The 129,208-nt window shown below is 39.9% G+C and overlaps 8 protein-coding genes across 10 annotated transcripts; 3 read left to right on the top strand and 5 right to left on the bottom strand.

Annotated features, from left to right (window-relative positions):
* The first annotated feature begins 13,922 nt into the window (after nt 1-13,922).
* On the top strand, nt 13,923-19,669 carry LOC110957236 (amphoterin-induced protein 1-like). Its single transcript, XM_022203146.2, has 2 exons — nt 13,923-14,477; nt 14,891-19,669. Exon 2 carries the CDS (start codon nt 14,945-14,947, stop codon nt 16,481-16,483), a length of 1,539 nt encoding a protein of 512 aa, XP_022058838.1. The 5' UTR covers nt 13,923-14,477; nt 14,891-14,944; the 3' UTR covers nt 16,484-19,669.
* A 6,340-nt stretch (nt 19,670-26,009) lies between these two features.
* Nucleotides 26,010-31,191, bottom strand: LOC110957221 (pepsin A-like). Its single transcript, XM_051947848.1, has 9 exons — nt 31,136-31,191; nt 30,002-30,152; nt 29,177-29,294; nt 28,727-28,845; nt 28,382-28,578; nt 28,181-28,297; nt 27,960-28,104; nt 27,785-27,883; nt 26,010-26,516 (listed from the first exon to the last, which is right to left on the bottom strand). Exons 1-9 carry the CDS (start codon nt 31,189-31,191, stop codon nt 26,391-26,393), a joined length of 1,128 nt encoding a protein of 375 aa, XP_051803808.1. The 3' UTR covers nt 26,010-26,390.
* A 2,623-nt stretch (nt 31,192-33,814) lies between these two features.
* Nucleotides 33,815-42,225, bottom strand: LOC110957235 (RNA-binding protein 15-like). Of its 2 annotated transcripts, XM_022203145.2 has the most exons (2): nt 39,610-42,225; nt 33,815-37,547 (listed from the first exon to the last, which is right to left on the bottom strand). In XM_022203145.2, coding segments are annotated over exons 1-2 (2,448 nt in total). In that variant the 5' UTR covers nt 42,056-42,225; the 3' UTR covers nt 33,815-37,545. The 2 variants fall into 2 exon arrangements, with proteins under 2 accessions (XP_022058837.2, XP_051803794.1); XM_051947834.1 differs by having other exon boundaries at nt 33,815-42,225.
* Nucleotides 42,226-53,221: 10,996 nt separating this feature from the next.
* Nucleotides 53,222-75,007, top strand: LOC110957234 (sodium-dependent neutral amino acid transporter SLC6A17-like). Of its 2 annotated transcripts, none has more exons than XM_022203143.2 (12): nt 53,222-53,632; nt 56,909-57,199; nt 61,550-61,707; nt 62,747-62,873; nt 66,145-66,326; nt 66,410-66,520; nt 66,619-66,860; nt 68,537-68,729; nt 68,809-69,001; nt 69,302-69,461; nt 69,566-69,728; nt 70,681-75,007. In XM_022203143.2, the coding sequence occupies exons 2-12, from the start codon at nt 56,917-56,919 to the stop codon at nt 71,083-71,085; spliced, it is 2,217 nt and encodes a 738-aa protein (XP_022058835.1). In that variant the 5' UTR covers nt 53,222-53,632; nt 56,909-56,916; the 3' UTR covers nt 71,086-75,007. The 2 variants fall into 2 exon arrangements, with proteins under 2 accessions (XP_022058835.1, XP_051803796.1); XM_051947836.1 differs by having other exon boundaries at nt 56,745-57,199.
* Nucleotides 75,008-81,004: 5,997 nt separating this feature from the next.
* Nucleotides 81,005-83,699, bottom strand: LOC127533905 (putative tripartite motif-containing protein 61). The gene is made up of 2 exons (XM_051947849.1): nt 83,191-83,699; nt 81,005-81,601 (listed from the first exon to the last, which is right to left on the bottom strand). The coding sequence occupies exons 1-2, from the start codon at nt 83,632-83,634 to the stop codon at nt 81,143-81,145; spliced, it is 903 nt and encodes a 300-aa protein (XP_051803809.1). The 5' UTR covers nt 83,635-83,699; the 3' UTR covers nt 81,005-81,142.
* A 2,042-nt stretch (nt 83,700-85,741) lies between these two features.
* Nucleotides 85,742-96,406, bottom strand: strip1 (striatin interacting protein 1). The gene is made up of 20 exons (XM_022203141.2): nt 96,257-96,406; nt 94,807-94,876; nt 94,631-94,705; nt 94,401-94,535; nt 94,159-94,279; nt 93,621-93,796; nt 93,405-93,532; nt 93,126-93,308; nt 91,240-91,460; nt 90,984-91,049; nt 90,835-90,898; nt 90,638-90,709; nt 90,379-90,453; nt 88,929-89,026; nt 88,349-88,475; nt 88,092-88,192; nt 87,923-87,989; nt 87,721-87,825; nt 87,429-87,633; nt 85,742-87,139 (listed from the first exon to the last, which is right to left on the bottom strand). The coding sequence occupies exons 1-20, from the start codon at nt 96,365-96,367 to the stop codon at nt 86,892-86,894; spliced, it is 2,448 nt and encodes an 815-aa protein (XP_022058833.1). The 5' UTR covers nt 96,368-96,406; the 3' UTR covers nt 85,742-86,891.
* Nucleotides 96,407-97,133: 727 nt separating this feature from the next.
* LOC110957232 (S-adenosylhomocysteine hydrolase-like protein 1) lies at nt 97,134-112,769 on the bottom strand. Its single transcript, XM_022203140.2, has 17 exons — nt 112,269-112,769; nt 108,815-108,926; nt 108,313-108,456; nt 107,616-107,716; nt 107,185-107,287; nt 106,370-106,464; nt 105,095-105,201; nt 104,895-105,011; nt 103,325-103,388; nt 102,885-102,973; nt 102,486-102,556; nt 102,219-102,313; nt 101,432-101,530; nt 100,990-101,058; nt 100,560-100,638; nt 100,088-100,208; nt 97,134-99,753 (listed from the first exon to the last, which is right to left on the bottom strand). The coding sequence occupies exons 1-17, from the start codon at nt 112,446-112,448 to the stop codon at nt 99,747-99,749; spliced, it is 1,653 nt and encodes a 550-aa protein (XP_022058832.1). The 5' UTR covers nt 112,449-112,769; the 3' UTR covers nt 97,134-99,746.
* A 3,584-nt stretch (nt 112,770-116,353) lies between these two features.
* srsf3b (serine and arginine rich splicing factor 3b) lies at nt 116,354-121,951 on the top strand. Its single transcript, XM_022203139.2, has 6 exons — nt 116,354-116,418; nt 117,210-117,420; nt 117,526-117,666; nt 119,697-119,735; nt 120,312-120,398; nt 121,254-121,951. The coding sequence occupies exons 2-6, from the start codon at nt 117,218-117,220 to the stop codon at nt 121,279-121,281; spliced, it is 498 nt and encodes a 165-aa protein (XP_022058831.1). The 5' UTR covers nt 116,354-116,418; nt 117,210-117,217; the 3' UTR covers nt 121,282-121,951.
* The last annotated feature ends 7,257 nt before the right edge of the window (nt 121,952-129,208 follow it).

Below are 129,208 nucleotides of genomic sequence, written 5' to 3'. Positions count from 1 at the left end.
TTTTTCATTGAGCCAAAGAAAGATATTTTCTATTGTGTAGTCAGTATTGCTGCTTCATAGAGCTGCTTTCAATGGTTTGACTAGATGACCTCCAAGTGACTTGTTGGTGTTCATGAATGCCTGCATGTATGCATCATGTGTACTTTTCTGTCACATCTAATCCCTTATTTCTTGCTCTTCCACCAGTGTATTTACTTTTGCCGATTAGTAAGGATTTGGGTAGTAATTTCATGGATTAAAGTGCCCTCCAGTACAAGATTTACTGAGACAGTGAGGCATTGATTAGGCCAGGCCTCAGCCTCCACCATCCATGCTTCTCAAACTGGGGCTCCTGTTGCCACGGTGATCTTTCCACATATAGTCCATTTCATTGCTCTGTCTGCAGAGGACAATGAAATCTGGGCTATTATGGATAAGGCTACTTTACTGAAGGAGTGGGCATGAAGCTTCTGAGTTCTGGGCGGTTTTCATTTGCATTTGTAAGGTTCCCCATGATAATACATATAACATCTGCATTTCATGGAAATCACACTTTCCACCTCTTTGAGCATTTAAATACATGTTTTAATTTGCAGCACATCTCATGCATTGATTGATTAATGTAGTTCACTAATAGGCTTATTATGATAATGCCACTGGTTAAGTCACTGTGAGACCTGAGGTCTTCTGGTTGAAATATTGTACAGTTTGTGGCTCTTATCCCACATATCAATGCACTTAGTGCACCAGGAACAGAACATGCAGTTACAATGAACATGATTGTCACATGTTCATAATGTCAGTTACAGAACAAGTGTTGTCAGCAGCTAAAAAATACTGTTTTTAACTTTTATTTGGCAGGTTACAATAGCATTTTATGCATATCACTAGCTACAGCTTAAATAATTTGATCAGTCTGTCGAAAATAATTAAATTCTGAGTCATTTTTCAAGCCAGAACGCCAAAAAACACAGACAACAGTTGCAACCCTTACTACATGTTGTCTTGCCTTCCTTCACTATCCAAAGGAATATTTAAGGATATGTAAAAGAGAATATTTGTTCAGTCTCACATTTGAAATGTAATTTACCTACAAATATCATACACCACCGCAGTAGAAAGGAAATATACGGCAGATATACAAGCTAACATCATCTGCCTCTTGCTGACAAAACTTCATATATGAAACTGCATAGAAGAATGTAAGAAAGCATGGTGCAGTTGGGTGGAGAGATTCAATAGACAGCGCTTACTACTGTTGTCATGGTGAAGATGTATCAAGATGTCTGGTAACACAAAGGAAAGATGGGAAACATACGCATGCTTGTGTACCACATAGTGCTTCTCAAAACACCACATATGAGTGAAATAACATTGCAGGTATGTGTTGTAGTTTTATGCAATGTGCGAGTATAACTGTCTGTATCTGAAATGTACACTCACTTGACTCTGTGTGTGTGTGTGTGTGTGTGTGTGTGTGTGTGTGTGTGTGTGTGTGTGTGTGTGTGTGTGTGTGTGTGTGTGTACACGCACATGTGAGAGAGAGTGCGCGAATCAGGTGTTGACTCATGACAAAAATAGCAGAGTCTTGCTCGGCCGGCAGCGCCAATCACTGCCACCACAAATACAATGGTTTCCATGGCAACCTTGAAAATAGACTCTACATTCGCACTCAGAAATAGCAAAGGACGCTGCAATAACCCCAGAGAGCCCCTACTGCCAATAATAACTACCCATAGATGTGGTCGCGCAAATAACAGCAGCACTCAGAAATCAAATCATGCCATTACATTTACCAAAACATAATTACTGCAGCCTACACAAACAATCAACTCACTCACGAATGCACTTTTAGTATAGGGTGTGCAGGAGCATGGGCAAACGCTAACCAGCTTTGTGTTTAATAACATCAAAGCAAAAAGCACAAAGCGATTGTTCAGTGGAGTTGCTCAACACCTGACACGCCTGAAGGAGAAATGCTGTACAAATGTCTGACAAACAACTGTTATGTCACATTTTCAGACAGCTTGTAAATGTAAAAATGTGTTGGAGTGATGTTACTGGAGATAAAGGCTAAAGTGGTGAATGTTGCCTTGGAGACTTGTGGAGGAAGGTTGATATCACTGCAGACAGTCAAACATATTAGGATGCAGTTTTCTTTGAATCGCTGTACCCCTGGAAACCGACAAAAAAAAAGAGTAAAAGTTTCCACAGGAGTTGGTAAATCTGAATTACTTTCAGGCAGGCAGCTGCTTTATACAAGGACACACGGCTTGTCAGATTCAGCAGTGCATGTTTTTGGTGTTATGATCGTATGGTTTCTGCTGTAACTACCCAGATATCTTAATTTGGAGGAGCTCTTAGTATTTGCAAAGTTTTGCATCAGCAGCTACAGGTGGAATTACTGTGTTTTGTTTATTTGCCTACATTTATTTCTGTGGAGTGTAGAGCACAGGACACGCAGCAGTACGAGGAAACAGGTTGAGAAGGTGTAATGGGTAGTGCTTTGGTGCATGCATTAGATGCTGAATTCTGAGACCTGATTCCACACAGCCTCACAGGCAAACATGCGCAGTAAACTAATTAGCTAAATGAGTTACTTTACTGAATAGCTGATGCCCTGAGGCTCTGCGTTTTCTCCTGAGAGACTGAACTTGAACCTTTTCCCTCAGGACACACTAAAACCTGCTTCTACCCAAGTTGTGTAAAATTCAATTATGTCAAGTGCTGATTATTATACACCAGCGCTTTCAACTTGTAATATTTGTCGCATTTGTTTTCTTCCGTGTGATTATTTTTTTGGATATTGTGCAAGTGATTTTAGCACTGAAGCTTCTGTCTCCCTTCAGGGTGTCTCAGCAGGAGACAGCAGGTACGATTGTAGCCGGGTGGTTTGTGATGAGACCTGGAATTGCATTATAGTGGTGTACAGTGGTATTTAGGTGTGATCACTTTGTTTGGTTAAGTGGTGAAGTCATCATACTGTCCCACACTGTGCTGCTACCTCTGACTAAACCAGTGGATTATTTGATTTTACTAATTTATTAGCATACTTTTTTTTAAATGTAAGCACTTGTACTGGACATTTATGTAGCATATACAGTGCAGTAAGGACTTAAAAGTAGCTCTAACCTACATCAGCTACAGCAGTAAGTATGGATGATTAATCTTACTGATATTCACCTTAGTTTGAATAACTAGTACTTTTACTTTGTGATGTTTTGATGATGATAAACATTTGTAATATTTGAACTCAGGGTATTTTTTTATTGTCACATTCCAGAGATCTAAAGATTTCATCCATTTCTGGTTGAAGTAATTATATAAGCTGCAAAAACAAAGGTTGAAACAGTTTTTCTATACTGCACTGAAAGGACTTTTGTATTACAGAGAGATTGGTGTACTGTTAGAAATGAATGTCATTTGGAAAGCACATATTTTTATTGCATAAAATCTTTGTCAGTCAGGTTGAAGCCGGTTGCGAATCAGCCTGACTCTGAGTTTTACACTGAAAGGTTGTCCAAAATAACTCAGCAAACCTGCTTCCTGGAGCAGGGCCCTGAACATGCTACTTATACCAGATGGTGGCAGTGTGTCCACTGTATTGTGCATGGTGCCAAAGTAGCTGCCTGCTTCACCCAGTGTAACAGAGTCTACAGCAGGTTTGTTAAACTCATTTTAGTTCAGGGGCTACATTCAGTCCAGTTTGTCCCAAGTGAGCTGTGTCAGTAAAATGACAGCATAATAGCCCATAAATAATAATGTATCCAAATGTTTCCCAAAAAAAGACAAAAAAACAACAAAAATGAGACAAAATATTACAAAAATGAGACAAACAATATGAAAGAAAACAAAAAAAGTAGACAAAAATTTACAAAGCGACAAAATATGGACACAAAAGAGACAAAAAAATAACAAAAAAGAAACAAAATTACCAAAAAATAGAGAGAAAACAGACAAAAGCAAACACAAAACGACAAAAACGTGAGACAAATGACAAGTCAGACAAAAAAAGACAAAAAATCAATATTACAAAAATTACACACAAAATGACAAAAGAACAGTGAGCAATCTTGCATTTTACTTTATGATCAAAGCAACTTGTCATGGTGTTAAATTATTTTAAATTTATAGTTTTACAAATTTACAATTTGCAATAAATGTCTTTGTAATTTTTACCCTTTACAAAGTCATCCCACGGGCCAGATTGAACCCTCTGGAGGGCCGGTTTTGGCCTGCAGGCCACATGTTTGGCACTCCTGGTCTACAGTAATGTCTCTAAGAACTGTTTTGGTTTCTCATTTATATGTAGCCCTCCACCAGTTTGTCGCAGGGCTACATATACAGACGAACAATCACACACACATTCACACCTAATTTAGAGTAACCAATTAACCTCAGCATATTTTTGGACTGTGGGAGGAAGCCGGAGTACCCGGAGAAAACCCACGCATGGACAGGGAGAACATGCAAACTCCATGCAGAAAGATCCCAGGCCCACTCCGGGATTTGAACCGGGGATCTTCTTGCTGCAAGGCAAACGTGCTAACCACTACTTCACTGTGCAGCCCCGGGACACAATTGGTAAATAATACAATTAATTTCCTTAGTTCAGCTACCAGTGTGATATTTTTTTTATCTAAAGGGGATTATAAAGTACCCAAGCTTTTCTTCTCTGATACACAGAAGCCTTATAAATGTACTTGCTCTTTACTTGTCCTTCACCCACAGAGGTTCATCTCTGGGACTTGTTTGTAGTCTCTCTCCGGCTTTGAACGAATATCAGTGTTTGATGAAGCTGGAGGATACATTAACAGAATTAGTATGGATTCCTAAGTGCGGTTAACAAGCCTGAATGTTTGCTATGATTTATACCAGCTTTCAGAGAGGATCATTGGGTGTCCGATGGCAATCAGCGATATTGAAACTCACAAACATGCATCCATGCTCTGTAAGCTCCAGTATGTACCAAACTACCTTTATTGTGGGCCTCCAACACTGTAATATATTTATATAAACAAGTCTAGAGCCTACTGCCCCGCAAGCAGCTCTGTGAGACTGTACTTTGGCACAACTGTACCTTAAGCTGAATGAAAATGTTAGCATTTTATTGTGCTAACATTTGCTAATAGGTGCACACACATTTTACAGCTAACACTCTTGGACATAATAGTTTTGCAGATAATTGGCCATAAAACAAAGAATTGAGCAAATAATTCTGACATGATAACAGATGATTGAAATTCATAGAAAAAAGATTCAAGAACTTTATTGTCATACACCCAGCAGAAACACATTTTGAGTTAGCTTCACACAACTGAAATAACAAATAAAATGAGACAAGATAAAATCGAATTAATAAAATAACAGCAATAAAATAGAATAAAATAAAAGAAGATTTAAAAAATAATAATACATTATATGTACAAATGTTGGTAATATTGCAATGCTGTCATATGTAAACCAGCAAGGGATGGGTGCAAAATATTGCTCGTTATAAGATATTGCAGGTGGGTCAGTGATTAGTAGCGCACTGGCCTGTGGATAGAAGATATATAAGATAAAAATGTCTGAAATATATGAGATATTTTACTAAAAAACACACACCATGATGGCAGTAAATATTAGGCGATTACCAAAGTCAGTAGGACACATCCTGTCAGCGCTAACAGCAGAGCAAAATGTCTCAACAATCCATGTTTTTTGTTGTCCAACATTTTCATAACCACTTCCAAAAAACGTTTGAAAAATACAAGTACATTTATTCTTATTACATTTTTGATATATTGGTACTGTTTTCTACATAAAAACTACAATGACCTTGGGCACTTCTTTTAATCCTTCAAACTATTGTTTGAATTCTGATAAAAAAAACCAGAAGTTGATCTGCTGATATGATCCTGAACCTTAATAATTACAAAATGATTAAAAGAGAGCAACATGCCCTGTATGAGATGAGCAAATCAGCACGGTGCATCAAATTAACTATCCATCCATTTTCGATACACCGCTTTATCCTCACTAGGGTCATGGGGGGTGCTGGAGCCTATCCCAGCTGACTCAGGCGAAGGCAGGGGACACCCTGGACAGGTCACCAGTCTGTCTCAGAGCTACATACACACGTGGACAAAATTGTTGGTACCCCTCAGTTAAAGAAGGAAAAACCCACAATTCTCACTGAAATCACTTGAAACTCACAAAAGTAACAATAAATAAAAATTTATTGAAAATTAAATAATCAAAATCAGCCATCACTTTTGAATTGTTGATTAACATAATTATTTAAAAAAACAAAGTAATGAAATAGGGCTGGACAAAAATGATGGTACCCATAACTTAATATTTTGTTGCACAACCTTTTGAGGCAATCACTGCAATTAAACCATTTCTGTATTTGTCAATGAGCGTTCTGCAGCTGTCAACAGGTATTTTGGCCCACTCCTCATGAGCAAACAGCTCCAGTTGTCTCAGGTTTGATGGGTGTCTTCTCCAAATGGCATGTTTCAGCTCCTTCCACATATGTTCAATGGGATTCAGATCTGGGCTCATAGAAGGCCACTTTAGAATAGTCCAACGCTTTTCTCTCAGCCATTCTTGGGTGTTTTTGGCTGTGTGTTTTGGATCGTTGTCCTGTTGGAAGACCCATGACCTGCGACTGAGACCAAGCTTTCTGACACTAGGCAGCACATTTCTCTCCAGAATGCCTTGATAGTCTTCAGATTTCATCTTACCTTGCACACTTTCAAGACACCCTGTGCCAGATGCAGCAAAGCAGCCCCAAAACATTACTGAGCCTCCTCCATGTTTCACCGTAGGGACAGTGTTCTTTTCTTCGTATGCTTGGTTTTTGAGTCTATGAACATAGAGTTGATGTGCCTTACCAAAAAGCTCCAGTTTGGTCTCATCTGTCCAAAGGACATTCTCCCAGAAGCTTTGTGGCTTGTCAACATGCATTTTTGCAAATTCCAGTCTGACTTTTTTATGAGTTTTTTTCAGCAGTGGTGTCCTCCTTGGTCGTCTCCCATGAAGTCCACTTTGGCTCAAACAACGACGAATGGTGCGATCTGACACTGATGTACCTTGGCCTTGGAGTTCACCTTTAATTTCTTTGGAGGTTGCTCTGGGCTCTTTGGATACAATTCCAACGATCCGTCTCTTCAATTTGTCATCAATTTTCCTCTTGCGGCCACGTCCAGGGAGGTTGGCTACTGTCCCGTGGGTCTTGAACTTCTGAATAATATGAGCCACTGTTGTCACAGGAACTTCAAGCTGTTTAGAGATGGTCTTATAGCCTTTACCTTTAAGATGTTTGTCTATAATTTTTTTTTCGGATGTCCTGGGACAATTCTCTCCTTCGCTTTCTGTTGTCCATGTTCAGTGCGGTACACACCTTTTCACCAAACAGCAGGGTGACTACTTGTCTCCCTTTAAATAGGCAGACTGACTGATTATGAGTTTGGAAACACCTGTGATGTCAATTAAATGACACACCTGAGTTAATCATGTCACTCTGGTCAAATAGTTTTCAATCTTTTATAGAGGTACCATCATTTTTGTCCAGGCCTGTTTCATTAGTTTGTTTTTTTAAATAATTATGTTAATCAACAATTCAAAAGTAATGGCTGTTTTTGATTATTTAATTTTCAATAAATTTTTATTTATTGTTACTTTTGTGAGTTTCAAGTGATTTCAGTGAGAATTGTGGGTTTTTCCTTCATTAACTGAGGGGTACCAACAATTTTGTCCACGTGTGTATAAAAGATGAACAAGCACACTCACATTCACACCTACGGGCAATTTAGAGTCATCAATTAACCTCAGCATATTTTTGGACTGTGGGAGGAAGCCGGAGTGCCCGGAGAAAACCCACGCATGCACAGGGAGAACATGCAAACTCCATGCAGAAATATCCCAGGCCCACCCAGGGATTTGAACCGGGATCTTCTTGCTGCAAGGCAAGAGTGCTAATCACCACTCTACTGTGCAGCCTCAAATTAACTAAAGCAGATCATTATGAACATTCACTCATCGTTTTTACATTCATTCATTTTTCAAGCTGTGGACAGCAAACAGGTCCCTTTTTTTTAAAATGAGCTGATCTCTTTTAGCTGATGGAGCGCTGCGTGCTGGGTTGGATGCTACTTTAACCTGCTGTCACTGCCCCAGAGCTGCACCTCATTTATAATTCACAAGAGAACTGTAAATCTCCTGAGAGCAGAACGGCCATCCGCGAGGCTGATGCCAAAATTCACCCTGCTAGCTCATATTTCCCAACTGAACGCATGTCAGGTTGAATCAGTTTTGATGAACAAAGGTGCCATGGTGGTGAGAGGTGAGCTTATATGCATATTATACTGTTTTTGGTAAAGGAAAGAGTGCATAACATTTAGTAATTCTAGAATAAGGCTGAATAAATTTATGTTGTTGTTGTTATTGTTGACAAATCTATTGAAAAAAAATAGCAAGCAGTGTATAGTTAATCTTAAAAATCAATATTTTGTGACTTCTAGCTCATCTCTGGCTTTCAGCTCAAAGCCCATGTGTTTTGACCAAGGACATCAATCTTTAAAATATGTAACAATATGCAGTTTACATAAATGTCTGAGAGTAACCTCTTGAGACAGCTGGCCACTGCAGTTCATTTCAAGCAGAAGTAAATAAGATGGTTGTTGGGGACTAGTTTCATGTGCACACCTATACACATGTGGTGCTCTGGTGAGTATATGTGAAAAACCCAGCGATGAAGGAAAACGTCACACTGTATGTGTCACTGATGTGTTTGTGATTGGTTTTGGATAGCAATGAAGGTCAGTCACACAGATGAGACGAATAAGCTAAATCCATCACTAGCTACACTGGCAATGCTATAAACTCTGGCAATGATGGCTAACAGTGGTGGGGAAAGTATCCAGGTCCTTTAGTCAAGTTAAAATAGCAATAACTCCCTGGGAAAAGTCTTCACTACAAGCCAGAGGTGTCACGTTTTGTGCTGTTTTTGGATTCTAATCGCTTCATTCTTGGATATGTGTAATTTTGCCACCATGGATGTTTAAGGTTGAACTAACTTTAAGTAATTTACACATTGTTGGGATTCAGGCCCAGTGTCATGGGGCTGCAGGCTCCTCCATGATCCACCACACTATAAAGCGGGGGTAGTTTTTGGATGGATATACTGTTGATTAGTTTAATATATAGCAATGAATTCTTTACCATAAGACTCATGAGAGAGCCACTTGAGCATGTATGGCACCATGCTGAAGATGAGTCTGTGGTGGCCCTTGTTTTTTTTTATGCCATGATAAACTAGGGTAAAAACTGGAGCCCTATCGGTGACTACTGCCATGTCACAGAAGTTGTATTGTCTATATTGTTGGTATATATGTCAGCCAGTGTGCACCAACATGAACAGGATGCAATACAGAAAAAGATGCCATAGGTAACACACACATCCCACAGTTTATCCAGCACAGCAGCTCATTTTCTTTGCAGTACTCTCAGCATTGGTTGCAGCACATGTAGCAGAGCATGCAACACAGCTGAGCAGAAATCAAGAAGTGTCTTCTCCATAAACTGCTAGTTTGTGAAATATATTTGCTGGAAAGTTAATAAACAATGACCCCCTATACACAAAAAGTATGGGGCCGATGATATCCGAATGTTTTGCTCTCTAAAATTGATATTGGCATTTTCCACGAAAAAAATCCAGTGTCAGTTTGACTCAAGTAAAAGTCTGAGGATGGATGGCTCCAAAAGATTCAATAAGCTTATTAAGGGGTTGCAGCTGGACAGTCTGTATGCAGTAGCGGAGAGGAGGATGTTGTCTAAACTCCTCTTCATCACTGACCAGAGGAACACATTCAGACACTGACTAAGAATGACACAATGCTTCCCTGAACACCACAGAGTCCTTCCTTCCTGTGATCATCTAGTTGTGCAATACATCTTTCTGTTGAATTTAAATTTTTAATTCTAATGTCTAATTTAGTTTTTAGCTTTCATTATCTAATAGGAACAAAAGAGTGTCTCCTTTGCAGATAATTAAAGCTTCGATTCTTAATGCTCTTATTTAAATGTCAACTTTTCATGAGCTCAGGATGGTACATTTTCCATCTAATCTTATAGAGGGGCATCTATCATTCAGTTTATCAAACACATACAAAATAACCACATTTGGAAATTCGTAGTTTAGTTAGGGGTGTGAAAGATTGTAACCTGAAAAGCAACTTGCTGCTAAACTATCAGGCAAATGTAGTGGATTAAAAAGCTGATTTTTGTCTCTCAGGTGATGAAGAGCAGAGAAATTTGCATTTAATGGAAACACTTAAGTAAAGCACAAGTAGGTATATCTCAAAATTGTATAAATGTACTTTGTTACATTCCACCAGTGATGAGTAATTCCAGGTTGATGTGTTGCTCCTGCACAGCTCCATTATCTGATAAATCGACCCGAGTGATCGCGATGCGCATTGTTTCTGCGCAGTAAAAAAAAACAAAAAAACATGTATCTCTATATGTGGGGAGTTTTTGGTTAATAAATACATTATTATTAGATATTTTTCTATGTTGCAGACCAAAAACCATCTTAAAATTTCACTCCCAAAATTGAAAACCAATGTATTTTCCTTCATGTTTTCATTGGAAAGTGATGATGTGTGGCTCAGTAAAGTGTGGGGAGAGCTCAGTGTTTCAAGCACTTACTCTAAATAAATCATCATTTGTCTTTTTACTACAGCAAACCACACTTCACACTTTGTCGGGATGGCCAGCAGGTTCAGCTTAGCAACAGATGAATTCAGATGCTGAAAGTGGAGAAGCAGATATGATGACAGATGCATTAAATTAATGCATTAATGAAAAATGCACACTTAGGGAAAAAATCTGCACATTAACAGGTTAATCTCTTATTTCACTCTTAAATCCGGAATGTTAAAAGGAACTTTTTTTGTAGAGAATATAAGCATGAATTCCTTTATATATCCATCAAAAAGATTAATAATAATAATAGCAGATTATATTACTCAAATTACAGTCCTCTGGATAAGTCGATCCATTGTGTTGTCGGCAGGGATACTCAGGAGGAATGTGGTAAATTTGTTTTTCTGTGAGAGTCCATTTGAGCTCTCATCATTATCTGAGTTCTGACTCCTTCATCACATCCCTGAAAGCTTTCATCATGTTCCATTGTGAAATGAAAAGGAAATGTGAGAGAGAACAGAAATAATGAGCTACATTTACTTGTAAGTAATATACTGAAAGACGTGACCATGACAGCATGGTAAAATTTTACAGTCATGTCAGTCTATAGGAGCTCATTTTTCAGTTTCAGCAGGGAAACAGTACGTTTAGTTGCCAATGCAAAACCATCAGAGTTTCAAAAACTGCTGTTAAATATTAAATAACAAGGAATTTATCTGAATTTCTTTTGGTTGCAGTGGGGGTTTTTTGTCCGTACTGTAGCTTTTTGTAAAACAAATTATTAGGTTCATTACAATTTAAGACAACTAACTACGTTCCTAACAACAGGGTGGACCATTTTTTTTTCTTGGCTTGTTTGTTTTATTAAAACTTGGACAGTTACGTGTCAACAGTGTCACGACAGTGTAACTCTGTCCTGTAACTGAGACTTCACTGTGTGACGTGTCCCACAGTTGAAATCCTGCCCTGATTTCTTGTCACAGTTTAAACCTCTTAATCAAAGTCTTACAGGAAAACATGAAGCATTGCATGTCAACCTTTTGACAGGGGTTGTTTGTATTATTTTATTGCATTTTTATTTCTGTGAAATGTAAATTAGTTTGTGTTGCATTTTATTTGTATGAAAAGTGTTAAATAAATAAAGTCTGATTGATTGATATTACCTAAAGTGGCCGTGCCTATAACAGTGCGTAATTTTAAGCACTAATACTATTTAAACAAGTGCATTAAATAAAATTTCACTCCTTTATAGTTACTATGAAAGGGAAAATTAACCATTCAGACCAAAACCTTTTTTTATACCAGCCTGTAAACATGTTTATTTTTGCTATAAAGTTGGGCATTTTAACATAGAGGTCTATGGGGATTGATTTGCTTTTGGAGTCTGCCACAAGTGGCCATATGAGGGACTGCAGGCTCTTCCACATTATCCTCATTTGTCAGCCCCAGAGGTTGCATATTGGTATGGGTGTTAAGACCAGAAAATGAACCAGCACCTTCCTTCAGTTATCTTCTCATCCCAAACTCTTGGTAAGAGATAGAAAACTCACATAAATACAAAAAATAGGTCAAATGAACCAAAACAAGGGCGTAAATGCCATAAAAAGGATGTGCAAGGTGCTTACCTCAAAGAACGCATTGTGAATCAGATGGTGCCCAGAGAGACTTAGATATGAAATAATATACTGCCATTTTTGTAGAAATAGTGGATGAACCTTTAAAAGAATATGTCATCTTTTCCAAGGACAGAAGGGACATTAAATCAATTGGAAAGGATGTTATGGAAGGTGGATTTTGGGTTTTCCACTGTAATAGAATACATCTCTCTATGAGTGAGGCAACAACATCAGAATCTTTCATAGTGAGACTGAATGTAAGAAGGAATAGATGGCTATAATGAGGCAGGATTCTAGTGTAAAACTGAAGGATTTTATGTTGTCTTTTTGAGCATCTTATCTCACTGGCGGGCTGTAACAAAATCCTCCTCCTTCTGTGCTCGTTCATTGACATCTCCTTCACAGGGAATCTGCCTCTTCTCTCACCACGTGTTTAGATGTCCAAATCACCTTTCAAATGGTTTCTTCAAACATCACACGGCAGTCATTTCTTAAGCTGCACATGGTGTTCACTTTACTTGCTTTGTCCACCATCACCTAACTGCTAACCCTGGTACCCATAGCAATGAGGCCTGTAGGCAGTTTCATCTGCACATCGCCTTTTATGTGAGGGTTTCTGTGTGAAGTGACCTTGCGCTCAGAAGATTGATAATAAGGTTCGTGCTGGGAGGTCGTCTGTCATGTTGACATCTGTGTTGTGACCTTTTTAACCTTCACATCCTGACACACGGACCTTTTTCACTGCAGATGTGTGGACTCAAATTAGAGGAGAAATCGCAGGTTTGATGAGCAGCATTAATGATGGCACAAACCAACGAAGCTATTCCAGACAACCACAGAACTGCAGCCATAGTTACTGTTATCAGTTACACCTGTGGGAAAAGTCCATCTTCCAAAGCAGATATTTTGACAGAAAGAAAGCATGATGACTGCAACTCCTTAAGGGAAGGTCCTGCTTTTGTGTCGCCTGGTTGACTGTCATGACTCACTGGGACACTAAATGGAGCTGAGTCATCATTAGTTCAACTTGTCTCTGTCCCTGCTGTGACAAATCAAAATGTCTGCCCTGGAAAAGGTCTCTTGCTCTCCAGCGAGTGTCCTCTCTCTGGTGGTGCAGCTGTGCGAAATACAGGACAGATTTCAGTAACAGATTAGCAAGATTTCTTTTGCATGGCTGCTGCAGTGATGTAATCTTTCCTGCAGTGCCTATTCGCTTGTTTATGCAGATTTCCCCGCAGTAATTGCCCGATTCTGTGTGTACCTACCTGATGCCAGATAACCCCAGTCATAAAACACATGCTGCTCTGAACTCTCCGTATTGATCCTTCACACTCTGCTGCATGCACATCACGTGCTGAGCTAAAGACTGCTGCAGCTGCAGAAGAAGTGTTTGCCCTGTCCTTCACCACAGTAATGAGATGATCTAAGGAGGAAAGGCTTCATCATTAAAGACATCATAGTGCTGATTGAGCTATCGCAGGTGAAGTTCTATTAAAGGACAAGAAAAACAAAAGATAGGATAAAGGGGACACTACTGAGGCGTAACCAGTTCTCCTCCTCCTCTTGTTTATTTCAATGCATTTGCCAGATGTTGCAGCACAAAAATCAGTACAGTCAATAAAGCGAGCGAAAGATTTAAAACAACATTCAAAATTTTAAATACCTGCATTTTTCTGTTCTTAAGTCACATACAAATGTATCTGTAGAATTTAAATAAAGGTTTGTACCCTGAATGTTATGGATGTGTTCCAGCTTGGTACACCTGTCAGAGTGAACTTTAACATCCCACCTCTAATGCTGAATATGCTTTTTCCTCACACTTGTCACTTCTATTTAATGTTCACAACATTGCAATCTTGTGCCCTTTTTAAACTGCATGCAAATGAGGAAGAGAGAGAGAGAGAGAGAGAAAGAGAGAGAGAGGAAATGTGACACACCCCCTCCTCTGCTGTTTGCGCCCCTCGGATCAACTATCAGATGCTTACGTTTCCTCATCGGTGAAAATCGCTGGCTGCTGCCTTTCTTTCTTTCTTTTTTTAACGATCTTTTCTGTGGACTGTGTTCGGTTGTGGGTCCTGTGATCTCAGCTGAGGGAGAGGATGCGACCGTCCTGCAGCGGATCACCTCCAGGACTGGGCTGGTGAAGACTCTCTCTGCTCGCTTCGGATCTTTGGAGACCGAATAAAGGTAAATCAGCAGCAGCAGCAGCAGCAGCAGCAGCGGGCGGGACACTTGTGCCTGCTGAGACTGATCTGTCTGACTCAGAGAGGGGGTTTATTGATGGGATGAAGGTCCGGGGAAACAAAGAAACAAGCAACATGTTAGGAGGCTGTATATGCAATGCTTTAATTATTCTGTCAGTCCTCAGATTGATGGGCTTTGATACGTTGTATTATTGATGACATGCTCCATCCATAACTTTTTCACCATCCAGCTGCTCCACTGCACCACGCCTGTGTGCATTAGAGCTTAAAGTGCTGGCAGCATTAATGTCACCACACTCTGCATCATCATTATCACCTCATGATGGACTGACAGCATTGGGATTTTCTGTGTAGCAGCACTGATTTGTTGATCATAGTGTGCACGTCTCCTTACAGCTCCATGAGTCTGCGGTGAAGACTGAGTGATCACATCCAGATTATAATCCCGACATGATGGGGGGCTCAGTCGGTGTTTCTCAGCCCGCCACTGCAGCAGCGTTAAGCAGAAGAAGCTTTGTCACAGTCCTGCATCTGACTTTATTGCTGCCAACAGTGGGAGTCAGTGGGCAGTTAATGGGAAGCCCGCTGGACTGTCACAAGACCTGCGTGTGTGCCAGCAACATCGTCAGCTGTTCCAAGATGAATCTGACAAACGTTCCCCTCGCCCTACCAAAATACACAGCCGTCCTGGACCTCAGCTTCAACTCCATCACCAGGCTACGTGCCGAGTGGACCCCCGACCATCTCAGCAGACTGCACAGTCTACTGCTCAGCAACAACGGGCTCACCTTCCTCTCCTCTGAGGCGTTTATTTACGTGACAAAGCTGCGTTACCTGGACCTTTCCTCTAACGGCCTCCGTATACTGGACGAGTTCATCTTTGAGCCACTGGAGCATCTGGAGGTGCTGTTGTTGTATAATAATCACATCTCTCAGATAGATCGCACAGCCTTCTCCGGCCTCGACCGGCTGCAGAGGCTCTATCTGAGCCAGAACTCCATAACAAGGTTCCCCTTGGAGCTGGTGAAGGAGCGAAGCCGTCTGGAAGCTCTTAAACTACTAGATGTTTCCTCCAACCGAATTAAATCTCTTCCCCTGTACGAGCTGCAGGTTCTGCCCGCCTGGATCAAGAATGGTCTGTACTTCCACAACAACCCTCTGTCCTGCAGCTGTGACCTGTATGACATGGTGGCACGTTGGCACCTCAAGGAGCTCAGCTCTGCCACCGACTTCAAGGGCAGCCACACATGTGTGATACCAGGCCAGCGGAAGGAAAAAATGGCCATACTGGATCTGGATAAGGCCTATTTAAACTGCAGTGAGGTCAAAACACTGGATGAAGAAGCTTATCTGGAGCAGTTCCTGGTGCTGGACTGTGACACCAGACAGAGAGACATGGTGAAGAGGTGGGCTCTGCCAGGAAACATCCCACTGTCTCCAACAAACAAGACTGCTGTGATGCGTTCTGACGGAAACCTGCGGATTGGGCCCCTGAGGTTAGAAGACTCAGGGGTCTACACCTGCTACGCTACAAGTGATTCCCTCAATGAGACGCTGTATGTAACTGTAGTAGTGTTTAATACCACCATGGCTGGTGGGCTGGAGAATCTAAAAACGGCCTACACCACCCTGGTAGCCTGTCTGGTCAGTATAGTCATGGTCCTCATCTACCTCTATCTCACACCCTGTCGCTGTGCCTGCTGTCCAGGTCAGGGTCTGGACAAAAGCGATCCCAGAGAGAGCCTCCACTCTTCTACTGTCAGCCTCTCTCAGGGACACGAGGAGACGCCACAAGAAAAGACAGAAGGCGGCGGCTTCCCCTACAGACATGTGGCCTTCCGGGACCCAAAGGATCAGATGGAGCAGAACGGGAGGTTGAATCCAATAGGTGAGGAGGACGAGGAGTGGCAGGGAGACAACTCAGAGAGAAGGAGGTCTGATGCCGAGTCTGTCAGCTCGGTTTGCTCCGACACTCCCATGGTGGTGTGAAGCCATCAGCCTGCAGAGTGAGAAGGTCACAGCCACAACTTGTCTGTACACTCCGGATGTGCAGGAAGCATCTTCCAAACAAAGCTTTAGTTGGCAGTTGGTGGCACCAGTGTAGCAGCATGTACTGATAATACAAATAAACTACAATGTGTTGATGAAAGCAGCTTCAAAAGAAGTCCAAAAAACAAACATTCAATGCCTAAAACTGCAGTTAAAATAGCTTACAGTAATTCTTAAAATTGCATTTATCTCACACAGGATTGAAAAGAAAATGGTCACTCTGACAGAATATAGCAAAAAGTGTAATTTGTGAACACATAGAAATACTAATCATGTTTCTGTCAGGGGACAGCACAGATTCATATTCAAAAACTGCAACTACTTCACTGTGCAATAGGAGCTTGAAATGTTGCTTGCATTTATGATGCAAGTCCCTAAAAATATTCTCAGAGGAGAACCACTAATTACTGAGAGCATGAAAACATTTTTGATGTTATTCCTCAGTTTCCTTTGCTTCTGAATATCCAGAGGCTGCATGTTAATACGGCTTTTTATGCGTTGGGGAGTGTGATGCTACTGAGATGTTGAAGTTTTAAAAAGGATGGACAGAATCTGCTGCTTAAAAGGGAACTTGTTTTTATGCAAAGCTTGCAGAGCCCACTTAATTATTTCTGCAAGTTGTTCAATATTTATGCTATATGTTACATTCCTGTTTGCTTTGGTCGGCCTTTACAGAACACGATGCACGGATTATGCAATTTCCTCAATCTAATTTCTTTTACATTTGAGTGTAGCTCAATGTTTAGTTGTGTTCTGTTTTCACAGTAACTGTGGCCTTCTGTTGAAGTGATTGCATTTACTGCTTTGACTTAATGCCACATTCAGGTCTTTTTTAGCCATTTTAGACTCAGAACAGCTATAGATTCATTTCTACTACAAGCATTATAATTTAGTTTATTCTGATTTAAAACAATTCTAATGTGCTTTACATTTCATTGAAATGGTGTCAGTGACTGGTTTAAGATAAACAAAACTACATTTAGCGGTGATTCATATGGATCACAGTGACTACATTCACACTTTAGATATCATTAAACTGACATACAATTGTTTATTCATCTTCAAAAGCACAACTATTACCTGTTTCCAGACACATGTAAGAGTATTTTCATCCAATTTACAGTAGTTCGCAGGAGATGCTGTATTAAATATACAGCAAAAAAAAGTTCCAGTGTTGTTGAAATTTCGTAATCTACAATAATTGTTTTCCAAACATATAATTTTTAAACAAAATGTTCAATCACCTCTTGATTTTAGGGTATGTCCCTACTTTAACTGCATGATCAGTGTCTATGCATGACTCTCCTAAACTATGTGTCTGGTGTCGTCAGGACCTGAATCTACTCCACTGACTGAAGCTATCACCGTTTCTGGTTCAGAAAATAAGCACTGTAATAAGCTATAGCTCATTTAAATCTTAAAAAAAAACATTCCACAAGACAATAAAGTCAGTCAGGTGCCAGTGCAGTTGCTGCAGGATTTGTCTCCTGATGACCTCAGTCCTCTACGACAGCTGTTCTCAACCACTGTCGCCCTTTTGAGTCCTCAGTATAAATGCAGTAGATGCATGCAGCTCCTCTTTACAGGATAAAAGGCTACCATTTGTGAGTGGTTTAATCAGACAGTGAGGCTTAAAAATAAAAATAAATACCAGTGTCACAAATTTGCCAAAGATTAGAGAAATGCCCCCAAAAAAGTGAGAATAATGTTGCTGAGATTATCTTTTTCTTATTTTCTACACCAGTGAACATCTCAGAACCCTTTAGCTTCATCTTACAGCACTCGGACTGGAAACCACTGCTCCAGACTGCTTGAAAACCTTGAAAAGGATTAATAATGTTCAAAAAAATATTATAATTTCAGCTGAGGAATTTCTGGTTTAAACTGGATTTCCAGGAAAATGGACCTGTTGTTGCAATGCAGTTAAAATGACATATCCAGTGTGAGTTGCAGACGAGTAACATCAATGTACATCCAGACATGCTGTTCAGTTAATGGCAGGCGGGAAGCCTGCTCCAGAGGGGAAACTAGTGAGACTGAATGCTTCTGGGCATTAGAGTCAGCCCTGAGCAAATCAGCCAATGACAGCCAGCAGCCAGAAGTCTCATAAACACTGTCAGAAATAGCAGCATGCAGCGCAGCCAGCACACAGGCCTCCTGGCTGTCTGGCACAGCTGAAATGTAAATATAGAAGTAGCAGTTTTTCAATCACTTGTCTTCATTTTAGCCACATTGTGAAAAAATACAATCAAAGCAAGTAGAGGCTCCCATTTTAATTTGAATGGAGTCACCATAAAAGCAGTTTACTATTATAAAAACACACGTATGAATATAAATCAGTAAAGATCAAGCAACAGAGTGTCATAGAAATGCAGTTTTTACTGAACTGAATTCTGTCTGGCTCTGTTGCTGAGAAAAGATTAGCACGGTTTACTATTGATTTGAAAAAAAACTACTCAGATATGTATAAATAGCTGACATTTTCCTCAAACTATTCAGGATCACATTGTTCTTGCAGATCACACACAGAGTAACAGTGACGCAAGTTAGCAGCAAAAAGCCACCAATCACGAGACAACAGATGTAGCAATGTAAAGTAAATGCACTTTTTCTATTAAAAGAACAATAACATTCATCCTCCCACTTCTCATGGTGCTTTCTTCAGGAAATAATTTTGGTGAATGAACGCCTTAATTAAATGTGTCTGAGCTCTGAAAATTGTCATGACATTGTGAGCGTTGTCTTGTAAAAATGATAATGATATTATAATGTAGCCGCACAAGCTGAGGAACTTCAAGGTATTACATCTGTCAAAGGGTGCGTGCATCTGCTATATCGTAATGTTGTACATCTGTTTTTTATTTCCTCTGAAGTCACTTATGATAACCAAAGATTGAGTTACATGTTGCGAGTTGATAGCCTACGTGTTCAGTGTTTACAGCCACTACATTTGCTGTCACTTGTGTGTTGACGTCACCTCTCTGTTTCCGTCACAAACCTATCATTTAAAATATGCAATCCTGTCTAAAGACTTATTGTATTTTCTTTTTTGCTGTATTATACCTTGTTTATTATTGCATTATTCCTGTATTTCCTAAACAATCTAAATAAACACGATGTAAATAATGTCTGCTTTACCTCGTAATGCACTGAATCTGTCAGACAGACCTGCGGTGACAGAACTGATTAAGTTAAATGAGATCACTTAAACGACTCTCAGACACAGCGAACATGAAGATACTGTCGGCAGCTGTTTAGCTCAGCATTAAGACTGCAAATAGGGAGAAACGACTTGTTTGGCTCTTAACAAAGGTTATGAAAATCTACCTTCTATTTATAGCTTTCTAATCAACACATTATGTCTTCCTTAAGTGTAAAATGTGACATGTTGTGGTTTTACTGAAGGTTATATTCTCGACTAGTTAGTGGCCAAGCACAAAACTACTCGCCAGTTTTACACTAACGTATTTATGAGATAAACATTTTCAATTTTAAACTAACCATGGCAGGTGTAGTCATGATCAGCAGTGTAGGTGAGGACATCCATGAAAAATGGACAGCCCAGTGTTGTATGATGCAAAGCCACAAAGCAACCATCAGCCAACAAACCCAAATGAGCCAGAGAAGGTTGAAGAAGGAGAACTGGCACACCAGACACAGGTGTAACCAGTGTTGCTGTGCTTCCTCCTCCAGAACCTGCAAGGAAAGCTGCCACATCAAGCAAATATCGAGCAGACATGTAAAGAGGGCTAGCCTAGCCGCGCTAGACCCAGCTCTTAAGACACAAGGGTCTAGGAACGCTCGACAGGGAGGGAGGCGGGCTAAAAGGTTGTTTTTCAAATCACTCTGCAGCAATTGGGTAGGTATACAACCAAACAGCGTAACGAATAGGCTGACGTAGTTCCTAGAGCGCCGGATTGTGGCTAAGTCCCATTAGCTTCCCAACCAGCGGAGCCAACTGGTATATTAAGGATTTGCCATATCCTGTCGGCATAAGTCCAAATACGTCTTTCTTCTTAATGAAACACTTAAGTGCCGTCCTTTGTTTATCTTTCAAGTTGAATTTTAGCTTCAAATATTTAAGGGCTGTGGCCAAAGCTGAGTTGAAAGATAACTGTTTATTGCGGTTGTTTCTGTCAGAATCGTCGCGCCTCTGTCTTCATTTAGTTACGCCCGCCTTCTGACTCTACACTTCATGGTGATTCGTCCGGCCAGTTTTAGGAGCATCCAACCTCGAGCCTTATGGAGGGTAACTAGACCCACCCTGGCAGAGAATTAAATTTGTTGCTGTGGGTTGTCTAGCGTGGCTAGGCTAAAAGAGGGCCAGAGGGTTGGAACAGAGAAACACTTGAGCCAAAGCCATTTTCCACACTCTAAAAATGAATTGAAGGGGGTCTGTTAATTAAATGCATAACTGCAGCTACTTTTTAAGTTGTAAACATTATCTTGATATGCTGTGTTGACATATTAATGCAAGCAATGGTATCAACTTAATACTGTGTGTAATTGAAACTTAAAGTAATTTTTAGCTATTAACTAATTTAAATCAAAATTCAAGTCGTAGTAACTAAATAAAATTGGTTCTGTAACTTATTTTTTTTTCCCCCTTAAGTTCAGAATTTACAGTCCCCTCACCTGCCTCCTACACGCGTCTGGATTATTTCAGACTGTTAAGACTGTGTGTTAGAGGGCCTGTAAGTTGACAGTTATAATACTAAAGGCTTTTCAAAGTAAGTATCAAGACCATTCCTAGTAAATTTTGCTAAAGCAGTGAAATTAGCAATACTTTCAATTGTGAGGCTACATCTAGTGATACAGTTGATGGAATATGCATGTTTTACCCCTCAGGTTAACAAATTAGTGGACAAGAATGATACAGTTTCATTTGGCAGTTCTACTCAGCATAAAAGGACTTTACATTCACAGAACTGATAATGTCAGAGTACATTTTTCCTCTGATCTTCACAAATTTCATCCAGGGACCTGTCTAATATCTGGTGTTGATACTTGTTCCTAACTGTAATGAAAACATCACCCCCCCCCAAAAAAAAAAACTTGCACTTGTAACTGTACAGTTCTTTGATCAAAACAAATTAGTGTACAGGTTCTGTTTTTCTTTGTGTTTATTAGGATGAACTGCATTTATGTCCTATTGTTCAGGGTGATGGCCTGCTGCCTTTGTGAGCATCGTTTAGCAGCTTTCCTCAGCAAAGTGCAGTGATCGACGGACTAAGAAACACTCTCTGTCAACCCATCCAAGAGACTAAATTGCTCACAGAAGAGTACAAGACCCTGAAAAATGACGGTCCTCCTGGATGGCCACACCCTGGAGATTTGCCGCCTTCAAGAGGAGCTACACTTAAAACACAAGCTCCTTTAGAGGGCAAAAAAGAAACGAAAGGATCGCACAAGAGCCCATATTGACATTCTCTACCTCTTGGGACATCAAGAGCTGGAACTCAAGAAGAAAGAAGCGCAGTGGAGACAGAATGTAAGGAAGCAAACAAAACTTTTATCTTCAAGAACTATCAACTTCAGCTATGTTGAATCTTAACTGTTCCCCAGTTTTGTAGAAGATAAAATATACTGTCTTCTTTCTCCAGAACGTCTCTCCAAAGGCTGAAGAGCAGGAGCATCTGATGAGCCAAACTAAGAACAAGAACAAGGTGGAGCAGCTTCCAAACAGCACCACCCGCCACATCTTGACTACACAAGATCCAACCGACCCTTTAACTCGTCACCTCTGATCTCCACCTTCCTCCCTAATCCCCTACCTTTCGCCTAGAGCCGCATTGTTGGAGAATCTCTGATGCAGTCGTCAAGCCATCACAATTTGGCCCTTGTCAAACTCAAATCCTTACGCTTGCCCATTTTTCCTGCTTCTAACACATCAACTTTTAGGACACAACATTCACTTGCTGCCTCATATATCCAACCCACAGACAGGTGCCATGATGAAGAGATAGTCGGTGCAATTCACTTCACCTGTCAGAGTTCACAATGTTATGCCTGATGGGTGTATACATATGGGCCTCCGTAGCTGCTCTACCTCCTTGTTGGCATTTAGCATGTTTCAGAGAGAAGCTCCGCTGAGAGCTCCCACATAACATAAGAAGATCTTCACCAAATCAGAAAAACACACGGAGACAGTAATTTTACTTGCAAGGGTAGCATAGCACAGTGTAACACGTTAGTGCGAGCTACAAAGACTGCGCCCATACAAGGTTTATTTTATACACAAGCAGAAATGAAGACATGGCATAAGATAAGAAATAGCTCGAGTTACACAAGGGGGTGTGCTAAGCTGAAAGAGTGGAAATATACCGACTAGGAGAGCAAGATGTGTGTGTGTGTGTGTGTGTGTGTGTGTGTGTGGGTATTTAGTGAAAATTATTATATAAAGACACTATGTACAGTTAGTTAATGACCTAGGGCTTGATTATGATAAATGTATTTACAAGTTCAACTCTCACAGCATGACTAAAGCCTCCAGTCAAAGCTTCCATCAAGGCACTCTATGCATTTTAGCAGCAGCAGCTTTAGTAAACAGTCCCAGTCTCCCTGCTGGGGCTGGGATAGCCAAAGGTGGTGTCTAGCAACCAAAAAAAAATGCTAATGCTCTGCCTGCACTTTAGTAATGGAGGAGAGATGTGAAGGGACATGTAAAGTTCATCAACCACACTCGAACCCCTCAGAACGCTCCAGCACCTGAGGATGCAGATGATGAGGGTGGACGGACACAATGGGCTCCAGTGTTAGTCTGTTGGGCCTGCATATTCATATCTCTGTTTCACTCTGTAAGCAGACCACCTATAAACCTGCAATTCCTGTTAGGGCAGGTGCCTGTGCCCAGAATGGACCTGATGGTGCATTAAATTGTTGACTCAGAAGTCAGAGAGGAGAAACACCTGTGCTGGCGTGGGGTGAACCTCCACATCCTCCTCAACCCAGAAGGGAGGGGGGCTTCACCAGGTTTTCAGGGAGAACATTGGTTGTACTGCCAATAAGTAATTCTCTTTGGAAGAGAAGACAGCCTGTACATCTGCATCCTTCCTCTCTTCTTTTTTTTTTTTTTAATTTTATTTGAAAATACAAACAACAACAAAACAATCTAAATACATGAACATACAATACCTATGTATCACAGAAATCTCTTTCATATATATATATATATATATATATATATATATATATATATATACACACATATACCCAAACATATATAAAGAAAAAATAATAAATTAAATAAAATATAAAATAAAAAATACACCAAAATAAGAGAAATAAGTAAAAAGTATAATATAAAATGTAAATATAAATATCTAAATATACATAAACACACACCTTCTCATTACTCTTCTCCCTTTCTCTCACTTATTTGATATAGTCACCGATTTAATATAATGTGTGTGTGAGAGTGTGTGTGTGTGTGGGTGTGTGTGCGTGTGTGTATGTGTGCCTGTGCGTGCGTGCATGTGTACATGTGTGTACAAGCGAATGCAGCTACTCCTATGTACACTTTATTGTCTGGTTGATTGGATCAGTTGATATAATTGGTTTATTGACTGATTGATTTGTTTATCAAATTAAATGATTGGTTCTCAGACTTCCTCTCTTCTTAATACTCGGCCATCTCCAACCCTGGAAGAAGTATGAGGCTGGACTGCTGTGGGCCCCACAATGGGGGTGGGCTGGATGCCTTGCTAAAGCCCTGAACATTCCCCCCTTTCTTTCTTTACTGGCCTCCATCTCTTCACCCATTTTTGCTCTGCGAAGTGCAGCTAAACAGGGGAATCTGTAGCCTAGCCACGCTATACCCATGTTTCTGACGGCACAAGGGTCTAGGGAAGCTCGACAGGGAGGGAGGCGGGCTAAAAGGTTGTCTATCAAATCCCTCTGCAGCAATTGGGTAGGTATACAACCAATCAACGCAACGAATAGGCTGACGTAGTTCCGAGAGCACCGGCGTATTGTGGCTAAGTCCCATTAGCTTCCCAACCAGCGAAGCCGCAGAGCCAACTGGTATATTAAGGATTTACCATATCCCGTCGGCATAAGTCCAAATACGTCTTTCTTCTCAATGAAACACTTCAGTGCCGTCCTTTGTTTATCTTTCAAGTTCAATTTTAGCTTCAAATCTTTAAGGGCTGTGGCCAAAGCTGAGTCGAAAGATAACTGTTTATTGTGCGCTGGTTGTTTCTGTCAGAATCGTCACGCCTCTGCCGTCACTTCGTTACGCCCGCCTTCTGACTCTACACTTCATGGTGATTGGTCCGGCCAGTTTTAGGAGAATCCAGCCTCGAGCCTTATGGAGGGTAACTAGACCCACCCTGGCAGAGAATTAAATTTGTTGCCGTGGGTTGTCTAGCACGGCTAGGCTAGGGAATCTGTACACTTAACCCCAAAATCTAAGCTTCACTGGTGCATGCAGGCATCACAAAACACTCCATGCAAGACTGTGGGTTCTGTCTGGATAATAGTGCACATTAGCAACCCAAACAACAAATATAGCTTTTTTCAGTTTTTAAACAAATATTTCATACTTAAAAGTATTCTACATGTTTTGGCTTCATTTCACTTCACAGGGCTGCTACTTAGTTAGCCTGGACCTCAGCTGGCTTCAGTTTCTGCATTACACTAATGACACAGTCTTGTTGACTTGAGAGTGAAACTTGAGACCACACAGATCGCAACAGCAGAAACTGGGTAGTCGTATTTATTCCACTTGTCCATCAGACATACTTTCTTCTGGCAGCATTTGGTATTGCTGGATTTTCAGCCTTATTTGGAATGCTGACCACAGTCTCTCGCTGAGCAGAGCGAGCACTCTGACCTGTTTTCACTTTCCTCTGCCTGTCGTAGTCCAAGACAGAGCAGAATTACAATGGCCGCTGACAACCTCATGTTTGATGTCAAGTTCAGCTCTCAGTGTGTTGTGAGCTTGTAGTAAAAAGCTTCATATTACAGTGGAGCAAATTTGTGCAGAATCAATGCTTAAATTAGGTCATTTTTGTACAGAAGTTGTGCCTCTTCATGACAGGTGCTGCAGTGTGACACCTCACCTGCTGCCCTGTAACTCCTCTGCTGGATGAATGATTGAAGAGGTCTGCAGGGATGTCCAGGCTTCCTGTCTCACCAGCTGCTCTCTCATGTTACCATGTTTACCCACATTATACGTAACACCAGCCAAGTGTTTGGGACTACATTCAACTATTTAGAAAATGCAGCACAACAAGACAGAGCTGCAAAATAGAGTTTTAAAATAGATTCCTACTTGAATGCTCGTGAGAGGAACGAGAGGGTTAACGGCAGCTGATCTGTGTGATGATGTGCGTAAATGGGAAAGAGCTGAATGACTCATCCCCTTTGGACATTAAATCACAGATTATAATTAGAACAAATGCAGCTGCCTGAAGAAAATCTCAGATCACTGAACATCGCAGACACAGATGGCACGAGTGCGAGTCAGAGCCTGTTGACAATGAATGACTGGCATTTTTGTGTGTGTTTTAAAAGACTGAATTCTAAGTAAGATGACTCATCCTCTTCTCGGGCTCCTCCCATGAGATTCACATGAATGGTGAAGCGACTGCAAGTGCAAAACAGTGAGTCCTCTGCCATCTAGTGGCCACTAAAACCCCTAACACATACTGGAGTACAACGTTTGGATCCACTATACAAAATAGATAAATTATATTTAAAGGTCTGACAGGCAACATTTTATTAGTTTCACACACAAGTATGAATTTGCAGTGTTTATTAAAAGAAAATCTGCTGCTTTCTACATATCACAGGCTATCTAGGGGCGATAAACATAATTTCCACTGACCCAGATCTTCAAGTGTATTTAAACTGCTTGAGCAAAGCCCACCATTTTGTTTCCCACGTCGAAGGCCGTGTAGAAGTGCCGCATGAAGACCTCACCCAGGATCCAGGGTCCAGCAGCAAACCCTGTTGTACACCCAGACCCAGACTGAGGACAGAGGAGAGGTAGCAGGTTGGCTTAATCAGCACACATTTTAATTATTAATCAGTTAAAATAATATATTCCATCTATTCACACAAACTCAGTAATACAGCAGCTAGAAATTGACACAACATTCTTCTCACTGCATTCTCTCTCTATACCACAACCTTGATTTATTTTCATTTGCCAGAAGAAAAGGAAAACTAATACAGTCTAATGCATTGTTCCTGCATCAAGGATCTTTTGTTATGCAACCAAACATCACAGATATAAATGGTGTGGACGAAATAACAGAAAGACCTCCATGACTGCAATTTTTAGTTTATCTCGGTGCGTCTAACAAACTGGAAACTGAGTGTATAATCAACATTCTTTCATTAACTATACCTGTTTCAAGCTGTAAAGGCTCACAGGGGGCTAGAGTCTGTTTTGAGACAAATTTAGATTTTGAGATTATTAAAATCCCTGCTGCTGTTGTGTATCCTGTCAGAGGAGCTGCAGAACATCCAATACATGTAGGTTGTCATTTCACCCATCAAAGAACTTCTGAAAGAAGCTGCAATCCCTTTGAGGAGGATGATATATGGCACTAAAATCCATCCATCTATTATCTATACCCCACTTTATCGTCTGTAGCCGATCCCAGCTGACCTAGGAAGGTAGGGGACAACCTGGACAGGCTGCAAGTCTGTCACAGAGACAGATGACCAAGCACGCTCACATTCATGTCTAGGGACAGTTTAGAATCACAAATTAACCTCAGCATGTCTTTCGACTGTGGGAGGAAGCCGGAGCACCCAGTAAAAACTCACATGCACAGGGAGAACATGCAAACTTCACACAGAAGAACCCCATGACCTGTGGGGTGACAGTCTGTATCACTGTGCCACTCATACCAAAATCAAAAGATGATTAAAAAAAAAAAAAAAAAAAAAAAGAAGTTATGTCTGATGTGTATTGTATTTGGGATAAAAGCTGTAATTTGTATTAGATAAAAGTATCCATTTTCACTTTACAGCATATTCAAATCATCTGTAACTTTCCTGATATAATAATATTCTTTTCAGATGACATTAATGGCATAATTGAATTTCCCTCAGGATTAATAAAGTATCTATCAATTTGAAAAGAAATAAGTTTGGTTGCTGTAAAGTTTGTCTCTTATGCCAGTTTATTGTTGGGATCCCCCCTCTGTAATCCTTGTATGTTAAATACATTGGCTTGGTGACTGTGAGGTATGCTTTATATATCACTATTGTACTTTAAACACAAACCTTCATGATGTATGCCGCTGGAGGAAGAGAGAAGCTGGAGCCATTTATATTGAAGACAATATCTGGCAGCAGATTTGTGTTGAAGCAACTGACGGCAGCCTGTGAGACAAACAAACAGCATGTTAAACCCATTAACCTCTTTAGTGTTTGGCTTACTAATAGGAAACAAACTCACAGCGCCGTACTGGTCGGGGATGGCTCCCAACCAGCCATTGATGTTGCTGATCTCTTCATCTGAACCGATGATTACAGAAGTTCCAGAGTCAACCACTGCCTCACACCTCCCAGCGCAGGCAACAGTGTTCCCATTGATGGGGATACTGCAGCAGAAAGAAACAGTCAATACATCTGTCATGCATATAGGGACATGTGAGGAGGCAAAAAAATGCAAAAAACCTTTGTATTTGGATGTTCCACAGGTTAGAGGTATGATGCAGAGGGATCCATTTAATGCTTCCAGTGTAATGTGAAGAATCTGTTCCTCCTAGAATTAACACGCTGCCTTCTACAGAGCTGGAGCCACAAGAAAATAAGCATTGGAAAACACCCTATTGAGGAAGTACAATTTCTAATTTTACTACTCAAATTAAGTCTGACCTGCTCAGGTACATGGAAAACATGTTCTGGGGAATTATTCCCTGGTTCCACATGTTATCAAGTATACTTATGCCTCCATCGAGTGTCACATTTGAAAAGGGAAGTCCGACAACCCTGTCCCAGGGAACAGACTTCAGGAAAATGGCCTCTGCTTCAGTGAGGCCAAACATCTGTTGCTCCACATAGAGATCACTTATCTGTCAGCAGAATTAATGCAGCAGTTTTAGGTTCAAACTGTAAGATGTCAAAAAGGAACACAACACAAAGTCCAGTATCTGTGATTCTGTGTTGCATGGAGGATGTCAGAGGTGTGTAAAAGGTGCAGAGTTGAAGTTTCATCCTCACCTTTATGGTGTCATATCCGGTGCTCCCTGATGCAAACCCACTCTTGTAAGAGATCTTGAAAGGCTTCGAGGCAGCCTGAAATGTGGAAGATGCTGAGCTGTTGAATTTTAAGTGACCGGCTGAGGACAGAAAGAAAAGAAGTGTAGTAGAGCAGAATAGGAGAAAATAGTCGAGAGAGTAAACTTCATTACTATTGACTTTACACACAAAGACATCTCCTGCCTAATAGAAGCAACAATTAGCCATTTTCTGCATTAGTTGACCTACAATTTGTTTCTTTCAATAAGTCTTTACTGCTTGGCCGAACACTTGTCCTGAATTAGGAAGGATTTCAGCAATGGTTGGCAGTTTTGCATAAAAAGTTACTGAAAACAGCTGGAAACAAAACAGCTGAGAATCCTCCCGTCATGTGCAGGATTTTCAGTATATTGCCATTATCATCATATTTACCGCAGGAAGAGCTGGTGCATCTTACAGAAGGAACCCACAGGTCAGAGGAGCCAGTGTCAAAGAGAACTTTGAAGAACTGAGGCGGAGTCCCAATGCCGATCACTCCACTGTATGTCGTCTGCTCACATAACTAGAGAACTTCTTAGCGAGGGGCTTGAAGGGAGGATGTATATGAAGACAACAATGAGAACTAGAAACAGGAATGTACCAAAGCACATTCACAAACCATTAACCTTAAATCAAGAATCTAAGTGGTTGTTGTGAACAAAAGCATCCCGAGAAAACACCATCAAATTCAACAGTTCTAATCTGATGCTTCTATTCAGTGTTTGGAGGAAAAAGGTAGAATACTCATAAAATAACAGTTCTGGGAACCAGTGAGAAAGTCAGTTCAGAATATATTTTTCATACAAATACACACGTGGACAAAATTGTTGGTACCCCTCAGTTAAAGAAGGAAAAACCCACAATTCTCACTGAAATCACTTGAAACTCACAAAAGTAACAATAAATAAAAATTTATTGAAAATTAAATAATCAAAATCAGCCATCACTTTTGAATTGTTGATTAACATAATTATTTAAAAAAACAAACTAATGAAATAGGGCTGGACAAAAATGATGATCTACTATTTTGAAATGGGGTAGCAGGTGGCTTGGGTGTGTGTGTGTGTCAGTTCTCTGGTTGTTGCACCGCAGATTCAATTTTTAGACATTCCAATATGCCTAAAGTTGTAGTTTATACCAATAAAATACTGTTGAAAAAACAAGTTTAGTCCTTTGTAGCATCACAGAATGAAGAGTAATGCCTTGAGTGTTACTCACATCAGGGTCAAAGGTCATGGGCACCTGACTCTGTTCCTTCCTGGAAAGAAACTTTGCAGCTGGGTTATATGAAAACTTCCTCCTGATCTCATCAGACAGCCCTTTTTCTTCCACCAGCTGCCTGGCTGACCTTCGTCTTATCAGGGGAATCCTGCACAGACCAGCAACACATAAACTCTGCAGCAGACATCTGTGAACACACTCATGAGCATTTCTTGTGACTATATCAGACTTCATACCTTGTCCTAATAAGGAGTTCCAGACTGGGAGTGATTTTAGGAAACACAACAGAAAATATAATGTGTTCTGAGCTTCAAAATGTCAACAATGCATCTCTGTTTATGCTGAACTTTTCATTAACTGATCGTGAACAAGAGAAAAAAAAAAAATAAATCACATAGCGACTCTGGAGCCTGAGGCTGCAATTCTCATTACAGCAAACAATACAAAAGCCTATTAGTGCAAATAGCAGGCTTAATGGGTGACTAAAGCACTGCACAGACAAACATGATCGAGTGCATGTACAATCACGTTTCCAATAATTAATAATGATTGAAATATTTTCACACTAAAAGTTGCTGTGAAGTCTTTGGAGTAGCACACTACATTTTCTTTAAATATTTCCATTGTTCTCAGTGCTGTTTTTATTCGTGTTTATGATCTTTTTTTCCTTCTTGAAGAAAATCTTAAACTTAACAAAAGCCTACGACTTTACACCGCAAAGCAAACCCATCTTAACAAGAAGTGTTTTATAGTTTAAGAAACGGCTATAAGCTTCGCTGTAAAGAGGACGAAACAAGTTAGAGGTGGAATCAAAATTGACCAAAAATCCAACAAAAAGCACCCTCCATAAATTGCTTTGTTCAGCTTTATAGAGTTAAAACATTAGGTAGTTGAATCTGATATCTTTTCTGAACACTGCCAGCATTGTTTTACTTCCAGGTTGTCTGAAATTTCTAGCAAGTCTTTTAACTTATCACATCTTAACAGTTATTAACATGAACTGACAAAACAAGTCCTATCAAATATTTCTATCATTATTCCAAATTTTAGAATTTTACACTTAGACCTGACTCTTTAAACTTACATATTTATTTTTTACCTGTGCAAATATGAACGTGTTGTCTTTCTCACCTGAGAAGACCCTGACAGACCGCCAGAAAGGACAGAACAATCCAGGCAGACTTCATTACATCAAAGTGACCCTGTGAAGATGTCATGGCCCCTCCCTCTCCTGGGCTGCGCTCCTGACCAGCGTTCAGCTCCGGCTGATTAAGAGCGGCTGCAGAGGAGCGCAGCTGCTCCTAATCATTAATCAGTGGCAGATAAAGCCTGACTCTCCCCACTACTGTCTGCTGGGTCATTACTTACGGTTGCTCTACAAGGATCGCACCAGTTTGTGCAAGCTTGGGCTCCCCACCTGCCCTGGACTTCCTCATCTGCTCCAGTCTCCCCGTCTGCTCTGGTTTCTCCCACCCCCCAATTCCTACCTCAACCCCACCATTGATCCCCACAGGCCCCGTCCTGCCCAGCCCAACCCAGCTCCTCTGTCCCTGCCTCGTCTCCTGATCCCTGGACTAAGATGTGTCACGGCCCTGTTCAGTTTAGTTTAGCCCTCATCACGGCCAGTTTGGTTTGTCGCCCTTAGTTTAGTTTGTACCCTGCCCTGTTTATTTCCGTGTCTCCCATGTGAAGTGTTTTGTGTTGAGTTTTATTATTAAATCTTTGAGTATCTGCCTGCCTCCGAATGCCTGCTTTTGGGTTCGACAGACCCCACACCTAATAGAAGATCTCACGTGTGGTCACGTGAGCTGTTTTATATAGAAGTCAGAACCAAACATGTCTCCTCCTTTTTACACTGACGCAGCAGCTGATAAGAGCCCACTTAGCCTGAATAAGCGGAATCAGACAAAGGAAACCAACAAACACAGGGGGGTCACAGGCTAAGATTCAAGATTACCTTATTTATACACATGGGTAGATATAATTTACAGAAAAACAGACATTGAACCTGAACACAACATAATACAAGATTAAAGTAAATGATGAAGTTTTAACCCCTACAGTGAAGGGATTCAGTGGTTCTTTGTTGATCCACTTGTTCTCTTAGGGAGAAGAGTCATTGTAAATATATGGAATGATCACTTGTATCCTATAATGCAACATTTCTGTCCTGGCTGAAGTCTCTTCCAGTATGACAATGTCCCCCTCCAAAGGTTACAAGGGGTCAGTACAGCCATCATCAAAATATCAAACAAGGGAATATCTTTTGGAAGAATTGTGTTTCTCCCACCAGATTTCACAATAAAAGTCAAGGTGCTGTTCTGATGGTAGCCCAGTTCCTTATTCAAATTTTTATGCTGTTTTTTTCCCCCTTTTCACTCATAAGTACACTGCCAGTCATTGAAAACTTTGAGACCATATTTTTCAACATAATTTTTATTTTGATGCCCGAAACTGGATTTTCTTCATATGAATCATTTGTTTAGCATATTGGCATACAGAAACAAAAATCTAAAGTTTCAAGAATGATTTCAAAATAAAGAATTTCACAAAAGAAAACAGCACCTGCCAAACACAAAGTCACAACAGTCAGTACCGAGTATGGCCTCCATTTGCTTCGATGCAGGCAGCAATCCGTCGGCGCATGCTTTGGACCAGGCTTCTGATTGTGGGTTGGGAACAGCCCATACGCCTGGCTACATCACTGTAGCTCAAACCGGCCTCCACCATACCCAGTGCCCGGAGACGTTGTTCATGTGATAGACGCGGCACGATGCTGTTCACTGGACTAACAATGGTGGCCTTTTTTGGGTCTTTATATAGGCCTTCAAAACCCATTCTCAAATTGTGCAGATACTCACTGAGTATTGCTTGGTGTGTATTTGGTTCACTTTTGCAAAGTGACCAACCCATGTGCAATGAATCATGACAAAATGACAACTCATCATTATCTCAACTACCAGGGCACTGGATCATCAGTAAATCCACAATGAATAATTACAACCCCCCTACAAGTAGAATTCTGCGTACATTTCTACCTCAAAGTTTCTATTGACTGTCAGTATATGTTTCTTCTAATATCTTTAATCTGATTTATTTATTTTAAAGTTAACTCAGGCCAGAGATCAGTAATAAATTTCAAGGCACAGTCAAAATAAAAACAAGCTGCGATGTGTTGATAGTTTGCTGCATAGAACACCTTTTTCTATTTAAATTCTCTTAATATTGTATCCATTTAAAATAAATAATGAATATATTGTCTCAACACAAACATCTGCATCATGCTTCTTATAAGGTATGATATTTTCAAATGCAAACAGTAACTAAAGAATCTTACAGATGAAAATGTTATCATTGATATGTAAAAAGCTATTGATGTAAACAAACTTTCTACTGTTGCATTGGACCATTAGAAAAGCTGAATAATGAATTTAAGAGCTCCAGTCTGTCGTTCTCTCTATCATGCTTTCAAGTCGGCAACACCAAGTGCACTGAAGCGGACAATTAGGATTTGAAAAGTGCTCCTTCATTTGATGGTCTTCACTAAAACTAACGTGATGTTCCCTTTTCAGCGTCTTTGTCCACAGTCACAAGTGTCTAACAGTTTTATAAGAGGTGAAAGTCAGGTAAGGTCTGACCTTTCCAAAATGACGTTCTGAGTTTCTGTTGTCATCCATTCTATGGACTTAGAGGGAAAAAAATGTAAGTTATTATTAGAATTAGGGTCCAGAGGCTGACAAACTGTGCTATCTGTGGCTGGATTCATTTGACAAACTCATTTGTAGAGACAAAAGACACAACGTCAATGTGTGTGCTTCAAAAACATCTGCCTTTATTCAAGCTCTATTCAAACTCAGTTTACAATAAATACGGCAATTTAAAAAAATATGAGTGAAAAAAATTTGTTTTGTTTTTTTAATTTGTACTCACCAGAGTAGTTCCCCATAGTTGTTTAATGAATTCCTTTAATGAGCAACAATTTTTCAAGTGGATTCATAACTTCAGAGTTTACTGAAGCTCCACAGAGCTCATTCAGTCACACTGCAGAGATGTTTTCTTTCTTCTTTACCTCCATGTCGAGTGGATGACCTGAAAAACTCAACATTTCAATTATAAACAGCGTGAAAACATGTCGGAAATCTGAAGTGGCTTTTCTGAAAGAGGGGTCAGAGAGAGAGACATATTTTAGCTTGTTATGACTGATAGCTGGAATAAGGCCGGTGAAGTAAACGCTGCTTTCCTACTTTTCTGAGAGATCATGTTGTATTTAAAGCACTACTGACAGGTGCAGGAAATCCATTTAATCCTGTGGTACAAACTCAACACATCTAGTAATTCATCTCATTTTCCAGCCTTAGCACAAGTTCATGTTCCTGTTTTTAGTTTCAGGGTTTCTGTGCATTCCTTCTGAGAAATATCCAAATAACATCATTCCTTAGAGACCTTTCTCTTTAACTTTCACACAGCAGAAATCTGAGCTCTCAATACCTCCTCAGCAATACAAATCCAACCTTTACAACACCAACTTTACATATCTGACACACAGTGTATGCTCCCACTTTCATTATTCAAATGAGATAATTCCACTGTCTGTTAACAGCCACCATGACTAGTGATTATACTGTAGGGCACCTGAACCTATTCTGTCCCCAGTGAAAATGTCGACATTTTCAGTCCCAACCTCTTCTCCTAGTGCAATTAAGAGGAAGAAATATTTTATTTTCTGGAATGAAATAGCTTTTTTCAGACTGCCAGCTTAGGGTCATGACCCTATGGAGAATTGTGAGACTCTATAGTGGCAACACAAAATGATTTCCAGAAAGCATTATATTCAAAAATGATCTTTAAAAAGCATAATCTATCCATAACTGTTATAAAAGGTAAAACACGGTAAATTTCAAATGAAACCATGCAAAAGCAAGAAAATATGTCATCAGCATTCAGCTTTTCTGTGTTCCTACGTGCCCAATGAGGTGGTTATGACAGATTAAAGACAGCATCAGTTGGTACAGGTCAATGTAAAGCTCCAAAATCAAACCCAGATCAGACTGACAAGCATAGGGCCTAGCTATCCTTTTAGTTTTATTGAACATAAAACTATAAGTTTGGGCGTCAGACAAAATGCCACCTGAGTCTGCCACACCTCCACACTGCATGTTTACTCAGTGCCACAGTTTATACATACAAATTGCTTTGATGTGTTCTGCTACCAGTCTTTATTAAGTTAATATAAATCAATATAATGGTTGTTTGGTTGCCCATGTTGTGTGCATCTACAGATATGTATACCTCAGTCTCCTCCACTTTAGTGGGTTTTCAAGTCTCTGGCACCATTATTCTGGAGCAACAGACTGAAAAGTTTGGGAAACTGAATAGTTTCAAGAACTCCCTAATAAATAAAGTTATCGTCTTGTATTTTTAACTTCACCCCATGTGTTTCTGCTTACTTGTGCAGTGTTCCTAGATGCTGGATACCTGACTGTGTGATGAACGGTTGGTGTTAGCAGCTAATGTGTCAGCGACTGATGCAGACCCTATTGGGCCTGTTGTTAATAAATGAGGTTCCTTTTGTGTTTCAGGGCTGACAGTGATAACAGTCAATTATCAGATCTCTGCTGATTGACTTTCACCTACGACCAGTGGAGGAAATTTAGTGCCTACTTACTGTTTGTCACCATAAACTTGAAGTACTTCTACTTCAATTCCCTGCCAATTTACACTTTAGTTTTAAACTTAAGTATATTTATCTAACAGGTACAATAAATTTGCAGATTAGAATTGTACACAGTAAAGTTTGTCGAATTCGGTGTTACTGTTTACATTCACCAACAGTTTAGAAAGTCACAGAAACCAGCAGCTCACCAAACGGCTACATTAAATGCTGCTTACATGTCAGTGCATCAGTAATAATCACTCACATTCACAGGTGGAAGGGCTAATCTGCATTATAGGTACTTTTACTCTTGAAATGTAATCATGGTGCCGGTTTAACGGTTTTAGAATTAAGGATATTTTCACAATGTGGTATTCCTCATTTTACATAGTCTGAATACTTTGTCCACCACTGACTCATTGTGTAGCTGCCTTTTTTGTTGAATTAGTCACTGATGGCTGATTTGCTGGTGATGACAATATATATCAAACAGGAAAACTTGACCAGTAAAAAGGAGTCAAAAGTTGACTTTTGCTGATAAAACTTAATATTTGAGACACAATCTCAAATATTTTTCTCTCTCACAGTCAAAAACAAACTGTATTAAAATGAACTATTTGATATTTTCTGCGAGCTTGTAAATACAGACATTTTTAGCCAATCTTTTTGTCACGTTCACCTGTACCAACTTCTAAGTAGGCCATAGTGTGTGAATGGTAGTTTGCAGCATTACAATACGTACCCTGTCTTGTTGGTGAGGTCATCTCCATACATTACCTGTGGAACAGAAGCAGGTACAGCCAGAGGGAGACTCACAGACAACTCCAGGAAACCTCCAGTGGAAGCCGCGGCACCTTGTGGACATCAGAGGCTGCAGAGTAGCCGCTCCGGTCCTTTTTTGTTTGGAGAGCAGCAGCGGTGAGCAGCAGCGGTGAGCAGCAGCAGCACTGTGATGATGAGATACATCCTGCAGCAGCTTCTGACAGCAGGACACTTTGCTTTCACAAGCAGTTTGGCACAAAATCTTTTCAAAAGTACAGAAATCTGATCAACATCTCAACTACAGATTAGGATTCCCTGCACAGGACTCTACGGGAAATCTTTTCTCTTCTGCCGTGCTTCCTTTCCAATTTTTGGCAAGTAAAGCAGATGCTGTCTCACTGTCTCAAACCTTCGCCTCCTCTTCTTCAAAACTCCAATGCCAGAACAAAATGCAACTACACACATGAAAACTGCTCCTTCTCAAGCTGCTGCAGACGCTGAATCGACACACTTTGCACCAGTGAGCTGCTGGAACCAGATGAAAGAGACGCCCAGGGCCATCAAACGCTGCCGTGCTCCTGCTGAGACGTTGTCTGATGGAGGCGACCCCCGGTGTGGAAGAACTCGGCGGTTCAGTCGAGCCCTCTGCTGGTTCTCAGCGACACCTCTGCACAAACGGAGGTGACCGAGGAGTAAGCCACATACCTGGGGAGGCTGTGACTCTAGATTTGCCTTTGCAGATGGGCTGGAAACGTATTTCTAGTATTGCCAAATTTCAATTTGACTCAAGGTCACATGAAAAGCTCTTCACAAAGAGGTCACTGCACAAATGTTGAGCAACATGAAAACACAGAACTGAGAGGCTTCCCGTGACTCCACACTTCCTCTCCTTTCTGCTGAGAAGGCTCCTGCTGTCAAAGTGAAAGCCTTTAGAGTTTGATAGACAATTCCAAGAACAGAAAAGGTCACAAAAGTTGTCTTCCGAGGCACTTGTGTTTCCCACGAAAGAGAAAATTTATTAAGACAAGATCTATCAAGTGCATGCTGCACTTGTGTGTTTTTCTGACAGTTAGGTATACTTCTTAGGCCCACGATCACTGATGTTCTCCATTTCTCTCTCCAGATATCCTGAGTATACAGCACAAATCATTCCGTTACCATTTGAAACACAGTACTCAAATCAAAGCATGAAAAACAATCATTAGAGTCTTTTCAGAGGAAGGCATGTAAGGCCACTGGTGAGCAGCCTTCTCTCCTCATTTCCTCTGAGGTTTGTATCGCATCAGTCCACTCCTGGTGCAGCAACAATTTCTACTTAACTCCTGATCAGGTAAAACAGATGTGCATGGCTTCATTTATAGGTTACATTATTTTAACAATGCATGCCTTGTTGGGGCAGTAATTACCGGATTATGACATAATAGAAGCATGTGATCGATCAAAAACTGTTCAACCAAACTCAATATGACAAAGAAACAATAGAGAAAGGATGGACACAAAAAGCAAAGCTGTAACACATATTCAGATTAACAGCCCTACAACACACATCTCTGCAAAATTCTGTTAAGACTGTCCTGTCCACAAATGAGTATTATTTAAAACGCAGCTTTTTCTATGTGTTTTGGTCACAGATACAGTTTTGATTTGAATTTCTTGAGCTTCAAATTGGCTTTAAGTCTACACAGCTTCCTGTTGGTCTGGCATGCTTTTGACTACACTTCAGGTATGTTTTTGCATTTTCAGGTGGGGTGGGGGGTTAAGAACAACAGAGAAAAAAACACTGCTTAAAAACAACTGTCAATGTGTGGACTAAGTCTGAAAGGAGGGTACTTAAATCAGTGGTAAAAGTATTAAAGCAGAACATATCAAGCTGCTCTTCAAAAGAACAAAGATGCATTCTGACGGTTCAATTTTTCTATAAAAAACACATCTCTTTAGGTTTTGGACTCTTGGTCCGACCAAACAAAGCTATTTTTGGATTTCACCTTGGCATTTATGAGACAATTTCGCTGTGTTCTGCTGCTTTATAAGATCATGCAATATGATGCAGCCCTGATACACCTTGGAATAAGAAAAACACACAGAAATTGCTGCTTATGTCCATCCTCTACAAATTGGTGCAACTGGTACCAGTGTTTAGTGAGAACACACTAAAAACTGTGCCAAGCCACATGTGGCCCAGAAAAGAGTGTTAATGAGGATGTCAATTATACGTTAACTCTCAGTGCTGGTATGTATTTTAGCACTACATATGAACACGTCTGTGTAAAGCCAGATGCCAGCAGAACTAATACAAAGTTTGTGTCTACAGAATTGCCAAGTTTTTTTTATGTTTTTATGCAGCTTTGAGCATGACTGGTCCAACTGGCAAAAAAATAAAAAAGCTGCTGAAACGAACCTTTGAAATGCAAAGCGTTAAAAATGTCTACATTGTCTGCAAAAACTCATACATATGCACATCTGGAATACAGTTATGAATGAGCAAATGGATATAATTCCTGAATCAAAAGAGAAAATCAAAATGTACATGAGTTTGATTAAATTCCTTCATAGCCTGACAGTACCAATACCTTAATCGTACTACAGTGTTGTTGAAATTGACCAATTAAATCTATGTCAGGTACATAAAATGAAGGTGAAATGCTTGCTTCAGGATTTTAAATTTCTTTTCTGCAATAGGCAGGATGTATGAAACAATACAAATCAACGGTGATTCTTATTAAATGAGATAAGGCAACATATAGCTCACAGAACTGTCGTTTGCTCTCAATGAGTTTTAGAACCCTTCAAGTAATGTGCATTTATCTCATCAGCAGAAGGCAACATGTTCCCTCTATTATTTCATCAAATCCATCAACTTATCAAAATGTATATATTTCAGCATGATTTTCATTTCTAAAAAAAAAAAAAAAAAAAAAAAAAAACTTCAAAAGATGGAAATATGAGCCACCACGCAGGCTGGGGAACTCAAAGTAAACACCCTGTCATTTCATCCTATACTGCTTTGTTATCATGACTTCTTCCTGTTTTTAACACCTTACAATTTAACAGCTGATGAATGTAAAGACAGACATGTATAATTTGCACATTTTTCATGTCGCTCCTCTGATAATGACCATCACCAAGTAGTCGTCCTCTGATTTGGCAAAAGCTTTGGCAGAGGAATCCACAAACTGCTTGGAGAACTCACATGGGGGGAAAGCGTGAAGAACTCCTCCTTGGTCCTTGTCGTGGCTTCCCCCCACAGGGAGGCTGATGATGCCAGCCGCCTCCTTCTGCTTTAAGTAGGAAACCAGGTTCTTCAGTGGTCTTTCGGTGGAGCTGCTGGCATCCTGGACTCCGCTCTCCTCACATTTCCCGGGCACGGCCAGGAGGATGGAGTATCCACTGGAGCTGGCGGCTTTGATGCGACGGGAGACTTCATCCAGCTTCGGCTGGTCCAGACGCAGGCGTTGGCTGATCTTCAGCTGGGACACTGGCCCCCCTGTGGATCCCTCCACCAGCAGACCGGTAGCCACCTTCATGTCCCCTTCCAGCAGGTGCAGCACGGTGGGAAAGCTGCTATTTTTCAGGAGGAGGACCCCCTGCCAAGTCTGAGTCAGTTTCTCCCCCCCTGTGGACTGCTGGCCAGACTTGGAGGAAGAGGAGTTAGAGGAGGGGGTAGGACGTTCTGAACTCTCCTCCTTCCTCGTTGGGCTCTTGGATAAGTCACTGGCTTTGCGTTTGCGGTCCCTCTCAGAGCCTGGCTCAGATGGGCTAAGTGTTCTTCTTCTTTTGTCTGCACGTCCAGTGTCATGGCTGCTCGGCCGCTCTCTGCCGGGGGAGGTTCTGCTAGAGCGAGACAGACGCTCAGGGTCACTGTAGCGCCCCCCATCCCGGCTGCTTCCTCCAGGGCTGTGCTCTAATGAGTTGCCATGACGCCGCTTACTAAAGTCGTTGCTGTCAGGTGAGCGTTCCGGCCGCCAGCCATCATCTAAATGTCTCCTTTTGCGGCTTAGATCTCTGCTTTGCAACTCACGCTCACGTTCTATCGACCAGCTCTCACCAGAACGCCTCTCCAGACGGTCTATGGGGTCAAAGCCTGCTTCTCGCATCCTCTCGTGAACACTAAGGCCAGCCCATTCAGCTGTGGAGTAGAGATCCCTGTCTCTGTAGCGACTGGGAAGTGGAGGGGACCGCTCTCTCACTCTCACTGGGTCAGTAAGGCGGTGAGAAAAGGACTCGGAGACCAAATCATAGTGTGGCAGGGGGAGAGGAAGCTGCATGTACTGCTGCTGCTGGTAGCGATGCTCTGTCTCTGCAAAGTCCACTCTGAGTCTCCTGTCAGGGCCACCGAGAGGGAAGCCTCTCATATGACTGCATGCAGCCTGTGCAGCATCCAAGCTTTCATACTGGATGTACGCCCACGCCTCACCCTTCCTGTAGTCTATAGTTCTTATGGTGCCAAAGCGGTCAAACTCTTTAGCCAGCGCGGCAAGTGGAACCCAGGGTCCGAGGCCCCCCACCCACAGCCTGGTCGTGGGTGTAGGTTTACCATATCCAATTTTAATTGGGTTGTGGCCCACCACTTTCCCTGTCATGGCAACTTTGGCACGATGAGCCATGTCAAGGTTCTCAAACTTGATGAACCCATAGGTGTTGTTCTGGCCTCTCACTGGTCGCTTTATGTCCACCTCTGTGATCACTCCAAACCTGTCAAAGGCTCTCCTCAGGTCATTCTCTGTCACACTGATGTCCAAGTTGCCCAAAAACAACGTCCTGTTCGCCCTCTGGTCGTCCTCATGGGTCAGCAGGTCATCATCACGGTAAACAGCACATTCAGAGATGAACGGGGGTCTACTTCTGGCCTCGTACACTGAATAGTCTCTGTCTCTTTCCAGGTCTCTGAGGTGAATCGGTGGGGGAGGAGGAGGGAGGCGGCCCAGAGCCAGCTGCTGGAGCCGGTAGTCTCTGTAGCCCAAACCAGAGGGAGACAGAGCTCTCTGAGAGTGGAGATGTCTGTGTCCTGAGGGAAAACTGTCTTTAGAAACCGGTGAGCGACTTCTCCGTCGGTTCATGTAGATGGTCTCTATTTTCAGGGGCCGGTCGTACAGTACCAGTTTGCCGCGGGCGTGTTTCGCCGCCCGGGCGTCGTCGGGCCTCCTGAAGTTCACAAACGCCACCCTCTCGTCGTTTTCTCGGGTAATTTTAACACTCACGTCCCCAAACTTCTTAAACTCATGAAACAGTCCGTCCTCTATCTCCTCGTCGTTTAACTGTGAGCCGAGTTCACTTATTTTTAGAGTTTTGTACTCACTTTCTGGGTTTGGCGGAGGCCGCGAGTTGCTGCGTGAACCGGACCTGGACGTTTCCGCGGAGATGTCAGCGACACCGTGCGGCTTGTTCCCCGAAACAAGTCCGTAGTCGTAGCCGCTACCGGTCCGACTGGAGGAATTATGTCCGTCTGACTCCCTAAGGTCTCTTTTATCACCGTGTAAACTTCTTCTGGACGAGGAGGCGCTCAGAGCAGAGCCGTTGCCCGCGCTGCTGCCGACCGTCGACAGGGACTTCTTGCTGCTCGGGTAGCTTCCTCCTCGGTCTCTATCATCTAACGCCCGGGAGCGTTTCTTCACCGGCGATCGCTCCTTGCCCTTCATTTCCAAAACGCCTATCTGCAGTTTACAAACGCTGAACTGTGCCGCTGAACTCCCCGCGACCGAAATCGACCTAAAATAGCTAAACTTGTAGCGGTTTGAAGTGCACTCTCAGACGAGCGACGTCAGCGCCATGTTGGATCACTGTCACTACTGTACCGGAAATTCCGCCTCCTCGCCTGTACAAGAAGCTGATTGGAAGCGCGGTCTGCCAATCAAGTAAACAGGAAGCCTACTCGCCTATTATCAGCAAAGGTGCGGCTGTTGCGCAGGGGTCAGAGTCCAATCTGACGGGCAAAGTCGATTTAAAAAATGACGCTTGAGATAGAGATTATGATTTAAAAAAATAGAAAGGCAGGTGAACTTTGCGCTTTTTATAAATCTGATCTTCCACCTGACTGCATATTAAAAACACAGTAAGAAGTGATTTTATCCATGTGTAGGCTTTGAAAAAGTTTTTTTTTTTTAACAAAACAAATAAGTGGTGTATGATTGCATGGTGTCCCAGCAGTAAGTGCACTGACAGTATGGCAGGAAAACAATGCTTTGTTGACAGTGAGGGAACGGCTTGTTTGAATATGCAGAGCAAGGTTTAAACAAATTGTTTGCATTTGTGCAGTGCTGCATCTGAAACAGGAGCTGCAACAGGTCAAGGTCTAGTTTGAGCCTAGAAAACTGTAAAAGTGAAATCTGCACAGTGATTGATGCCCTGGAGTCACTTGCCAGTTGTTCATTTAACCACTCCAATTCATTTCTGTAGGTGAACCTTACAAATTAAGAGTTTTTTGTTTGTTTGTTGTTAATTCACCCATATATTTTCAAAAAACAATATATAAACCCCGTCCAGCAAGCTGACAGGATTGGTTCCTATAGTTGCTTATGAAACTCCAGAGGTCTGAATCTGTGTTTTTGAGATTGTCAGTGCTACTGTGCAACACTCAGCTATGTTATTGACTGATTAATTCAGTCTTGATCTGTCTTCTAGTATATTTGAAACACTATAAAAATGTGAATAATGTAAAAATAAACTTGATTTTAAACACCTGGATCTTTGAAACAGTTTTTTGTAAAGAATCAAGATACCAGTTTATGATCCATCTTTAGTGTAAAGTGCAGTTCATAGTTGTGATGGTTTTGGTTAATAAGAGGGGAAGAAATGTTCAAGAAGATTCCCATTACAGATATAAAACCAGCTCCATACTGGTTTTTATATTCCAAAAGAGAGTTGAAGGTTCACTTTTTCTGTTCTTCAGATCTTGTTATAGAGCTATAAGTTGTCATAGGGGAACATTTTCCAGAACATATCCTCCTCCAGAGAGCCTTTCTTGACAGACATTTACAGTTAGTTTGCATAGTAAATCACCAAAGAAAGCCTACAGTGTTCATTTCCTATGTCTTTACCCAGTAATTATCCACAACATCTTCCATGCTGTATATACTATCTATGCAAGGAATACAATGATACTATAGTGCGGCTTCTGTGACTGTGGGATGCATGGCCACTGCAGAAAAAACACAGAATATATACTGTTAACCCTCACAGTGTCCAATTACATTTATTTTTATCCAATCAAAAAACTCCTTTGTTATATATTTTCTATACTTGTGTTAAGGAGTGGCGACACAACTGTGTTTTAAAAAGAAGGCAGTCTGCTTGTAACTAAACAAATCAGAGCATCTATTTAATTTACAATTTGAGTGAGTCTTTGCTACCTTTGTGTAGTTACGCCTGCCAAGTCTGCTCTATATGTTACTGCCAATGTTTTCCCACAAGGGGGCAGACAGGTTTCTTCTAACAACCACATCAGCTTCAGTTCAGCACTGGAACTCGAAGCTGAAGTAAAAACTGTCACAGTTGATAAGAACTTTTGACTGCCAGGACTCAAGCAGGGACACTGTTACTTATGTAACACATTTAAGATGCCAACAGCCATCAAGCCAAAGCGAGTTTCAGTGCAGAAGTCAGAAATGTACCCAACAAGTTCAGATATTAAGGTTAAGACCTTTCAGAGTTATCCATCATATAAGCTTGCTTAAGTGATTTAAACATTATGGTAAAGACCCTACAATGTTATATAAAATGCTAATTTAACAGCATAATATAAATATAAAGGTTAAGACTGCAAAATCATACCCTGAAAACCCAAACAAATCCAATGATTTCCTATGAGGCAGCATATTAAATGAAACACTGCCACTGTGTTTACACAATCATCACTTCTGTATGTAAACTATAAAATCATGACATTACATTTAAACATGAATAAAACTGTCATTATGCCTTTTTTCCCCTTTGTATTTGTATTTTTTCAGTAATTACGTAGAATTTTAAGTTCAAATACTGAAATTAAGTTATAGATTAATTCCATAAAATCATAAAAATAACAAACTACACAACAGAACACAAGACACACACATCAAATGTATGCATCACTACATGCAACACATATTGTAACTTTACATACATCTTTAAAGCTTTGCTTACCATAGCAGCTCGCCTCATAAAATACTGAAATCTTTTCCCTTTTTGTGTAAACCTGTACAGATTTACTTTTAGGTTTCCCCCCAATTCAAAACATACATTATGTAGCTCCCATTAATTATTAAAATTAATTTTAGAAGTGACCTTGACGTTGTTTCAATTTGAATTTAGCCTTTAACTCTTGATTCTCTTAATTACACGACCCCAGCTTCATACACTTCCTGCACATCAGCCTGAGGCATCACAATACCATTATGTGGGCTTTTTGTTGATGTGTAGGCTTCATTATTATTATTGATAATACACAGGAAAAAAAAGATGTTGAGGCATGTATGTAGGGCACTCCCACGCGTAGGATTACAGGTTGTGCGACAGCAGGGGGTTGTTATTTAACAGTTTCACTTAATGGACTGTAAAGCTGCCATTTCAGATTTTCTCTACTTTCTTTATGTTCATGCAGACATACAGTATATGCACAACCATGCATGCAAATCTACGTTTCTACAGGTTAGCTTCCCATTTCTTTACCTGTTTGCTGAGATTCTTCAAAACTGCACACCTGCTCCCGGTGACGTACTGTTTGCTCTCACAGAAAAAAAATACCAGGCCTGCCTTTACGCATCCAAAAGCTGAAATAACAAACTTAATTCTTTATAATTTTGACTTAAAGTACTGAGTCTTAATTGTCATTCAGCTGCCACATTTTTTCTATCTTAATTTAAAATCTGTGTCTTTATTTTGCTTTATTATTGACCTTATTATTTGCTGCACAAAGCTTTTTGCACCAACAATACTTACTAAAAAAAAACATGTGCTTTACTGCAAGGGTATTTTAAAAGGATTATGCTGTTCAAAAAAATGGGGACAGGCACTTTGGCCTGAGCCCTGTGAGTTGTACTGGCCCCTCTTTGAGAGACCATCTGGTGAAGTTCTTCCATAGATTGTCACATGTCCCCTTTACAGGTCCAACAAGGCAATCTGCCACCCAATATTAAAATGGGTTTAAGTGTATGGCACTAGGACAGAAGGACAGGAGATTTAAGGACAGAAATTTGTCCTTAAATCTCCTCCCAATATCCAGGTCAGACCAGGTTGTTCATCCTCATCAATCATCAGCGATTTGTGATTACATCTAAATTGTGGCAATGTATTAAAAGAGAATTGTTGCTGTCCATGTTCATACCGGTACCTGGAAGCAGCCGACACACTCGCACTGTTAGAAACTTGAATGATGAGGCCATGGTTCGACTGCTGCAAATGCACAGAGACATTAAACCTTTGAAAATCTTGCAACAGATATGAGTCTCATCTGTTAATGACCACCAAAAACAGAATGGCATACGAAGGTTTATGTTAATGAGCTGTCAAAGGGGAAATCTGCAAAGGATTAGTGGGGGAAAAAACAGCTTTTAATGAGTTTCTATTTTTGTGTGTCACATTTAGGTGAACAGCATGGCCTGACTCACTGCACCCTGGCTTTCATGTGAAACAGATGCTTGGTAACAGATCTGTTTCTGCCATGGACCAACCAAAGGACAACCAGCCTTTCACCTGTGTGACCCTAACCAGCAGGCAAGTGTGATGAATCTCCCATCATGTGAGCAGAAAATGAATCTCTGAACTATCAACAGCTACCTATATTAGTCATCTAATGAAACTATACATTTCAAGTGTTTCAGGTGATCTCTGATGGAATAACGGGGGTTTAATAACAAGATTTGGATGCACATGTGTACATCAACACATCATCTTGGCGTGTTGGTGGAGCACCGCAGTGTGAGCCCAGCGTGACCCACTTTCTCTACTGTCTGAACACCTGCACAACAGCAGCACATCCCCGTGCACTGATGCACTCTGTGAACACAGCAGTAGGCTTAATATGGTGAGGGAGCGTCAACAGATAAGTAGTTTAAGCCAGGAGTGTTGTGTGTAATTAAAACAAAAATGTACGTGAAATATGATAAGGGTAAAAGCCCTGATTGTTCAGGTGAGGAACAATGATGAAAAGTCTTCTTTTTAGTTTTGTGTTTGCTGATTATGTGTGATGCTGATGATGCAGCATTGTATTTTATTTCACTCGCTTCTCTAAAAAAGATCAAAGCAGACATCAACTGGTCTGACTTGCTTGTTCACGTCTGTCAAAAGGGCCCCTTGCTTTCAGTAGACATGAAAGTGTAGATGCAGATATGTTTGTTCAAGTGCTTTTGCTAAGAACAATGAACTAGATAAATGATACCATGGAGCTAGTGCAGGGTGAAGCTTTATTTAGTAGCTGAGAGTGACCCAGACAGCACACACCACAGAGGGAGAAACAGGAGGGAGGGAGGGGAGAAGAAAGGGACAGGGAGGGAGGAATATAAATGAGACTGGAGTAAGGGAAAAGTACTGGACGGATGTGCTGGTGCAGATGCAGAATGCATGAGCGCATGTGAGTGGGAGCAGAGAAGAAAGTGGGGGCTGCGAAACAGCAGGGAGACAATGTGAAGTTAGAAGGTGAACAGCAGAGAGGAGTAGAAACGTGCAATGAAAGGCTGCTGACGTCAAACAGCAAGGACCGTGAGCTGCAACAAAAATCAAAGAGGATACAGGCAGGAAAGATTTCAGGGAGAGCCTCTCGAAAATAAGGGGAAGGATACAGTGCAGGTTGTGATAGGGATGAACAGCTAAATGATTTAGACAAACATACAGCAAGAAATCCAAGTAGAAAAGAAAGACAAAAAGAGAACTGTTAGAAACACTGTCATTTTAGTTTTGCTCATGATGAGTTCAGGTTGATCAGCGGTCATAGCAGTGTGGTTCAATGGACGGAAATGTCAGACTTAGAATATTGCAACTATTGGGTGGGTACAGACAGTCATGGTCCTATAACTCTGAACTTTTTGTCCTCATCTGGTCACATTTTGTCAAACACTTTGGTTTGTAATCAAATCCCTATAAAACTAAAAGACATCTATCAGCCCCAACTGTGCTTTGTTTGATCAAATGTCAGCACAATGATATTAAAGTCAGATGGTAAATATCAGCACATTAGTATACAGACAACATGATTTAGGTACAAACACTAATAGGACTAACCTCATAGAGCCACTAACATGCTACATCCTGCAACCAAAGAGTCGTGATAGGCCAGATAATGTCTTACATTTTCTATCTATATGTGAAAACACCGTAAGTCTTGATAGTTTTCATCTGGTTCCGGATAAACAAGAACCAAAAACAAATCTCTGGGCATCGCCTGACCACAAATTCACAGACATATTTGAAACAGCTTCTATGAGTGTTCAGAAATGGGGTAGCTGAAGGCAGAACAAAGCTGCAGCTCTGTGCTGGGACTGTTGGTTCATTTGTTAACCAGAGAGGGCAGCAGCTCCACTGAGTGCACCGTCCCTCAGGCCTTTAAGGCTGCTGATGCAGGCTTAATAAAACACTGAAAAATGATGTGAGCTTATTACTGTGTGTCACACTGCTGTCCACTTAGCAGATGCCCTGCAGGAATTTGTGCTGCCTTGGTCAAGGGCACTTGAGTTTCAGTTTTAGGGGGAAAAAGACACCACAGTAACATCGCTGCACTAGAGAAGAGGCCAGTCAAACTGAAGGCCAAACTTTCTAGATAAAAGCAGGCTGCCAGTGCAGAAAAAGAGTTTTACTTTTTGTGGAGGGAATTTTGCAACCCTTCCACCTCTACTTTATGCTGCTACCATCAGGCAGACGCTACAGAACCCCACTGGCTTGGAAAATCATCTACAAAAAATCTTTCCTCCTTTCTGCAATAGCTGCTCTTAATAACCCAAAACAGACTGCACTGTGTTTTTTTTAGTGTTTTTAGTTATTTTATGTGGTTTACTTGTTCTTATTTATTGTACTGTGTTTTTAATGTGTGAGGGTGCTTTCAGTGTTTGAGTGTAGTTTCTAAACTTACAGCTGTGACAAAACACGAATTTCTGTTTTTACTTGGAAGAGACATAAAGTGATCTATTCTACTTGACAAGTTGTTTCATGATCAGTCAGACAATCTGACACAAAATCTGAAAATTCAGAAGACTAATTTCAAGCAATCTAAAAGCCTACTTAATGCAAAAGGAGCCTTTGGAGAGACAGGACTCTTGTATCTAAATTACATTAAGCCAACACTGCTGTCAAGACAGGAGTGAAGTCAAAGATCTTCCCTAGAAAGCACTAGAGAACTCATTTTTCAAATTTTAACTTCAAGACCAAGATATTAAATCCAAATAAAAGATGATTATAAGATTAATAGCAGGAGTAGAATCTGCATTTTTTGCAGTGTATTTCATATCACAACTTTTCAACATGATTTAGCAAAACTGTGGCATTAAAAGTGGGATGAGAAAGCTTTGCTACAGGCGGCCATGTTTCTAAAACTTGCCAAAACTAGAGGGGGAAAGGAGAGCTGGAGAAAGAGGAAGAGATGCAGTGGAAGGAGGAGGTTTCAGTGTCAAACAGCTACTAGTCATAATTTGGATTAAAAGAAAAAAAAATCTCCCTCTGCCTCTTACAGGATGCAGCTGAAACTTCAGAGGCCTCAGTTTGGCAGCCAACTAGAATGAAGCGACTGCAGGAAGGAGAGCAGAGACAAGACGGTCTGTCATATGATCCTGAGGTTGCTGTGGCAACTGCTCCCAGTAGTCAGCTCACAGAAGGTGTGTCAAAAGCGTCATCGAGCTAAGACCAGCTGTAGAAATAGAAGAAAAGTATCAGACCCAGGAGCCTGTCCTGAAAGACATGGGATTGTTGTGATTTAACCCAGAACGGGAGACATTTGAAACTAATGATGATGCAGTTTAAAGCTTGTAAACTGCAGCTGTTTGTGAAATTAACTCACTCAGACTTAATATCATGAGAATCAATGTGTTTGATGATGATGCTGATGAGGGGAGACATAAAGAGGCATGTGATGAAGCACATTTAATTCAGCGAGCAAAGGGAACGAGGCACAAAAGAAATCCATGAGGTCGGGATGAAAAATGGCCTCTCGATACCATCTTCCTCCCCTATCACTGTGGCATTAAAGAATATTCTGGTGGACGGAGTGTGATTTATAGTCCTCTGGGTGACTGTGTCTGCTGCAGTCGTGTCGCATGTCTGATGGCTCAATAGAAAAGTGACCACCCAGTTCAAGCCCACTGAGTTACAGTTTGATCAAGGAGATACAGAGGTTGTTAGAGTGCAGTTAAAACATGAAACGCCCTCTGTGAAGAAAATTGCACATTTTGTTGTTCTCTTACTGGATTTTACATCAATAATTTGAAGCTAAAGGGCCACATGATAATATGATATTAAGACATCAACTCTGCTGCAAAAGCAAAACCCCTTCCTTTCTCCCCTTCACTCATTCATTATGAAGACTGTTCATTTATTAATGCTTATTCATTGTCGAGTAGTGCAAAACAGCTGGCTCATCTGCTTTTCAGTGTGGATAGTTAAAGTTCTCCTTCCTCAAGTCCTTCTTAAAACGATTACTGGTTGCTGCGTTTTCTTTATATTCATACTGATTGCACAAAATACCGTGTAAGTCATGGGCAATAAAAATGCATTTCATAGGTCAGTGGGAGCTAATATGAAGCTACAACAGTCTGAAGGAGACTGTCCCACAAAGAAAAACTACAGAATCAGCTTTTTAAGAAAATACCCAAAAACAGCACAAATTTGACTAATTCTTTTAGAAGCTGTAAGAATTATATTGGGAACAACAGCTGGAGGTAGAAAGCCTGCTGGAAGAGGAGGTCAGGGTGGATGAATGGGTCAACAAAACATCAGATGCTGACACTAAAGCTGTGGGTACGCTAAAATTAAAATTGTATGCAGACTGTTTGGAAAGTGGATGGGTATATTTTTGTAGAGACAAAATTTACCTAGTTAATCTTAATAACAACTAACATAGGGTGGTAGCCTTAAAGGGGAACTTCGTTTTTTTTTTCAACCTGGGGTCTGTTTTCATTTGTCATTTCATACATGTGAGTGATGGAGAAATGAATTTTCGCCATAGCGAATTCAATTTAGTGAATTTAGCCTTCACTAAATTGCTCAGGTAAATTCACACCATAAATAACACCATAGGGTCTTAACTCCAATATCTAAACTTCCATCCATCCATTCTCTATACACAGCTCAATCCTCGTTAGGGTCACGGGGGGCTGGAGTCTATCTCAGCTGACTTGGGATGAAGGCAAGGGACACCCTGGAGAGGTCACCAGTCTGTCACAGGGCTACATATACAGACAAACAATCACACTCACATTCACACCCATGGGCGATTTTAGAATAATCAGTTAACCTCAGCATATTTTGGGTTGCGGGAGGAAGTCGGAGTACCCGGAGAAAACCCACGCATGCACAGGGAGAACATGCAAACTCCATGCAGAAAGATCCCGGGAAGGCCAGAATGCAAACCAGGGATCTTCTAGCTGCAAGGCAAAAGCGCCAACCACCACTCCACTGTGCCCCCAAAATGTAAGCTTGTTAAGCTATTTAGGAATTCCAATCACATAGACTTTTTTACTGGAAAGCACTTTGCTGTAATGACCATTTTTTCAAGTTTGATGTATAAAAACGGTGACTTTACTTTGTAGTGGCTACATGTACAGTAGATTGGGTTGTGGCAAAACAAGTCGGTGAACTTTCATTTTGGGATTGTTGTGTCTTTAGTTTGTCTCAGAATTGTGAAATTTTAAGTTTTTTCCAAATTTACCATGATATGATCTATTTAACATTTACACACTACAGCAGACTCTGTAAAGGACAAAGTTACTGAACAACCATCAGCTGGTACTGGCAAATATATGTGAACAAGATTAAGAACGTGGAAGCTCTGTCTTACACAAGACAGTAATTTTTTTGTATACAGTTGTTTAATTAAGAAAAAAAGCATTTTGTGATCCATTTCTGTGTTAAAGGACTGCAAACACCTCATGTAAAAAACAAAAAACAAACATGGTGTAACCTCTTCCATTGATTATAATTGAAACATAGTAGTGCAACACTCACTCTGTCAACAGTCCATGTGTGTTTTGCCTGCATTGTAGCCACACAGTAAAACAGGAAACAGTTGTTAGCTTTCAACCAAGAGTCAACCATGTCCTCTTTTAACTGTGACGATTATTGGTGCACCAAATCTCAATCACCTGTTCGTGATGATGACGACGGTTCCTACAGTCCGTCTCATCTCTCTGTATCAGAGTTTTATATTTACAAGATTTCCCTTGACATCATGAATTGGCTTAGATTTAACTCTACATTGTTGCATTCTCTAGAATGTACAGATCAATAAAGTCTCCACCTTTCTCCATCCATCTTACCTCTACTACTTGTTGCAGCTCAAACACACCAGCTCACCTATGACTGACTCAATGGTATCGCCATGGTATCGACTGTTTATTTCACTCGTGATATGTCTTCTACCATTTTAAAAAACACAGAGAATGAACAAATTAACAAGGTAAAAAAAAGCATTACTTTCCTTTTCCATATTTCCAAATAAGTGATAACATGTTTTGGCAGGTACACGGTAGAAAAAAACAACTATTTGACTTTCACATCGAACTTTAACCCAATGTCAAACCCAAGCGTAAACTAACCGTGACGTCACCCGTTGGTTTCAACGCCGAGAAAATGAAGCCTGGATTTTGCTACATCCTGGTCACCGTTTTGGATTTTTTGGAAACAGTGACGTAAAAAGCGTCATCAAACAGACTGGACCGGAGAGCAACTAGGGGCAGGATTGGCTGAGGACTCTCTTATCCCGCCCACATTTTACCACAGAGGCTTCTGTTGCTGTCTATCAAGTATAGCCACGCCCCCTGGCTCCGCCAACTTTAAAGATTTATTTAAAATTCAGTATTGATTTATTTTAAGATCGGCCACCTGATCTCTCATTTTGACCATGAAAACTAACGGGAAAAAAATCCTGAGCTGTAGAAAATCAGTCTATTAAATTTTATTTTTTCCAAAAATGAATTGGGGTCTATGGAGAAAAAGCTTTTTGGAGCCAACCCTAGCGGACGGCGTGATATTGCAAGTTTTTGACACTTCCGGGTTGGCTTCAATTCTGGAGCCAGATGCTACGTCCATTATATATACAGTCTATGGTCAAACCAAAAAGTTCCATGCATCAGCCTTAATCACAGCATGGTCACATTAGAAAATATATTCATTATTCAACAGTGGCTGGCAATGATTCTGGATGATATTTTTTATTATTTGTTAGAAGGACTAGTTGGTTTGTTTCACCCTGATTGAATCAATATTCCAAAATTTCAGTCAAATTTTGGTAAAAAAAAAAAAAAAAGTACTAACGTGCTCATGGACACTATTAATTTGCTGAGCCAGAACACAGGAATATTAATTAAAACATATATTCTGGCTGCTTGTAATAAAGACTGTGGCTTTTCTCCTCATCACAAAGACATTCCTGACTGCCAGTTTGGACAGAAGGAACAAATCCAAAAGCAGTGTTATAGATGTATAAACATACGAACCTATCCAATTACATCAGCACTTAACCTGTCCTCCACTTTATTTTTCTATTTTCATCACTGTTTTAACACCAAAGCGAGCTTTAACCGAGTCCTGTATTGAATAAATACACCGTTTTTCTGCGCATCCTTCCCCACTATCCCCCAAGGGGCCAGCGCTGAATGACTTCAATTTTTTATCAATTGACAAACGAATGACGAAATCTGCGTCAGACAATCACTTCCTCAGGTAGGAGTGGATAACCTTGACAAATCCGCGCGCAGTTTTGACCCCCTTTTTCTCTCCCAGCGTCCCTCCTCCTCCACGCAGGGATGCTGTGACGCCCGTACAACAAGTGAAAAGAGTGGCAGGTGATCATTTGTCATTGTGTTTAATGAGCGGCACTTTGTGCGTCACGGTGCGCCCCGGACTCTCCACCCTGCATGTCAATTGAAGGCAGCGCAGCATGTGATGCTCCGTCCTCCTCCACCGTCCTGAGAGCGCTCAGTCAGTAACACAGCCATACGAGAGCTGCACGGCGGCTGCATTCATGCCCCTCTACACATATTCTCTGACAACTGCCTTCACCTCCAACCTTGGATATTGCTGATCGCTGCAGAGGACTCACGGTGAGAGAGATTTTTATGTTTTCTGTCGTCCCTCCACTCCACAGCATCTCCTGGACTGTTTATTTCTGTAGAAGTTCAAAGAGTTTGAGTTTGATTTGTCATCCTCTTAAATTCATTGAAACTCTGCTCATGAATCGTGAGAAGTTGTCTCGAATTGTGCATCGTGGGTCAGCTGCGCTCCAGTTTAGGCAGAGGTCAGGAAATAACCGTGTGTGACCTTGATTCTGTTTAAAAGTCGACGCATCAGTCATGAGGAGCATCCAGCGGCGAGATCAGCGTCAGAAGCAGATGTGTCACCTGGTTTTTGCTCCCACTGATCGGTGTTGTGGTTGTTGATTCTGGAGGAGATGCTCTGTTCGCTTGTATGTCAGTTTTCTCGGAATTAAAGCACTTTGCATATTGACCTTTGTGCTGATGCTTCACGTTTATTCCGCTCCAAGTTCAGAGACCTAATAGGCTGCCAGTAAATGTCAGATTAGTGGACTGCTTCAGACTTTTAATAGCTTGAGAATTCCTTTGTGAAACAGCTGATTACCCTCTAACTGGCTGAGACTTGTACAGCACACTGGTAATCACAGGATCAATAATTGATTAATGGACATGTCTTGGCATTTAAACAGGAACGATTGCTCAGGTTGACTCATGCAAAGTCTGCTGTGTATCCTCAGTTTACATGTTGTAGCTACTTTGTTTCTGTAAGAAATATGAAACTGATACTAAACACTGTCCAGTGACTTTTACAATACAGTGATTACGATTTTGCGATGTGTCTGACAGCTGGGATTATTGTTACTAGAAGTGATTTATAAAATGACAAACTGAATGAAAAGTGCCAAGATGGAGTTGTACAAACATATTTTTGCCTAACACTAGTGAAGAGTTGTTTAAGTGTAAAAAACAGACTCAGTTATGTTCAAAGCACTTTGTTACTTTTTGAGCTGTAATTTCTTTGTGAATCTGCAAATATCTTTATATTTCTTTCAATCATTTTTCTAGAAAACACCAAATATTACCAATGTCATTGTCTCAGCCTTTGATTGGCTGCTTTTCTTCCTTATATAGGATAACAAACTGGATTTCTTTGGGTTTTCAACTGTTGATCAGATATTATGAGATGATTTTGCAAAATAATCATCCCATTACCTAAAAGAATGAATGATAAACTACTGTTCTAATCTTGGTAAACCCACACATTGTGTACAACAACACTGATTCACAAAAGAAGACAGCTCCTTACATAGACGGCAAACTGCTTTTCTGCAGATGACAGTGCATTTTTCCTGAGAAAAGTTTTGTTCTAATACAGAAAAATACTCATTATTGCACCACGAAACTTGGTCAGAATGAGTCATTTATGTGGTTCTGGTACAGGGGATGTATAGTTGGCTTTACTGATGATATTTGACATCCATCCCCTGTTGGGATGAGGCAGATCACTGAATGGTCCAGGGAAAAGGCTAAATATGCAAAGATCAGGCAGATATTTACCCGCTTTATTGGTGGTTATTTTAACTGAGAGTGTAGATCTTCCAAGGACAAAGCTGTGATGACCTGAGAGTAAGCTAGCATACCAGGTCTTACCTAAAGGCTTTTTCCAGCCTAGAAAACATGCCTTTACTGTAGTGTGATCCTGCTCCACCCAGACAGATCCTCTGAGCGCTCGCTGGGGTCATCTGAACTGTGTGTTGATTTTTTTTTTCCAACAGGATTATTGGTTGGGTGAGTTGATGTGTTTTTATTTTTTCTGCGTTGGCTTCATGATGCAGGCACTGATTGATATTACGTGTCTTGTACACTGTAGGCTGGGATTGAATGACAAGACAGAAAAGCAGGGGCTTTTTACAGTTAATGCACACAGGATTATGAAGACTTGTGAATGGCTGTGGGTGGATTATTGCATCATAGGCTCATCTTGACATGCACAGAGGAGGAAATCTGTTGGGGGGATGAACATTTTTTTTTTAAAGGAATGCAAAAGCACATCGTGAGCTTGTAGTTTTCTTGTGAGCAGCAGGAATTCTAAGAGGGTTTGTGGCCCATTTAAGGTGTTTGTGGGGAATCTGCTGATACTGAGGAAGCTTGTTTCAGGCTGATGTAAGCATCGAGCGGTGTGACGGCGAAGTCTCGTGCTCTTCACAGCTGTTACATCACATGAGAGACGCAGCATCTTCATTCAGCTTTGGTGTTGTTCTGATTCTTTAAACCATACATTTTAGCCATCATCAGCCACTAGTGATAAAGAATTGTGAGCTAATCTTTGCCTTAGTTCACTCCTTTTTATTCTCTCTTTGTTTTTTCTCTTTAAATATACCACACGCTTTGGAGTTTGCATTTCATTTGGACAGCAGGTTTTTTTTTTTATAGTGGAGAAACGGCTCACTCAATAAGTAATGAGCCTGCACAGGGGCTTGTGATGTGGATCAGGAGAACACATGACGGCACTTCATCCAAAGCATCATGTTCACTTCCTCCATTACGTTTGGGTTGAACCAACCACTGGCCGAGAGAGGGGTGGGGATGGATGTTGCTGCGAGGCTTCAGAGGATTAGGGGATTTACAGGGAAAAAGCTTCACTAAAGTTAAGCTTTGCAGAAAAGAGAAATTAAATAGAACAATTTGCAGGATTGGGAATTTTTTGAGACCAATAACACTGCACGAGAGACAAAGAGCCACAGCGAGAGTTTTTTTTTTGTTGTTGTTGTTTTTTTTTTTTTTTTTGTGTCAAATCCCTGCTGAGTTTTTGTTGAAATATCTGGGTTAGGTTAACACACAGGTGTAACAAATGGCCTCCTGTCTTTACGGTGGCATACTTCATGACTCTGGAGAAACATAGCGTGTTTCAATCCAGTGTCTTATTATGAGCCTAACCAAGCACTAAATGGAGGAATAATTGTGTCAGTAACTGTGTGAAGTGTTATTTAAGGACCACAGCCAGGAAGGAAGCATCAAATTGCTGCACATCAAATGACACTTATTAAACCTGGCATTGTTTTATCTAAAATGAGCACTAATAACAGGATTTTTGCCCAATAATAGAAAATTATAGCCTTTTAGCTGTGACAATGTCCTTGAATTGTCACTTTGACCCTTCTGTGTTTTTTTTCTGATGCAGGACCGAGGCCAAGAACTGGAATCCAGCTGTCACTCTTCAGCATTGCCCTCACAGCTGCTCATCCCTTCTCCATTCTTTGCCTCTGCCACTTCTTTCTATTTGCACCGGTTTCTCTATTTCTTTTGCTTTCTCTCTCCACCCCCGCCCCCCATCCTGACCCCCAGCCTCCCTGATGCCTAAGAACAGCAAGGTGACGCAGCGCGAGCAGAGCCATGAGCACGTCACAGAGTCGGTGGCCGACCTGCTCGCACACGAGGAGCCGCTCGACTACAAGAACAGCTCCCTGAACGTCGGAGGGGCCGCGGGGAAGAAAGTCCCGCAGATAGAGGTGCCTGAAAGCGATGGACGACCCGCCTGGAACAGCAAACTGCAGTACATCCTGGCCCAGGTGGGCTTCTCTGTGGGGCTGGGGAACGTATGGCGCTTCCCCTACCTGTGCCAAAAGAATGGAGGAGGTGAGTTGGAGAGACAGTATTCCATGCAGTCTGAGCTGGTGAATCTAATGTTTACTGTTGAAATGAATAGATTTTAGTGTTCAGCTCCTTTTATTTTGATTCGTTTTTGCAAATCATGGTGTTAGAAACTGACACACAACCATGGATTTAGATAGTGTCTCTAGGTCACCAAGAAGGACTTAAGCCAGAAATGATGTCATCATGATATAAAATATGTTTACAGCTTAACCCTTTTAAGGGAACTCATTGAAATACTTTGAAATTCAAAAGTTCAACTATAGAGTGTTATTGGAGGACATGGCAAGACTTTTTTACTTTTGTGACATTTTTAAAAATCAAGGCCAGTGAACTTACCATATATGGTTCCTTGACCATTAGTGGTTTAAAAAAACATTCCAAGAAATGTATATATCATCACTTAGCACAACTAATCAACTGTAAAATGTGTCAGTTTCGTCAACTAACCATGGTTAGTTTTGACATTTCGATTACAAATTTAGATGATGACCAAGTCTATCTTTTTCCAACTTCAGAGAAAAGATGAAGTTGAATATGTTCCAGGCCTCTGCTGATTGATCAGATGCCACGATGTAGTGTGCTGTAACGTACAGTGATCTTCGCTGATTAGCTGGATAAAACCCACATAGCAACGCCATATTTAATGTGTGTGGAAGTCACCAAATATGATCACGATGAAGCGGTTCCATAGCTAACTTTAAATGTATTCTCTATAAACAGACTGAAACATTTACAGTTACTTATCTTGTTTTTGCTGACCTCCAGTATTTAACCTCTCTTCCAGGGTGTGTCAGTACACCATGACATCACTGTTGGATAGTGTGAAAGATGGGATTTTTTTTGTCTATGATTATTAGAAAACATACTTCAGCATGCAGGTAGTTCACCTAGTTAAGCAGGAGACCCATAAACTATAGCTAAAAGTCAGTGGCCATGACATGATTTACTGTTTGTCATTTCCCTTCTCTTTGTTCATCCACCTTTCCTGCCACTTCTCAACTGCTCCTTGCTAAGTGCAAAAATGGCCGGAAAATAGTAATAATAAAAAGGAAAACATGCTTAGGTAGTGTTCCAATAGCACTGAATAGTTAAAACTGTTGTAAAGTTGCAGAGTTCTGTGTTGCATTATTTCTTGAAAATGATCGATTCTTGCCTCAAAATGGCTTAGATGTAACTCTACACCATCGCCTCCTTTATGATATACGGATCTATGAAGTCCCATCTGTTTCTTCATCCAGCCTTCCACTGTTTGCTGCAGTTTGTCGTGGTTTCTCTCTGATGTCCGTGATGTGCAGGTGAAGGAGAAAAGTCCATGACACTGACTTGCTTAATAATAAGTTTATTATAAGGAAGAACAGCATCGATCAGACAGAGAGACTGTCTGGGAGGATCCGGCCAAATGAATCTCCCTGAACAGTATACGGAGGTCACTTTTATATGTTTTATACAAGTGGATCCATTGTCACAACATGTGATTTGTATCAGAAGACCAAAAAACAAGAGCCTCATTGATAAACCCTGTGGCGAAATCCATAGGATAATTCCCTAGACACAGGAACTACTAATACAACACTGAGTTCTTTCAACAAGAAGATACACTCCATTCTGACATATAGCACATGCCTAGCAACATTCTGACATATAGCACATGCCTAGCAACACCAACATCACTTGTCTCAAGTCATGAGAATCACATGTCTAACAGCACATCAGATCAGATACTACAAGTTCAAGCTCACCAGCTCACCTACAACTCTGCTCAACCACTGTAAAACTGCTTTGTGCTACACAATGACAAGTCATAATATTTGAGTAATTCATTTACACATATTAAAACGACAAACAAATCTTTAGGAATTATGATGCAGAAAGTCCCACACTTGTTCCTCAGGTTTATAAAGTATGAGATGGTGGCTGTCTGAATCCTTGTTTTGTTGCTCAGCAGTGGTGCTAACTGCTTTTTTTGCTCATTATGTGTCTTCCGTCGTTTAAAGAAACATCATGTGGACATGTTAACAACAACAACATGCAAGAGTAATCTGACTAATAGCACTTTTCCCAACAATCCAATCTGAACTTGTCCTCAGCTTCTTGTTTGATGAAAGGTCAGATCCAACAACATTGCCTTCCTAGTAAAAAATAATTTAAGCTTTTTGTTAGTTTTCCCAGTTTTACTTACAGTGCTGTATGAAAGTTGTACCCCAAATCAAATACAGAACCTTGAGTAGGACATTTCAACTATTTGTTGTCATTTATCCATTTTCAAATACCAGATTCATATATATTATTGCTTCTTAATATTCTGTCATTCAAACCAATGCTGGAACTGGTCAAATGAAATGTTTTTCTCACATGATTTTTATGATTTCCTGTTTATTTTCCATGGATAGATAGATAGATAGATAGATAGATAGATAGATAGATAGATAGATAGATAGATAGATAGATAGATAGATAGATAGATAGATAGATAGATAGATAGATAGATAGATAGATAGATAGTATTAAAATATTCTTTTTTACACTGTTATATTGATTTTCGTACCCTATTATAAACAAGGCTTTGTCAGACAAACATGTTGATTTACACATGTTGTATATTATCTTAGCATCCTCTTTGTCAAAAGAAGTCAAAGAGTCTGAAGGCTGTTCGCTCTTAGTGACCTGAGTGACCTCAACCATCAGAAACAACATAACACTTCTATTCAGTCCAGAATCACTAAGAGAGCAGCTGTATTGTGCAGAAAGAAGCCACGTCTAAATATAGCTGCACTATTGATTACTACAGCCGGGAGAGCAGGCCAAGCTCCACTGATACTCTGGTAAACAGAAAGGAGCTCCATAAAATATGAATGGAACTGTATAGTGATGAGGTTTTATTTTAGACTGGGATGTATGCATGCAAGTGGAGGTGTATAAACTTGTGTTCGCTGTACAGGAAAATCCTTGTTACCATGAAATTATCGCTGTGCTGTTGCTTCCATCCGTCTAAGTGTTTTTAGCTTTACTGTGTGTGAATGATTTACTGCACAGATACATCCGATTTATTGCCTATTGGCAGGATTTACTAACCGTGGTCCCTCTCCTAGACTAGTCAGGTTATGTGACCTGGCAAGCAGCCATTTTTCTCTGTGTAATTTGCTGTCTGGCAGCCAATTACCGACACATTAAAGGTCTGCGGTGTTTGGGAGTTATCGCTGTGTGGGCTCCTCTCTCGTTTCCTCTTTCCCCCTTTCTCTTCCCTCCTTTAACATCCGCTATCATTCTTCCTCCTTTATCACATCTTTATGTCTGGGACTCAGTCATATATCACGTCTATACGCTGACTCCAGTTTAAATAATATGCAATGGAGTGGATTCGCGTGAAGCTGATTTGAGGATCCTGGCAAAAGCCCCAAACTCCTCACCACATTTAACTTCCTCTTTATTCCAGCTTTCTTGATATAGCCTTTCGCCTCCTCTGCTCTCTCCGCCTCATTACTCCACCCACTCTGAGATGTGTGCGCCACTCAATGTAATTCCTGCTTGTGATGTATTAATAGTACATGTTTCCCTGCTATAAGTCTTTCTATCCGGGATGATGACTCACCCTTTGCACATAAAACACAGTTGCTTCCTGATTATTCCTCTATGGATTAAGCTCCAAAGGGGACAAATTTAGACCTCCATCAATGATATACTAAACTTCATAGAGTATTTATCAATGGAGTTATCTCACTGAATTCACATTTTGCCAGTAAAACTTCTGCGAAAATATAAATGTTGCTGGTATTAAGGCAGATGTTGATACAGAAGGAAACCATGTTCTATCTGCAACCCATTGACATAGAATGAGCACAAACACAGTGTGAGCTGATAGTCTAATACATCCAGATTCAACTCTTGTGTCATTTGTGGTTGAAAAATGTTAAAACTAGTATAAAACATACAGGGCCACAGACTACAGCCAGAACACAGTTTACTGTAATTCGTAAACAAATTATTTAACAACATATTTACGAATTTAGCAGATCTGTTTCATTGCATATGGTCGTCTGGTAATTTCTTTGAACTTATTTTTTTAAAATTTCCCTTAAGTGTGACATCGAAACAGGCAAATTAAATACAATTAAGATATATATAGCAATATCAAACTGTGAAAAATGGCTCACAATAAAGTAAGAAAAATACAGTGTTTAAAGTAAATGGGTAAAAATGTAAATGGTGTGTCCTAAAAAATATGTTCATTCTTTAATCCCCAGTGTACCAGCTCAGATTTTGCATTAGTTTTCCAACTGAAAAGTGGCACATTTACCATAAACACCTGGCTCATCAGGTCTCTCTCTTTTTCAGGTGCCTATCTGGTTCCCTACTTCATCCTCCTCCTCATCATCGGCATCCCTCTCTTCTTCTTGGAGCTGGCTGTGGGTCAGAAGATCCGACGTGGGAGCATCGGGGTCTGGAACTACGTCTGTCCTCGTCTGGGTGGGATAGGGATGTCAAGTCTGATGGTAAGGATGGTGTTTTTCTTTCTTTTTTTATTTTAATCAGTATAACTCATCATCATCCTTCATCGTTATAGCTGAAAGTCCCAAATACACCCTGGGTAATACTTCCTTTAGCATAGCTGTTTAAGTCTTTAAAGGCACCTTGGAGCTGCAGTTTGAGGAGAGAAAAAGTGTGAGTCCTTTAATAAGAGTCAGGGAGGTTGTAAATGAGGGAACAGCTGTGAAAACTTGTAGTCCAACAGAAACACATCTGCTGAATGTGCAGCTTAAAAAAGAAAATAGAAGCCAATTCTCTGTCTATGTGATTTATGAAGGGGCCTTCCTTTCTGCATGAGCAAACATGTTGAGTATCTATCTATCTATCTATCTATCTATCTATCTATCTATCTATCTATCTATCTATCTATCTATCTATCTATCTATCTATCTATCTATCTATCTATCTATCTATCTATCTATCTATCTATCTATCTATCTATCTATCTATCTATCTATCTATCTATGCAATTTTATCCTTTCAAAGGGATGAAGTCACAGCGTGAGTCACCGCAGAGCCTTCATGTTATTCAGTCTCTCTTGGGTTTCTTGGAGGTATTGACGTGTTTGAGAGTGAAAGGTAGCCTTTCTTCGGAGTTGTGTGGCGGGCGCAGAAGTAGCTATAAATATCTCATAGATGATCACTGTTGAAAAGAGAGCACTTTAATTATTCATGCTTTCTCCAACCTTATTTAGCTTCTGAATGTCCTTGCTGGCAAGACTGCTCAGAAGACTGACAGCAACATGGGACATGCACAAAGCATGCAGCCTCATTTGCATGCTTTTCTCACTCTGTACAGATGTGATGAAATGTTGGAATATATAACATCATATATTTGTATTTTCTTTAAAGCAGGCCGGTTATTTTCGTCTCATAGCAGAGTGAGTACAGGAAAATTTCAACAAACAAAATGCTAACCATAAGTCTATCTATCTGTCTGTCTGTCTATCTATCTATCTATCTATCTATCTATCTATCTATCCATCTATCTGTTTATCTATGCAGGTGTGTGGCTTTGTGGGTCTCTACTATAATGTGATCATCGGCTGGAGCATCTTTTATTTCTTCCAGTCCTTCCAGTATCCTCTACCATGGAGCGACTGCCCAATCAGAAAGAATGGGACACTTGCCAGTGAGTGACATTATATCCAAAATTTATACATAATGAAGAGAAAGTATTGGAATATAAAGTTAATCATTTGGTGGTGTAAGTAGAGAAGTCAGTGGATTATTGAAGTCAGCTAGATTCTGGGGGCTTTAAATTTCAAAATTTACTTCCTGCCAGCAAGACTGAATGGCAGCATCATCTATGGAGCCATGCTGCTACAATGGCTGCAAATCAACAAGAATAACAGTTTTTGTGCAGGAGCAAGTTGTCCCAAAATGTAATTAAAGAAATGAAAGAACAGCAGAACAGAATAAAATAGATCTTTATTGTCATTGTTAAAGTACAAGAAAGGCGGTTTAGCAGTTTATGGAATTAGTGGTATTGATGAAAAAGAACACAGAGGTGTTACAAAAAATATGTTAACAAAGAGATTGCACTGTAATAAAAGAACATAATTACTCTGATCACCACAGATGAAGTAGTACGTGCATATTGCAAAGTACCACAAGTCGGAGTTAGTCACCAGCACAAGAAAACAGGACAGTTTTCACTGTTTTAGAGATTTGAAAATGGAGAAAGAAACATGTGCATAAAAAATCATAAAAGAGTTAGTTCCTGCTTGCAGCATAGAAGCTAAATACAGACTCAATCTAAAGGGTGATACTGGGTTTATTCTGCAAGGACACATGAAATGTATTTTCTCATTGAGCCACTAAGTGGTTTATAAATCCACTTTGGTTTTCATTTTTACCCAGCTTGTTAAGTCAAATGTCAGTAGATATCAAGAGCATTTACATGTTCAGCTTTGTTACGTTTGTAATAAAATCCATTTGTGTCATTGATTAGGTCAAACATAGCAGAATGTATACGGTTCTCCAAGTACACCTCATTGTGCTGCCATGCTACAAACTATAGGATTACATGGAGCCCTGTGTTTGTCGACAACACCTGATGAACTGTCCTCACTCACTTACAACTTTCTGTCATGACTTCGCTGACATAATCCAGATTAAAACCCTCTGGAGTTTATTCGATTAGTGGTGATAATAACGTAACCCCCAGGGCAGCCAAGAAACACTCAGCATGTGTATGACTCAGCGAGGCTGAGGCACAGATCCAGACTGAAGGACGCTAATGCTGAAGGACAGCAGCACAATGTAAAATGTTGCACTACGTCTGCCTCTCACAGATCAGTATCCAGTGTGACAGACAGAGTGCCATGAAACTAAACACACCAAGCACAATTAACAACGCATTCAGCAGCAGACATCTTGAATTTATCTCATTTAAATTCATCTGTAAAGGGTTGCTTCTGCTGCACCTGTTTGTGTCTCTGCATAAATGAATCTGCACCAGCCTGTATCAGTATATGGAGAATCATCACACTGCTGACTCTAATTTCAGCTGCACACACTATATATCATTTCTCCAAGGCAGCAAGAGAATATACTGTGCGTGGACAGGAAATAATCTCAAGAGTTGTGAATTGGAGGTTCATGCTTTGCATACCAAGTACACAGATGACCTTGTGCTGCTCACTTATGTCTGAGAGGTGTAAAACCAATCGAGAATTGAGATATTGACTCTGAGCTAACACCCTTGGTCTCATTATATTTCTCCTGCTGCCTTCCTAAACCTCCTCTCTGCAGCAGCAAAGCATCCCTGCTGCATTTTCACAGTGTTTGGAGGAAAAGCAGAGTTACATATTTAGAAAACACAATATAAGTAAATGTTTTTAGCTACACTTACACCGATCAGCCACACCATTAAAACCACCTGCCTAAAATTGTGTAGGTGGTCTTCATGCTGCTAAACCTGCTCTGACCTGTGGAGTCCTGGATTCTGGTGTTTTTTGGTTTCTGACATGAGGACACTGGCAGCAGATCCTTTGGCTGCTATAGCTTGGAACTTCTGTGATTGAGTCTTGATCCAGCACAGCTCATGGATACTTCATTACGTTGGGATCTTGGCTTTAGGAGGAGTTGTAGTTTCTCTTAGTCATTCGAAGATGTGCAAATGTTGAATAAATGTCCGGTGACACTGTTGCTTAAATATAATAAATAAATAAATAATAAATAAATAAATAAATAATAACTATTATAAGGAAGAACAGCATCAAACAGACAGACAGACTGCCTTGGAGGATCCGGCCAAATGAACTTCTCCAAACAGCAATCAGAGATCATATTTATATGTTTTGGGCAAGTATGAGGTCACAACATATGTTTCCTAATTAGAAGACATCTGGTCATGGAACAAGACCCTACAGAACAACCTCCAATCATTAAGACACGCATAGAGCCATGAGGGCCCCAAAGAACAATTATCATTACCTGGACATAATGACTCCCACTCTAATCACAGCCATGACTTCCTTCAGCAGAAGACCACATCTTATTCTAATAAGCAACATATATCTCAGCATATATCTCAGATCAGATACTACAGAGGCCGAAGTGTTGTCTGGGTGGGGAGGATGTTGTTGGATTGTTCAGGTTGGTGGTTCAAGTTGTATATTCACATGAATGGCAGGACCCAAGGTTTCCCAGAGATGATGGTTTTAATGTTGTGGCTGATCAGTGAAGGTGGTAATCAGAATACAGTTCCTTTCCTAAAATCTATAACAAGGTGGGTAATCACATATGTGTAACAAACAGAAAAGCAAGTGCAGATCTGCCGATTTACAACATGCAAGATGTGTACCGTATTTTTGGTCAGTTATTTCTATCCAGTACCCTAAAGATGCCTTCAGTCTTTTGATAGTAGAGCTAGTTTCGCCAAAGCGTTATTGTTATTAATATTTTTTTAATGTGTTTTTTGCTGTGAAAAAACAGTTAATGTAAAAATTGCTTTTTCTGGTGCTGTTTTTTTTTTTTTCATTTGTTGCACCAAAGTGAAAACAAAATCCTCTAAGGAGCTGCAAATTCACATGTTTTATTTTCATCTTGTCTTCTTGTTCTTACATGAACTTAACGCAGTGGAAATTAAAATTTCAAGGAGAAACTGGGTCCTGGGTTTTGCCAGTCACCACTGACTCCTGTGTTCATTCTGCTTTAGGTAGCAGCACTGTGTAAATACATACATAAATGCTAATGTAAGACAATGCTGAAGTAATCTGACATATTTAAAATACATGACTCATTTTGAGTAACCGAACAAAATACATGGTATTTATGCGTACAGATTCTGTTATCTGTAGTGACAAACATTTTAAAACTAACCCTCCCAACGCTGCTCTTTATGCTTACTTGGTTTTCTGCCTAATAAATTTACATTCTCTCTCTTTGGTGTACAGTTGTGGAGCCAGAGTGTGACAAAAGCTCGGCTACTACCTATTTCTGGTACCGTCAGACTCTGAACACGACCAGCACCATCGCAGAGAGTGGCGGGCTCAACGTCAAAATGACCCTGTCTCTGCTGGTCGCCTGGATCATCGTCTGCCTCGCCGTCATTAAAGGAATCGCCTCGTCTGGGAAGGTACCGCAGTGGAGAGAGAAATGGAAAAGAGAAAAACATAATAATGTGTCCTGCTCCTCACTGTGTGTTTTCTATTTTCACAGGTGATGTACTTCAGTTCTCTGTTCCCCTACGTGGTGCTGTTCTGCTTCCTGGTCAGAGGTTTGATGCTGAAGGGTTCAGTAGACGGCATCGCACATATGTTTACTCCCAAGGTGAGACTGAAAGAAGTGCTTCATTTTTTTTTTTTTTTTACACCAAGCATCCATACTAACAGATACCAAATGATCAAGTTCCTCTCTTCCCATCTCAGTTGGAGAAGATGTTGGAGCCTCAGGTGTGGAGGGAGGCAGCCACCCAGGTCTTCTTCGCTCTGGGTCTGGGCTTCGGAGGAGTCATAGCCTTCTCCAGCTACAATAAGATCGACAACAACTGTCATTTTGACGCTGTGCTCGTCTCTTTCATCAACTTCTTCACTTCCATTTTGGCCACGCTGGTGGTTTTTGCCGTGCTGGGCTTCAAGGCCAACATCATGAATGAAAAGTGTGTCGTCGAGTAAGTTGAAAACCAGCGAAAGCTTTTTTTCTTTTTGATTGTTCAAGTCAGAGGAAGCATGTAACAGCAAGAAAACAATCTGGGAGCAAACAGTTTCTGATACTGCAAATTTTACATTAAGTATACAATAGATTTACTACTCATTCATGTATAACTTACGACCAGCAGATTGTTTTGTATGAATGAAAACAGTGGTAGCTCAGGTAGTTCAGGTTGACAACACCTCCCTTTGCTGTGAAAAAAACAGCGTTGTTCACATTTTGTTGCACATACAAGTCCTATAAACTACAAGCAGTGGAAGGATGTTTCTGCATATCTGAGTGATTTTTGAGAGTGTTGTGTTGAGCTTACAGATAGTATTAAAGCCGCCAATATTCAATAATAAATACCCTTTGACCTAGGTTTTTCAATAAATGTTTCCATTAGTTTCGCTCAAGCCTTAATCTTTTCCTCATTTGCAAAAGCTTCCAGTTCACTAATATTTTTCAGTTTGTCAGTGCTGTCACTACTCTATTTAAATCCTACCAACGATTTTTAGTGAGATCCAAATCTAGGGAGTAAGACGGTCATTTAGGGACGTTCCACGAACGATTCCTGAACCACAAAAGTCTACTGATTACCGACCAACAGATTACACTCTGAAAGCATCACTTTCTTCTTCTGTGAGGGCAGAAAGTCAAGTTTACCATTTATTGCAGCACAAAAGATCCTCATAACAACACAGACCCACCTCCATACTGAACGCTAAATGTTCTTCTTGAAACACGCCTTGCCCATCTTATGACAGATTTACTGCTGGTCCATGAGCCATAGTTGAAATGTAGCCTCATCACTCCATAAAACATATTTCCATTACTTCACAGGCCTGTTCAGTCTCAGAGCATATTAAAGCATGTTTTGGTCAGTAATGGAGTGCAGGGTTTTTCGTAGCATTTGTTGTAAATGTCTGCTTCCCATTAGACCAACTGTGCTGTTTCTGCTGCACCCAGCATGGTTCTACCGCTGCCATCAGTTTTTAACTTGAGTGTGATGCTGCCAAACGATTGTTTAGAAAATGTCCTCCAATACCAGCCCTGTCGACGTAATAAAGTAACGTCACAGCTTCTTTCTCTTTAAACAGCTACAAGGATAAGGATAAGGATAAACTTTACTGATCACACAGTGGGGAAAGTTCACCGTTACAGCAGCTCCAAAGAAAAAGTATAAAAGTATAAAGGCAGTGCAAGAAGAAATAAGAAAAAAAACACAGTGCAAAAATTGCAGATAACATTATATACAGATGATTTTTTTTTTTAAAAACTACCATACTATATGCAGGATTTATGTTTGTGTCATAGCTGATGCAAGCAAAGTTGTTTCTTGCTGTTGTACTGGAGTTTGGTAGCCTTATATAATTGAGATAAAAAACAAACAAACAGCAATTTAGAAAGCAGAATAATAATTATGACATTGGTGAATTATGAAAAAAAAACATCCTGCAACTCATTTAACCATCTCTTCTTCATGACTCATCAAATTCTGCATTATTTAAAAACCTTTAACTTGTGAGATCCTCAGTGAGTTTAATAATTTGATTGTAACTGTAATAACATGCACAAGTTTGTATTTGTTTAATGTAATGTTTGTGTATCTATATGTCTGTAATATTTTAAGTTAATTCTCTTTCTGTTCTGAAGGAATGCAGAGAAGATCCTGGGATACCTCAACTCCAACGTCCTCAGTCACGATCTTATTCCACCACATGTGAACTTTTCCCATCTCACCACATCAGACTACGCAGAGATGTACGGCGTCATCAAGACTGTGAAAGAGGACGGCTTCGCCCAGCTGGGTCTGGAGCCTTGTGTCCTGGTGGACGAGCTCAACAAGGTGAGCCTTTGTCACACTACTGATGCAGCTGAATCCTCAGCAGGTCCTGTGTTTCACACCTCTGGCTCTCTCTCTGCAGGCTGTCCAGGGCACCGGTTTGGCCTTCATCGCCTTCACTGAAGCCATGACCCATTTCCCAGCGTCTCCGTTTTGGTCCGTCATGTTCTTCTTCATGCTCATCAACCTCGGTCTGGGCAGCATGATTGGCACCATGACTGGCATCACCACGCCTGTCCTTGACGCTTACAAAATTCAGAAGGAGCTTCTCACAGGTACGACTCACCAGCGTCTCCCCTCTGACTCCCTCAGACAGGCTCTATGCTATTAGTAGTTAAACCCCTTACTCAGCACTTAAAAAGGATTAAAGCACATCTGGGAATGGGCTGCATTAGGCTTTGTGTTATTGCTCTGAGTGTACCAAATGCAAAACAGCAACAGGAAGTAAAACCACTTACTGGAGTATAGGGCCATTTTATTTTCCATTTTCTCATCTGTTAGATACAAATCTGAACTTTTCTCCATCTTTTCCTTTGGATAAACTTTATTTTTCTTCTTCTCTGGGTTCGTTTCAGTGGGTTGCTGCATTGTGGCTTTCTTCTGCGGCCTGTTGTTCGTGCAGCGCTCAGGAAATTACTTTGTCACCATGTTTGACGACTATTCAGCTGGTCTGCCACTCACAGTAGTAGTCATCTTGGAAAATGTGTCTGTCGCTTGGATATACGGCACTAAAAGGTAAGACTTTCAAAGCTGGAACGGTCCGAGCAGAGGAGTGGTGTTAGATGTGTGCAAAGTTTCAGCAGCCTCACTGTATTTTCTCTTGCTGCTCTGGTTGTCAGGTTCATGCAGGACCTGGAGGACATGTTGGGTTTCCGGCCGTGTATAATCTACTTCTACCTGTGGAAGTACGTCTCCCCTCTCTGTCTCATCGTTCTCATCTCAGCCTCTGTCATAGAGATGACCGTCAGCCCACCAGGATACAACGCCTGGGTTCAAGAGCTGGTCAGTCAGCTTTCACATCTGTCATTTATTTAAGCCTTTGTGCTTCAAGCAGAGAAAACTCAAAAACGTCTTCTGGGCAGTCTAACAGAACAGGACGTGGAATCATTTTACTCTCAAGGTGTTACCAATACTGAAAAACATGGGGTTGTCTCTACATAATTTAAGTATTTTGCTACGTACATTTTTAATTGTCATCTGTTGGTCACCGTTGAGTAAGCAATAGCTTCTGTTTTTTTTTTTCCAATATTTTTTTTATTATTAATTTACTTACTGTAGTTGTTGTTAACGAGTCATTTTTATCAAACATTTGAGTTAGAAGATGTTATGATGTTATGATTTTTGGCTAAGATTTGATTAAAGTCATAAAAGAACTTCACATCCCACATTTTTATCAGTCAATTAATCAATCAGACTTTATCAGCGTCCCAAATGAACACTTGTGTCTGTGATTATAGCCCAGTCCCAATCTCCACACACACAGACTTGCAGACTTTGAGGTGCTTTCCTGCTAAGTGCGCAAAAGCTTTGGTGTGGACGTTTTGATGTTGTTGTGTGTCCTTTCTGTGAGTCTGCATATCTTCAGCGTTTAGTTCAGAGCAAAATTGGTGACGTATAAATGTTGTCCTGCCGCTCATAAAATGTACACAAACCAGGCTTGAATGATGAAGGAACCTAATCTACTTGGGAGTTTATTTGTAAATGGCAGCATCTGGCTGCTCACTGGCACTATCGAAGTTTTTGCTTCTTTGTATAATTCAAAGATGTTCTTTTTACTACATTTTGAGCTCTAATAAACTCCTGAGGGCTTAGTGGTCAGGTTTAGGATGGATATTGGGATCGGGTCAATGTGTGTGTCCCTATGTATGTAAGAATAAAAACCATGCCTGCACTGCATGGTGAAGGTCTCTTTTCAAGTTTCACATCCTCACTGAGCCCCTCTCTGTCCTTTCAGGCTCAGGAACGCTTCCAGAGTTACCCTCCCTGGGCTCTGGCCATGTGTTTCGCTCTTATCATCGTGGCCATGCTTCCCCTGCCCGTTGTCTTCATCGCCCGCCACTTCAACTTGATGTCCGACGGCTCCAACAAGCTGTCTGTCTCCTACCGGAAAACTATGATGAAAGACATGTCCAACCTGGAGGAGCAGGACGAGGCCAGATTCATACTCGGCGCAAAACCCGGCGAGGCCCCCGTAGCGCCGGCACGCAGAGCCTACCTGACCCCTGGAGGGAACAAACCCACGGACCCCAACTCCCTGTCACCAAACAGCTGCTATGGTACAAGCTACCAAAACGCTGCCATAAGCCCGACCACACCGAGCACACCGGACACGCCTGTCACACCAGAGTCTGACTCTTGAATGCTCTCCAACTCTGACAAACACCCCTCAGACCCCCACCCTGTAGTACAGTTTACGTTTCAGCCATAAAGCCTCCACCGGGGGCCACTGTAGCACCAAGTATCCCCTCTACTGCCCTGTTAACGCCACAAAACTACATGTAGCCACTTTATCTGAGCACACGCTTCCCAAAATAACACCAAGGAACCACCTGACAAGATTTCAGAAGGTTTCAGAGCATCTAGATAAGTCTTTGGAGATATTTGTTATTACCAGGAGGGAAAAAAAAGACAAAAGTCACTCCTGATCAAACACTGGAATCAGGTTAATAGTTACGTACTGTACATTTGTATCTACTGTGTATTTAAAGTCATCAGGTTTATGTGCTGTAGACGACGTCCTGTGATCTGCTTTTCTTTGCCTTAGTAGAGGGATCCTCAGCAGACACAGTCCTCACAGTGTGATGCACATGTTTGTGTGCACAGTTCAGGGGATCTGAAAGAATGAATGTAGAGGAGTCGGTTTGGTCCTGGTGTCTGAACAGGTGGAAAACCACAGCAGGTTTAGGAGTGTGATTATTTAAAATTTGTCAGTGTTTCCGTTGCCGCCCTCTGTAGGAATACTGGGAGTCACAGACCAGGTCATGTTCTGTTATGTGGTGCGTCTACGTTGAGCACAGACACACATCACCTAGAAAAGATCGTCTTGTCGTGTAGATTTGTTTCATGGGACTCTCTGTAATGTAAAATATGCTGAAGGCTGCTCTAAAGACACCCGTTATGTTCCATTCAGACCTCAAGTCAACCTCCTGCTGTATTTTGTGCGTAGTCCTTAATGTTCATTCTGTAAAAACAGCGATGTACAGTGTAGTAATGTAATATAGGATTATATAGTTTTTGTTACCCGCCGTTTAAAACCACAGTGTCATCATCCATTACACACAACTTGTGCTGTAGAAAATCACTAATTTCAGTTTCACCAAAGAGTAAAAAGTAAATAACAAAACACTTGAAAACTAGTCCAGGTTTATAGTCCTGAACCACAAAGATCAGAGACAGGAAGCACAGTTTGTTAATGTGGATTCATGCAAATGGCCAGTTTGTTTGTTCGTTTGTGCAGTTTTTACTTTCATCCTATGAAAATAATACAAGAAAAGCACAAAAGAGAAGCTTCTTGTGCACAAAAGAATTACTGGCTCACATGTGAAATTCAAATTAACTGCTGTAGTAAGATACTTTATGCCCTAATTAAGCAATATATATAAATGTTTATTGGAGCACAAACCAAAATGCACAAACTATGTTCACTGTGAACCAAAACATGATGAACATAAAGTAGAAATATCAGCAATGGATGAAAGATTTAAAATCTGTAAGAGCAAAATTATATAAAATCATGTAACCTCTAATGTGATAGTATGCACATCTGAACGCCTTAGACTGATGCACAAACAGAAACATACATGCACACATTCACTGTTTGCTGTATATTTGTCAAACACTAAACCTCTTGAAGTGTATTTAAGGCAAACAGTGACATTAACTCGATTAAAACGGAGGTTCCTTTGTGCTGATGGTCTTTGACTTCCATTAAACTGAACTCAAACCTCTGAACAAAGAAATCTTGACATGAACATGTTTCATTTTTTTGCACACACTGAAGGTGAATAGTTGCGGAGACGTGTCTACAAGTTCAAACTGAGCACATTTACATTCCTGTTATATGGAAAGTGATACCTTTACTTATTTTTTTATCACAGTACTCAAAGCCATGGTGTTAAAGTTTAAATGGACTATATTTATATTCCTGTATATTTGCTGTTATGTAGGTGTGAAGACGAACAACAAAGGTTTATCTTTTACAAGTGATCAGTATATATAGTGTATATTTTCATCTTGTGTGACGCTTATTGGGACTGTATATTTTAAGAATTTTCTGTTTTGGAGTCTGTGTAGCCGGTTTTGTTGTGGGACGTGACGATGCTGCTGTGAGGAGGAGATGAAGTGTGGTCTCAGTGTCGTCTTGTGTGAGCAGCCGCTGCGTCTCGTGTCAGGTGACGTCTCTGCTTCAGGTTTACTGGTCCACTTGTTTCTAGCCACACTATCAGTTTAACACTAGATACTGTCAAAGATGCCGTTTTGCACTCGTCCATGACGGCATAGTATTACAATTAACCTCAGTTATATGCTAATAAACACATCCCTTTTGAAAGCCGAAGTACTTCATGCTAAACAATCCAGATTTGAAAGATGATGCGTGCACTGGCAAGCTAACATGATGCACTTTTTTATGAGTTGGAGAGCAGCTGACTTTGTAAATAGCTAAGGCTGAAAAACAAGTCATGTTGAGAGCAGCTGAGGCTAAGAGCAGAGGCTCTAGGTGTGCAGGAACCCAATCAGTGACATAAACAAACATCACTAGTTAATCGGCTGAGTTTTATTCTTCAAGTAACAGAAAACACAAAAGTACAAACCTGGGTCTGCTGAAAATATTAGTAGAAATATTCTTATAAGCCTCTTTCTTTATTACATAAGGCATTACTGACTGGACAGTACTTACACGCAGGGTTATGTGATTGGCCTATTATAAAACATTGCCGATGAAAACAACTAAGTATCTGAGCGACTAGTTAATATCTATATAAGTACATCTCAAACAAAGGAAAATGGCTCATTTCTGTCCTCAGAAGATCAAGATGGTCCCAATACTCTACCACTAATAGGATTGCATTAATAATTTCTGACTATAAGTAATATGCTTTATTGCAAAAACATCCAACAAAGTATTGATCACATAAAGATTAACAAAGCATTTCCTCTACCAACATCTGAGTAATTCATGAATGAATTTAGTAGCTTTTTCATTTGATAATGTGTAATTGATGACATTTGAGTAACTTTTCCAGGACTAAGGAGGTGTATCATCAGTATAGCCACATTTGTTTTTTAAGGTTCAAATATGACCAACTTGCATGAATGTATTTACATTTGCGTATAAAGACACCTGCATGAGTCGTGCATTAATATTATAGGAAAGTGTGTAAATTCTCTAACATTCATGTTGCATTTCATCTGAAGCAAACCTGTGAAATGTGCAGCTGAGCCTGATGTAATCTTCCTCCTGGTGCCCCCTTCAGGCCCAACTTTACTCCATTTTGCCCTCTAGTGGCAGATCTAACAGCAATAAGTTGTTCCAATTATTCACCCTTCGAAGTGCTGTTTCCTCAGGACTGCTAGTGTGGCTACAAACGTTTTAAGTCTCGTTTTGTTTCTTGTGTTGTTTTAGTTTCTGTGAGCCGGGTACTTCCTGCTGAGAGTGTAGCATGTAGAGGTCTCTGTTTTGTTCAAGTCTGTAAATAATCTTGTGTAACCAAACCATTCTGACAATAGTTTTTAATTCATGTGAAGTATAGAAATATATCAGCGTCTTAACAGTTTTAGCAGTAAATGTAACAAAAAGTAATAATGAATGTGATAAATGCACTTTTTTCACAAAGACTGCAGCAGAAGTCAGCATTTGTTTAGTTGTCCTGATAGCAGTAAATTCAAGGTCGGTGTAAAAGCAATATCACAGTATTTAAACCGCAGAAAAAACGTGGCTGAAAGAAAATCTTGACATCTGAGTGTCTGTTGTAATAGTAATCATTGGGAACCAACCCTTATAATGAAAGGGACATTATGACTGGTACTTTCAAGTGCTGATCAGTGTGTGTGTGTGTGTGTGTGTGTGTGTGTGTGTGTGTGTGTGTGTGTGTGTGTGTGTCTGTGTCTGTGTCTGTGTCTGTGTGTGTGTGTGCGCAGCGCCTTACTGAACACACATTTCGAGCACCGTCTGTACAGGAGACACGTTTAGAAATGTCCCTTTACAGCTTCTCTCCTCAGTCATAATATGATTGTATGATATTAGTGTAAAAAACATCATGAATAATAAAGAGTGGACAAGCTGCTGTTGTATGTCTGGATTTTCTTGAGTAAAAATTGGAGTAAAGAATGAATTACAAAGTGGAAATGGAATTAGGACCACAATATCAGGAATGTCATCAAAAATCTAGGAATATTTGGGATTTTGTTGTATTCCCTCAAATGGTAGGGTGGCCTGACCTGCAGCAAAAAAAAAAAAAAAAAAGGTGCTATCTTTACTCAGCAAAACTCTTTCTTCAGCCATGGAAGTCTTAGCCATGTGAAGAGCATCTGTTGCTGAACAACTTTTACATTTTTAAAATATTTTGCTTTATGACACCATTCAGGAGGATTAGAAAACTACAAGATGATCCCCAGTCACTTCAGTGAAAATTGCTCACCTGGTGCAGGAGTCAAAACATTTTCTAACTTTCAGGTTTGCTCCCACTTTGTCCAGCCCATAGGACCTATACTTTGGTGTTTCCCCCAATTTCTCCGACAGCTGTCTTGAAATTTCCCAAATAAATAAAAATAAATAAACCTTGTTTGCATTTGGAGGTGTTCTGTCACCAGTTTTACTGTCATCTCCAGCAATTTTGGTTTATCAAAAAAATTAAAATCTAATTTTATTTAGTTCCAGTATCACAAGGAACTGCTAGGACAAACTGGCAGCAGGGCAGAGTGGTAGCATTGTGTGCAGCTCTCTGAATACATTCATGCTAAACGCCTACAAAACAAATGTAATGAAAAATGTATTATTTACAAGTATTAATGCTTACTAATTACCTGAAAGCATTACAGATTATGTGCAGCAGTACAATATGTGCTACTTAGTAAATGCAATTATAACCTTTTGATACTTACAACCTTTGATACTTGTCGCCTTTATTAAGCTCTGTGTCTGATGACCTCTCCAGACACCCCATAAGGTAGAGAATGTAGGAAAGGAAAGTACCGTTTGTGCAAGACAGACATGCTACCTTTGATTGAACTTGTCTTGACCATGTCTCAAACTGACTGCTGTCTGAGGAATCACTCTTTAAATCATTCTTCTTAGTCTAAACATAATAAATCATCTGAATCATCATTTTAATAAAATCAACACTCTAGAATATATGTATTTCAGCAAGCATAATCATGTGGTTAACTTATAATGTTTCTTTATTTTGTCTGCTTCGAAACCTTTGTTACCTTAAGGCCTAAGTTGGCCTGAGTGCTCTCTGAGACCTCAGCATCTGCATCTCACTTGACAAAACCGACAACAAACAGTACATATCAGCATTTCGAAGAAGCCTTTGCTTTGACTGTTGGGTTTTTCCCCAATGTGCATGTAGACAATAATGCTGAAAAATGAGCATATAATTAGCTGCCTCTCTCAGCCTCTTTGTACTGTCCCAGAGACTGCTCTGCACTCCGTGTGATTTTGCACCTTTGAAGCTTCAAATAAAACACAAAGACAACTTGTGATTCTCAATAGACTAATTTCTTTAACCTGACCAACTGATAAAGAATTTTCCACAACACAAACTCCCATCAGCATCAGCTGTGCTTAGATTTTAGTGACAACTTCAGTAACATTGTCACTGTGAGCGCACAAACATTAGCATTTAACTGAAAGCACGGCTGTCTATAAGTACAGTTTGCCTCATTAACTGTGTCCCAAATCTACACTATAAACCAATTTAAAGCAGCATTCTGAATTAGTGTGTTTACGCTGGGAAAACTGTCAAAGAAAGGCAACTCAGAACACTCAGTTTGCATGCTTAAAAGCTATTTTTGAGTGTGCTGCTGGTGGACACTGTTCTCACACAATGAAAAGGCTGGGGAACAGCAAAACTAATTGTAGCTGTTGATGAACCACTTCCAGAGACAACCTCGAAGACAAACTAGAATTATAGCCCTGTGATTCCACCAGCCAGTCAGGTTGCACTTTACATTCACATCTGTCGAAAGTTGACTTTGACCTCTGGGATATCAAATGGCATCATCATTTTATCCCATTCATGTAAGTTGGCTAAAAACAACAGGATGCTATTGTGAAGGAAAAATTACTCTTTCCCGTTGCTAAGTATTTCCTTACAGTTGTTAGCTGAAATCATCCTAAATCGCAGGTTACCACCTTTGACCGTTTGAACCCATGTGTAAGGCCATGAACAGATTCAGACCTTATGGCGCCATACTACATCACTTAACAAAGACAGTTATATTGTAGGGGGAAGATATGTTGGGATTGTCTGAATCTGCAAGGATAGATATTGCCTAGACTAGCTGTCTCCATGTTGGCCGGTAAATTGATTCTGGCCTCCCTCCCAACTACAATATATAGCTGAAGGTTGAAGAGAATCCTCAGAACTGATACTAACAGAGCTCACATGAACTGCTGCTTTGCTGGTTCACTTCTCCAGACGTCAGCAAATTTTATTCTCAGTCATGAATATTGTTTTGTCTCTATTTAATTTTAACATTCCATTGAACTAGTAAAGAGCTTTTATCCGGTATCAGCTGTAGATCTACTACTTATACTGGTGCAGAATTAAATAAAAAGCGATCATAGTTACTCAAGTCCTCTTCTGCAGCTTCTGCATTATTAATGGAGGCTGATCTGTTGACTCAAATACTTGTCAGACTACGATAAAGTAAACAGAGGCTACATCTACAAATGGTGTGCTGTAATTGTACCTAATGTACTTTACATTATTGTATTAACAATAAAAACAGCAGACAGGAGATGACATGAAAATCGTGTAGGTGATACGAGCAGAAATGTTTTGTTACTTTGAATTATTTTGCTCTGTTGAGTTTGACTTGCAGAAATATTCATGAGGTAATCCATCTAAAGGACAGTGGTTTCCAAAGTGAGGTCCATGTACCTGCAGAAGACCTTAAAGTGATCCAAAGGGGCCCAATAAAAATGATATATTTTATTTTACGATTATCAAATTTTTATTACCTATTTTATCTTTGCGACTTCATCAAATACAGTCCAGCATACATAATTGTGCCATTTTGTATAATTTTGCTCTGTTGCTTTGTGTAATCACTTCAAGAATGTATCATTTTTTACATTAAACTTCCCTTTAAACGGACATAAACTAGCTACAGTAATCTCTGCTAGTTTACAGTCAGTTCTGTCTCAAATCACAGATCCTGATGCAACATTTCTCTCCGAGCCAGAAGCCTGCATACAGTGGCTCTGTGAATTCAGCTTCAACCTTGTAAAGAAACGTCATACTGTCTGACACCTCGTAGAAAGACAGAGTTCCCTCCTTAAACTTCAGATAAACTCCGATCCTGGGATGGCTGGGGGGTGTTGTGAGCTGGATGCTGTCAGATTTGTGGCTAACAGAGTAGTTGGTAGATCGATCCAGACTCCAGGAATTTGAGTCCCCACCAAAAGCTGAAAGCGAAGTGCGTGATTTTCTGTTTATTCCTTTGTAGGTGAGGGCAATCTCTGCCATGTCTCCTTCTACCTCTACCTCATAGTAGCACCGCTCGGCCTGCAGTCCCTCCCTGCAGAGCACCTGCCGCCGCCAGGCAAACCTCTGGGGGTAACGAATAGCTGGATTTTTACATTTCTGAGAGCACAGCTTCACCTCTTTGTCTCCTTCAGAAACAACCAGGTCTTCGTGAGCAGTTGTGGAGTCCAGAGAAAGCTCACATGCATCTGAGATAGAAGAGGAAAATTTAAAGGATAGAATTAGCAAATCAAGAATACGGTAGGGGTCGTCGGAGTCTACATTGAAGTGAAGTCATATGAGAACTGATCTAAGGATGAACTCACATTGCAGGAAGTCTTCTCTGGTTTTTGGTTCCGCTTTCTGTTTAGTCGGAGTGCTGTAAAGTCTGGACAGACCTGCGAGACAATATCAAAGCATTATGAGCATCACTACTGAAAACTCAGTTAAATGAACTGAACAGAAAGTCATCTGACTCACCAAAGAAACACCACTAGCGGAACAAATGACTCATGACTTAATGACCATAAATCAGTTCTAGAAGTGTCCCAGTAAACCATCAAAGACCCTGAAACTAGCTTCACAAAAGGAAATGTAAGCATCATTATTGCTGTCAATTACACCTCTTTAAAATATAGCAGTCAAGTTTCGTGTAGCTCCAGAAAATTTGCACAAAACCTCTGTTAATACTATTAACGGTTTCATAGGGAGGCGTTTGCTTCCAACAACTAGTTTCAATACTGACCAAAAATCTAAAAAGAAAAGAAAGAAAGAAAAAGAAACAAAAAGAATGAAAGTACATTTAACTGCAGTTGTTTATGCTTTCAAAAAGAAAAAAAAATTCAAAGACCAGCACATTGATGTACAACAAATCGTTTTTCCTAGTATAGTAAGGATGCCTGGCAAAATAACTTGTAACCATCAAACTTCTGTTTTTTAAACTTAAACTCTTTAGAGATAAGATCATCTGTTTTAAGTCCCACAACAGAAAGATTTGTAGCGTTACAGCAGCCAGACTTGTATGGTAGCTAGCATGTTATGGCTCATTCCTGAAGAAATTGCATGTGTAATTGCTGAAAGCTGAAGCAGCATTTAGAGATTACACAGTTAAGTATATGTACGACTAGAATCTGTTATTTAACCTGCAACTTTAAGAGTAGAAGACAACTCTGCCAAAGGAGTCACAGCCACCACTTCTTCAGTCTAAACTTTATGCATTATTACCAGTTAATTATGGGTTTGTTTGATATATGTCAGAAAACAGACTTTTTTTTGCTACACATGGAGGGTTTTTTTCAGGTCATGTCTCTATAATGTAGCCCTGCAATAGATATGGATGGATGGATGGATGGATGGATGGATGGATGGATGTTTGACCCCTTCAAGATGAATGCATAATTTGGCGGTCATCCATACTGAGACTTGTTGCTCAACAGCAGCCTGGCAGACTCTGGCATCAGAGGTACAGAAGTGATTTATGAGTCAAAATCCAGGGAAAAGTGATGGTTTTCCATTGTGAAATTGAAGCTTCATGCACGAACTGCAGCACGTACGCAGAATGAAGTTACAAAAGGATGATCCGGGAGAATAAGACCCTGACTAATTGCTGCCAAAATGTCAAGGTCTGTCAAAGATGATGGATTCTAGTGACGCACAAAGAACTTTTTAATGTTTGTGTGAAAAATTGTGGTTTAACATTGAAACTCCAGTTATGATCGACTGCTATTTCTTATTGATGCAGTAGAAATATGATGAACTGAAGATCCATCTCTGCTCTCATTATTTCTCTTCAGTCTAACTAGTACAAAGAATGAGATTTTTTTAAAAGAAACCCACAGTTTGAAGTATAAATCCCTGGACTGTGAGACACTTTGTTGTGGAAGTTCAGTAATGTTGAGAGAGCATGAGGAGGCAAACACACTGAAGACTCAGGTGACCTAGCTGGTGGGTGATGTTTGCTGATAGCAGGAGAAGTGACACCGACAGAGCGGCAGTATATGCAAGCAGTGACAGCACCAGCTCTGAGGATTCTCTCTGGTCTTCGGGTATATATTGTAGTTGGGAGAAGGTGAGATTTAGATTCCAGACCAATATGGAGACAACTAGTCTGTTTAGTCAAAACAGACAAAATCTAATCTGCTGCAGCGTCTGCCTGTCTCAAGGCCATTGTAGAAAGGGGAAAGATCATTTTTCCTTCACACACTGACGCAACAGAAATGTGATGAACCGAAGATCCATCTCTGCTCTCATCATTTCTCTTCAGTCTAAGTAGTACATGAGTGAGATTTTTTTTGGAAAAATACACAGTTTAAGGTACAAACCCCTGGTCTGTGAGATGCTGGCTTCACATCTTTGCTGCATGTCGTCCTCCTCTGACTCTCCTTCTGATTCCTGCTGCTCTCCACTGTCAGCTGTAAAAAAAAAAAAAAAAAAAAAAAAAAAAAACAAGAATGCAAATATTCTTTTTAAAAATCATTAAAACTGTGACTGGAAACAATATATCCACGCTACAAAGGACACATACTAGTTTGAGAGATTAAGGCAAATTCTTTGTCGCAGAATTCCTCCAGTTGCCTCCCAAGTTGTTCCACAGCTCTATTTGTGAACTTAAAGGGCAGAAGTGGATCCTCGTTCAAAAGGTGGAGGTGGTCTTCTTCATAGAGGAGCCGTACAGAGGGCCATTTCTGTGAATAAAGAGAAGACACAGTGATGGACAGATGATCCTCAGATACAGATGAAGTTCCAGTGATGTGACTGCTGTACCTGCAGGAAATCGATATTGCTTTGAGACTGCGCCAGATGATCCAGCTCAGCGTCTCTCTTCTTCATCTCCTCCATCTTCACCTTCAGGTTCTGCAGCGAGTCGTGAACCTGAGCTGCTGCCGCCTCCTCCTGAGCCGCGATCTGCTCCTTCAGTGACAGGAAGTGTTTCTGGAGGGAGTCAATGGCACCAACTATGATGCTTTCACAGTCGTCCACCGTTTGCATCGCCTCCTCCTGTTTTGAAACGTGAGAGGGATCAGTGAGTCTCTGGATGGAGAAATACAGCATAAACAATATGACGCTCTGGAGGTCTGCTGTTCTCACCTCAATCTGTTGGAGCAGTTTGCTCATGTTCTCCCTTTTCTGTTCTTGTGTCTGGAGAATCTGCTTGATTTTTGCCTGCATGTTCCTCAGCTCCTTCTTCAGTGTGTGTTGAATGACAAACACATTGTTTGTTTAGAACTGGGAAACTCGACAATGCATTTCTGTATTTATTAATCTGTTTAATCAGATTCTAATCATATATGACAATCAGGGCAACTCAGGAGAAGGAGATACACAGACAGAAGACCAAAAAAATGAATAAAATGAATTTAAATGGCGCATGCTAGTTTCAAAATCTGTATAAGAGATATGTGTGTTTTAATTGTAACTTGAACTCTAGTGACCTTTGTGTCCTTGCTGAAGCAATAAATCTGTAGTGAACTGAAGATTGCTCTGCTCTCATCATTTCTCTTGAGCCTCAGTGTAGTGAATGACATGTGAGGGAAGTCATTTAAATTAAATTCCCCTGCAGTCACTAGATAGTTTGCTTGTGTTTGAGTATGAAAATGACGTTGGTCACATGCAAAGGCCTTCACAACAATGTGACCTAAAGTGAGCTGAACACCAGTGAGAGACTCTGGACCAATGTGTTAAACACAGCTCTTCACCACAATCATCAAAACACTACATAACATATTTATTTGGAAAGAATGACATTCCATTCAAACAGAGTAGTTCAAAAACTTGGAGCATCAATACCAAGGTGCATTGAAACTGTTCTGATGGTCCACTGTGGTCCAGCACCTTACAGAGCACACATTATAGATAACCCATCTTTATACTATTATACTTGCATTTCAAATTTAAAACTTCTTCAGATTAAATCTGATGAGTGATGCCACATTACTGAAATAAGCATTATCATTATCATGTCTCTCCACTTCTGACTTCTGTTACAACATCCAATAGCCCATCCTCTAATATGAGCCTTAAGTACATCCTACACAGATATGAGAAAAAGTGAATTCCTCATTTTGCAACTGACTTTTTTGGCGGCCACATCAAGTTCAGCAACAACACACGATCCTGCTTGACAGGAAAACGGAATCAAGTCTGTAATGTGTCATGATCCTGAGTGTGAGAGCAGCATGTTCTCTTTAGGAAGAAGGCATTGAAAATCATCCCTCAAGTTTACAGCTTTCATCATCATCATGTGAATGACTCCTTGATCTTTGGACAAACTTAGCTGTATGTAGCTGTCAACAACCTGGTTACATCCCTCTGATGGTCGCATTTTGTTGAGATATTTGATATTATGTGATTAGTTTTATGAAAGGCAGGAGGACTCTCCCTGTTGGGTGTGTATAAGTTATACAACATTAAACTTAAATTGGAATCTTCACCTGAAAATCAGCGAGTTTGAAGTTCAAACTCATTTTAAAACACGTGTCTAGTATTTTAGTATCACACAGCCTCTTGTGATTTCTGGGGTGTGGTTTTTTTTCAGGCTGTTTTTACTCTTGTTGAAGTTGTAGAACAGGATAAACAGGTTTAAACTCCTAGCATATTGTATACATAGCAGCTTAAAGTATAGGATTACTGACTGATGGTGCAGAAAAGCTGAAGTCAGTTCACACATCCTGTGGCCTGCTGTTCACTATCCACAACTAGGCAGGTTTACAGGTATTAAAGTCTACTTCCTGGCTCTACAGCCAGAAATTCCAGCCACTCTCTGTTTTACGTACCTGCTTCCTCCGTCGCTCCTCAATCACCAACCCAATTCTGTGTCCTTGATGCTGAGCAGAGGTACACTGTGAACATAGAATCTGCTCATCTGTGCAGCAGTAAACATTCAGAGGCTTGTTGTGTCTCCAACACAAAGTGCTCCTTGATGTTTCTGTGCTGCTCTGAGGTCTCTTCAGCTCCTGCTGAGACTCTTCTGAACGTTTCCTTTTTCTACAGTCTCTCCTCTCTTTGTCTCTCACCATCTCATCCAGAGTTGGGTTCTTGATCAGCTGAGGTCTGGAGGGAAACGTACGATGACATTCTGGACAGCTGCACAGGCGGTTGTTTGTCTCATGTTTTTCCCAGCAGTTCTGGATGCACAGCATGCAGAAGTTGTGTCCACAGGGAACAGTTGCAGGATTCCTGAAGAACTGGCTGCAGATTGAACAGCAGAGATGGTTCATCTTCACAGGGGTGTGAGGCTCTGCAATGTTTGAAATAAAGGCGGGCTGGAACAAGTTTGGTTTCGCTTCCTCACCTAACTCAGAAGTTTTGACATCAGAGAGGAAATGGGTGTGACTAAATTCATGTGATTATGAAACAGGATAGAGTGTGGAGAGGTGGAGAATATTTTTTTTTGCTTTTAAATAAATACATTTCGCTCTATGTTGATCCAGAAGGTTAAAAATCAAATGGTTGACACATATCTCCTCACTTCTGACACTTGAAAGCAGTTTTGAATAATATATCTTTAATTATTTAATCAAAATGTGTCATTGGTATCAAAAAGTGACAAAAGTTTGCATTGATATCTTGCATACAAGTTCCTCAAGTGCATCATTTAAGTCAGTCGTTACAAGCAAATACTCAGCAGTCGCAAAACATACCCAGGGAGCATCTCTGTCCGGGTGATCTGATCTGTTTACTCAGACAGGCAAAGATTGTTTAGCTAAGGAGCAGACTGAGCAAAGATGTCCCTGATACAGTGATACAGTCCAGTACTCAGTAGCAGGGCGTAACAGACATGGCTAAAAGCAACAGAGCCCACCTAGCATTTATTAATAATCTGTGCAAGCTTTGTTTTAGGTAAGATGAACCGTATTGAGTTTTAAAACGACAAACTGGAAGATTTTTTATACTTAGGAACACTTTAAAAATTGAAATTTATAAATTAGTCAATCAAATGACTGAAGCTTTCTTAGATGATAACAATAGATGTTTTATTTTAATGAATAAGCGGTACACAGTAGTCGTACAGTCGACTATGTAAGAGGTTCAAACTGCCTCCTCTCACTGCTGCTCAGTCAGTCATTACTTACTGAAGTTTAAATCATCCTTGATGGTTGAGAGGCAGTTGAAACTTTACAGAGCAGCAGCGCTGATAAGATAAGTGGTGGAGGTCTCCAGCAAGCTAATGATTAGTGAGTGACAGTTAACAGGGGAAGTGTCTGATATGGTGTCAGTCCAGAGACCCTGTTTCCTGTAGTCACTGCACTTTTAACACGTTGTATTCAGGATTCATTGGTTCTTGGAGACATGGATATGATTGCCTTAACCATAACAAACTGCAAACTTGTGGAGACCTAATGACCGAGTTCTCCACATTGCCCGTCTATCTCTACTGGAGTGCCAAAGAATAACTTTATATTTCTGTGAAGTCCAACAGTAAGACAACAAAAGCAGCAGCCGTGCAGAACATTTCCAAAAGTTAATAGGATGACTTGTGCCTTTGCCAGCGAACACCCATAAAAATAATTGGCTGGAAGACCTTGAAGCCTCAGTCTGACAGTTTCCAACAAGCAGCTGAATCTTAAACATGCTGGTTTTTATGCTCTTCATTGTATCTATCTGAAATATGGCTTTAGGAGTACAGACCTATAACACATCTAGATTATTTGCTCATGTGTGTCGAAGAGAATTCATGCTGTTTTCATGTTGATACTGAAGTATATCAGCTCTGTAATGAATAACTGTTGACCTTCATCTGCTTCTTTGCCTTAAATTTCCGCATGCTAAAAAACGATTGAGATTTCTCCAACACGGCTGTAACAAAACAGTTTGACTCCCACCTTTATTACATTTAATGCTCCTCTGGATCTCCCTGCACTTCCTACAGCCACGGCCATAAGTTTGGACACAAGTACCATGACGCTTGTGAATCTTAGAAAATACCACAAAATTGTCACTTACAATACAGTACACAACTCCTGAGAACTATATTAAGTTTCATATTTAAAAAAAAACATCAAAAGAGTTTGGTGTCATTTTGTTATTCTTACCAAATTCGGTTGTGAAAGTACTGCATTTTTTTTTATTTTCTTCTAATATTATGTTTTGGGAACAAAGTTGTTCCAATTGTTGGAATTTATTGATAATATTATATCCCTTGTTGATTTGTTGACTAATTAAACTGGTGCTGTCAAAAAATATTAGTTATGTTCTGTAATAGACATCAAAACAGACATAGGAAGTCATGCTGTGTCCAAACTTATGGCCATGGCTGTATCTGTATCTCTATCACAACATAAAAAAAACAAGGATAACATTTAACAAAGAAAAATAAATCCAACATGAATGACAGTATAATTTTATTACAGTATTTAAGTCAATGTAAAACAAAGACGAAAGCCATGATAAATAAGTTTCACAATTTACATGTATTCTCATTTCCTAAACCTTGTTCATAAAACAAGCAAACAAAAAATGGTGTTAAAAAAAGGAAGGAAAATGGTTCTGTTACTGGAAAAAAATTAAGTTCTAACTTTCAGTTCAAAACTCAGAAACAACAGATCTCAAACCAGAAATGTTTCTGTTTATGTTAGTGACTGCACAGCAAACTGAATTAAGACGATAATGAGTTTGTTCTTAGGTAAAAATTCATAGCTGTAGTTTCATGTGGTGGTCAATGGAGGTCTGAACGATGACTTCGATGGTCCCACGACACAGTTTGTAGTCAGAACAATAATAAGGTTAATCTGGTAAACAGGAGATCAGTCCCTTCAGAGGGTAACTATTAAAAACTAACACGTCTTCATTTGTACACACAAACTCTGACCAACAGAAACAGCCTGCGTCCACTCCTTTCATCTGTCTGCAAAAGATAAACTGATGAGATGAAATTGAGGAATGTTAGATTAATTAGCCTACATGTGCTGAAGGCAGCCTTGTCTTAACAGTTAATACTTAAAATGTATTCCAAATAAATGTATTTAAAATGAAAGTTGTCATGTAGTGCTTTCCAGGTCGGTTAGTGACCCACTGTAGCAGATTAGAGGCACACAGAGCAAGGGAAGGACTTGGGTTTGAGTCCACAGATGCAATTTATCACCAAATTCATCATCATCAATTTCTTGTAAAAACCGTGAGTGGAAGGAAAAGTGTCAGGGAACCTAAATACAAAACAATTATGTCTTTTTTTGTGTAACAAGTGGATTGAAATAACAATAATGCTAAGTTTCTTAAAGGCAAAAGTTCATCACATAAAGCATTTGGTTGGAGCCCCGATCAAACTGTAAAACCGCACTGATGCACACTGATGGTTCAGAGTCAGCACCTGGGTGACTTCTGAGTGGAATCCACCTTCAGTCTGCACAGAACATGCAACGCGACACTTTGCCCAGTGTTTGATCAGTGAGAGCACTGTTGGTGTTTTGTCTGAACTCCTGATTGAAACAGTTTGATTTTTAAAAAACACATCAAGGATATTGTGAGAGGCTGATTCTCACTGTAGCAGTTCTTCCCAGGATATAGGTTTGGAGAAAACTTCGCGCTCCAGCCACAGGTCGTAATTCATTTGAAAGTCCTCAGGCAGATCCACTCGCTGCCCCAGAACACTCTGCAGGCAGTTGTCCACAGGCAGGAAGTCTGGATTACTGTGGCTCTTGTCGTAACGCCGACTATTGAAGCGTTCAATGTTGGCCCGCAGAGCGCACTCCTCAGCCTGGAAGTCCCAGGGACGAGCGTCCAGATCTGATCCCAGAAAATAGCATTTAGTGTCCTTTGGTTTGGTACAATGATGACTCAGTGGGAGCCGAGTCATCCTGAACTTCATTAAGACATAAAGACAAACTAAGACTCTATTCACGATTCAGAAAGAACCTTGAATGTTAAAAATAAAATTTTTGTAGAATAGTTTATAATTTGTCTTCCTCTTTTTCCAATATAATTTCAAGAAAAAGCTATGAACTTATATTTGGCTCAGTATTGTCCATTAATAACAGTTTTCTTTAAGGAAAACAACGCTCTGGTTTCCACTCACCGTTTCCATAAGCCCAGTCGTCGTTGAGGCGATGACGGACCTTCTGGTAGATGGCTGACATGGTCTTCATGTTGCTTTTCCTCCACTGGCGTCCGAGGTACTTGGTCTGCACTTTGAGCAGTTTGAGGACGTAGAGCTGCATCATGGCCTGCTTGACCTTCAGCGCCCTCTTCAGGATGGGAGCTGACTTAAACACAACCAGCATCTGGTAGAGAAAGGATCGCTGCAGTGAGCTACACTATATGTTTTACACTCTATTCATGATGGTACATTTGATGTAAAGCGCTCTCACCATGGTTCTGGAGTGCTTCCACTTGGTCAGTTTGTTGAGGATCCTCAGCAGGTTAATGCAGGAAAACAGATTCCTCCAGCAAAACTGATTGTTGTCTCCTGCTTCCTGTAACACAGAAACCATCCACAGTAAAATGCCACGTTGTTACGTCAGAATAATCAGATGGTAACAAATGCAAAACAACAGAAATCAAAAAACTTACCAAACTCTCCGCGGTTAACTCTGGGAGCTCATGCACCACACAATATGGAAAATCAAGTACTGAAATGCTTTTGGAGAGAAAATTGAGAGCAGTGAAATAAAAGCAACTTCAGTACAGTTCACAGATGTTGAGTGTAAATATGAATCGAGACTTCTGTTATTGAAAGTACCTATTCTTAGCTGTGATGTAAGACATGATGTTCTGGTTGAAGAACTTCAGAATGAGGGGGATGCAGTTGGCAAACACCAGGTGCTGAGCCATATACTCAAACTACACAACAGCACACAAAGATAAAGCATTTTCAGTTACAGATGAACATTTCCTTAAATCAAAGTAAAATTAACAAGAATAAGATTAACTGTTTCAGTATCTAATAAAGTGACACAATAAAACTGAATCGTGACTAAAGAAGTGTGCCGTACACACCTGATAGATGTGGTTAAGTTTGAAGTGCTTCAGAAGCAGCAGCAGGATGGCAGAAATGGCCTTCACAATGATCTCTTTGTGTCGATTGACATCAACACCGAGTTTCATGCTTTGCAACACTGTGGTCCTGCAGAGAAGAGATAAGTACTGCTTCAGTTCCTTAAAGAGCCTCACAAGAAAACTCAGGTCAGGTCAGACAATCTATACTGTTCACATTTAATTAAAAACGCTTTAAGGTCTGTAAACCAGAACCTTGGCTGGGATTCCTACGTGACATGGTTACATGCCTACACACGTGCTTCTGGAGCTACACGATGTTCTGCTGCCGTTTCCATGGAGACGGTAAAAACATTTTCCGCTAAAATGATCTTCTGGCAACCACACTACTTATGTCTGAATCAAATTACGTTGACAGGATACGTCTGTAGTCACTTTGAAAAGTTCAGTTGACAGCAGTAAAACCTCTCCACTTACCGCATTAATGCAATTTTTATATTGTTACTAAACTTAGGATACTGTCCGTGCTCAGCAAATAACGCTGCACAGGAGGAGGAGTTGGCAGGCTCTTAAATCCACTTACGGCATCTCCTCGGGCAGCACGTCGGCCAGGATGTTAATGGAGTCTGTTTTGGCTTTGGATGTTGGAGCTGCAGCGAGCAGAATCTTCAGCAGTGCAATCTGACAATCAGAGAAACACACCATCATGTCAGTATGACGAGGAAATCATCCAGAGGTGGCTGATATTTGTACACTGATAAAGCAATGACTACCAAGTTAACTACTACAGATTTTCATGTTTGTAGGGGGACTATAAATGTAATGTCTCTTCACTCTGATGTTAGAACATTTATTTTACACAAGTGATTCACCACTGAGCTGAGCTGGAAAGACTTGATTTGAAGAAAGCAAATTGAAGCAGTGTCAGACACACTGATGAGGCAAATGCCTGAATGGATTGTGGAATATAAATGTCCAAATTTGAGAACTTTGTCTTTATACCATCTTAACAATCTTTTCTCTCCCAGTGGAACCACTACCAAAGACTGTGGAGTTAATAAGTTCACCAACAGAAGAAATCTGACTCCATGTCACTCCAGCAGCTTTTAACTTCTGGGTATGATGCTTCATTTAACTTCTTGTCCTTCTTTTATTAACTTCCCTATCTGTTTTTATTTCATCACCATTTGTTTCCAGTGCCTTTTCTTATGTTTGTGTTTGAACTTTTGCATACCGTTTTTCCCATAACCGCTTACCAAGTTTCTTTTTCTCCAGTTTAAGCTTCCGTTTTGCCACGTCTGCAAATGTTCTTTCTTTTGATAAAGTCAAAAGTACTGAGTCAAAGTGAGCCAGAATGACTATGGACCAAGTCTTTTACCCTGTGCAGGTACAGAAAGCTCTAACTATATATGGCAGACCCCTGCTTGCCTCACAAGCCAAACTTTACAGGTTTGTTTATCCATCTGAACCTGCTACATCAATACTGGCAAACAAGACTGTCAGACCAGCTGAAAACCTGTTGCTACTGTGCATTCGGGAGCGTCACCTCTCTGGGAAGCTGCTTAAGACCGAACCACAGCAGTGCTTGCTCTGACTGAAAGAAGTCACCTGCAACAACTAACATTATCCATGAGTAGCCTGTTTTCTGTTGTTTATAACATAATTAAATGCCTTTATTTATCACTCATGTTTTGGTCTTTTGTGTTTAAAGCATAATCAATATAATTAGGACAGTACCGCCTTTTTCAAATGAGTCCAGTTGTGCTACAACAGCCAACAGTAGTTGCTTCCTTCTGTCAACTGTCCCCTTTATAACTTGTCCACTTACATGAATCTAAAAAACTGAAGTGTGCTGCTACCTTGTGGTTTCAGAGACAGCTAACTGTGTAAACATCATAACATGTTATTAGACTTCACAGAAAGTATGAAACACCTAACAGAATCTAAGTTATAACCCAACTGTGGTATGAGTTGTCCCACAGCAGCACAGTTGTATCCATTCTTGAGGCTTTTATGCCATGAACAGCACTAACCATATACTGAGGCAAACTGGGCAGAATTCCCTGATAGAGCAGCTCGGTGGAGCACATCTCCACTTCTTCTTCTCCCTGATGCCAAGGACAAAGAAAACATCAGACATAAAGCACAAAAATAATTTTGCCACACAGTTTGGCCTGGAACAAGAAGCCTAACTTTCAAAAACAGAAGGAGGAAGAACATATTTTATCTTATTCACCAGATTCAACAACTTACTGACTTGAAATATGAAAGTGAATGTTTCTTTAGACTTACACCAGACAGAGGGGTTTTCTGAAATTCCTCCTCTTTTGAAACTTGCATCTCAGCTATAGAGACGTATTTGTGCTGAGGGAAAAAAAGGAACATTAATAAATTAACGCCCAACAGATCTATAGCTATGTGAAATTCTTAAACTACTCAGAAGGGGGGAAAATTACTAAAGAAGTGCTGTGAACAAAATACTGCTATACCTGCTTTAACGTCTTGATGCTCTCATGAATTGGCCTGGGCAATCCAACCACTGTGTCGGTGTCACTGCAAGGCATGCGCAAAAATAAACATGAGAGGCAACTGGTATCTATTCTGGCATGTTTAGTTACAGGAAAAAAAGAAAACTTACCTTCCAAGTGTGTAACCAATGAATTTACTTCTACTGGATTCGAGAAAATTTTCAATATCTTTTTCCCTGTTGGAGCAAAGACAAAAATATCACAAAACACACTTAATCTGAAAATCTCCAAACATTTATGCCAGATTTAAGAATGTGACGACAGAACTAACAAATCATCTTCTTCACATTTTATTTACAAAGCATTTTTCCGAAGTCAGAAGTCATTACAAATTCAGTATTATGGTCCAGTGAGAGTGAACAGTACCTGACTTTAGGAGCCCACGGAAGACCCTTGGGGAAGGAGACCCTCTCTGATGGAGGGTGAGGAATGGGTGGAGGCATCACTTCATCCCTCTCCAGAGGGAACGTCTCTGCCTCTATCGAGTTGTCGTTGTCATCATTGTCATCCTCATCTTCACGAGAGTCATCAGCCTTGTAAGGGTCCTTTTCATTAAATGCATCCAGGTTGTCCTGTTTGATCAGCGCCTGAGTGAAACATCAGGAAACATTAAGGGATCATTACACTGTGGCTGGAGCAGGGCAAAACACAGAATATAGGTCACAAATAACTCATCTGGGAAGGCACTAAATGCAAAAACTGAAGAATCTACTATGAACATTACATGCATGGAGGTTTCCTGCCAGAAAGAAGCAACAGTCATTCCCCTAAATAAACAATTTTAGAAGTGGAATAATGTATAATAAGCAGCCCAGATGTATAAGAGCACTCTGTATAAAGATGGTTTAAATAGTTAGAAAAGACTTGTTAAACTATTCAGTCCATAATGCAGCTTCTACACTGTGAAACAGAGAGAAATACTGAGAGACAGAATTTTTTTGTTAGTTTGCTTCAATGCCATGTCTTTATCGACAACTTTATGCAAATGCACAATAATGGATTTTTGCAGACGTCCGATTTCCAACTGATCTTGGCTGATTGACCATATATACACATAATTTTCATGCCTAACTACAGAGAACATCCACTCTCTCTTGTAATGGAGTTAACATATTATAATGTTTACATGTCAATTCACTCTATACGATCATAACTAAAGTCTGACTGATACTAGATTTTAGGGCCAACGCTGAGACTGGATTTGAGAGAACAAACAATTGTGGTATATTTTTCAAACTGCTTACAAAATTGCCATGAAGACACCGTTTGGCTCTAACCAACAATTATCTCCTCAGCTATCGTTTCTCCTATGATAAATACTCTGCCATATGTGCTGCACACATTTTTTAACAATGGAGTCACTCTGCTGCGTAACTATGTGATGGCGATGACACCATTTCTAAATCACACCAAGTCCACTGTATGCCCTGTGACAAACAAGTTTTCATATTGGTGTATATTAGATCACATATCTATATGCACTGACATCTGTGATTGGCAAGTATCAGCTCATAACATATTAGTCAGGCTTTATCGTGTCTAAGTTAACCCGTTGCGCTTCAGTTGCGCTTCAGTGTCCCGCCCGCGGTACACTTTGAGATCTGCATAAGCAATTTGCTAAATGTCTGAAACTGCAAACGTGATTATACAAACACGATACGCCGATGGAAAGCTTAGATTCTCATGAATCCGCCGGTATAAACCACTTTCAGATGTGATTACCACAGCGGGTAATATAAACACATTTGTCCGACAAACAACGAATATCCATCCATCCGTTCTCTGTACACGGCTTCAACGTACACAGCGCGACTCACATTTCCAGGTTCATTATTACACACAGATGAAAATATTCCACAAAAAACGGCCATAATCCTACCTTTTACATCCAGACGAAACAAGCCAGTAAAATATTTTGTCCAAAACATGTCCTGAAGTCTGTATAAAATCCACGAATCGGTCGTTTTCAAGGAAATGCACCTCGCGATGCGCGTCCAATATTCCCTGTATTTCTCGTCATATTTTTATTTACAAATAGAATATTAGCGATTTTTTGTACTGAAAATGGCTGGAATTGACTGCAGCTTAAAGGGTTAACACTTATCTATAGCACTCAAGAAAATCCCATTATTCCCACTAAACAGCTGGCAAGGTTTGCTCCAGTCGGGGCAAGAAGAAATGTTTTACTTGTCGCAGGCTTTAACCAGCAAAATGTTCTGAGAGCAGGCAGCAGCAACAGCAGCAAAAGCTACCTTGTGTTCACGGCGGGCCCGTTTTTGTTGCTGCTCTATGAGGTCGGATGCAGATGCAGGGGGAGAAGCCGCCCTCATACTGCGAATGACTCGAATGCTGTCCTCTGGGAGAGGAGGAAGACCCAGCTCATCACGTTTATGGACTTTTATACTTTGGAGTTGCTCAAACCCTCCGAGCGTGAACTGAAACAGAGAACATGAGAGTTTTAAAACTTTGTATTTTCTTTTTACACCACATGAGACTATGTAGGACACTACACAGATATTTTAATCTCTCACCAGGATGCTCTTCCACAGCAGCAGTAACACCTTCTTCATTGGGAAGTGTGGAGCATGGCCACTGCAGAATTTGGTAACCATACCAAAGAGCATGACGGAAATGGGCTCGTTGTTGAACAGAGGAGATCCTGGAATAGAGAAGCACGTGAAATTAATTGAAATAGTAGATTTTGTACATATCTTGGGTGTGACTGCAGCTACTCTGATGAAATGTACCCAGTTCTGCCCTGAAAGTTTCCCTGATGATTTTCCACTCAGGCTTGTCGGCTGGGTCGTCCTGCTGGATAGTTTCCACCATCAGATACATAATGTTCAGCAGCACCCTGAGATCTGTGCTATCGGCAAGCGAGATGGCTGGTTTTCTGACAGCACTGCTACAAGCAGCACTGTTACTGAAAAACAAACAGTGGATCACATAATATTAGATTCTCTACACAAACACTATGACAACAAAAAATAACTATCTTCAAGCACAGCAAAGCCAACCAATTATGTTTTTACTTTGCTTATCTTAAATCTGACAAAGCTTTCCAGTCAAGTACTTTTTTGGTGATTGGACCAAATTTTCATCAGTAAAAAGCTAAAAAACAACTTTTTACTGAACTAAATTCAAATTTTCATGAAGCGCTGATGCTAAATGTGCTTCCACTGTTGCACTTTAAAATGTCAATTAATGTTTTCCAGAATTAAAATTTGTAAATTTGGGTTTTTAAATTCAGGTTTACTTGTGCGAGAAAACTGATGGTAAACATACTCTATCTCCATGTTTAGCAGTTCCACCAGAGCAGAGAAGGTCCCCACATCAAGCAGCAGAAATATGTTGTATCTCATCCAGTGCTGCACCTCAGCCTCAGAGCTGCACTCTGCAAAGGTCCCTAAAGAGGAAAAAGAAGAACCACATAGCATACAGATGAGCAAAATAATCCCCCTTGATCATTAAGGCTTTAAGCTTGATTTTATTTTATTTAAAATCATGAATGAATGACATAGACTGACCCTGAGCCATGTAGAGAATGGCTCGAGCAACTTTCAGCCTCTTCTCACGGGCAATGACCTCCAGACTGTCCAGCAGCCGCATGGCGTGAGCTCTGTGCTGAGCTGCATCAAGCTCCGTCCACTTCTTATCAGATACTAAGGCAATCACCAAGCAAAGGTGGAGTTGATAAACTCCAATATACATACTTTTTCATTTTAAATCTACAACTATTGCATGATAAACTACTCACCATGAGGTCTGAATTCCTCCTCAAAGCACTTCCTATTCAGAGCAAACTCTGGTCCTTCAGTATAACTGTAAAGCTCTGCAACATACATAAAGTACTTTTTAGTTATCTGAACACAATTATAATTACAGCTAGATTATAGGTTCTTAAAGAATGACTTCCTCATGATGATCACACACCTGACAGCTCTGCAGCCCACTTGTCTGTATCAGAATATTCAAACTCGAGATCTGGAGACTCAGACAGCCCCTGTGCATAATATATGACATAGTACATCAATTAGACAGATGGCTACCAATGAAAAAACAACAATGAAATGAAGAAGTAATATCTTCTACTACTACTACTACTACTACTACATCTGCATTAAACATTTTCATTGTTATTTGTTCAACTTTTAATGAGCCCAATGTTGATGGACTTGTATTAGTGGAATAAGTTTGTCTTACCCCTTTAATTGACAATGAAATACATCACCAGAGAACATAGAAACCAAACATTGGAAGGCATTTGTGGAGGCCCTGAAGCGATCTGCTTCCAGACATTACATGTTTAAATATGATGCATATTATCAGCTTTGTATATATATAAATATGACATAAAAATACTCAGTTCTCACAGCATAGGACAAGTGGGTCAGAATTATGATACACTGTACAATTTGAACTACTTTAGGAACCCAAAGTTACTAAGAAGAGGTAGTCAAGTCCTGTAGTAGTGTTTCAGTATAGTTTTGGGGTATTTCTATGTTACCTGAGAATATCCATCTTTGACAACTTTATATTTCACCTTCAATGCATTTACTTTACTGTACTTTTGATCCAACTGTGTGTATTAACGACTAGGGCTGCAACTAACAAATTTGATTAATCTCTCAATTGATTTCTTCATTAACTGATCGATTATTTGGTCTTTAGGATGTCATATAAGACATTTCTGTATATTCTGCTGAAAACAATCACAGTTTCTCGAAAGCCAAGTTGAAAAATGTCTTGTTTTCCCAAAACTCAAAGATATTCAGTTTACAATCAGAGAGAAAAGACTTCAGCTGACATTCTTACACTCTCTGTATGTTTTCTAGGATCATTTACATGATATGATTAATCAGACCATTTCAGAGACTCTGCAATAATGTTCAAGCACAAGAATCCATCAGTTGCTAACTTTGCTCTCCCTATAAACAACATAAATGACAATTTTGGCACAACTGCAGTGGCATTACACTGTCATAGCAGGTTAATACATTAGAAATAAGAAGCGTGTTTCATAGGACCTGGAAGATTCAGTTTTCAACAGGTCTCCCGGTTCCTGACAGACAGTTCAGCCTGGCCTGTAACAGGGAACACCGGCTCACAACAGCTAGCTACCTCTGCTAAGCTACACTGCTGTTCAGCATTACATACGTTAACAGTGGATCACAAATAAAACACCGCACAGCTCCGTACACTCACTAATTATTCAAAAAGCCTCGTTTGCTGTAGTTAGTTATCGGTTAGCGTTAGTAAACTAGTTAAGCTGCACTAACAGAGCTAGCTAACGTTACAGCATCAGCAGCAGGAAAGGCCTTCTGTGTTTACGGTTAGCTGAAAACTCGTCCGGAAAATACATCACAGGCTTCAGTCTACCTACCTCTGAATCTTTTCTCGGGTTGCGGGTGAATTCGCCCCTGCTCTTGTTAGGTAGCATAGCTCTCTGTTTATTGTTTACAGGTAGCCCACCACCGTTCCCACCGACGTCCATAATTTTTTGGACGCATATATTCTCGCGAGATGTGACTTGACCGGCGAGAATCTGCCTCTATGACATCAGTGTGGTTACTGTTGCCACGTCTGGTGTAGAAGTTGAGCAAGTGTAATTCACTGTGGTTTACTGGCATGAATATAAGGTTAATAACATTGCTAAAGCATCAAGTATGGTCTAATTCAAGAATAAATAAATGAATAAATACAAGAAATTATTTTTAATAAGTGTTAAAAAGAAATTAAATCTGATGCTAAAAAAGAGAGAATGGCAAATAAATAAGGAATTTAAATTTTAAAAAAAAACAGCATATGTGTGTTGTGTTTGTGTGTCATAGGGAGAATAGGCAATGTCAAGACATGTTATGATGTTTTATTTGTGTATCCCTCAGCTTTCTGCTATATTGCAGCTAGGTGAGCTCTATGTCTCTCTCCTTACACAATCTGTTGCTTTTCGTTGCCTCTTCTTCATTGTTTGCAGTATTTGTTTTTTGTAATTGTCTTAAATGTTTTTATGCCTCAAGTACACTGTTCAAATTTTGTCTGAACTGAATATAATGTCAATAAAGTTATTACTGCTGAAAATATCTACATTTTATTGCTAGCACTGCAGTGCCTGTCCCCATTTATCATATATTTTAGTAGTGCATACTTCCCATCAACATTAAACCTCAAATAACCACAACTTGTTTCAGCTAGTTGCCCACATAGGAAACATGCTTTCCTATGAAGGCCTAATTGCTCATGTGAAATGATGTATCTGAGCCTTTTTCAAATTTAAACAGCGGTTTATTAAAGGAAACAGTGCACAGAAATATAATTTGTTGTATTCTGCTGAAACATTGTTCTTCAAACTAAACTATAGTTACAGTGTTGAAAATATAGGCTTACATTAAAGCTAATGCATGTTTTACACACCCTTGCATCCAAATGCAACAATATACAACCGTCAAATCACAGTAGTATGCTCATTTACTTCAGTTTGATAAGAGTTATCCAGTAATAGCACATTCATTTGTCTCTATATTAGGGATACAACTAGGTTAAAACCACCATTATTATTGGTTAAAGCAAAGGAACTCATGATAGAAAGCAGTTTTTCAAGTGCTATTATGATTTTGAAGTGTATGGCTGTTACAAAAAATAAAGGTGTGATGACAAGTGTTTATTAAAAATCAATGGTAAAAGTACATATCAGAATGCAAAATGTTTCTTACTAATGTCAAAACAGTTCACAGTAATTAAACGCATAGTATTCAAGCAATGTGAAACACTGATTAATCAATTCTCCACCACTGCAGACGTAAAATACTTTGGACAGAAGAAAGGAGGATGTGCTGCATAGCTATCACTGTATATTGCAGAATAACAACCAAGGCATTAACATACTTGGAGAGAAACACAGTTGTACATGTGAATATAAATCACTAAGTGAGTTACAAGGCACTGTCAACTGACCAGTAACCATGGCTACAGCACTCATCTTGCTGACAATAATGTCCTCACTTAACGTCCTTGGTTCTAATGCCCTGAAAGCTGTTAGTGAAAAGATGAAAGCACTTCACAATAGCACATTGTAGGCTATTATTCGATACATGAATACGCTTCTTCATTCATAATTACTGCACAAATGTGATACAGAAATGACCCGTGAATGCAGATGAAGTGTTTTCAAAGTTGATGTGACAGGATACCTAGTGAATACATGTGGACCATCACCTTATACAGGTAACAAGGTGATTGGTAGGACAGCAATACTGTCAACCATCCGGGGTAACATCAACCAAAAGACTACCAGCATATAGTACAGCATGAAGAAATGTGTTGAAGAGCTTTAAATTCAGCAGGACACAACCACCAGGACTCTGTGTTGTTTGAATAAAAAATTAATCACTGACTACATTACTCAATATGTCCGCTGTTTTTTTTTAAAATATGACGTGAATATAGAGAAGTGTGCATTTGTGCATTTCACAAGCCTCACAAAACAGTGCTTAAGCCTTTTGAACAATGAAAATCTTTTTTTTTTTTAAAAACATTGTGTTATTAGAATAGCTATATTACCACAAGATAACTTGAAAGGTAAAGCTAACACAACTGCTTAGTTAAATGTGCTGAAAACAAAGCTTATCCATGTCTAGTCCCAGAGTATTTAAGGAGTTTACTTTTCTGTTGTTAAAATTCTTTAATTAAAAAACAGACATCATCTACTTAACACAAGATCAGAGCCCTGTGACAAATCTAACTGTATTTAACAATCCTCAGCTTTAAACAAAATATACACAATTGCAAATGTCCATTTACTCCTAACAGCTAAACCTTACAGATGACATCGATCATAAACAGTATCAAAATTTCTTAAGTTATTTACAGTTCTACTGTAATTCCATAACAATGATAGTGAGATTAGACATGGATAATGAAACAGTGTAGATCTGGTAAAAAAAAAATATTTACAATTATTTTGAGAAATTTGAATGCCCTGAGGTGCAGATGTGATTCTTACCAGACACCAAAACCTCATAAATGGACACATTCTTTTCAGGAAAATAAATGTCAAGCTCACTTCTTATGTTTGCTTTGGCCAGCAAGTACTGAAGTTCCTTTTTTTCTTACCCAGATCTGCTGAAGATTAGAAGTAATGGTGATGATACTAATGAGGTCAGGACATTTCCTCTGTAACTTGTGGATGGAATGTATTAAGTGTGTTTCAATATCAAAGCAAAAGAAAAAAATTAAAGGATCATTTTTGAAGACTGGATGGTAGAAATACCCCAAAATAAACCAAAAAACCTTTGAGTTACAGTCAGCTTATGAAGTTGTTCTGGCTCATCTGTAAGCAAACAATCGCCCACTTAAAGGAGACATTTTACACTAATTTTCTACTAAAAGTGTCTAAAAAGCTCAATGAGCTGTGGAGTTTTGTGGTTTTGGCTTTTTCAAATGATCCTTTTACATTATATGGAGGAATTTGATACAATGTTTATACAAAAAATAGTAATGTAGGTTTAAATGATTTCACAACCAACCATTAACATTTCAGAAAAAAACTGTAACCCTCCCCTCCCTTCTCACAGTTATTTTGGCACAATATATTGATCTATTTTTCAATGGCTATCAGAGAGGAACCTGAAGGTATAGACACACATGCAATAAATGTCAACACCTTTTCAAAGCCAGCTGAGTGCAATGTGCATCATCTGTAGGAAGCAGCAAGTCAAGCAAAACCTGCCGTGGCCACTAAAATACATCTAAATATAAGCTGTGCATCCCGTGAAGAGTATAAAATACAATATACATAAATCTTTCTGTTGCCTGGAGGACAGGTAATATCAGGAACTGTCCACATACAGGTGGTTTGAGGTGTGGTGATTTGCAGATTAATATCTGTGGATAAAAAAAAACAACAAATCAAGCTAAGAAAAGTCAAACAGTCACAACATATTTATATAAATGAGTGTGTTTAAGAACAGCCTACTCTCTATGTCTCTATCAGCAGCAAAATACTCTAATGTATATTTAGAGTGCAGTTATTTTGTTATAATTGTTGGTCAGGTAAAACAACTAATGTTCAGAAGTAAATGTGGGCTCTTGTTAATTTTATTCCAGATTTTTAACATGAAATGGTTGAAAAATAATTGTTCAATTACTTAAAGAAAATAAACAGTTCCATACTATTTTATATCAAGTAACAATAAATTCAAACTGTGCAGAGCTGTACCTGTAGTAGTTGGGTTTAAAAGGTCCATTCTTATTCAGACCCAGGTACTTTGCCTGCTCGTCAGAAAGCTCTGTCAGGTGGGCATCAAAAGTGGCCAGATGCAGACTAGCAACATACTCATCTGAAATACAGAGATGTGGTTTAGTAAGAAAGAGATACAAACAGAAGACTCAACACTGGAAATCTTTTGTCTTCTGAGTAGAACTGCACTGAACTGAACTGTCACAATGTGTCCGATAAGTCAGATCACCAGTTACAGCATCACCATCACCAGAGTGCACAAGCAAGTTCACAGAGGAATTATTACAATTTCCATCTAATGCCGATCTTAACGTGTAATCTCAAAACTTGCATGCAAGGGAGACAGAGGGAGAAATTAATTCATGCATTCCAATCCCACAGCCCTACCCTGAGAAATGTTGCCTGTAAGCTTTGAACATGTAAATACTGCTAAAAGTGGTTTAATTCTCACCCATCTTTTTGGGAAGCAAGTAAACGTCCTGCTTGTAACGTCCCTCTGGAGCGTTGTACAGCTCTATCAGGGCCAGGGCCTAAAAACAAACACATTAATAACACTGTGGGAAATGAAAACGCAGTTGCACATAATGAATTTAACAAAGAGTAATAAATTCAACTATGAACATCTGACTAGAGAGCAGTAATCAGAGCACACATCTGTGAACGCCCACAGCATGCTGTGTCCTTTACACGATGACATTTGCAGGTCAGATCATGAGCTTATCTGCCAGGATGGCCAACTAATTACAGAGAATGGAAAAGCACACAGCGGATCATTCACTGTGCTCTGCTGTCTACTTAATAAGTATGGTGTGGTTCAAGCTGCTATAAGCATATAATAAATAAATCTAATGCTTATATAATTAATTCTATAAAAATGTTACCTGAGTGGTGGCTGTGATGGACAACACAAAGGTAGGGACAGTGGAGCAGCTGAGGTTCAGGAGACGTCCCTACAGAAGAAATCATACTTAAACTATTTTCAGTAGTGGAGACCAGTCAATAACAGTGCAAGAAAATTTATCTCCTTTGTCTGTTATGAGTGCTTTACTAATAAAAATCAAATTGATAAAACTAAGAAATCGACTATTTGACTCAAAGAATAAATCTCATCAAGAATGTATTACGGCCTCATTGCTGCTTTGGTATTTAAGCTGCTTAAAATCACAGGAAAGTCCAGTCAACTAATTTAAACGTGTTTTACACAAATGAGTCTAACACTGCTGATTAATAAGGAAGCTAAAGACCTGAGATCAAATGGCCTCACATGCACAACATCTATATTTATTGTATATAATTGCAAGGTAAACAGGAGTAGGCTTTCACCTCAGCTAGAAGGATAACTCTTTTGCCATCTGGCCAGATGACATGATCCACTTGGGAACGAACTCTTTCCCAGGTCAGCTCAGGGGTCCGAAGACTGGCCTAAAGGGATGAGAATATCAGGTAGGTGCTATTTAAACATGCATGTAAATGCTGGTGAAAACTAGAACATCTCAAAGGGCCCATACTATCTTTGGGAGGGGTTTCTCTATTCTTAAAAGTTTTATGCAGCTTCTCTTTTGTGTGTATAAAAGGTCTACAAACTTAAAAAGCCTAAAGTCCTGTTCAGAAGGAGGTATTCTCTCCCACAGAAAACACTGCTCTTCACCTGCCTAAAATGCCTCGTTTGAGTCCAAATTTTTAATCCGTTATTTATCAACCATATAACAAATTTGCAAGATGCCTGCCTCGCATTAAGTTTAGAATGCTCTAAAACAAAAAAAAGTCAGCCTAATGAAACGCATCTGATCCCTATGCTGAGAGATCTGGGGTTACCGTACATAACCAGCAGTGCTTTTATTTCAGCAGACGAGCTGACCAATCAGAGCAGAGTGGGCTTTTCGGGACAAGGGATTAAAAAGACAGGAGCTAAAATTTTAGACAGAAGGTGAAAAAAGGTGCTGCAGCAATGTGCAGTATGAGAAAAATCATTACTTTTTTGAACATTAAATGTGAATATATTCTAATGTACCCCAAACACAAAACTATAAGCCTGTAATTGTCCATAATATGGGCCCTTTAAATGTACAAAAACTTCTGTCTGTAGTATACATTTAACATTAAAGTTTACCACATCGATTTCAGTATTGGAGTGTCCCATGTTACAGACAATACAGCCATTTTTCATTCGGTCCAACTGGTCCCTGGTGACAACATTCTTATTCCCTACAGAAAGACACAATCACATAATTTGGATCTGTTCATCATATACCACACAGGACATCATAAAAATCCCCGCAGAGGACCATGAACTTAAAAGCATGTATAACTAGCTGAAAGGCTATGGAAAATGTAATCCCATGAGAGTGCATTCCAATGAGTACATAAGTGGAGTTACCAGTGCATGTGATGATAACATCAACCTGTCGAATGACCTCATTCAGCTTGACTACCCTGAATCCGTCCATGCTGTTTACACACAAAAGAAGGAGGAAGTTCAACTTTCAGCTTTGACAAGGCCAGTGACAAACAGGAAACCATCAATTATTTATTGCTAAGTAAATCAATGCAGCTGAAGGGCAGGGCTTCCTGCCCTTCTGTTGTGTTTGAGTTTAAACTGAACAATATGATCCACTTTATTCAACAATATATCTGTTGGACGACCAAAAAACAAAAAAAAAATGTTGTCTGGTGGACAGTTTGAGAAGCTGTACTTTGTTGTTACTCCTGCTACCATATCTAATATGTGTGTTAATACATCCAGCATGGTGATCATTACAGTTCTTGTTTTGCTCACCAGGCCTGCAGGGCACAGATGGGATCAATCTCCGTAACATAAACAATGGCTCCCAAAGCTTTCAGAGCAGCGCAACAACCTTTTCCAACCTGAAAAGACAAAATAATATACTGCATGACAAGCAAACGTACCTGTCCTGATCACTCCATCTTTATTAATAAATAATCAACACAGTATAGTTAGTTCATGAGCATCAATCACCCTAATACAATATCATCCAGATTAATTCATTAACCTGTCAGTCCCATGCAAACACAATTATTTAACATTATCCTAACCTGAAGTCAGACAAAGAAATGCGATGGCACTTTTAAACTTTGTCCAGTCAAATGGCAGCTATTGGTGTGATGACTTTAGGGCATGCGTTGTCATCATGAAGGTTTTTACAGCTATATGATTAATATTCCTGTGGCATGCTAATGTTAAAAGACATATCTCACCTCCCCATACCCACAGACAACCACCTGCTTGCCTCCAAACATGACATCTGTGGTTCTCTTCAAGCTAGAGAGGTTTGAGAAATAAAATTAGCACATTTTGTGAAAGTGGCAAAACTGCCGGTCTGCATTAGATTCCAAAATCTGGCATCTCTACAATGACACACAGTAAAACGCTATTTGGTACTGTATGTACCAAAAGCTAGAGTGAAAGTATTTACTTAAATGTCCAACATAGTTATTTCAAGTAATCTATTTTCTGTTTCTGTCTAAAATATAATGCTTTGCTCTTTATAAAGCAGATCCTGCTTCATTAAATTGTCCATTACAAGACATCTAGAGGTTTGGTGATGCTGACATACAGTGTCATATCTCATAATGGATCACCTGATACAGGACACCAGTGTACCTTACTGATAATTAATCAGGAGGACCAGCAATAAATTGTGAGCGACCGCCGTAGAAAGCACCAATGTCACGCAGAAATGTACAGACATTATTAAATAACACCAGACTATTCAAACATTGCTGTGGCGATAATTAACAGCAGGGTAACAAAACTAACATTTGTGTTCTCAGGCTGTTTCACTCTGTGTTCAGACTCCAGAAATCTTGTCACGTGAATGGTAGAAGAGTACAAAAAAAATCTAATGAATGTGGTTTTGGTCTTTAGTGATGATGAGCTCTGTGATGGGAGCAATATTTGTTGAGCTTTTCCATGTGACCCTGAATATGCAACTACAATGAAGAACTATGATGAACTATTAGAATTAGCTGCAATGCCAACATTGAAAGAGTGCTTCACTAATTGTTGCTCTGTAATGAGATCAGGACAAACAAGAAATAAAGCATCAAAAGTGATGCACCAGGACAACTTATTCTCATTTTCATTTGTTGCATTTATCTTTCTTTTCAAAAACAAAAGACAAAAACCAAAAGCAGCACCCACAGTGCAGTTCAATCAACAAAAGAGATTTGAGTGTAGTATCAACACTACCATATTTTCTAACTTGTACTCTTCAGTCCCACATACAGACTCAAATGGCATCAAATAGGAAAGTTACTCAGACTGTACCCAACTTCCTCCAGAGCCCCAAAAAGGTTCTACAACATTTTTTCACAAATGCAGCAGTACTCTCAAGACCTCTTAGCAGACTTTGATGTGTAAAATCAGCAGCGTTAACCTGTAAGTTGATGAACTTTTCTCATTTATCAGTAGTGGAAGGAGCACCACTGCTACCTTTAGTGACTTCACGGAAAATTCCAGGACCTTAAACAACAAAGCCAAGTTCACAGCTCTTCCAACGTTCTCTAGGTGGATGGGACACGGTAGGCACACATCATTTATTTTTCACACTCATCTCACCAGTTTAGGCTAACGTACAGTATTATACACCAGATCGCTTTCTTGATACAAGAAAGAGCCTTCACAGGATGGTGTATTTCTTCCAAACCTCATTAGTCACTATAAAGTTCTGCAATAAACAAACTGTACTAGTGTTTACAAATGAGCTGGACTATGTTCCTGTTGAGCCTTCCAGTAATCGTGCACCTAAGACCAAAGCTTACTCACCCATCCAGGATTGACTCTCTGCAGCAGTACAGGTTGTCAAACTTCTGCTTAGTCACAGAGTCATTGACATTCATGGCTGGCACACACAGTTTTCCAGCTTTAGACAGCTGATACAACCTAGAAAGAAGAAGGCAGGAACAAGTTTAGGTATCACTAAATACATAAAAGTAGTAGTGCATATCTACGAAATAATAAATTACCTGTGAACCCCAGTGACACTCTCCTCCACAATGCCCCTGATCTTCTTGAACACATTCGGGTATTTCTTGTACATCCAGTGTGTCAAGTCACCTCCATCATCAAGGATCTGGAAGGACAGAGGACAAAGTTACATTCCTTCCTTATGAATATGAATGTTTGTTCAGAGCCTGGCATTTATCCACTCCTTTTCAGAGGGACAAAAAAGTATTGCCCGACAAATACTATTACAAATGAAAGAGCAGCTGCTCTGCTGCTGATTTTATGCTTGTCTATAGCAGTCATCTCTACTGCAATCATACACTGATCAGCCACAACATTAAAACCAACTGCTCAAGTGAATGACTGTTATCTTGTTACAATTGCACCTGTCAAGGGTGAGCAGTCATTTCCTGCAGTTGATGTGTTGGAAACAGAATAAAATGGGTAAGTGTGAGGATCTGAGACACTTTGACGAGGGCCAAATTGTGACGTCTAGACAACTGGATCAGAACATCTGCAAAACAGCAGATTTTCTACGGTGCTCATATTATGCAGCGGTTAGCTACCAAAAGTAGTCTGAGGAGGGCGAACTGGTAAACAGGCCACAGCGTCATAGGTGTCTAAGGTGCATATGAGGAGGGAAGGCTGGCCCATGTGGTTAGGGTATAATATTAAAATCTAGCTGTAATAGAAAGGTGTCACAAAATATATTGTATCACAGCTTACAGTGGACAGAGCTGCATAGCTGCAGACCAGTCAGTACTGGATTTAGACTGTGGTGCAAAGTGAGAAGGTGAATCTGATGAATCCGTTTCATGATATATCATGAGGACAGCCGGGTGCATAATTTACCTGAGGAAGCAGCAGGATGCACTGTGGGAAGACGGCAAGCTGGCAAAGGCAGTGTGTGATGTTATGAGCAATGTTCTGCTGGGAAACCTTGATTCCTGGCATTCATATGGATGCTACTTTGACACGTACCACCTACCTAAAGATTGCTGCAGATCACGTACACCCCTTCATGGCAACAGTATTCAGTGGTATGCCCTGTCACACTACAGAAACTGTTCGGCGAACATGTAAAAGCGTTGTAAAACAAGTCCAATCTCACAACTTACAGGAATGCTGCTAACGTCTTGGTGCTACAGGACAGGACAGGTCCCGGCCCTGACAGGTCAGAGCTGTTATAGCATCATGACATTAGGCAGATGGCTCTAATAATGTGGCTGTTCAGTGTATATTAGAGCTTACGGCTAGAGGTTGTCCCCAAGGGAGAAAAAAAATTTCCCACAAACCATGTTAGGCTGCCAGCCCTCAGTGTTGACACAGCGGTCAATACACCACCAGAAGTCATCCTCAGATTCCCCCTTCCAGGCAAACACAGCCACACCTGAAACATAACAGATGGCCAATATCTTGAAGAATCTTACATCAATAACCCACATGAGGTAGTCCCTTTCATCTGGCGGAACAGAAAATGACTACATTGGAGTCTATATAATCCCATTTTGTAAAGACATTTTTAAAGTCCTTGTCCTGTATGACAACTCCAAGTATAACAGTAAATAACAGTAAATAACTGCCTTATAGTGTAATAAAAAGCCCAGCGTGCACAGCAATAAATTACTAAACAGAACACAAGAGCCCAACCCGCTTTAAAATACACAGTCTCCACTGAGTTGTGAATTGTTCAGCTTGTCAGATCATGAAAGGTCTACTGAGGAAATTTAGTACATAGTTAGACCATCACATAGCAACCAAAGATAAAGGGCTCCGTAGTGCTACTTCTTCACTACATGGAAGAAAAATCTTATGTGTTCCCATTATCACTCCAGGGCTGAATTTTCAAAAGCTTATTTAACATTTTCAAACAGTAACCTTGATTTGAAAAGACACAAGATACTCACAAAGAGAAACAAATCTCTGCTCACAAAAAACCCTTTATATTACACACATGGTCTACTAGGATCATAAATTTGTTTGTAATCAAGTAAAACACGCATGATTTCCAAACATGAGTGGGAACACACTGCATTGAAATTCTCTGTAGAGAGTTATGTGCATGTAATGGACTGAAGGTGTTAAATGCTCTGCTATCTCTGCTGCTTACCCGTCTCTGACAGAGCAGCAGCTACTTCATTCTGTGTCGAGTATATGTTGCACGCAGTCCATCGGCACTGAGCACCGAGAGCCACCAGAGTCTCAATCAGCACCTGAAAAAAACACAGATAAGCAAGGGGTGAATACGTAAGGTAATGGTAAGCTAGTTCTGTATTATGCATGTATTAGACGTTACAATAAATATTTTATTTGACTCAGTAGAATCAGTTAGCTGATGCTGGCTCATAAGAACAGTCAATTTAATGTAAATTCAGTCCACTCATCAGTCTAATCATTTAAGACAGGTAATACAAGAGCTGGTATAAAGTAAGAAATACAACAACTATGATTAAAATGGAAAATCCTATTCTGATTATGAGACACTATCACACCGCAGCCTTTGCTTGGGCGTTGAAGCTCAATGTCACAGAGGAATCTTACTGCAGTCTGGGCAGTGATGTGAGTGCAGCCCACAATCTTGGCACCCGCCAATGGTTTCTCACTCTGCGCTCTCTTCCTCAGTGAGATCAGTGCTGACATATCTGAAAACAAGATAACGGGGAAAAAAATATTGAGTGGAGAAGACAGCAGGAAAAGACGATGCATGAAAAAACCTAACAAAATTCAAACTAAGAAAAGCAATAAAGTCCACAACTACAAAGAAAGGTTATTAATTCTTCCCAGACCCACTCTATATTTGTAAAGATAATACCTTTTTACTTCAAGTCTTACAAGCTCATTTGAAACTGCTAATTTTTTCTGAATGTGTGGTAATGTGGTGTAGTAGGTGATCGTGCTTTTATTTCTGTAAGTAGATTAAATGAAATGTTGGGCCTTTAACCCTGTGTGCTCCAGGGAGGCCTTATCATGACAAACCCTGCACTCAGAGAGAAGAGAAAGAATTTCATGATGCTATATTGTATTTGTGTCAAACAGAGGCTTCTTCCCCTTAAAACAGTCCTCAACAAATCTGAAACGACACAAACTGAAAAGCAGAACCTAATAAACACACATTAGTATAGCTATATTATAAAATCTCAGCAATATTTAGCTTAAAATATCTTATGACAGATGTTTATGCTGACTTCTGGACTACATTTAAGCAAAGTGCTAGGGTCACTTTGTCTCTGTGTTTTACCTTGTGCTGCGATTTCAATCTCACGTCTGCCAAATTCGGCCTGCTTGATGTTCTTGACACAGAAGTCACTGCTGCCCTTCGTGTTGACCTGTGTCTTGTCCCGTGGGGAGGTCTCATCGTCAGAGCTGTCCGTATAGGATGCAGCTGTAATGGAAACAGAGCTCTTGAAAAAGCCTAAATTGAAGACACTGAGGAGGAAAAGGAAAATTCATTAACACTTGCTTATTTTGTTTCAGATTAGCTTCTTTTAAAATAGGATGAAGACTAGAAAAATAAGCATAAAAAGAATTTTTGTAAACACAAAAATGTAAATGATTGTTACTGACATTTTATGTAAAATGAAATCACATGGTTTACTGAATTTAGAGCTCCATATTCCCCATCTCTTTTTGTTTCCCTTTCCACACTCACTTAACATAAAGAATAAAACACTCTTAAATTTATGGTAAACATTCTATTTCATACACATGCAGCCATGATGCTTGTTGTGTCTCCTTCTTACCAGAGCTGTAGCTGTCTGTGGACGACTGAGAGATGGATCGGGACAGGGAGCGGCGTCCCGTCTTAGTGGGAAACCTGCTGAACTCCTGCTTGTCCTCCACGAACTGGATTTGCTACAATAAACAAAAGCCGTGTTATTTACTGTGAATTATTTCATAGCATGTTTAAACTGAAGCTACTTTAAATGAAAACCAAACTAGCCCTAAAATCTAAAGATAGAAACAGATTCATATTTTATACTGTGGTTCAGTTTGCGTGCTGTTAATATTTTAAATAAAGAACACTACTTTTGGTGCAGCAGCAGACTTGACTGGATGTGAACAGAGTGGAATGAATTTCTTTGCTAAAACACTTTGGCAACATGATCCTTTTCAATCCTACTCAAACTAGTAAGCCTATTTTGTTGTATTGCCAAAAATAGATGTCTGGCCACAGCCCAACGGACATTGCGCGATCAAAAATGATGTTCCAAAATGAAACTGCCCAAGCCCAATTTTGGATGACCTCCGGTCTGATTCATGCTTGTGTAATGACAGTGAACATCCCCTCGGAGCTTTGTTGCAATCAAAACATTCCCACTCACATCATTTGAACCCCCGCTGGAAAAAATAAAAGAAAAAGTTGCTCTACAATACTGTTAAAAACATGCACACAGCTCTCTAGGTTGGAATGAACAGTTTATTTCAGTGAGCATTGCAGCTTAAAATTACCAATGACGTTCATTTGGTTACGATGTGACATTAAAGTGACTGACATGCAATGTGTGCTGGTCTGAATTTCAACAACAGATTTACAACTATCGGACAGGACTACTCCCCGTGAGCGTTACCAATCCCTGTACTTCTTTTTTTTTTTTTTGCCTCTGATCAAATATCAGCAACCAGTTAATTTATTTATTTAAATATTGTATATTTTTCAGGATTACGTCAGTGGTCTTGCAAAGCAAACGTAGGATCTGCAAGACGAAAAAAGCTGCTATTTTTGTTGTGTGTACCAAGCTTCATGCCTGGTCAGCTATCGTTTTATCCCAGCACTACCCAGACAGGGATTTTGCATGCACTGAAGTAACATGAGGTAGAGATAAAAAGACCTCCAGGTGCTGCAGTGTTGTTTTCTCTCATGCAAACTCCTAAGTTAAGGTATGAACCAGTGGAGAGGCCAGATCCCTACACCTCAGCACTTTCTGGAATGTGTTTGTTTTCATTATATTTGCAATGTCAAGCCTCAGCTAAAAGAAAAAAAGGCTCTATGATTTAAAGGATCAGACTGAATGAGACCGAGACAAATCAGCCCGCGAACGTTCATCCTGATATGTGTGCATAACCGCGAGAGAGACATTCCCATCATTAATACCACTTAGTCTCATTCTCTTATCAGTAAATTAGAGTCGGGTTCCTCATTTTAATGCAGTCAGTTGCTGGTTTATTGGCTTCAGCCCAGTGTTGAAAACCTTCCACATACCAGTTACACAACATGGCAACAAAGAACAATGTGTGAAGCAGTTCTCTTGAGATTAAGGTGACAAGACACCACATATTTTCCCCTGGACAGGACGGTGTGTGTTTCAGGGTCCCAGAGCCTGGACTGGCTGATGTAAACTGCTTTGTGTCAGCCGGCATGGTGGGTTTCGGCACCTGGGCTATGTGGTTTTACTATATGTGTTATGTATTTGCAATATGTTTTATGTCTGTTATGTTTACATTTCGTGTTTTACCTGTCTGCTAGAGAAGTGTCAACTTTGGGAAACTAAAGTTAAAGTTGAAGTAAAGCAGATGAGTTGAATTCATTTGACCCAGACTATAAATCTGTATCTCTTTTCCTGTGCGCCTTTTTCTAGAATGTGTTTCGAATTTGCTTAACATTGTGTTATTTAGGAGCCACCATTGCTTTGTTTTACATGTTAGTCAGTGTGTCAAATGTGATTAATGGGGTACTTGAAGATTAAAAGTAGCTAAAAACCCAAACCTAAGCATTATCTAAATTTCGCAAGCCGTCAGCTTAGCTTCAACATCAATAGTTAAACATCAACTACATGACTTAGCAATATAACTTCAAACTTTGACATAAGATAGCCATTTCAGCAATGAAACAGATGTCTTCTCCTGGGCTTTTAACATGGAGTTTAAATGCATAAACTAAATGGACAGCAAAGTTCTCCAAAACAGACAGGAGCAACATGTGACTTTATAAGATAAATGAAAGAATCAGTCATCTGCTCAGGACACAGTTATAATCCTGATCCAACAATGCAATAAATAAACAACAGGTAAGTTGTGGAAACTGTGTTGCTATGACCTTATATCTGTTTTATTATTTGGCACAGGAAGTCAGTTACCCAAAACTTTGTGATGCTCAGCAAGCATAACTGACTTCATTCCAGTAACACAACTCTACACTCTTCAGCCAAACAAAGGCTCCAAATAATGCAAGCTGTATAAAGGTCCTTCCAAGAGGAGAATGAGGATGTGAAACAGTAGATCTATAGCAATGTTGCCAGCTTCTATAATAAATCTTGAGCTGTGCATGCTTGGACTTTGCATTTGACAGGCTCCTTGTCACAATTGAGCTCAATGTTTTTAGTTAAACTTCAATGAAGTGTGCAAATATTTTCCATTGTCAAGCCTCAAGAATTCAAGGCGCAACTTTTCCTTGTTTCTTAAGAGCGTCATCTTTCTTCTGCAAGGTTTACACGCAACAAATTGTTCTGCTGACTCGCTAAGTTGGATCTGGTTGGCTGCAACAGATTTTCTTTCAGATAGAAATTGTGATGACCAAAAAGAAAAAGAGAGCTGTTAGTTCCGTGTATTAAAGGGGTATATAGATGGAGGGCGTACACACTGTAAAGCCCCTTTGTGATGTGTGGTATCAGGTTGTATAATTTGACTTCTGATTTCAGGCTTTATTCACGTTTGTCTACTTGGACACGTGTAGAAAATGGTCAAACTGACTTGCGACAGGACGTGTGACTTTCCATTACTACTTTCCTAAAAAGGAAAAACTTTTAAGATCTCCTTTTGCAAGTTTGTAGAGCATATGTAACATGCTTACTACATGCAATAGGAATACTTCTGATGCTTCTTCACTTGTTTGTATAGGTATCTGCTTTATTTTGCAACCCAGATTAAGACTCAGTCCATGTTATTTGTGACATTTAAGCCATTATTTAGTAGTGTATATTTAACCCCTCAAACTCTGTTATATATGCTTACCTTTCAAGAGATTAAGGCTACTCACCTTATTTACCTTACTGACGAGAGAATATCATCTACTTAGTACAGTGTGGACAGTTTTACAACCTGCAACTGGTACAAGTGACCTCGGTGATGACCAGAAACCTGAATTAGTAGTATTTATACTGCACTAAAAGCAGTAAAAGGTCCGGCTGTATAATCTCACAGCTTGTTTTAATACCTCAGTGTCCTCCACGGTGCTGTTATGCGGACACTAACTCTTACCTTTTTGACAGGTTTGTGAGTGGGCACCGCGCTGAAGACCGTCGACAGCTCTCCCATGTTCATCTCGCTGTTCTTGCTTACGGTCATGGCAGAGTATTTCTCCGCCACGTTTTCGCTCTCTTTCACTTCTTTGCTCGCCTGTTTCACCTCCAGCTTCGCATCCCCGGCCGGCTCTGACATATTCTCAGCGGCTGTCTGACGTTACCTGGACAGAAATACAACCGACCGTTGAGTCTTCTCCGGTAGCAACCGTCACAAGCTAGCGTCCCCGATGTCCTGCTAGCTCTGCAACAACCAGCGAAAGACGGGCTTTCCGAAGAAGCACAAAAAATAGATAGTATACGTAATGATTAAGTGCGTGTTTGTACTAGACTTTGGTTTGGCGGAGACGTATCGTTATTTGGTCTGTTTGGTTGCGTAGAGAGCAGCCGTGCTTTTCCTCTGCTGGCTCAGCTGTCACCTGGCTGAGTAACTTTGTGGGCGGAAACTAACAGACCGAGGGGGCGTGTCTGGATTTAGACGCATTCATAGTCCGTATGAAAACAAACTAATCAATGCATTTTTATCGTAAATCTCGCGTTTACTATTTTCCTTTTTTTGCCACATCATTTGACACAATAATATAGCACTGTACGTATATTAATGTCACCTGTTCTGCACACAATTAAATCTAATTTTCTCTTCATTGCCTATTTTGTTTTCATCGAGATTGATCATGAAGAAACTCCTAATTCCAACACTACAAACTGGCACTTTGAAATACACTCCGTATTAATTTGCATGACATCCTGTTAAAGCACTTCGCTTTTTTTCAAGCTAAATTTGGCAATCTTTGCATTTGACAGACTCCTTGTCATAACTCAGCTCTACATTTCCTCAATGTAAAAAAAAATATATTGTGTGTTCTGTATTTACTTGTCCACTCTAGCTTAATTTCAGTGAAATTAACAAATATTTTCCATTCTGAAGCCTCAGCAATTAAAAATGCAAATCTTCTTAGTACCTTTAAAGGGCTGACTTTTTTTTTAAGGTTTGCATTCAACAAATGGTTCTGTTGATTCACTAAGTTGGATACGGATAAGTGAAACTGATTTGCTTTCTGAAAGAAACTGTGAAGACCAAACAGAAAAGTGAAACATGGCTTAAAAGCTGCTACTTAAGGTGGCCACACAAGCAGATAGAGGGGGCACAGATTGTGAAGTCGCTTGAGGTAAATTTAGATATGAAGCACAGCAAATAAAAATGGCTTGACTTGAAGCACAATTATGAGCCTTGTTTTAATTCGGGCGTTGTTCATTCCTTACATATTGACAATGATGTCCGTGCTACAGATTGATTGTGGAAATTTTATTCCACGGTCTATATTGTCTGAAACTGTCATAGATTTGCACCATACATAATTTACATACCTTTTCTACACCCCTTTTTGCATTGCACTGTGTGCATATTATATATTAGGATCATATCTTTTCTGCACTATAAATATTGTACATGCCCTTTTAAATGCTGTTTCTTTTTCACTGTTCTTGTATAGCCTATTTATATTTGTTATGTCAGTATGTATGAGCAAATGCGAGTGATAAGTGTGACTAAATGAGTGTAAAAAGTCCTGTTAATAGGTTAATCACAGTGCTCGGTAGAGACAAAACAAACTCAGAAATGCATTGCACTGCTAACTTGTTTATTGCTATATAGGGCAATAAAGAATTTGGAATCTTTCAAATAAATGTTTTTATTTTGTTAGATTTTTTTCACTTTAAACTGAGATATTGAACCCTTTATCTGCCTCTTATCCCCATGGCAATCCACTCTATACTTGTAAATATTGAAAATGACAAGAAGATAATTGACAATGCATCTGATTTAACTATTTCGATCAATACAGGTGGTAAAAAAATTGATAAGACAATAAAATAAGACAAGACCAAACAGGAGATAAAAAGCAAAAAAAAAAACTTGTGATATGAACAGTCAACATGACAAACTGTATTTAAGCACTGCCTGCACCACAGAGGGTCACAGTCCACACACTGTTACCTCTGCATGCATGTTTACCCACTGAAGCATGCACTTAATAAACCTATGTACACACGTGTGAATACACCTCCCCATGAACAAACCATGGCTTATTGGCCCTTATTCTTTTGGACTAACAGGAAATTAACAAAGATCTGTATCATTCAAACAGTGATTTTGGGAGAGGAAAAAATGGATCATAATTTAAAAAGGATTTTACTTATCTCAACTGTGGAAAATTCATCCACTTACCCTGTGCATCACATATAAGAGTATCCACTACTATCTCTCTCACAAATCAAGAGATTTTTAATATGCATCTTTATACTTTGAAGCATTGCCTCTTTCCAGTGTGAAAAACACTGTTAGACTATTGTATATAGGATTGGGATATATGTTAGTCAGGTCTGTCAGCTCTATCTTTGTGCAAATGCAACTTGAGACACAAAAGAATCTTCTCTCAGCAGCTATGTTTCATTTCAATTACTCTGATAGAACAAAGCATCACAGTTTCAAAAAGTGTGTTTATTTTCTGCACTGGCAAATATTTATATCCTAAAAATATGTAAGTCACAAACTTATTGGATACAGTCAGCTCTCATTTTGCTGTGTGTTGATCAACACAATCCAGAAATTTGGTGTTCGGTGTGTTACAGTATAGTTTCATGACTTTTTGATCCTGTAAAAAGGTGTGATTGCCCTTGTTTCAGTGACATTCACACATGGCTGCTGCAGTGAGCAATTTGAGCCTTCGTGTTCACTGAGCCATCTCTGCAGAGCTTGAAAGGAGTTGAGAGCATGGTGTGCAACCATCTGTGTAAAACCTGACTGAACAGAGTGCATTATATATTGTAGTAGGCTCCAGGTCCCTATGGACAGGATGAAAAGTATTAAAAATGGATGACTTTAAGTTAACGAAAGCAAGCCAAACTGAAAACAAAAAACAATGTGTATGTGTATATGAGGCACATGTGTAAAAATGTGTTACTTTACTCGAAGAGACCAAATATGAAACTAAAGATTTTAAAATAAAAACAGAATTAGATTGACCAAGATTAGATGGTTGGTGGCATTCAAGCTGTGAAATAACGAGTAGAGGTCACACAGATTATCCTTCATCCTGAGCTAACAGTTCTCATCTGGCACTCCTTTAACACTGGAATTTACACAACCTTGCACACACAAGTTGCTATTCTTCATGGATGTGAGGTGAAAAGCCAGAGAGGCATTCTGCTCAATTATCAGTATCTTTATCTCACACCTCATGTACACTTCTGCTTTCATGGCTTTCAGGCTCATTGCTCTTTTATGAAAAATTATGCAACTCTCTGGGGCTGCTGTGATTGATGATCTAGCAGACAGCTGGGTTTACATTTTAGATTTAAAATTGCTGTTTGTACATAAGGACGGCTTCAGTTTATCAGAACCAGTTAACTAAAAAAAAACAAGCATTGTTAGTCTTCAAATAACCTTAGGCAAGTTTCATACGCAAAGAAATGCAACGTCATCACCATAAAGATTTAGATTTTCTGTTTGTCAAGTGTGTTTGTATCATCTGTTAATTGTATTTAGATTTTTCATTAATTTGAACTTTGTTCAATTTGTGCTCTATTTGCATTCGTTTAATGCCTTGTACATTGTATATCATTTTGTTCAATAAAGGTTTACTAGGATAAAAAGAACATATCAGTCGCTACCGTACAAAAATGTGTAAACAGCGCCACACTCACATTGATTTCTAGTCTGTGGCCAAATGTGGTATTGCAGCTCTGGGGACTAAAGCGTGTATTAGTTAATGTTTCCTGGTTCAGCCGTAGACTGTATACAGCATAGATAGTCTATGGGTTCAGCGCCAACACCGAAATATTTAACGAATTCTTCTCACAAAATTTGCAAAGTTTAGATTGTTACATAATACATTATTTATTTAGATTATATTTACTGTGTATGAAGTGAGTGATTTATTTTTTTTATTTTTTTCAAAAGAGCTCTTACCCCGCCCCTCCCGGAGCAGCATCTGGCTAACCCAACTAGCAAACGTATCTTCCGTCACGCCATTTTCCATCGACGACCGAGTGGAAGAAACCAGCGGGAGAAGCGCCGATATTCTGAGCTGTGATCCGCATCCAACACGGTAGAATTTTTACAAAAAATATTTCACAGTGTGATGTACTGCATCTTTAACCAAATGTAGAGTTTCGATTAGTCGATTCACTGCTCCAGTTTATTGTGCTGTTTGATTTCTCTGCCTGCTAGCCGGGTCCGGCCGCCGCACAGTAGGCCTCAAACAGGCGACAGCCATTTTAGCAATCCTTACATACTTACGAGCTATCGTCGCTGAGTCTAAACTCAATTTAATGTTGTACATAAAGATATGCATTACATAGGCAACTTTAGGCACCACGTATGGGACGTTTCAGTTAAGCTGTGAAGTTTTGAATGAGATTATTTATTCATTTTCATGGTTTAGCTTTAGCAACCACGCATAGCATTTTTTTTTTTTTGTTTAGCTAGTGTTAGCATAGACTGCATATCCTTAAGTAGGCAGCGCTTGTTTGGGTTGCTAAATGTTTTAAAATAATGGGATAATAATTAGGTAATAATAAAATAATTAGGAAAATGTTTTTGGCTAATAAATTCTGCTTAAGTCAGAAACACTAAATGCATTTTAGCTCATTTAAATTCTTGTCCTGGACAATGTATTGGCCGCGTGAAGTAACAACATACAATGGAATTTCACATCACACGCTTAACTTCGTTCAAACACGTTTACGTTAAATTTCCATTAGGAAAACAAACAACAATGGTGTGCAACATTTTTCAGCTATTTGTTATTGCAACTACAAGTAGGCTTTATTTTAACAGAAGTTTTGAAGTTTCTGCAGCATTAATACTAACATTTATGTCTTTGTCCATGATTTTCAGACACCGTCATGCATCGTGACTGTCCTCTTGACTGTAAAGTCTACGTTGGAAACTTGGGCAACAATGGGAACAAGACTGAGTTAGAGAGGGCATTTGGCTACTATGGTCCTCTCCGCAGTGTCTGGGTGGCCAGAAACCCTCCAGGTTTCGCTTTTGTTGAATTTGAAGATCCCAGAGATGCAACTGATGCAGTGCGTGAGCTTGATGGGAGGTAAGCAGTGATCCAAACAATTTTTGACATACAGCAGCTGAAAGATAAGAAACATGTTTATTCTTTTTATAGCCACAAGAATTAATATGTCTGGCTGTTTTGTAGGACGTTGTGTGGTTGTCGAGTACGAGTGGAGCTGTCCAATGGTGAGAAGCGGAGCCGCACCCGTGGTGCTCCTCCTTCGTGGAGCAGACGTCCTCGAGACCGAGATGACTACAGGCGTCGCAGCCCACCGCCCAGACGAAGGTGACCTACATTTTATTGTTTGACCATGGCCAGCATTATAATATTCAGTCTGTTTTGTATTTTAATACAGCTTTATAACTTACTGATTCAACTCTCTCATCCACAGTATATTTCCTGGTAATTGCTTATGGATTTCAAGTCTAGGCATTACTAGTGTTTGGGACCTTTCTGCTGATTATACATTTGTGATTGTTGCAATGTCTAAGGCTTGCAGTTTCATCTTCATTGACATTATTGATCATTTTATGCAAGGAGCCAAGCAGATAGGTATTCATAACTACATAATTTAATATGACGTGAGAATGGGACATTATGCTAGGGATTAGGTTTATAAAGGGATGTCTTTCAATTGCAAAATGCATCTAAAATATGGCCTGCAAGACCTTACTTTTGCTTTAGGCACTAATGCTTCTTTTGAGGTGTACATTTTTTCTGTGCGCTCTCAAATTTTCTGCATTTTAACTGCTTTGCAATGGCAAAATAGGTATATGGAACAGGTTTAGGCAGGTTTCCTGTGTTGGAAAAAGTATAACCTGTTTTAAATTTTGGGGGGATGAAAGTGCCAAATGTGATGCAATTTTTTCTTTTTGTTTGAGGATGCTTTTTATTTTTCATCTATATTAATAAGAATGAAACCCGTTGCAGAGCCACCACCATGCCTCTTCTCACCATCCTCTGAGTCAATCAACTAGTCCTCTTTCAGCATCATGTGACTGCTGACCATCGTGCCCCAATCAGCTTGGCTGGTGCTGTCACATGACCCAGGCATGGCCAGTCGTCAGGTTGCACCAGCCCATTGGTTCCTCAGCATGCCGTTCTCAACCTCCTCCTCCTTCAACCTTAACCCAAACGGCAGCGGCCCACCTCACATTCCCGACCAATCAGCGTATTACGTTTCCAAATGTCTACAACCTACCAGCAGCAGCCTTCGGCTAACCAATTAAAGCAGGAAAAAAGCCACAGCCAGCCCCCATCTGCCTGCCACCTAATCACCTTGCAGCATCTGGCCAGTCCTATTCAGCCAATTCTACCCACCCGGCCGACAGTCTGCCTCCCTTTCGTCATATCTAGCTTGTTGAAAACCAAAAATACTAGTAAGTTTTCCTGCTTCATTCAGTACACTGCTGATTACAGTTTTGAAAGTGAAGAGACAGCTGGTTTGAAAAGGTTGTTCTTTTTTATTATTTTGATCATAAGTTTGTCATTTTGTCGTCCACCATTTCTGTAGTCCTTGTTTCAAAAAGGAATGGTTCAACATCAAATATCTGGAACTTCATGCTTCCAGAGATTTCGATGATAGATAATCATCTGGTATGACTTGGGGCTCTGAGCAGAATTATAGTCACACCAATCCAAACTCTTCTCAACCCCCCTATGAATATCAATTACTTTTTTGTGCTGGTCTTAAGAGCTCTTAGCTTGGTTCTTTTCAAAACTTATTTCCCTTGAAAAACATTTTGGATTTCATTACTAGCCTCCATTTGTGTATGTCCTCCCTTTAAGTGCAGTGGACCAGTTTCATACAGATGGTGGCCCTTGTGTGTTTGTTTAAATTCCTCACACTGGGGCCAGTCCACAGTACACTGTTTAATCTTCTTAGAGGAGAAATGCTGCTAATGAGCTCACTTTGATTTACTAATAAGTCATAAGGATTAGAATATTTGATATGTTTTAATTGTAGAACATACACACACTTCTCTACCACTTCAAACTGCAGACTGGGATATAATTGACACTTTATACTTTATTTAAAGATGTGCATGGTGCTGTGGGATAGGTGAGGAATGATTCCTAAGTGCCTACCATCTTTATGCACTAGGTCCATTGCCAATGAGCTCTTTTCTGATTGAGATCATTTTTTTCCCTGGAAAAACACAGTCTTTTACTTACATTTTGAGTAACTTAAGATAGACAAAGGGCTGTGCTGAAGGAGCCCGATGTAGGAAAAGGAGTCAAATAATGTGGAGCTCTACACAGTGGTCATTGCATCTGTCTTTGTTCCTAACAATGTTTCTGTTCTCCCTGTGCAGATCTCCACGCAGGCGGAGCTTCAGCCGCAGCCGTAGCAGGTATGTCAACTTTCAGTCTGTCCTCTAGTGCAGAAGAAACAGAAAAGAGCTGAACCCGCAAACCCCGATATTACATATAGGTGATACTTTGGAATAAGTTTTATGTAGAAACTATATACACTGTTGTCTGTTTATTAAATACACCCAGCTGTAATTCAAGCCGTGTATTACAGCAGACTGTACCTTTACAAAATAATGAAAATGTTGTTTTTTGTTGTTGAAATTGTTTGAGAGGTGTTTATTCATTGTGGCCATTTTGGAAGTCTAAGTTTGTGATGCTATTGAATGGACTATTCTCATTAATATGTCATGGAACAAAGTAGAGGTAAAGCTGTAGTTTTCTACAACAGTACAATTTGCACTTAATAGTAAAAGAGTAACTGTGAATATAACCTAATAAATCATACATAAACATATCTTTAGGAGCAATGTATCTTGTCTATAGTTACATAATGTGCATGAAATTTCATGTGACCATGCACCTAATGCAACAAAGATGTGACTATGTTAAATTGTTGGTCTAAAAGTATATTTCGTAAATTATAATGTTTAATTCCTTTGGTTTGGCTTTTTCAGGTCTTTCTCCAGAGACAGGAGGAGAGAGAGGTCACTCTCCAGGGACAGGAACCACAAACCTTCAAGGTCCTTCTCCCGATCAAGGAGGTACTGATATCTCTTGAGCTATGTCACGATAATTTCATTCCTCAAATATATTTAATCATTTCATTTGAATAATATACCTCCCAGTTGAAACTACTGTAGATCCTTTCAGGGATGTCACAATAACAGAAATGTGGTTGTTGGTACTATACCACTGAATTCTACGATTCTCAATTTATTACCACAGTTAAAAATCCATTAATGAAATGACTAGATTTCAATGTCAACTCTTTTATTAGAAAAACCTTAGGCTGAATCTCTCAAGTTATTAACTGTCATTACTGTTGTTTAAAGCTACATTGTGCAGGAAGGAAAACACAGTAGTGGCAGCACACAGCATCCCTACACCATAGCACACACTCCACTAGCCTAATAAGGCCAGTGTTGGCTTTGTGCGGGTATACCTGGGTTAATGTGACATGAATTTCATCATCTCTCCAAGTTCATAAGAGGTTACATGGATGCTGTCACACATGTTAGCGTCTAGCCCAAAATTTGCTAATGCTACGTTAGCCTAAACAAGCTATATTAGCCTCTGCAACTGTTGTGACAGTTTCAGATGCTGTAATATTTCAGGTTGAGACAGCTTGACAGTGGCTTACCTACATGACTTGGATTACATTTCATATTTTCAACTTGGTGCCTATTTATTGCATAAGAACAACCCTACATCCTTTAGGGTTTTCTCTAAATTGCGTTTCACCGCTTAGACAAGTGTTCCTCACATGCTGCATCATTTTCAGTATCGGTCATTACAGCTTGTTTGAGCATTGTACTGACGATACTGGTTCAAAGGCAGCTTGCTCAGTCATTCTTGCTTGCATTAACAGTATGTTGTTTTTTCTCCCTTCCTTACAGCCGCTCCAGGTCTAATGACAGAAAATAGAGGAAAGTCCGTCAAGTGTAAAGGGAGCTGAAGATGAACGGTTGTAGAGCCTTTACCGTTTCCTGTGATGGACTTCAACATGGCTGTGTGGCCATTTTTTTGTGCGTGTTGTTTTTGTTTTTTAATAAACAATCAAGCATTTTAGTGTCCCTCCCCCTCTTCTTGTTCTGAACATTTTCAAACATACTGAATGGGCTCGGACAGGTGTAAATCACCTGCATCGCTTAAACTGCGTCTGTCCTCAAACAGTTGTGCCACCCAGCATTCCAGTTCACCGGTTAATCTCTTTGAGCTTTGGTTTTTGTTTATGAATGTACTGTGTAGTTCATCATAGTGTGAGTAATTTGTCATTTTCACTGTGTAAATCCAAGCATTGTTTTTTAAAGAAAGAACTGGGATAGGTGAGAAATCCCCTCATTTTGATTGCCTGTATGGCCAGCCTGTTTTTGTCTTGCTTCTTCATACTGTGAAGGTTTCCATCTGTTAATGGTTAGTCAATTGTTTTTTTAAAAAATAGCACCCACATTCAAGATGCAAAACTGAAGCATTATTTCAAAAAAGGTTAGAATGAACAGATGTTGGATTTTTGTCTATGAAGTTTTGCATTTTTCTTTTGTTTGATACTGTGTGAATGGTCTCTCAATTAAAATTACAGGTTGTTAAAAAATAATCCATGTATTTCATTCTTTTTATCAAAACACTCAATTATTCTCAGTTGCTTTTCCACAAGAGGGCAGTCTGCATCACTCAAATATCTTTAGGACTTCTGACTCTGGTCACTTTCAGTTTGATTTAATATGGATTTAAGTGTCTTTATTTGACTCAACACATTTGTGTTAGCGCAGGCTGCTGTGTCTGTAGTTTGTGTGGCACCCATTTGTCACCTTTTGCCAATATTGCTGTTGACATTGAACTGGGAACAGCTCACTTTAATGTTCCATTATCCACAGTAATATCACCTGGTGGTGCTGTTGAGATCATGAACTGACTCCGTTAACAGACGTGTGCATCAGTATTTGAAATATCGAGATGGAAGCATTGCTTTGAAGAGTCACAACTCCCAAGTTAAGAGGAGAGTAGTTTAGCATATTGTAGAGTGAGATGTGTAGAAAAGTTCACAACAGATGAATAAGGAAATTCAGAGTTCATGTCAGAACTGAGCTGGAAACACTGGAATCTTATGAAAATTTAGTTAGATTTCTGTAATATGGTTGCAGATGCAGATGCTTAATTAGTGAATTTCACCTTTCAGGCTTAATCCTCGTGTCGTCTTGTGGGTCAAAACTGACCCCATTTAAAGGTTGAAAATGTGTGTGTGGGGGGGGGGATAGCTTTTCATGGTGAAGCTTCTGATATCCCATTTTTGGGAAAGGTTTGAACTTTTTTTGGTGGAAAAGGAAAACATGTTAAAAATATTTCTTTAAGAACGTTCACAAAAAATCAACCAAAATCCAGCGAATTTTGCTGGATTTTGGTTGATTTTTTTGTGAATGTTCTTAAAGAAAATATAAGTTTTGTGTGTGTGTATATATATATATATATGTGTGTGTGTGTAATCTTTCTTTTTTTCAAGTTTATTTGAAAAAGGACAGCGTGCAGTTACATTAAAAAGATGGCTGCACCAGATTTAGCTTCAAGCTAATTTCCATCTGTAGTCCTTGGTCCAATCAGTAATCAGTTTACATGTTTTTATTTTAGATTTTTACTCATTTTTTGAAAATATTTGCAATATTTTTTTTCCAAATTTGGGAGATTTTGTTTAATAAAAACTTTAAAGGGAAACTTATGTAATTATTGGATTTTCTTCCTGAAGGTTTTGCAAATTTTCAGAAATTTGGGGGAATTTGTTACTGAATTGGATTATTTTTTTCAGAAAAGGAAATAATATTTTTGGAGCCTATAAATAAAGACAAGAGGAGGGTTTAATTGGTTTCTCTATGAATGTCAGTCGAAGGTAAGAAAACCCTGAGGCGTTAAACTGGAGTTCCAACTGAAGCTGATGAGCGGATTGATGAGGTTGTTTGTGAATGTGACCCTTCTGTAACTTTACTCTACGTCTGAATTTCCCTCCTTTTTAGCTGTACATTATGTCCTGTATGAGGTCGTTATGTAACCCGGTTGACTGAGAGTTTAACCCTTTCACCAGGAGAGATAAGCGATAAGGCATCCAAATAATAGTGTCCTTGTGCTGCTGATTAACTCATTGTATGTGCGTGTATAGGTGTGTGTGTGTGTGTGTGTGTGTGTGTGTGTGTGTGTGTGTAATATGAAGCCTGTTTAAGCTCTGAAAACTGATAAAAGTCCTCAACTATTTTCTGTAACAGTGAGATAGAAATGCGACATTGTAGGTGTTATCAATTAGTCTGATTTGAGGCTGAAACTCAATAAAACTTTGAATTTCATTCATTAAAAGTGCAGCTGTGGGTCACTGCTGTTTCCCACGGACCGTGTTTTTTTTTTTTTTCAGTCTTTTCCACAGCTCTCCCACCGTCCAATTGCTTTTTTTTCGGTCACACCCCCGATCAAGCCCACGGCTCCGTGTTCACGCTCACAGTCCACGTGAACCGGCACAACACGGCGACACGGAGCTCTCAAATCTGCGCGCGCTTTTCCACGAGTTACTCAGGCCCCCTGTATGACGTCACCCGGGCCAAGGATGACTCATGGTTTGCACGGAGACGGCTCACACATTCAAGGAACTCGCGGGAATCCACTCAGAAAACCTGCAACATTTCCACCCACTGTTATGTAACAAGACTGCCGGTGGCTTTGGCGCCCACGGAGCAGAGGACACGACGACTGGAGTAAAAAAAAAAAACACCAAGGTGCTGCCTGGTGGGGTTAATTTTAGATGATCTAGTATGTCTGTAAAAGCTTCCTCAAATAGTAGATAAACTGAAAATGAACAGTGGAAATAATCCTTTAATTGCTCAACTAATATGCAATTCAAAAATGATCATTGCTTTTTTCTGTTGCTCAAACGTAATGATTTATTTGTTTAATTTAATTAAAAACTTGACTTTTAGGGAACTATGCTTAAAGTTTCTCTCTGATATTTTTAAACCCCTAAATGCTCACCTTTGTGTATCAAAGTTATGAGTTGTTTTTTTTTCTTCAGGAAAATAATCTTTTCGATGCCCTAGAATGGCTTGTATTAAAATCCCCTCGTCTTTCATTGCAGCTCCAGCACACCAGCTCGCCTACGATTCTGCTCAAACATCACAAAACTACGTTATGCTACACAGTAGCTATCTTTAATACTGGAGTAATTTGGCTGTACCTGTTTGAATTACAAGTTGACACAGAAAGCCCCTCCCTGCCAGATGACAGGACTGGTTTCTTACCTTTCTTACTTATAAAACCCTGGAAGTCTGAATGTGTCATTTTAAGACTGTCACCATACACTGCAGCTTCAAGGAGAAAATGCTCAGCCATGGTGTTGACTGATTAATTTGTTCCCGATTTATCTTTCACCATATGTAAAAAATACCATGTGGACATGGAAACAAGGTCAAAACCTAATTTGAATCAATTAAGGTCTTTTTTCACCTTTTAAAAGCAAATAGGCTAAGAATAATGTGAATATCGGTCTCATTTTTGTCTCTGCATTGATCATTTTGTCAGGAAAAGTGTCATCCTCTACAGCTGAAAAATGAAGCCAGCACAGAAATCACAACGACTGCAGTTCCTGAAATGGCCACTTGAGGTTGGCTCTAAAAATCAAGTCACTCCCCATAGGTTGCCATGTTAAGGACCAATTCATGGTTTGGACTTTGAAAGTGCACAGCACACACAATTCTGTCTATACTACAATAGGATTGCGGCACAAATGGGTGCATTGCTCCTCATATCTAACACAATAAAGTGCAGAAAGCTCGAGTGGATGTTGCTGAACGGCTGTGACTTTGCACTTTTGACAGGATATAGCAGCTACTTACAAATAGGGCTGTAGCACCGTGTCAGTCTTTTTCCAAGGTTTTTCCCGAGCACAGAGAGTGGAAATTGCAAAGGATTTCTGGTGAAATTAGAACTTCCTACTGTGCTCGAGCACCATCAAAAGCATCCACAAATCAAAGCACCTTCAAATTCATTTTGTGACTACATAAACTACAACTCCTTGGATAAAGAATTACAGTGAGTTACAGAGTGAATGATGGAGAACCTCCTCACACAGGCTTTGTTAATTAGAAGTTGTGTCAAGCACCAATTGTTTCCGGGGGCACATGAGCAGTCAGTGGCTTGCCCAGATGTACTGGGCTTACTGTAGTTGCAGACATGGAATGATCGAATGAATTGGCTTTAAAATGTACAAATTTGGAACAAAAATAGACATACTTACAGCCTGGTACAAAAACTGGTTTTGGTCACCTGTTAAAATTGTATGAAAGCTTAAAGTTAACTATAATTAAGGTTATGGTAGCTCTGAGTGACAGGTTGATACCAACATAAGACGGTCCATGGCCCAGAGACGTTTGCATGACCCACATCAGGTCCATTCATGCTCCACTTCTTTGCCAGTTTCTGCATGAGCCAACGCCTGCTCATTCATGTAATCATAAGACAGCAGTGCAGCGCATACAGTTCTGCAGATTCAGGTCAGCAGCTTCAGTTTGTGTTCCTATCCAACACCAGAATAGGTTGGAAAAAGTAACCTCAGTGATGACTGTGGGATGGTTGCTGGTGTCAGATATGATGGTTTTGAGTGTTTCTGAAACTGCTGCTTTGGAAACATCCAGCGAACAGCAGCTCCGATCCAAACTTCTTGTTAATGAGAGGGATCAAAGGTCAGGAGGGTTGGAGCCGACAGAAGTCTTTATAGCTATACTGAATAACTCTAAAGGCAGATGGACTCCAAGAACAGGAGACCTCACCAGATTCCACAGCTACAAGCCAAAAACTGAAATCTGATGCGGCAATGGGCACAAACTCACTAAAACTGTACAGATGAAGACTAGTATGGTAAATCTTTATTCCCGCTGAGTCTGCAGATGCCAGAGTTTGAGTTTTGCATCAGCAGCATGAATCTATGGGCCCAACCTGCCTTGTGTCAACAGTCCAGGCTGCTGCTGCTGGTGTAATGGAGTGAGGAATGTTTTCTTTGTACACTTTAGGCCTGTTAATATCAACCAATCACGGTTTGAATGCCGCAGCCTGTTCGAGTATCGTTACTGACCATGTCCACCCCTTTATATATATATATATATATATATATATATATATATATGTATATATATATATATCAGAATCAGAATCACTTTTATTTGCCAAGTATGTGAGCACATACAAGGAATTTGACTCCGGTATTTTACAGTACCCTCTTGTGCAAGACAAATAGAAAATTGAATAATAAACATAAATTCTCTAACAAAAAACACAAACACATAGTTGTTATTATTTTACTACTTTTCTATTCCACAGGAGTCCATTTGGAGGACTCTGTTCTGTGCATGCATAGTATGGTGAGTGTTATACTTTCAGCGTGACATAAATTAAAATAGTCTCCCCAAGTAGCATGCAGCTCAATATATGCCGGTGCAGCCAGTACACTACAAATCAAACGGTGTGTATACTTTATGCACAGAATAGGTAGACACGATCTGTTGCCTCTATATAAGACGGAGTTCTACAAGTGGACATGAGCATACAAGCAATTTAATACCAACAACTTTGTATGTCTGTAGACCTTGTAGCATTGTTACTCTGTGGACTGACGGTTGGGTCCAAGCGGACTTACAACTCAAGGTGATGATCAAATTTAAAAGACAGCTATTTTAACTATTTTACCAATAGCTTTGACAATCATGAGGCGAACTAGAAAAGCAGTCTTCACCATGCAAAGCAGTCTGCTAGAAATGCTAGAAACGCTTACAAACCGGCCAGATGATGCTAGGGTGCTACATTAAAAACTGTGTCAGGTTCAACTTTTTGCAGTATAATCTTGTACTCTTTTTTTTCAGTAACCCTCTGCATTGCTTGGTTGTGCGGATTGACTTACTCCATTCAAATAAAAGCTACATTACATATCTGCTGTCGGCCTGAACCTTGACTGTTAGGAGATGTCAAGTGGTGTAAAATTGAATTCCTTTTGTCATTTTCTGCAGTAATGACGTGCCTTTAATTCTTAACATCCTGTTTATGTTAGAATTTGGACATTTTTACACATCAAAAGTGCTTCAATATTGTTTTTTGCAGTTACACTGACAAAGGAAAATCAATACCTGTCTATTTGGTTATATACATAAATGTGTGTGTAGTCCACTTTAATTAAATTGCATCACAATCTTTCTGATGAAGACAGGCCAGGCTCTGGGATCATTAAAATTAAATACACACAGACAGAGTCTATGCAGCTGATACAGTTATGCATCAGGACGGACTGTGCTCTGTTTGCAGGGTCAGGTGGGGTATCAGGTAATCCCACCTGAACTGGGAATGTAAAAAATCATCAGACGACCCATCAGCAGACAACAGATAACAGACAGTGAGTACAGTATGTGCAATATCACAAAAATGATTAAAAATGCTATTATCTTGCTACAATGGTTACATTTTTTTCATTAAAATATAGGCTATCAAATCACATGCATAATTAAAAACAGGTTTAAGGTATATTTTTTGTATACCGTCAGTGTTACATAACCATTATTGTCAGGCACTAAAGTAGCAAACAGCAGATCCTCCTTGATAAATGATTAACTAAGCAGCAATGCAAAGTCTATATGCTGCATTTAGAATCAGCTACTAATCTATTCACAGTAGATGATGAACATAATGAATAAGGCAGTTCGACTGGCCTTGCAGAGCCTCTGCACTGTGCAGCTGCCTCAAAGCTGAGAGATAATAAAGTGTCTACTCAGCTGTACAAATGTAGAGGCTTTCCCTGTAGCAAACAGCTGCTGCTCTGTCACAAACAGCATGCACTCATTATAATTTTCTGTTTAGCTTAACCTTCATCAGCGCATATCTCCACTGACTATAGCTATGCTGCTCAGTCGATACACTCTTTGTGCCAAGTCTGATTGTGTGTGTTTCTCTTGTTTCCCATCAGTCACCTACTTAACAAAGGCCTCACTGTGGAGTCAGATCAGCTGGGCCTTTATCCAAGGCATCCTACAGTTGGGGCCCTTGTTGGTGATGCGCTGAGAACTAGGCTGAAAGGCAGCATGAAGGGGTTGGAAAGAATGAGGAGTCTCTTGGATGCCGAGCCGCCGAAACAAACAAGGCAGACTTCAACAACAACAAGAGTGGGTGGGACGAATTTTTGAGTACAATGTGTAACCAGTGTGGAAGTTCAGGGGTTGTAACAGGCACCGCGCTTCAGTGAAACTATTATTACAAGCACTAAACTTTAGAATAGAAAGACTACAATAAAGAGGCTGCTGAGAAATCTGCAGGTTAGTTTCTATTATTCTGAAATCAAAAGGAACAGATCAGGTGTGCTTTATTTTCTCAGAGTAAACTCTAAACAGCTTGGGAAAACACATGAAGACACACTGGCCATGTTGTTACAACCATACAGAAAATGGATCATTATTATCATTAAGATTAATATTTAGAAGCATTTCCATTTGTGATTTGGTCCATAAGATTCATAAGAGCATCTGCATTGTTAATGAATTTAGCTGCACTATAATCATAAAATGGAACGAAAATTTCATCAGTGACAGCACAAGAAACGACCTTACAGAAGAAAATGTAACAGTATTTACAAACTAAGCTACCATTAGTCACCTGTGCATTGTTAGAAAGACCTTCATAATGAGGCAGCTGCAACAATAAAATGCATATTACACATTATCCAATCAGTAATATAAGTCCAGTAATACAGAATGTTATATATGTAAGCTATTTATCATTATTCTTTGATAAAGGAATATTTATCTATTTGGCATTTCCCTTTGATATGTTTAGCACATGTTGCCACCCA

This window comes from Acanthochromis polyacanthus, chromosome 5 (genome assembly GCF_021347895.1).
Source record: "Acanthochromis polyacanthus isolate Apoly-LR-REF ecotype Palm Island chromosome 5, KAUST_Apoly_ChrSc, whole genome shotgun sequence".
Classification (NCBI taxonomy): Eukaryota; Metazoa; Chordata; class Actinopteri; family Pomacentridae; genus Acanthochromis; species Acanthochromis polyacanthus.
Note: the sequence above shows the minus strand (reverse complement) of the source record. Positions and strands in the feature narration are given on the sequence as shown.

What these genes read in the sequence shown, in the direction of transcription:
- LOC110957236 (XM_022203146.2), top strand. Translation starts at nt 14,945, where the DNA reads ATGATGGGGGGCTCAGTCGGTGTTTCTCAGCCCGCCACTGCAGCAGCG.
- LOC110957221 (XM_051947848.1), bottom strand. Translation starts at nt 31,191, where the DNA reads ATGAAGTCTGCCTGGATTGTTCTGTCCTTTCTGGCGGTCTGTCAGGGT. An exon ending in ATGCACCAGCTCTTCCTGCG is followed by an intron (nt 28,846 to 29,176) that starts GTAAATATGATG and finishes TTCTGTCCTCAG; the next exon opens with CCGGTCACTTAAAATTCAAC. An exon ending in CAGCGGCATACATCATGAAG is followed by an intron (nt 26,517 to 27,784) that starts GTTTGTGTTTAA and finishes CTCTGTCCTCAG; the next exon opens with TCTGGGTCTGGGTGTACAAC.
- LOC110957235 (XM_051947834.1), bottom strand. Translation starts at nt 42,055, where the DNA reads ATGAAGGGCAAGGAGCGATCGCCGGTGAAGAAACGCTCCCGGGCGTTA.
- LOC110957234 (XM_022203143.2), top strand. Translation starts at nt 56,917, where the DNA reads ATGCCTAAGAACAGCAAGGTGACGCAGCGCGAGCAGAGCCATGAGCAC. An exon ending in AATGAAAAGTGTGTCGTCGA is followed by an intron (nt 66,861 to 68,536) that starts GTAAGTTGAAAA and finishes TCTGTTCTGAAG; the next exon opens with GAATGCAGAGAAGATCCTGG. An exon ending in TGGATATACGGCACTAAAAG is followed by an intron (nt 69,462 to 69,565) that starts GTAAGACTTTCA and finishes TCTGGTTGTCAG; the next exon opens with GTTCATGCAGGACCTGGAGG.
- LOC127533905 (XM_051947849.1), bottom strand. Translation starts at nt 83,634, where the DNA reads ATGAACCATCTCTGCTGTTCAATCTGCAGCCAGTTCTTCAGGAATCCT. An exon ending in AGGAGCGACGGAGGAAGCAG is followed by an intron (nt 81,602 to 83,190) that starts GTACGTAAAACA and finishes CACACACTGAAG; the next exon opens with AAGGAGCTGAGGAACATGCA.
- strip1 (XM_022203141.2), bottom strand. Translation starts at nt 96,367, where the DNA reads ATGGACGTCGGTGGGAACGGTGGTGGGCTACCTGTAAACAATAAACAG. An exon ending in CTGCTAAACATGGAGATAGA is followed by an intron (nt 93,797 to 94,158) that starts GTATGTTTACCA and finishes TTTGTTTTTCAG; the next exon opens with TAACAGTGCTGCTTGTAGCA. An exon ending in TACATCACAGCTAAGAATAG is followed by an intron (nt 87,990 to 88,091) that starts GTACTTTCAATA and finishes TCTCTCCAAAAG; the next exon opens with CATTTCAGTACTTGATTTTC.
- LOC110957232 (XM_022203140.2), bottom strand. Translation starts at nt 112,448, where the DNA reads ATGTCAGAGCCGGCCGGGGATGCGAAGCTGGAGGTGAAACAGGCGAGC. An exon ending in ATCTGTGCCCTGCAGGCCTG is followed by an intron (nt 102,557 to 102,884) that starts GTGAGCAAAACA and finishes GTGTGTAAACAG; the next exon opens with CATGGACGGATTCAGGGTAG. An exon ending in CCAATACTGAAATCGATGTG is followed by an intron (nt 101,531 to 102,218) that starts GTAAACTTTAAT and finishes TCATCCCTTTAG; the next exon opens with GCCAGTCTTCGGACCCCTGA.
- srsf3b (XM_022203139.2), top strand. Translation starts at nt 117,218, where the DNA reads ATGCATCGTGACTGTCCTCTTGACTGTAAAGTCTACGTTGGAAACTTG. An exon ending in TTCAGCCGCAGCCGTAGCAG is followed by an intron (nt 119,736 to 120,311) that starts GTATGTCAACTT and finishes TGGCTTTTTCAG; the next exon opens with GTCTTTCTCCAGAGACAGGA. An exon ending in TCCTTCTCCCGATCAAGGAG is followed by an intron (nt 120,399 to 121,253) that starts GTACTGATATCT and finishes CCTTCCTTACAG; the next exon opens with CCGCTCCAGGTCTAATGACA.